This window comes from Pipistrellus hanaki, assembly GCF_964339955.1.
Source record: "Pipistrellus hanaki genome assembly, chromosome: 1".
NCBI classification, from domain to species: Eukaryota; Metazoa; Chordata; class Mammalia; order Chiroptera; family Vespertilionidae; genus Pipistrellus; species Pipistrellus hanaki.
Window position 1 is genome coordinate 119270456 of NC_140503.1, and position 144179 is coordinate 119414634.

General features: G+C 39.3%; 2 protein-coding genes across 4 annotated transcripts in view; both read left to right on the top strand.

The window, feature by feature from the left end:
- Positions 1-3909: 3909 nt before the first annotated feature.
- STAM (signal transducing adaptor molecule) lies at positions 3910-83698 on the top strand. 3 transcript variants are annotated; one of them, XM_084870051.1, is made up of 15 exons: positions 3912-4531; positions 23204-23288; positions 36481-36570; positions 47583-47658; positions 47740-47835; positions 52445-52591; positions 57983-58073; positions 60050-60242; positions 63024-63118; positions 67062-67153; positions 68942-69029; positions 69470-69524; positions 70389-70542; positions 72860-73032; positions 81251-83698. In XM_084870051.1, exons 4-15 carry the CDS (start codon positions 47608-47610, stop codon positions 81468-81470), a joined length of 1455 nt encoding a protein of 484 aa, XP_084726177.1. In that variant the 5' UTR covers positions 3912-4531; positions 23204-23288; positions 36481-36570; positions 47583-47607; the 3' UTR covers positions 81471-83698. The 3 variants fall into 3 exon arrangements, with proteins under 3 accessions (XP_084726176.1, XP_084726177.1, XP_084726178.1); XM_084870050.1 differs by lacking the exon at positions 36481-36570 and having other exon boundaries at positions 3910-4531; XM_084870052.1 differs by lacking the exons at positions 23204-23288; positions 36481-36570.
- A 23000-nt stretch (positions 83699-106698) lies between these two features.
- The window catches only part of TMEM236 (transmembrane protein 236), a gene marked incomplete at both ends in the record, with an annotated part of 48072 nt that continues 10591 nt past the window's right edge, over positions 106699-144179 (top strand). Inside the window, 3 exons of the mRNA XM_084871358.1 lie at positions 106699-106955; positions 129313-129385; positions 131535-131676. Coding sequence (XP_084727484.1) covers positions 106699-106955; positions 129313-129385; positions 131535-131676 — 472 coding nt within the window. The remainder of the gene's footprint in view (positions 106956-129312; positions 129386-131534; positions 131677-144179) is intronic.

Genomic DNA, 144179 nt, shown 5'->3' on the forward strand with positions numbered 1-144179 from the left:
GGATGTCTTATTTTCGGGGAAACATGGTAAATACCTAAACTGCTGCCTCGCACAACAATTTCAAAACTACAACTAAAAGACAAAACGTCTATCACACAGAACCATGAAAAACTAGCTGAGTGGAAATTCTGCAACTAGAAAGAAAAAGAGCATTGAGACATGAACAAGCACTGATAAACTGAGGTATGGAGGCACGTGAATCAGGCTTCAGCAGGTATCTGGGTGCGCTGCTTCTTTCAACCTGAAGGGAGACAAGCTTCTGATTACTCAGTGTTTCTGGGGAGACGCGGGGGAACCAAACTCCTACGGGGAGAAGCTGGACTGTCTGCCATCAGGTCAGAAAGTGAGGATGACTTTCTTGCAGAGGTGTGCCCAGCAATCATTGTTTACTGCGGGGCGGGACTTGGGGTACGGGGAAGTGGAAATGCGGAGATGCAGAGACTGCTGACTGGCAGCCATTGCTGTTTGCCACACCCTAGCCTAGTGATTCTCTGAGACCCTGCCCCACAAAATTTACAAACCCACCTAAGCTCCACACAGCGGCTTTTGTGTATAAATGGTCTGCCCTATTGCAGCTTAACCAAACAAACTGCAGCTCGGGTCAGACAGCTCCAAAAGATCCAAAACTCAAACAAAGACAAGAAAACTGTAGTTCTTGCGGTAGCACTAGCTGAAGCTGAGTGGCCTCAGACAGTAGCTGATCTGCACACCATTGGAGATCAGAAGCTAGTATATCTAGTGGTCTCTGTGAGAAAACACCAGATTTCAACTACTCACATCCATAAGTGACACATTCAAGAGGCAGACTCAGTGAGCACCAAAGTTCCAGTGAAACAAGTCCTGTCCCATAAGTGTGTCTCCAGCACAGCAGTTCTTCCATTATAGACACAGTGGGTCTTCACAGCTATATGACTGTCAGCTGATTTCTCAACAGAAACTATGCAGGCCAGACAAGAGTGGCAAGAAATATTCAAAGTGATGGATAGCAAGAACCTACAACCAAGATTACTCTACCCAGCAAAGCTATCATTCAGAATTGAAGGGCAGATAAAGAGCTTCACAGACAAGAAAAAGCTAAAGAAGTTCATCACCACCAAACCAGTATTATATGAAATGCTGAAAGGTATTCTTTAAGAGGAAGAAGAAGAAAAAGAGCTAAAATAAAAATTATGAACAACAAATACATATCTATCAACAAGTGAATCTAAAAATCAAGTGAATTAAAAATATGAGGAACAGAATAAACTGGTGAATATAATAGAATCAGGGGCATAGAATGGGAATGATTGATAATTCTCAGGGGGAAAAGGGGATGGGGGTAAGGGAAGAGACTGGACAAAAATTGTACACCTATGGATGAGGACCGTGTAGGGGAGGTAAGGGCAGAGAGTGTGTTGGGAACTGGGTGGAGGGGAGATATGGGGAGAAAAAAAGAGAAACAATTGTAATAATCTGAACAATAAAGATTTATTAAATTAAAAAAATAAACAAAAATCTGGGTTATTTTATAATTCTGCCTGGTTTTGTTATAGGCTTTTGTTTTTATTATTTTTTAAAAATATATTTTATTAATTTTTTATAGAGAGGAAAGAAGGATAGAGAGTTAGAAACATATATGAGAGAGAACTATCAATCAGCTGCCTCTTGCACACCTCCTACTGGGGATGTGCCCACAACCCAGGTACATGCCCTTGACAAGAATTGAACCCGGGACCTTTCAGTCAGCAGGCTGACGCTCTATCCACTGAGCCAAACCAGTTTCGGCTTGTTACCTGCTTTTTAAAAACTTATGTATTTAGATGTCATTCTATGTAAATATAGAACTATGTTATCACCTTTAATAGCTGTGGAGTTTTTTATTTTTATTTTATTTTATTTTATTGATTTTGTACAGAGAGGAAGGGAGATAGATAGTTAGAAACATTGATGAGAGAGAGTCATCGATCAGCTGCCTCTTGCACACCCCCTACTGGGGATATGCCCACAACCAAGGTACATGTCCTTGACTGGAATCGAACCTGGAACCTTTCAGTCCCCAAGCCGAGCCAAATTGGTCTCGGCAGCTGTGGAGTTTTTACTAGTACATCGTGTCTACTGTATTTACTTGACCAATACTAATTATAACTATTGCTTATACTTAATTTAATCCTTACTATATGCTAACCAACTGAGGGTTTCATTTACATTAACGGACTTGATCTTCACAACCCTATTATTTCTCCTGTTTCTTACAGAAGAGGAAACAGGGGTCCCAAAAAGTGAATTTGTCCGATCTCTTAATATTGTACATTTTAATGGTGAACAATGCTTTGGTAATATAAGCAATGTTGTTATGAATATCTTTGCTCATGTTCTTAAAGGTTATCTTTAGGATAAATTTCAAAAAGTATGCCGAAACTGGTTTGGCTCAGTGGATAGAGTATCAGCCTGCGGACCATAAAGGTCCCAGGTTCAATTCCAGTCAAGGGCATGTACCTTGGTTGTGGGCACATCCCCAGTAGTGGGTATGCAAGAGGCAGCTGATCGATGTTTCTCTCTCATCAATGTTTCTAACTCTATCCCTCTCTCTTTCTCTCTGTAAAAAAATCAATAAAATATATATATTTTTTAAAAAGTAGAATTGCTGGGTACAAAGGTGTTCACATTTTTAAAGGCTTTGGTTACATACTTCCAAATATTTCCTTTAGGAAGACTATATTAGCCAAAGCCGGTTTGGCTCAGTGGTAGAGCGTAGGTCTGCGGACTGAAAGGTCCCGATTCGATTCTGGTCAAGGGCATGTACCTTGGTTGCGGGCATATCCCCGGTAGGGGGTGTGCAAGAGGCAGCTAGTCGATGTTACTCTCTCATTGACGTTTCTAGCTCTCTATCTCTCTCCCTTCTTCTCTGTAAAAAACTAATAAAATGTATTTAAAAAAAGGAAGACTATTAATTTATACTTAATTCAAAGCGTGGATGTATGATTTCCCACATTTTCTATCCTATGTCTGAATGACAAAAATGTATCTAAATGCTGCTTTAATTCGCATTTTCACTTTTAGGAATGGGACTTTATTCTTAATGGATGTTTAGTAAGCACTCTTTGTATACCACTACTAATACTATTGTTAACACCTTGCAAATGTTTGTTTACATGCTGTATTTGGAAGTGCTCTATTTTTGGGCATAATTTACATTATGCTAGATGCTGTTGGTTCCAGATGGGATGCAACATCTGCCTACATTTGTTAAATAAACATTAATAACATGACTAAATAAGTGGTTATGAATCACTAATCAATTTCCAGTTCCGTTTTTCAGTTTTCTTTTTCTTTCTTTTCTTCCTTCCTTCCTTCCTTCCTTCCTTCCTTCCTTCCTTCCTTCCTTCCTTCCTTCCTTCCTTCCTTCCTTCCTTCCTTCTCTCTCTCTCTCTCTCTCTCTCTCTCTCTCTCTCTCTCTCTCTCTCTCTCTCTCTCTCTCTCTTTTCTTCTCTTCTTCTTCTTCTTCTTCTTCTTCTTCTTCTTCTTCTTCTTCTTCTTCTTCTTCTTCTCTCTCCCTCCCTCCCTCCCTCCCTCCCTCCCTCCCTCCCTCCCTCCCTCCCTCCCTCCCTCTCTCTCTCTCTCTCTCTCTCTTTCTCGGTTTAGGGGGGTACATTCTTGGGTTATTAAACTTGTTTTCCAACCAACACAGTTGCTTAGTGACTGCACAGTTAGTCAGTACCAACCAACGCCCAACTAGAGGCGCTTTCCGCGGACTCGGGAGCCGGGCGTTCAGGGACTCTGGGGAAGGAGCCAGGGAGACCTCAGCCCTCCCCGGGGAGCGCCCCGACACTCCCCTCTTCAGGGAGGCCAGCCAAGCCGTCAGGCTCACATGACTCCATCCAGGCAAGCTTGTCACCTCAGGCAAGCAAATTACTCCTAGCCTTTCTACGTTGTTGACTCCAAATGAAGCCGTCCCCTTCCCCCTCCTCAGGGAGCTACAAAACTAGGACCACCAACAGAACGGGGTGAGAGGGGTCTCGCTCAACACCTACGCGACCCTTATTCTTTCCCGGCCCTCCCGTCCCAGTCACTCCAGGGATTGTTAGTCGGCTTCCGCGCGCCTGGAGGACCCCGTTTCCCCGCAGACTGCCACCCAAGGCAAAAGAAGGAAACGCAGGCATTATTGCCACTCTCCTGTATGATGACGCAAAAAAGGAGTCGGGTGGAGGGGACGCTTTGGTTGGACCTGTTTTGGACGGGCCGTTTCTGGGCAGGTTCTGATCAGGCAGCGCTGAGGTCACCCAAATTCCCGACAGGCTCCACGCGGGGGCCATTCTGGGCTCCTTAGCCTGGGCCGCCGCCGTCGCCGCTGCCGCCAGCGGCGTTGCTGGGGTTCGGTGAGTGGGTAGCCCGTCGTGTGTAGAGTCCGTGTCAGTCGCTGTTTCTGCCTGAGGAGTCCTCCTTCCTCCGTCGCACCCTGACTCCCGTGCTGTCGACGGGGAGTCCCTGCGGACACCTCGGCACGCAGCGGAGATGCCTCTCTTTGCCACTAATCCCTTCGACCAAGATGTTGGTAAGTGCTCCTGCCGCCCCCCGAGCACCGCCCCCCGGACTGTGCCCCTGCTCTGCCCGCTCTCTGCGGCGTCCCGGACCCCTGGGCCAGGCCAGGCTGTTCCCCTTAACACCAGGCTCCAACCTTAAGAGCTCGGAGGAGGTTGAGGGTTTGGCGCATCCTCTTTGGAAGAAATGGGACTCAGAGAGCCCGCGACATGGGCCTTGAGCTGGGACTGTGGTGCTTGGAGAGAATGGCCCGGGCGGAACAGCTGGTGCAGCATCTGGAGCTGGGGCCGAGCTGCTGGGAGAAGCGAGCTGCCAGGGCTGGGAGGGGCGGCTCGGCCCGGCCCCGGGGGGGACTGCGAGTCCTCGCCCCGAGTGGCATTCCTGGCCACCGCTGAGGCCGAATGGAGGACCTGAGCTGCCTGGCTCAGAGGAGGTCTCTCTACTTGAAGAAGTGTAGGCGAGGACCTTGAGTCTGAAAACTGTCGATTTGTTTTGCATTTTAAATGCCCCACCCTCCTCCTATCCTCCCCCTTACCCCCCCGAGTCATTGGCAGTAGGTACTGATCATACCGATTCTACAGGTTAGCTTTTGTTTATCTTTCAGGCTTAAGGGTATTGACGACTGGAGTTTGAGTTTGCGAGAAGAGAATTTTGGGGTGATTTGACTGCAATTATTGTAGTAAAGAAATGTAAGCACGGCTGTGAGTGGGAGCTGCTTCTATAGTTTTAATTGTGAATGGTGGGTGTCAGGTTTTGCCTTTTTACCCCTTCCTCACAGGGTATCACTGAAGCTTGGAGATTTGGGGCAAGACTGGATCAGGGTTTTAAATCTTATATCTGCCATTTCCTAGCTGAGTGAAATCAAGGGCAAGTTACGTTAGCTCTTTGAGCCCCAGTGTCCTCATCTTTAAAGAGAGACAAACACATTATCTTCATGGTTTCTTTAAATAATATGTGTAAGTGCCTACTGCAGTGCCTTTATATATAGTGGTCACCTAAATGAAGGCTTTTCTTTCTTTTTTTTTTTTTTGTTCAAGTTTAAATGAATGTCCTAAATACAGTGGGTGGAACTTTAAAGTTCACCAATAATAGTTGTAAATAATTAATTGGAAAATTGCATTTAATTTAGTAAGCACTTAGCACACACTTTTTACAGGACACTGTCCAGTGACATAAGAAATTGAGGTACTGATAAGTAGTTTTACAAATTATTACATTAATTTCTAGGGCAAATGATTAAAGTAAAACAATTTCTTAATAACTGCTTCTTTCGTTTCCAGTACCTTTGTCTAGTTTTTATATAATCTTGCTTCCAATTAACCAATCACTTTTATATCCTACTGACTTTTAATGCACATTTTCATTGCATTCAGATAAATTTCTTAATGTCAAAACCTTTCTCAGTACCTACAGAAGCCAGTTCAAAGCAGGCTCCTTCTTGCTTTTATATGTTTGCATCTTTTATTTCTTCTACCTTTCTACCTGTCCTCATGGTTAAAAGCCAACTCAGGAATTTTTTCTTGATTACTCTATCCTAGAGTTTTTTATAGCAACAATAGATGGTTTGGACCAGATAAATGTCTTTGGGGCATGTGTGTGCACGCGCACGTCCCCGACAAATACCCAGTGGCACGCACCTCCCTTCCCCAGTCATGATTTAAAAAATTTCCAAAAATTGCTAAATGTCCCTCAGGCCCACAAAATAGCTCCCAGTTGAGAACTGTTCTAACTTACCATAATCTAATCTCTACTCTTTTCAAAACTCCTGCAACACCGTTTATCTTTACCAAATTATTTGGCATCCTTGTTTATGCTCCTTAATTATTTAATTACGTAATAGGTGCTTAATATTTGTTGAATTGAGAATGTGTCACATGAGCTTGCTAGATAGTAAGTTTCTTGAGTATAGGAACATTGTTTTGCTCCAGAGAAGCTTACTTTTTAAAGTTAGTCAGGTTTGGGCATTTGGATCATATTCTCTTCTTGTGATCCATGTATCAGAATATCGTGAAAAGTTATCTAAAAAGACTTGTCAGAGACTCCCAGTAAATAATCCTTGGACAGAGTCCTATAGACTTCTATGTTAAATATTTTACTAGGATAGCATGTAGAATATAGTATGTAGAATATATTTAACAATGAGTAATCAGTGGTATTAAAGTCCTCTCACTAAATCACTTGATAGAATATTTACTATTTAACATTAGTATACATTTGTACTTAAAATTACCTTCTGCTTTATTCAGAAACTGATATGGTGAATCAGAAATTCATGAACTGATTTATGTAATATAACATTTCATATAAAGAAGCAAAATACTGGCAATAGCTTTTCCCTCGAAGAAATTAGTCTAGACATGTTATCAGAATGTAAGCTCCATGAGGACAGGAATTTTTTTTTTTCTTTTCACTATGATATTCCCAGCATGTAGTGTGTCTGATACTAATAAACATTCAGGAAACAGGTTTTGAATAAGTGGATCTCATTTTGGATAGTATTTCTTGTGAAGTTCAACTATTGAATTATAAATATAACTCATTCCATCAAGCTTTTTTTTCAAAGTCCCTAGTGACTTCCATCTTGCCAAATTCAATAGTCAACAATCAATACCTAGTCCATTTTGTTGTTGTTGATCTCTTAGCATTCCTCTCTTACATACTTTGTTCAGTTGGTTTCCAGTACATCAAACTTTTTCTGATTTTCTGCTTTAAGTCTTTTTTAAGACTTTCTTGGCTTATACTTTTTGTGACTTCCAAATGCTTAACTGAACCTGGAGCTCAGATCTAGAACTTCTTTCAAACTCTAGAACTTCTTAGAATCTTAGGAGGCAGTTTAGCTTAGCTTTAAGAATTCAGATACTGGAGCTACACTGTTAGAATTTATTTCCCAAGTTTGATGCTTACCAACAGTGTGACTTTGGTCTAGTTGCTTAGATACACTGTGCCTCAGATTTCTTTAATATGGAATATAGAGATAGTAATAGTTCTACTCATTCCTTCATCATTACCTATTTCAGTAGATGGCATCATTGATATTTCCTGTCACTCGTCTCTGTTGTCTAAGAGTCATCATTGATTCTTCATTTTCTTTCACACTCCATATCCATTCTATCAGGACAATATTTTGGCTCTTTTTTAAAACTATTTTTTAAAATATATTTTTATTGATTTCAGAAACAAAGAGAGGGGGAGAGAGAGAGAGAGAAACATCAGTGATGAGAGAGAACCATTGAGAGGCTGCCTCCTGCACCCCCCACACCAGGGTTAAGCCCACAACCCAGGCAGGTACCTTGACCGGGAATCAAACCATGACCTCCTGGTTCATAGATCGATGTTCAACCTCTGAGCTACACAAGCTGGGCAACTCTTTTTTAAATCATGACTTTTTTCATGGACTATGGCAAAAACATTTTATTAGGCTTTCTTTGCTACCACTCTTACCCCATATAATCAGTTCTCATCTACAAAGCTCAGTGATCTTTGAAAAATGACAGATAATGTCACCTGCTCAGCATTCTCCAGTAGCTTCCCATCCCATTTACAAGGAAATGCAATTCCTTATGGTGCACAATCTGACTCCTCCCTGTATCTGATGTGATTTTGATCCTCAGACACTCACTTTCATCTAAGCCTCTTGAGTCTGAATACTCTAAGCTCATTACTGCCTTTATATTCATCTTGTGCAGTTTGCTTTCCCAGGGATATTTTTCCCTCAGGTATTTGAAAGTCTTCGATCACATCATTCTAGACTGTTCAAAACAGTTTCTAACAGAGGCTTTCCCTAACTACCTTCTGTAAAAAAATATTCATCTTTACCAACTCACTGTTTCCTTTTTTCCATCTGTTTTTTATTATTTTGCAATATGCAACTACCTTGATTGATTGAATGGAATTATAAACCCTATAAAGATAAGAACTTTTTTTTTTTTTTAACTTTTTATTGAAGTTATTGAGGTGACATTGTTTAATAAAATTATATAGGTTTCAGGTGTACAACTCTGTAGTTCATCATCTGTCAAGCCTCCATGTGTGGGAAGCCCTTTCACGTCCTGCATGGTTCAGGGTTCTGGCTCTGGAGAAGGCTGCACACAAATGAAAGAGACTAGAAAAATATTAATTTGGGAATATTGGGGGTCAGGGGGAAGCCCAACTCCAGTGGGAGGACTACGCTTTGCTTTTATTCAGGTTTGGGATATACCTATTGCCTTTAGGCAGGCAATTCTAGTAACAGGCAGGTTATCTTATCAGTAAGGATTTACAGGATTATTTGGTGTGGAAGTTGCTTCAGCTACCATTCTCTCAATAGATAGGGAGTGGTTGGCTCTGACCTTTCAGAGCTTCAAGATTGACCAGCCTTCGAGGTTCCTTGTCCACACCTTTCTAATTAGTGAGACAATGATCTGTTTCTGGCATCCCTGTATCGCCATTAATTCCCCCTTTATCCTCTTCTAAGGACTTTTCATTTCTATCCCCAGTACCTTAGGGACCGAACATAGTAAGCACTCAATAACTATTTATCGTAAATCTGCAGTTTTATATTTCTAAATGTGTGTGTGTGTGTTTTAATTGATTTTAGAGAAAGGGAGAGAGGGATAGACATTAGAAACATAAGTGTTAATTGATTGGCTGCCTTTTGTATGCCTCCTGCCAGGATCAAGCTGGAAACCCTGGGCATGTGCCCTGATTAGGAATCCAACTGGTATCTTCTTGGTTCATAGGTTGCTCCTCAACCACTGAGCCATACTGGCCAGGCACCAGTCTTTTATTTCTATTTAGTGTTATCACCTAAATAAATAAATCTATCAGAAAATTGAACACCTTTCCTAGTCTGGTTCTAGTTATTTTGACTTGAAACCCAAGAGGCATTTTGAATCATTCCCTTGCCTCTGCTAAATCATAAAGTTTCATTTTTATAATAGTACATTTGCATTCCTCTGCTAAATCATAAAGTTTCATTTTTATAATAGTACATTTGCATTACTAGTCAGATTATTTTGGACTACTAGTTCATATCCTACAGTTGGACATGTTTTTCCTTTGTCCACTCTGTCATAAACCACAGCCAGATTAATCTTCATAAATATTAATGTCCCTTTCTCTTACAATATGGTATAATGGAAGGACCTTGGGCTTTGGGTTTTTGTTTTTTTAATTCTTTATTGTTGAAAGTATTGCATATGTTCCCTTCCTCCCCTTCCCACCCCCCTTAACTCCCATCCTGCCCCGCCCTGCCCCCTGCCCCAGACCTTCAGCATCCTATTGTCTGTGTTATGGGTATATGGGTTATACATATATGCATACCAGGTTTTTGGTTGATCACCTCCCTTCCACCCACCATCCCCCACCTTCCCTCTGAGATTCTGCACTCTGTTCCATGCTTCAGTGTCTCTGGATCCACTATGTTGTTCAGTTTATTTTTACTTAGATTCCACATATGAGTGCAATCATGTGATACTTGTCTTTCTCAGACTGGCTTATTTCACTTAGCATGATACTCTCCAGGTCCCTCCATGCTATCTCAAAGAGGAAGAGATACTTCTTTTTTTACAGCTGCATAGTACTCCATGGTATAAATGTACCACAGCTTTTCTATCCACTCAGCTACTGATGGGCACTTACTTGGGTTGTTTTCAGATCTTAGCTGTTGTAAATTGTGCTGCTATGAACATAGGGGTGCATACATTCTTTCTGATTGGTGCTTCAGGTTTCTTAGGATGTATTCCTAGAAGTGGGATCTCTGGGTTAAATGGCAGTTCCATCTGTAATTTTTTGAGGAAACGCCATACTGTTTTCCATAATGGTTGCACCAGTTTGCATTCCCACCAGTAGTGTACTGGGGTTCTTTTTTCTCCACATCCTCACCAGCACTTGTCATTTGTTGATCTGTTGATGGTAGTCATTATGACAAGTGTGAGGTGATACCTCATTGTCGTTTTGAGTTTATTGTTGTGTATGGTGTATGTTGGTGGTCTAGTTTCATTTCTTTGCATGTATGTGTCCAATTTTTCTAACACTATTTATTGAAGAGACTTTCTTCACTCCATTGTATGCTCTTGCCTCCTTTGTCAAATGTTAATTGACTGTAATGTCTTAGGTCTATTTCTGGGTTCTCTGTTCTGTTCCATTGATCTATATGGCTTTGGGTTTAAATTGCAGCTGAAGCATTTGCTCTTAGTAAGTGGGCAAAGTATGGACTTAGGCAAGTATAGAACCCCCTGAGTTCATTTTCAACTTATATAAATAGGGATAAAAATATTTACCTCATTGAGTTGTTACGAGGAATACTTAGAAAACACCGACCTTCTCTTTACTGGAGTTCAATATGCTTCAAATATCTTGAAATCAGCATGCTCAAAATCTTTAAAACTTTAAAACTTTTCTAGTGTGCCTTTTTGTTCTGATGAATTGGTTCCTTAATTTACTTAGTCAGGTACATACGTCAAGAATCTGCAGGTCGTTCTTAACTTCTGTAGTTGTAATTATCTACAGTCTAAACAAAAAGTACAATATATTGTCTTCTGTGTGGCAGGCACACTGAATATGCCCTCACGGATTCTGGTGTTGCTGTGGTCTGTATGCTTTATCTTCCTAATAGATTGGCTCCTTTTTACCTCATCAGCCTCACCTTCCACTATTTTTCCTCAAGGTATAGATAGTTCTTTCCTTGTTGGCTTTATACTACTGTTTTTTCAGGTGTGGATCCTCTGTCCTGGCAACCCTTTTCTTAATTAGTCCTTATTAGGGTTAGTTTAAGGGGCCTTGGCATGTAAAACGGCACATTACCTGGCATATAATAATCAACAGTTACATTTTAGCTCCTTTATAAAGTTAGGAATAATTGTTGTATCTGTGGAAACTACTCGGATTCTAAGGGGTGGAACCAGTTGTTGCCAAAACATATTCAGGGGGGAAAAAAAGATACTCGGGTAAAATTCAGCATACCAATGTATTAAAGGTCTGCTATCCACTGGGTTAAGAAATTATCCTCATTGTTTTTTCTTTCCCTGTTTTCTCTTTCCTGTATTCTATTCTTTCTAATGCTTTTAAGGTTTCATTTATCTTTTGATGCCTACTTCTTTCTGATTAGTAGAGCTTCAGATTGCTTTTCTTTATAGTTATGATTCCCAGTGGTCAGGAGGTATAGGAAATTAAATGAGACATTTTTGAAAAATTGATTTCCATAATCCCAAAAAGAGGGCAATTTAAGACTTGCTTTCTCTATTGATCATTTTTTTGAGCATCTCTAAGCTGATTGAATGACAAGTCTTTTTCATATAAGCATTTGTCACCTCCCTAAATCTTTTGACAGTCATAAATGTTGAAGTCAAAAGAATCTGATTATCTGAAAAAAGTTCTCCAATCCATTGAGGCTATTGAAATTTAAATGAGGCTATTTATGTTATCTTCTGGGTATTGCTGGGCAAATTGATCAATCTCTTATTGAGTATTTTTGTAAGGATAATCTGAGGATGAAATGGGATCATTTAGAAGTTTTGAATTCTTTAGAAGCAAGTCTGTTTTTGTTGTCACTTTTCCTTTTCATACAAACCCTGTTTTGAGGGTCTTAGAGAGTAAATAGTTTTGACTTCATTTGTTATTCACAAAACCACGTTGAACTGCTACGAGTAATTTATATTCTTTTTTAAAAAATATTTGTTTTATAACTGAGAAGAATTCTGAATGGTTTTAGAGCTCTGAATGGGTTGCATTTCTGGTCTATCTGTATATGTATGTTTGAGTTGGATACTGATACTGTTTATTCATAGGAAAAGAACGAAGGTAGTTCATGAGTGTTCCGAATATCATCATTTAATGACTATACTAGACACTCCTGGATATGACCTAATTCGGGAACAGTAAGATCACAGTTATGATAATAGGTAATTTATATTTGATCAGGCATAATTCTGTCATTTCTAGTTATTACCTTTTTAATATTAAGTTTCAATAAGCATAGTCTTTATGCTTTAAATAAAGTGATGGGTTTTAAAATTTAAGTGTGTTCTTTTTTGAAAAAATGCATTATGCTTTTAAAAAAGTCTGCTTGGCTACCAGTGAGTAGGATGATGAATTAATTATTTAAAGGCACTACAGATCAAAGTAAATAACTTGCTTTCCTTTTCTAAGAAGTAGTAAATGTTAGCCTGTGGGATATTGTTCTTTTTGGGCTTCAGAGGGGTTGAGGGTCAATGGGGTAGGGCTATGAGACTCCTCAATTAGGACAATTCCATTTGGAGTTGCTTTACATAGACATATACTAGTACCTCTATGCATGAATCTGTGCGCCAGTAGCTTGCTGCCACCCTTCAGTAGTTTCTGCCCACTGTCCCACCTTCCTGTAGCTCCCCTGTCCCCCCTCATAGCTTGCTGCCCTGCCCTCTCCTGTGGCTCTCTGCCACCTGCTTGGAGCCAGTAGCTCACTGCTACTCTCCTGTAGCTCCCTCCGACCCCCTGCTCTCCCCTCCCCCCATAGCTTGCTGCCCCACCTTCCTGCTGATCTGTGATCCAGTCATTATACACTTCATGGTGTAACGACCATTTGCACATTACATCTTTATTATATAGGATTAGAAAAGATAAGATTTTTTCATTATAAGATTGCTAAAAAGAAAATTGAATAGTCTTTGTATCTGTTTCCTGGGAGGGAGCCTTTGAATCCTTGAAATTTCCTGAGTGAGGGCAGCATCTTTCTTATTCATGGTGGGTTCCTGGCACTACACCTTAGTTTAGATACACTGAGCGTGTGGGCTGGCCACTCCAGAAGGAATACCTTGTGATCAGATAGTTAGGGCTTTGAGTCTTTTGTTTGTTTGTTTGTTTCCAATCAATTTTATTCAAAAGAAACCTGAGCTCACAGGTACTATCATTAAGCATGTAATAAAGTAACATAAATATATCTTTATAATTGGGGGTAGAGTGGTTTACTGTAATATTAAAAAGTAACCATTTTCATTTAAATGCAAGGATATTAAAAGTATCTTAAATACAAGATATTGTAAAGTTTTCAATTGTTCAGTAAATATGTGTGTCACAGCCTGTTAAACAAATGTACATTGTTACATATAAATTTGAAATAAATTTTATTGGGCTTTGACTCTTATGATAGCAGCCCTGCCAGAGAGCAGGGAAGGGATTGGAAATAGGATTTCAGGAGATGTTAAGTCATACCTTAGTGAGGACACTCCCATAAAACTCTGGAAACAAAAGCTCAGTTGAGCTTCCTGGTTGGTGATGTTAGTGGCAAAACTGCACCAGAATGTTATCAGCAATTGTATTATTATCTGAGAAATGGGGTGTCCACCGGTGGATCCCTTTCTCCAGTGGGTTCTTGGGGTTGGGTCCTTGCGATATCTTGAGAAAAAGAATTTTCTAAGACTCCCACGGGAGGATGAGTGAATTTTAATGGCCTGGAATTACATCCCTGGGTATTTCCCTTCAACAAGTTCTGGAAGAGGGGATGCTGTGGATTTATCGGAACTGGAAGCAAAGCCAGCATCCAGAGTTTCTGTTCCATGGTGGAGCTGGGTCTGGTGTAGCATTAGGCTAGTCTAGTGGTTGGCAAACTGCAGGTTGCGAGCCACATGCGGCTCTTTGGCCCCTTGAGTGTGGCTCTTCCACAAAATACCATGGCCTGGGTGATTCTGTTTTGAAGAAGTGGCATTGGAAGAAGTTTAAGTTTAAAAACCTTGGCACTCAAAAGAACTTTCAATCATTATACTGTTGATATTTGGCTCTGTTGACTAATGAGTTTGCCTACCACTGGGCTAGTCAGAATCTATCAGTCTATTATGGTAAGTAACCAGATTATTTACAGTGGTATCAATTGGGCCTTGATTCAGCAATCTCAGTACTTGAGGTCTTGTTAAGAAAGAATTCAGATTCCAGTACAAGCAAAAATATATATAAAAGCCTAAGCGACCAGATGACCAGTCACTATGATGCAGTCTGACCACCAAGAGGCAGATGCTCAATGCAGGAGCTGTCCAAGGGGTCCCAGATTGCCAGAGAGCGCAGGCCAGGTTGAGGGATTTCACTGGTGCACTAATTTGTGCACCCAGCCTCTAGTTTACTTAGAAAGTCACTGTGGTAGAAGTGGACCAGCTGGGCTCCATGGACTCAGAAAACAAGTTACAGAGGCAAAAGAAGGGCTCTTGGAGCTTAGGAGAAAGAAAGAGGCATGCCTAAAGTAAGAAGGCACAGGTGGGGCTTGGGGGACATAGAGAAGGGCATTAGAGGGAAAGGGGGAGGGAAAGAGAGAGAGGGGGAGAGGGAGGATGAGGCAGGGGAGAGAGAAAGAGGGCACTGGGCCCTCTTTTAAGGGTGGGGATTTTAGGGGAGGATCTCAGTAGAATATTCATCAGCTTTTCAGTTGTGTCCTTTCCTGTTCAGTGATGTCCACTGATTGGTTGGCACTAGGGGAGTCATTGCATCTGGTCTTGATGTCAACCGTGGTATCCCCCTGTTTGGTTTTGCTGGTTTTCTGAGCTTGGAGCTAAACCAGAACTGAGGCCTGTATGCTATTTCTAGTTTGACTAAAACTGTCTGGGTGGGCAACAGGCTCATGGCTTTGTTCCCAAGATTATTTTATTTAGGCTAGAACCTCATTGTCCTGAGGGCTTAATGCTTAAGGGAGTGGTCATGCCAGGGTTGTATGGGAGTCACATGAAGTTGTTCTCCAGCCCCTTTGTTCTTCCTCTAGGGATTTCACTGCATGACTAGCAACATGCTAGGAGAAGAAAGGTCAGGGAAGGGTCACATAGGACTGGAACTAGAAGCAAAACTAGTGTCCAGAGTTTCCATTCTGTGGCAGAGCTGGGTGTGATGTAGCATCAGGCTAGTCACTGTCCATCAATCCATTATGCTAAATAACCGGGTTATTTACCACTTAACCAGTCATAAGAAAGGCCAAGGGGTCTAAACGGCATGACCAGCCATATGCCAGGAGAGGAAGGGTAACCCTCAGGGAGAAGTCTTTGTTTTCCCAGTTGCTAGGTACCTGGGCCTTTCCATCTTGGTTACATTTTATTGTTCCTACTCTGCTCATGCCTGTCTAACTGCCTACTACAGTGACACATTGATGTGTCAGGAGGGTGATACATCCTGAGGGCTCAGAAGCTTTCTTTGTATTTGGAACCCTCCCAGAGCTAGCCCTATGTCCTGGTTCAGATTTGAATCTTTTCTAATAAAACTGATTGCAAGTGCTTTCCTGACTTCTGTGAGTTATATAGTGACTTATTGAGCCTGAGGGATTATTGAAGAAATGCGTGGATGGCCCTTGTTTGCTAGTGGGAGTGGGGTTCTTGGGTACTGCTTGAATAAGCATACTGCTCGAAGGTGAGATGTGGTAAAAGCTTTATTTTCATGGAATTACATCCTTGGGTTTCCAAAGACCCCTTCCCCATAATCCAGTCATGGAAGTTGTGCATGTGGGAATTCAGTAGAGCTAGAAGCAAAACCAGTATCCAAAGTTTCCTTTCCATGTTGGAATTGGGTCCAGCACAGCACTAGGCTAGTTGTAGTCACTCCTGTAGACCAGGAGCCAAGAGAGCAAACTCCTTTGTTCAGGAGATTAAATATCTCATATCTTCCTGTGCTTGCAGTGGCCATGCCTATTCTGGCCAATGACCTGTTCCCAGGTGTTATTGACAGATAACTACCCTCCCTATGTTATCCAGACTTGACTGGGCATGGATCTATTCTCCCAGCAATCTGTGGGAAATAGACGTGGGGAGCGTTAAACTTCAGCTTCCTGGCAAAGCTGTACAATCACATTCCTATATTATTTGGCCTTCCTTTGTGCCTTTCCAGTTATTCATATCTAGGTTAAATTACATATTGCAGTCTGTGATTAGATTTAGTATTTATTGAGCACAGGGACTGAAAGCATGGATATTGAAAGAATCACCCAGAGCAGAAATTGTTATTATTTTCAACGGATTTACAATATATTGTTGAAGCGTGGATAGCAACAGATAAATTTGAATCTGTTATCAGTGGCCCCTGCTGAACAAGATTAAATGCTGTATCAACATTTGGTTTATAAGTAACCCCCTTAATTTTCAGAGTAGAGTTAGTTTCTCTTGTTTTCTTCCTTTCCCTCTACCAAACCATTTTTACATACTGGCTATAGAGCAGTGGTTCTCAACCTTCCTAATGCCGTGACCCTTTAATACAGTTCCTCATGTTGTGGTGACCCCCAACTATAAAATTATTTTCATTGCTACTTCATAACTGTAATTTTGCTACTGTTATGAATCGTAATGTAAATATCTGTGTTTTCCGATGGTCTTAGACAACCCCTGTGAAAGGGTGTTCGAGCCCCAAAAGGGTTGCGACCCACAGGTTGAGAACCGCTGCTATAGAGTCTCTCTCTTTTTCTCTCTCTCTTTTTCCCCCTGTAAAAGTCTGCTCTTGCACACAGCCTCCACCACTATCAATGTCCTGCAACGGATAGATAAAGAATATAGAGGGTGGTACATTTGTTACATTTGTGAACCTACTAACATTCATCATCATATTCAAAGTCCATAGCTTATACTAATGTTCACACTTAGGTTTGGAGAAAGGACTGTGTAATGACATGTAGTCAACATTATAATATACAGAGTAGTTTAATTGTCCTACAGATACTCTGTGCTCCACTTATTCTTCTCACTCTCCCCCTAACCCCTAGCAACCTCTGATCCTTTTTTAGTGTCTTCATAGTTTTGCCTTTTTAAGAATGTCATATAGTTAGAAAGATGCACTATGTAACCTTTGCAGATTAGGTTCTTTTAATTATAGTATGTATTTAAAATTTATCTTTTCTTGGCTTGATAACTCATTTCCTTTTACCATTAAGTAATATTTCATTGCCCTGATATTACCACAATTTTACCTATTTACCTACTGAAGGATATCTTGGTTGCTCCCAAGTTTTGGTAATCCTATATAATAAAAGGGTAATATACAAATTGAACGTCACTCTAACACACAAGATGGCCACTCTCATGTGAATACAAGATGGTCGCCACAAGATAGCCAGCTGGGGAGGGCAGATGGGAGGGACCAGGCCTGCAAGGGAGGGCAGTTGGGGACGACCAGGCCTGCAGGGGAGGGCAGTTGGGGGTGACCAGGCCAGCAGGGGAGCAGGTAAGCATTGATTAGGATGACAGGGGAGTGGTTAGAGAATGACCAGACTAGCAGGCAGAAGCAGTTAGGGGCAATAAGGCAGGCAAGTGAGCAGTTGGGAGCCAGAAGTTCTGGATTGTGAGAAGGCAGTCTGGCATCCCTTGAGGTTCCTAGATTGGAGACGGTGCATGCTGGGCTGAGGGACACCCCTTCTCCCCCTGTGCACGAATTTCATGCACCGGGCCTATATATGAATAAAACTGCCCAAAATATCCATGTGCAGGTTTTTGTATGGACATTTTTCAGCTCCTTTGATTAAATACTAAGATGTATGGTAAGAGTATGTTTAGTTTTGTAAGAAATTGTCAAAATATCTTCCAAAGTGTCTGTACCATTTTGCATTTTCACCAGCAATGAGTGGAATTTCCATTCCTCTGTATTCTCACCAGTATATGCTGATGTTAGTGTTTTGGATTTTGGCCATTCTGATAGGTATATAATGATATCTTCCTATTGTTTTAATTTGTAATTCTCTAATTCTCATATGATGTGGAGCATCTTTTCATATATTTATTTGATATCTGTGGATCTTCTTTGGTGAAGTGCCTATTCAGGTCTTTTCCCTGTTTCTTTACTAGTGATTGGATTGTTTTCTTATTACTAAGTTTAGAGAATTCTTTGTATTATTTGGGTCACAGTCCTTTATCAGATGTGTTTGGCAAATAATTTTTCCCAGCCTGATGCTTATTGTTTCATTTTCTTTACAGAGTTTTTCAGACATTTTAAAATTTTAATGAAGTTCATATCAATTATTTCCTTCATGGATCATATCTTTGGTTTTTGATCTAAAAAGTCATTGCCAGACTCGGGTCATTTAGACCAGTGGTTGGCAAACTGCGGTTTGTGAGCCACATGTGGCTCTTTGGCCCCTTGAGTGTGGCTCTTCCACAAAATACCATGTCCTGGGCGAGTCTATTTTGAAGAAGTGGCATTAGAAGAAGTTTTAGTTTTAAAAATTTGGCTCTCAAAAGAAATTTCAATCATTGTACTGTTGATATTTGGCTCTGACTAATGAGTTTGCAGACCACTTAGCTATACTTTATCCTGTGTTATCTTTTAGGAGGTTTTTTTTTTTTTTTTAAGTTTTTATTGATTTTTAGAGAGAGAGGAAGGGAAAGGGAGAGAGAGAAACATTGATGTAAGAGTGAAACATTGATGAGCTGCCTCCTGCATGCCCCCTACTGGGGATAGAGCCTGCAAACTGGGTTTGGCCCTGACCAGGGATCGAATCCGGCAACCTTTTGGTGCATGGGATAACATCCAACCAACTGAGCCACACCGGCCAGGCTCTAGGAATTTTTTAGGCTGTTTTAAATTTAGACCTATGATCCATTTTGAGTTGGGGAAAACTGACATCTTGACAATATTGAGTCTTCTATCAGTGAACATGGAATAACTCTCCATTTCTTTGATTTCTTTCATCATCAGGGTTTTGTAGTTTTCCTTATATAGGCCCTGTATATATTTTGTTAGATTTATACTTAAGTATTGCATTTTTAAAAATTGCTAATGTAATGCGAAATGGCATTGTGTTTTTAACTTAAAATTCCACTTGTTCATTTCTGGTTTATATAGAAAAGTAGTTGACTTGTATTTAGTGAATATAGTTGACAAGTAACATTATGTAAATTTAAGGTGTGCAACATGTTAATTTAGTAAGGTTGGTGGTTATACTATAATATTGTTGTCTATTTTCGTTATACTGTGCGTTAGATCTCTATGGCTTATTTACTTCTTGTTGCAAGTTTATATCCTTAAACATCTGGCTTACCCTCCCAGCAATTGGCTTTTGTATATTAATTAACCTTGTATCCTGCAATCTTGCTATGATCACTTATTAGTTCCAGCTTTTTTTTTTTCTTTTTCAACAACAACAACAAAAAAATTCTTTTGGATTTTCCATGTAGATAATTATGTTACCTGTGAATAAAGACAGTTTTATTTCTCTCTTTATCTGAGTACATTTTGTATTATTTTCTTGTCTTTTTTGTATTAGCTAGGATTTCCCATATGACGGAGAAAAGGTGTGGTGATAGGGGATAGCCTTACCACAGTGGTAAATGAAAGGTTCAGAATGGGCTGGGGTTGTGCACCTATGATATGAGGCCATAATGTATCAAAAGAAGCTGTTTTTTAGGCACCTGGATGCAGGTGGACTGAGTCTGAAAAAGGAATCAGCAGAGACTGAAGGGAGAGGCAGGTTTTTATTAATTTTTGCTAAGGGTCTGGTCTGTCCTGGTTCCTCCCAAAGCCAGGTGTCTTCTGGTTATCTAGCTATGTGGTGCTTGGCTGTAAGCTTTCTGCAAGATATTTGCTAAGCACAATACGTTTTCTCTGCCCCGTTTTATTCTCTTTAACTCTTTCAGTAAAACTTTGTTTCTCACCATTAAACATATTAGATTTTTGTGGATGTTCTTTGTAATTTTGAAGTAGTTCTCTTTTTTTCTGAATAATATTCATCTTCATTTCACTTATACACAAATGTGTGCATGTGCGCGCACACACACACACACACACACACATTATCATTTACCACTCCCTTTGAAGAACTTCTTTTATCATTTCTTGCAAAGGCCACTCTGTTGATAATAAATTTCCTCAATGGTTTTTGTTTGAGAAAGTCTTTTATTTCTCTCTTTTTTAAACCTTTTTAATTTTTTTTTTTTTTTTATTGATTTCAGAGAGGAAGGTGAGGGGAGAGAAACAATCAATGATGACAGGGAATAATCATTGAACGGCTCCTCCTGCACGCCCCCTAGTGGGGTCAAGCCCACAACCCAGGCATGTGCCCCTGACTGGAATCAAACCTGGGACCCTTCAATCTGCTGGCTGATGACCTATCCACTGAGCCAAACCAGCTAGGGCTCTCCTTTTCTTTTGATGAATAATTTCCCAGGGTTCATAATCCTAGGTTAGTGGTTTTCTCTCAACATAGCCATTTTACTCCGTTCCTCTCCTGTTTGCATGGTTTCTGAGATATCAGATGTCATCTGTTTATTCCTATATAGGTACAGTGTTGTGTTTTATTATTTTTTTTCCTTCTGCTGTCTTTTTCTCTATATTCTTTATCTTCAATCTTTTGCAGTTTGTATATGTTATGCTTAGGTATTGTTATTTTGACATTTATTGTTTTTTGTTTCCTCAGTTCTTCAAGGACCTGTAGTTTGGCTTCTAATTTGGGGAAGATCTGAATCATTGTTTCAAATATTTCTTCTGTTTTTTTTTTTTTTCTTTTTCTTTTTTCTTTTCCCTCTGTATTGCACTTATTGTAATTTCCCAGAATTCTTGGATAATCTGTTTCAGTTTTTTTCAGTCACCTTTTTTCCTCTTTGCTTTTCAGTTTTGGAAGTTTCTATTCACATATTTGCAAGTTTAGAGATTCTTTTCTCAGTCATGTCCAGTCTATTATAGAGCTTATCAATGCAATGGCATTCTTAATTTTATTCTGTTGTTCAGCTCTAGTATTTTTTTTTTTTGATTCTTTTTTAGAATTTTCTTTTTAAAAAAATATATTTTATTGATTTTTTACAGAGAGGAAGGGAGAGAGATAGAGAGCCAGAATCATCGATCAGCCGCCTCCTGCACATCCCCCACCGGGGACGTGCCCGCAACCAAGGCACATGCCCTTGACTGGAATCGAACCTGGGACTTTTCAGTCCGCAGGCCGACATCTACCACTGAGCCAAACCAGTCTCGGCTCTTTTTTAGAATTTTCATCTGTTTTTTAGAATTTTCATCTCTGCTTACATTGCCCATTTGTTCTTGCATACTGTCTCATTTTTCCTTTAGGACTTGTAGCATATTAATCATAGTTTAAAACTTTCCTGGTCTGATAATTCCAACATTCCTGCCATGTCTGAGTCCGGTTCTGATGTTTGCTCCGTCTTTTCAGACTTTTTTGCTTTATAAGTGTGCATTAATGAAAGTTAGACATACTATACTAGACAAAATGAATTTCAGCCTTAGTGCTCCAGTGGTAAGGTGTCAGTGGGAAAGCATTCTGTGTTCATGTGATTGGGTGTCAGTCTTGTAGTGAACCTCTGCCACTGGAGTGTGAATTTTTCACATGCTTATCAGTATCTCCTGTACCCCTCAGGTGGAACAGGGTGGCCAGAGTGGGCTGGAGTTGGGTTATTTCCCTTCCCAGGTGGGTTAATCTCTAATAAAACCCTAGTTGGTTAGGTGATGGTAAATAGTTTCTCTTGAGAGTAGTGGGTCTTACTAAGAAGGGAATGCTCTGGTGTCTTTCAGAATGGTTACTGTTCTTCTTCCTCTGCTGGAAAAACAAAGATTTTTCTCTTATGAAACTCACACAAAAAAGTGTGGGGGCTTCCCTATGACTGTGTACCTCTGGAGTTTGGCCCTTAGACTTGTACACACTTAGCTCCCAGCAATTTGTTACAGTGTAAATTTTCATGCCACTAGTGGTTTCTGGTGATGTTTCTGCTCTAAATTGTGATTCTGTGTATCCACCTGTGTTTCTAATTGGGGGAGAGGGGGGACAATTTGCTCTGTGGTTTCACCTTTGAGGGATTTATGAAAAGTTGTTTATTATTCACTTTTTTCGTGCTTTACTCGTTAGAATGGAGTGATGACTTCTAACTCCCTTACATGTTGGACAGGAAACCAAAAGTTGATACCTGTGTCTCAACTATGTCTGGTATCTCCTTGCCTAGAAAATCTTTGCTTTACCCCCAGAAAACAAACCACTCATTTTTTTTTTTTTTAGGTCGAAGAGAAGTGGTTACTGAAGCCCTTGAGTAAGAAAGGCAAAGTACATTTGAAACAGCATTAACCCTTAACCCATTTACATTTAACTTTAAATCTTCTTTATTCTTCACTCTCAATTTTAGACTTCCTTTTGCTACCAATATTTGAATTTTCTGAAATTCAGTGGTATAAAACAGGCCGGTTTTTACTTTTTTTGCCAGTGTACGCTCCACCTTTCTTGGTCTTCTACATTATTATATAGCTTTTGAGGTATTGTTCCTATTATTGCTTCTAATGTTTTCCCTCTCTTGATATCTTTAATTTGTCAAGTTTTTATTTAAGGGAAATACTCAGTTAAAGCTTATTTTTCTTTTGTTCAATTTCTTCTTATCAGAACCCAAAATGAAAACTAAATAATTTAATTCCCTGAAACATTTTATAGAGATTTACCTATGTTTTTTAACTGGCAAATAAAGCTAAGAATTATTTGATAATGAAATGATTTCTTCTTTTTATCTTGATATCTGCAGAGAGAGAGATAGAGCTGTATATTTTTATTTAAAAAAAGAAAAACAATGGCATGTTTTTTTATACAAAGTAAAAGTAACTGAAATGTGAATGGGGAAAATAATTGTGATAGGTAATAAAGGTGCCCTTTTTGAAGATGGACTTGAACGTCTCATTAATCAGACTGCTGGCAATTATTATGATTTGTTGTTGATACTTGATTATACTACAATTTGATGATTTACCCCTTAAAGATTTTTAAAAACACTATTTCTGCATTTCTTTTTATAATATACAGAGAAAGCAACTAGTGAGATGAATACTGCTGAAGATTGGGGTCTCATTTTGGATATTTGTGATAAAGTCGGTCAGTCTCGTACTGGGTAAGTATTGCAAAATTTCAAACAACTTTTATTCATTTTCCTTTTTATTAATATGAATACAATAAAGGTAAAAGGTGGAACATATTACAGTTATAATTTATTTTAAAAGAGAATGTTTTTTCTAGAAGGATTTGAAGAATCATCCTATTTAGGTTACTTCTTATAACCAATTAGAGTAGCATGACTGGTAAAAATGTTGCCACTTTAATTAATCACTCTTTCCTCCTGAAATCTAGCTTTTTTTCATTTTATTTTTCAAGTAGTTAGGGATTTCTTAGTTACAAAGTTTGATGGTCATTTCTGAGTTCTTTTTTTTGTCACATCTGCAACATGCTACCACCGAACTGACCAATGACTACTGAAAGAGGTACTTAAGGGAAGTAGAACTTTAAACTTTTTGGCATATGGGCTTTTGGGAAACACAACTTTCAAGCAGTTCAGTGAGCAGATTAACTGGTACACATATTAATGATTTCTTATTCCTGGGCTAATAATGTCTAGGTATTAGCAGCTTTACCCAAACATGTTGTCTTATTCATGTACTTTCATGTGAAAAATATTAGGGAGCACTATTGCATTATACTTGATTCTGATGGTCTTAACCTCTGATGTACCTTCTTTTGGCTGTTGTTCTTTCCCTTCTAAATATAGTTTCCTAAACTTTTTGATTTATGTTTTAGCATTGTTTTCTTTCCTAATATTTTTTTCTTTTAAAATCTGACAATTTTCAGGAAAGGTGTATTTTCAGCTCTAATTTTGTACACAATCACTAGTTCTGTGGACTCAGCATTATCTATATACTAGAGGCCCGGTGCATGAAATTGGTGCGTGAGGGGGTGGGGAGGGTGGTCCCTCAGCCAAGCTACACCCTCTGTAATCTGGGATCCCTCTCACAATCCAAGACTGCTGGCTTTTAACTATTCATCTCCCTACCTGCCTAACTGTCCCCCTTTGCTGGCATGGTCGCCCCTAACAGCTCTCCTTTGCTGGCCTGGTCACCCTAACTGAACTCCCTGCTGGCCTGGTCACCCCCAACTCCCCCCACCCACTGACCTAGTCACTCCAAACTACCTCTCTGTTGGCCTGGTTACCCCCAACTCCCCCTATCCTCTGGCCTGGTCATCCCTCACTGCCCCTCTTGCCTGCCTGGTCTCCCCCAACTGCCCGTGGCCCCCCCCTCACCCCCCCCCCCGGCCTGGTCGCCCTAACTGCCTCCCCCCCCCCCCCCCAGCCTGGTTGTACCCAACTGGCCCCTGTCACCTGGTCGCCCCCAACTCCCCCCCCCCCCACCCGCTGGCCTGGTCATCCCCAACTGCCCCCCCTGCTGGCCTGGTTGCCCCCAGTTGCCCTCACTGCCAGCCTGGTTGCCCCATGCAGCCTGCTGTTCAGTCGTTTGATCGTCCCTCCCTAACCCCCCTGCCAGCCTTGTTGTCCTACACAACCTGCTATTTGGTTGTCCATCAGTTGTTTCTGTCATGATGGCTCCTGGCTTTTTATGTATTAGGATATCAAAGGCTAAGTTACCAACTGTCCATCCGACCAACCAGCCAGTACATATGATGTGCACTGGCAATTTAAAAATAAACGTTGACTTGTGCCTGCGCAATACATATGAAGTTCTTGTTGGCGCCATTCGCACACAATGCCAGAATATATCTGAAGACCAACTATTGGCACAGGTGCCTCTGAATCTGAAATTAATTAATTTCCTTTCAATTGCACGAATCCTTGCACTGGGTCACTAGTTTCTTATATAGTTTCTTATATATAAGTTTCTTATATATGCTGTATAAGCCTTAATCTTGCCATCTGTAAACCTGACCTTGTGTCTCTTTTATTTTTAAACTTACTTTCTGTTAATGAAAAAATTATTCTTGTATTTGCACTTAAAACCTTAGTCCTTGCCACATTTATTTTGTTACCAACTCTGAAAATCTGCCTCCATAATATCCCTCAGAATGTTGGTGTTATAAAGTCTCCTTAGTTAAAATCTTGAGCTTGGCCAAATCAGTTGGGAGCAGTTTGTCTTCAAGTCCTTGTTACCCCTTCACTTTAGCTTTTTTAGGCCCCTACTGGGCTCTCTCTGCCAGGTTCCCAAAAATGTGGCTTCCAGGGCTGGCCTTATCCATGCCCTTTATTGTATTTATTTTTAGTATATGAAGTCTTGTTTTTCCTGACATTGTAAGTTTCTTAATATTTTGAAATTTAAGTAGCTACTTTGTGCTACATACATATCTATTCCTTTTTCTGTATTTCTATTACCCCTCTCCCCCGCTTACTTGAGATATTCTTTACCATGCCTAGATTTGTGGCATTTCTGTTCACTTCCATCTGCACCATTCTTTTCAACTTAAAGCTTTTCAACCTTAGTTTGGTGTTGTTGGTCATTCTCTTCCTTCAAAATGAATATTTTCTTCTACCACTTCCTATCTTTGTGTCTCATATCCTTACAGACCCAATATAGATATCATTTCTTCAACAAAGCTTTTCCTTACCCCCTTTACTGAAAATCATATTGTGGCTCTCTGAATCCTTAAAGCACTATACCCAAACTATTTTTACTTGTCTTGCCTTTTAAAATAGTAATTTATATTTATTTAGTAGACTTAGATTTATAGAATGAAAGGTTCATGAATTTTTGTTATACAGAGGAAAAGAAGCAAGTTAGCTTAGTGGTTGAGAGCATGGATTTGGGGTGAGACTGCCTGGGTTCAAATCCTAACTATTTATATTGGGTAAGTAACTTACCTTCTAGTTTGTAACAAAATGAAAACGTTATCTTCTTCACAGAGGGCTTGTTTTGAGTATGTGCCAGGTACTATTATAAACAGTGCATATACATACTATGTATGTGTAGTGCATATATATATATATTTATAAACACTGTAGTGTAAACATATATTTTTATAAACACTATAGTATTTATAATAATATCTGGCACATAGTTAAATGGATACACCTCTGTTTTTTTTTTATTAAAGTCATATTTTGTGAGTTTGTTGAGGAGTATCAACCTAGCCCCATCCCTGTATATTTTGAAGATAAAACTTTTATCTAGCATTTCAGTTTCAGTACCTGAGCTTTCACTCTGGTTTTCTTTTTATCTTTACTCTGATGTTCTTCAAGTTATAAATATTTTTTATGATAATTTGGTTAGTTGCTTGACATGAAAAGACAAACTAATTTGTCTAGAAACAATCCATATTTTTTTAGTTAAAAATACATTTCTAATTCTTTTGAAATTCTGTAGGAAGTACAATAAAGATGAAGAGATCAATTTCTTTTTTCTTTATGTTAACATTATTTTATTAGAAACATTCATATTTCTGTTTTTTCTTGTGATGAGAACTTCTAAGATCAACACTCTTAGCAACTATCAAATATACAATATAATATTGTAACTATACTCATCATGCCATATAGTACATCCTCAGAACTTATTTGTCTTATAACTAGAAGTTTGTACCTCTGATCTCCATTTCTGTTGGTTATATCCACATATTAGTGAGATCATATAGTATTTGTCTGCTGATTCATTTCACTTAGCATTAATGCTCTTAAGGTTCATCAAATTGTCCACATATATTTAAGATGTACTAATAGTTTTAAAAAACTCTTTTGTCTTTTTAAAAAACCCAGTATCAATAGGTTTAGACACATGCTAATTTCTTTATATTTTTCAAATTTAGACAACATACTTCAGTATATTCTTTAATATTTCTGTTATCCTTTGGGGATTTTAATTGACATTATGCTAAATCTATCAATTTACTTAGGCAGTATTTTCAGTTTTGCTAATTTAAATAATGAGGGTGGTTCTATTTGTCCTTCATTTTTTTCCCCTTTCTTTTTCCTTTTTCTTTTTTTCCTTCCACTTTTTAATTTTGCTTTCTTGACAGTTATGGTTCCCTATTTCCTTTAAATCGGGTGGGAAACATCCAGCCGAGGGCCCTGTAAGGCCCGCAAAAGTATTTGGTCTGGTCCTGCCAAGGCAGTAGGGGTGAGCTAATTAAATGTTTGACCAAATATAGCAGGCTACTTTTTAAATTAATAATTTTGTACAAATTCTATATAATAAAAGGCTAATATGAAAATCGAATGGACAGCGCACTGATTGGCCCCTATGATGTGCACTGACCAAGAGGGGCAGACACTCAATGTAGGAGCTGCCCCCTGGTGGTCAGTGCGCTCCCATAGGGGGAGTGCCACTCAGCCAGAAGCCAGGCTCATGGCTGGTGAGCGCAGTGGTGGTGGCGGGAGTCTTTCCCCCCCTTTGTGGCAGTGCTAAGGATGTTAGACTAATGGCTCCCAGACTGCGCGAGTGCGCAGGCCAGGCTGAGGGACACCCCCCTCACCCCCACCGAGTGCAGAATTTTGTGCACCAGGCCTCTAGTGATATTATAAATATCCAAATGGCCCTTGGCAGAGAAAAGGTTGCCCACCCCTGCTTTAAATTCTTATTAATTATTTGTATAAATGTAGTATTTCTTTACAGCTTTTGTTAATAATGAATTGTTTGAAAAGGATTAAATAATAATTGTGATATCATTCTAATATTACTGAAGTTTTTTAAAAGTCAAACCCTCAATATTTATTCTTGTGTGTGATTTCTCTTTAAGAATGTTTTACATAACCATCAGGACCACATTTTGACCTTTGCTTTCTTGGGTCCCTTTCTCTATTAAAAAATAGTAAAAATATTTTATGATTGTATTGTTGTAAAGACAAGTAAATATACATTAAAACATTTTCTTTTACCTAAAAGTTCTTTAAAAAAAATTAAAGCATTTTTGTGTACCCCTAATATTATTGTGAGCCCTAGGCATAGTGCCAATGTGCCTAAGGATAGTATTACAGAATTGAGTTATATTTAGTAATAGTTATGGGGTACTTAGGGAGGAGATACTAATATGTAATTTATTTGTTGGTTTATTTGTTTTTATTGTGGTAAATATACGGGTTCGTGTCATTTGGTATGTTTGCATTGTGTGATCACCACTGTACCCTGCTCTAGAGCTTTATATAATCCCCAGCCAATCTCTCTAGCTATTAAACAACTTTCCATTCTCTCCTCCTCCAGCATCCGAAAACCACTTATAGTTTGTTTTTAATCTTTTAAATCATTTTATAGTTAATGCATATGAAAAACTTACGGAGATCTATCTGGTTTATGTTATTAGGAACCTATATACTCATAGGATGTCTCCCCCAAAATGTATATACATTTTAACAGCTGATAACTCACTTAATTTTCACTCCTTTTCAGGAAATAATGGGTGAAGTCAGACTAAGCTTTGAATAAGGAAAATTTATCCTTAAGTGCCACTAGACTTTTTAAAAATGGGTATACATAAAATATAAAGTTTATGAAATAATTGATGTTTCCAGATTTATTGCTTTATGGTATCAATAGTGCCTAGACCAGAATGGTTATCAGTTTAAAAACAGGCATTGACAAAAAATTGTTCATTTCTGTAGATTCTTTTAAATTTTGAAAATGAACTGTATGTTAATAAATTCTGAGTTTATAATCATTCAAAATGCATATATATTTTTTGAGGGTACACCCTGTATGTTTAGATATGGGTTGCTGATGATAGCTTAAGAATACTGAACAATATTATAGGTTGTCAATGAGGTATTCTAGATACCTGGTGTGTTTTAAAGAAGACTGAGACATGTAATTGGTGTGAAAGAGGAAAGGGGACATCGATTTTCCCGAGACAGATTTAGACAGGATAGATTAATGTAGAGGGAAGTTATAGATTGCAACACAATTCATAAGTTTATTTTTTTAGGCAATAGTCTAGATTTTTTTAATAGACATATTACCATTTGGTGTTAATATGTAATTTTATAAAATGTGTAGATCTCTTTAAGAGGGCTGATTTAGGGATGATGAGGGGAAATTTTGGAAAAACATTTCTTGTTCAGAAAAATTTTAAAAATAAAAGTGAAACGTAACAGAAGCATATTATAGAATTATTTAATGCATAAATATAACAACTTATTTTAAGTTTTTCTTCCCTAAGGAAATAATTTAAAAATATATATATTTTATTGATTTTTTTACAGAGAGGAAGAGAGAGGGATAGAGAGTTAGAAACATCGATGAAAGAGAAACATCGACCAGCTGCCTCTTGCACACCTTCTACTGGTGATGTGCCCGCACCCAAGGTACATGTCCTTGACTGGAATCGAACCTGGGACCTTTTAGTCTCTAGGCCGATGCTCTATCCATTGAGCCAAACCGGTTTTGGCAGGAAATAATTTTTAAAAATCCTTTGGCCTCCCCTCCCTCCTCTTCCTTTCCTCTTCCCTTCCTCTTTTTTTCCCTTCCTCTTCTTTTCTTTTTTCTTTTTGTTTGTTACAGTAACCTGTTTTAGAGTTCCAGTAGTTTGGAAAATGTTCTGAAGTTTTCAGAGGGAAAAAAGAACCATTATTGTGATATTCTCTTTTATCAGGACTATGACTCAAAAAACATGGCTGCCAGTGGTGTTTTAAAAATCTCTCCTTGATTCTTCTTATCTTAAAAAAATGTTGCTGTTCTGCCGAAACTGGTTTGGCTCAGTGGTAGAGCATCGGTCTGCGGACTGAAAGGTCCCAGGTTCGATTCCGTTCAAGGGCATGTACATTGGTTGCGGGCACATCCCCGGTAGGGGGTGTACAAGAGGCAGCTGGTCGATGTTTCTCTCTCATTGATGTTTCCAGCTCTCTATCCCTCTCCCTTCCTCTCTGTAAAAAATCAATAAAATAGCTGAAACCGGTTTGGCTCAGTAGATAGAATGTCAGCCTGCGGACTGAAAGGTCCCGGGTTCAAGGGCATGTACCTTGGTTGCGGGCACATCCCCAGTAGGGGGTGTGCAAGAGGCAGCTGGTCGATGATTCTCTCTCATCGATGATTCTAACTCTCTATCCCTCTCTCTTCCTCTCTGTAAAAAAATCAATAAAATATATATTTAAAAAAATCAATAAAATATATTTAAAAAATTATAGTATCCTCCTATATATAATAATAAAGAGGTAATATGCAAATTGACCATTACTCCCAACACACAAGATGACTGCCCCTATGTAGTCAAAATGGCCATCCCCATGTGGACACAAGATGGCCAGCAGGAGAGGGCAGTTGGGAGGGCCCCAGGCCAGCATGTGAGGTCAGTTAGGGGCAACCAGGCTGGCAAGGAAGGGCAGTTAGGGGTGACCGGGTTGGCAGGGGAGTGCAGTCGCAGGGGGACTAGGCCTGCAGGGAGGAAAGTTGGGAGGGACCAGGCCTGCAGGGGAGGGCAATTGGGGGGACCAGGCCTGAATGGGAGGGCAGTTGGGGGGAACCAGGCTTACAGGGGAGGGCAGTTAGGGGTGAGCAGGCTGGCAAGGGAGAGCATTTAGGAGTGATTGGGCCAGCAAGGGAGGGCAGTTGGGGGCGACCAGGCTGGCAGGAGAGGGCAGGGGTGACCAGTCCAGCAGGGGAGGGCAGTTAGGGGCAATCGGGCCCACAGGGGAGCAGTTAGGTGTTGATCAGGCTTACAGGGGAGTGGTTAGGGGGCAATCAGGCAGGTAGACTAGCAAGCAGTTGGGAGCCAGCAGTCCTGGGTTGTGAGTGGGGTCCCAGATTGGAGAGAGTGCAAGCTGGGCTGAGGGACACTCTCTCCCCCAGCACGAATTTCGTGCACTGGGCCTCTAGTTTTTATATAATAAAAATGCACTTTTTTGCTTTTTTCTTCTTTTCACTTTTTTGCATTTAAAATAGAAACATTCACATGGCTCAAACATTAAAACAACTTAAAAGATGAACATTGACAAACCTTCTATCCTTCCCACCCCCATCCTCTAAGGCAGGGGTCTTCAAACTACGGCCCGCAGAGGAGTCTGATCCGGCCCGCCAGGTTTTTTGGGCAGTGAGCGCAGCCGAGGTGTTACAGTAGGAATTAGTAGTTCATATAGTCCGGCCTTCCAGCTCTCTGAGGGACCGTGATCTGGCCCCCACTTTAAAAAGTTTGAGGACCCCTGCTCTAAGGCATTGTTTCCCAAACTTTTGACATATGTGTACCCCTTCTATAATTTTCGTAATGCTGAGTACCCCTTGTATTCATGAGAACATAGAATTAGGTGCAGCTAAGCACAGTGCAGTGCATATCCCCACCAAACTCCGGTGCAACAAGTACCCCCACCAAACTCTTCCCGTACCCCTGGGGGTATGCGTACCACACTTTGGGAAACACTGCTCTAAGGTAACCACTTTTGTTTCTTTTCTATCACTTCATTGTTTCTTTATACACATTATGAATATATTTCCCCCAGTTATAGACAATAAGGTATATTGTATACACTATTCTACATTTTATTTAATATATCCTATTAGTCTTAGAAATGTATTTCCTCTAATGTTTATTAATATTACATTGGTTGTAAAAATTGAAAAATTTAGAAATAATTTTCTAGTTTAGCATTAGTTTTTATTAGTGGCATGTAGAATATTTAACATTCTTTAATAATTATTAATTAAAATTATTATTTTAAATATATCAATTTTAGGAAACCTAATAGATGTAATTTCTTTTTGCCTCATATAGATAATAAGGTTTTTTAAAAGCCTGAAGTGTTTGGACATACTGGACTTAAAACCTTAGAAACATTCTGAAAATTTTTTGCTAACTTCCTGAGATATTCACATGATTTTTAGTGTTCAGTTCCAGTGTATGAGTAATTACTGAAAAATGCCTAGCCAGTGTGGTCATATGATGAACTGAAAAGTCTCTGTTTAGAATCAAGAGAACTTTTAGAATGATAGTAGCAGTTTTCTTTAACATGTTTTCACATAATAAAAATACTTTGTTAGTTTTGACTGATTTGTTTATATTATATGTAAAAAATGTGAGCATAAGTAATAGGTTAAACATACCAGAGTTAAAATTAAAGTTCTGAAATTGACTGCCAGATTAACTTGTGCTATTATTTTATGTTTTAATTGTCTTTGCTTAAAGATATAGTTGCTGAAGGTGGAAAATGTACCCTTTATTTTTTTTTTAATTTTTTTATTTTTTAAATATATTTTTATTGATTTTTTACAGAAAGGAAGGGAGAGAAATAGAGAGCTAGAAACGTCGATGAGAGAGAAACATCGACCAGCCGCCTCCTGCACACCCCCTACCAGGGATGTGCCCGCAACCAAGGTACATGCCCTTGACCGGAATCGAATCCGGGACCTTTCAGTCCGCAGACCGACGCTCTACCACTGAGCCAAACCGGTTTCGGCGGAAAATGTACCCTTTAAAAAAAAACAAAAAAACTTGGCTAAGAGCATAATTTAGGTTGTAAGTTTTGATTTATTCAGACAGAATTAGAAGGATAAAATAGTAGTTATTACTAATTCGTGAAAAATATAAGTCTTTTGGAAAGAGTTAGTTAAAAATGTTTTTCATTGGATCTCTAATGTCCTGCCCTGGACCTGGGCTATGACTTTTCCTGACCTACAACTGGAGATTGATAGAATACTATGTTCCTAGTTTTTTAAGGGAAAATTAAAGTCTTCATGTTAGGAGGGCAGCATCAGGAGAGAAATAATTCTGTTATAGTATATATTTTATTACAATCATAATCCTCAATTTCCAGGCCTTAATTTTCAAAGTATTTAAATACCTTTTTAAGACTAATACCCAACATTTATTGACTTGTTATTATTTGCCAAATCTTGCTTAAGTCCTTATAAACATTTTATTTAATCATCAGAGCAGGTCTAGGTACTGTAGGTTTTTCCAGTTTACAAATGAGAATCTGATCCGTATTTGTGATTCTTTAATGTAATTTAAATTAAGGGAAGAGTTCCACCAGGAATAAAATTAAAGGATTTTTTTTGTAAAGCCTGATCTTGATTTCCATGTCTCTTTCACTTTCTTGACATCACAGAACTATGGCAGTTGGTTTCATTCTCTTTTCATCATCATTTTTTCTTTTAATTGACAAACAGTGAGTAGAGGCTGGGCATCATGCTTTTCATATACAGCGGTGAATAAAGCAAGCACACCTTTGTCATCAACTGTGCTAACAGTCTACTAGTGCAAGATAGAAATAACCAGGTAAAGACAATGAGCTAAGAAGAGAATGAGCAGAGTGCTTTAGTGAATAGAAAGGGAACCTAACTCAATTTTTTCAGGGAAGGACAGGTGTGAGAGGATAACATTTATGCTAAGATTTTCAAGTTGAGAAGGAAACAGCTGAAAGCAGAGGTCCTAGTCAGAAGAATAGCATCAACATCAGTGGTTCTCAACCTGTGGGTCGTGACCCCTTTGGGGGTCAAACGACCCTTTCACAGGTATTGCCTAGGACATCCTGCATATCAGATATTTACATTATGATTCATAACATAGCAGAATTACAGTTATGAAGTGGCAACGAAAGTAATTTCATGGTTGGGGGTCACCACAACATGAACTGTATTAAAGAGTCACGGCTTTAGGAAGGTTGAGAACCACTGATCTACATGAATGCTGCAAAGTGGAAAAGACTTGGTGCTTTCTAAGGACATGAAAGATGTAGAGTAGTTGGAACAGAGGTGAATTGCCCCAAGTGAGCACAGAGTTGAGTATAAGAGAGAGTGAGTGAGTTAGAAACATGTAAGGTAATAGTCAGAATGATTGAAATTGTGATTATAGAGGGTTTTCCATTATTGGTCATGACACGGTCTAGGATGTGACCATGACAGTTAATAATAATAATATGGGATAGAAGGAAAAAAGCCAAGTTATCGGAAGCATCACTTACATTTTCATTAACATCTCTGAGAGTTAAGACAGTAGTAATGTTGGAAAGAGTGCCAGTGAGCCAGGAGTTAAAATCATTGAGAGATGAGGGGGCAGATGAGGTTTTTTAAAACTGGAACAAGAAGATAGTCTGACATAATCAGAACTGGACTGTTTTGGGAAAGAGGAGGGGGTAATGATTTGGAAGAAACAAAAAGATAAAAGAGGACCCTTACATATCATTTAATGTAGGTCCAAGAAGGAACACTTGAGATAGGAGTAGTACCCTCCTTGGAGAGCCAGGTTTCTGTAAGGCAAAAGGACCAAGGATAGGGCTTTTGTTGATAGTGGCCTGTGAATTCTAGAGGGTACAAGGTTTCTGAAGTTGGTAATGGATATGCAGAGCTGTTCCATGTTGGAACGGATAGCCTGGATCTTCTTGTAGGGTCTGGTATAAACAAGAATAGCAGGCATATATGTTCTCAAGTTGTCAGCCACTGGGTAGTAAGTAGAGACTTTCTCTTGACCTCTGCAGGCAGAACCTTGGAGGACTGGAAAGGAGAGTAGTTGGGGTTCTCCTTTGATTCCTTTCTATAACGGTGTAGAGGTTTGAGGTGGATAGGCTTACATCAAGTCAAAAGCTCACTCTTATCCTTTGCTCAGTTGAACATCTTTTTCTGTTTTTAAGAGCTGTTTGTATTTCCTTTTCTTTTTCTTTTTTATTTTTTTTATTAAGATATTATGTGTATTTCCTTTTCTGTGAACTGAATGTATATATCTTTTCATTTCTAGGAGACCTAGCTTTATTAGGAACATATCTATAATATGACTTGTGTAAGTATGTGTGTGTATATATGGTATACATACATATACGGTATTTCCTTTGACTTTGGTTTGTTATTTCTTTAAAAGTTTGTGATTTTTATATAGTTTAGTTTATAGAGTTACACAGGAATCTTGCAAGATTTTAGTGGAATTATCTCACCTTTTTTTCAAAGCTTTCATTTTTATTTTCTAACTAATAAACTTTGCTTTTTTAATATAATTTTAGACTTAAAGAGAGTGGGTTAGAGTGATTGGGCTGAGTAATTTAGTGAGCCACACTAAAGGGTGTGTGGCTCAGTTGGTTGAAATGGTTGAAATGGCATCCCATACTCCAAAGGATCGAGGGTTTCATTCCAGGTCAGGACATATGTTTGGGTTTTGGAGTTCAGTTTTAGGATTGGTGTGCATTCGAGAAGCAGCTGATTGATGTTTCTCTCTCCCTCTCCCTCTCCCTCTCCCTCTCCCTCTCCCTCTCCCTCTCCCTCTCCCTCTCCCTCTCCCTCCCTCTCTAAAATCAATAGAGTGTATCCTCAGGTAGGGATTTAGAAAAAGGGAAAAATTCAGCAGACAGTACAAAGAGTTCTATATACCTATTCCTCTCCTTGCAGTTTCCATATTATTAATATTTAAATTAGTGTGGTACCTATATTACAAGTAATGAACCAATATTGATACATTGTTATTAACTAAAGTTTATTGTTTACATTAAAACTCACTCTGTTTGCTGTGCAGTTTTATGGGTTTGATATATCTATAATGACATGTATCTATCATTACAGTATCACACAGAATAGTTTCACCATCCTAAAAATGTTCTGTCCTCCACCTACTCATCCCTTTTTTTCTCCTTACTCTTGACTGAAAACCACTAATTTTTTTACTGTTGCCTTTTTCAAAATGTCATATATTATAGTTGGAATCATATAGTATGTAGCCTTTCAAATCAGCTTTTTGCTAAGTAATCAAAATGCACTTAAGCTTTATTTGTCTTTTCATGGGTTGCTATATATTTTTGGTGATTGTGAATAAAGCTTCTAAAAAATACATTTATGAACTGTGTGTTTTTTGTGTGTGTGTATACACATAGGTTTTTAGCTCAGTAGGTTAAATACCTAGGAGCTTGGTTGTTGGATCACATGGTAAGACTGTTTAGTTTTGTAAGAAGCTGTCTGTTCAAAGCCTTTGTGCCTGTGTTTTTTTTACTTTTTTTTTTTTTTTTTTTTTTTAATATTTTATTGATTTTACACAGAGAGGAATTGAGAGGGACAGAGAGTTAGAAACATCGATGAGAGAGAGTCATCGATCAGCTGCCTCTTGCACACCCCCTACTGGGGAATATGCCCGAAACCAAGGTACATGCCCTTGACCGGAATCGAACCCGGGACCCTTCAGTCCCCAAGCCGATGCTCTATCCATCGAGCCAAACCGGTTTCGACTATGCTGTTGGTATTTTAATAGGGATTGCATTGAATCCTTGATTGCCTTGGGTAGTAATGGACATTTTAATGATGTTGATTCTACCAAAACAGTGGTTGACAAACACATTAGTCAAAAGAGCCAAATATCAACAGTACGACGATTGAAATTTCTTTTGAGAGCCAATATTTTAAAACTTAAACTTCTTCTAGCACCACTTCTTCAAAATAGACTCGTCCAGGCCATGGTATTTTGTGGAAGAGCCACACTCAAGGGGCCAAAGAGCTGTATATTCTTGAATGGTAAGTTGTAGTAAAGCACTTTTTATAGCATGTCAAGTGAAAATGTAAAATTTAATTCACTCTGAAATAGCTTTGGAAGCTGAAGTTGTAAAGCTAACTTGATAGAAGATGTTTGTGCTTTCTAGAACTAACATTGTTGAGTATCTCTAAGTCCCTGGCGCCAGTCTATTATTGTAATAACATACTGATAAGAAAGCATTATTATTCCCTATTATAGATGAGGTCTGTCAAGTTACAACTCTTTTTCTACTGTATCACAGTGCTGCTGTTGTCTGGCAGTGGTTCTCAGCCCTGGTGGTATTGCTGTATTAGGGATGGCTTTGGTTGTCACACTGACGTGGGGTTACTACTGACATTGATTGGGGAAGTGCCGGGGACACACACACACACACACACACACACACACACACACACACACACACGGGACACCATGGGTATTATATGCCAGATCATCTTACTCTACAAATATTTTTCTGCCCGAATACCAGGTGTACATATGTTTAGAAACATATTACTAGTATTTTTTGTACTGTTAAGTTCTATTTCATAGTTGATTAATGCTATGTGAGCACACTTTTAACTGATATAGATATAAGTGGGTAGACATTTATAAGTAATATGTGGTGACAGTTTTGGAAATTTACTCGGAGTTATTTAAAGAGATTTGAAATTTCATTATTCTTTGAAAAGAGAATTGTAGGATTGCAAAATTAGTTTTAGTTTTTCTTGACCATCTGATAATAGATTTGCGCTACATCATATGCATGTTTAACTTATTGAATTTAACTGTGTTCTTTTGTAGCCCCTAAAATTTTACTTTTCTTAAAAACTTGTCCCTGCTATTCATTTAATTTCCTTATATCTTCCTTCCTCTTATAAACTGTGAATGTCTCACTCTGAGTGTGATTCTTGCTCAGAGTGTGCACGTTTTAAACGACATAGCCCTATATGCAAGCTAACTTCTTTAGCTGATGCTAAAGGTAACATTTTGCTTTAATAATTGAGGAAAGGTTGCCTGTATTGAACATAATTGAGAAATGGCAGAGTATGTTCTCCAACAGATAGTCCCCTAATCAAGAACAGTTGATGAACTGCAGTTTTTCCTTTATAATCTTAACTTTGCAAACAAACCTGGGAATGGTGCAATTCCATTACATTTTATAATAGTGTGATTTAGGCCATTTTCATTTGTCACATGGAAAGAAAACAGTTTTTGTGTTTTTTTTGCTTTTGCCTTTTTTTTTTTTTTTTAATTGTTTGAAGCATTATAAATAGTAGTACATATGTCTCCTTTTTTTCCTCCCCTTGACCTCCCCCCCAGCCTTCCCTACCCACTCCCTGCATATGCCTTCACCCCATATCTTGTATCCATTGGTTATGTTTATATGCATGTATATAAGTCCTTCGGTTGATCTCTTACAGCCCCCACCCCCTTTGCCTTCCCACTATAGTTTGACAGTCTGTTCAATGGTTCTTTATAACTATTTTTCCCCATTTCTTTTCTTTGAAAAATCTTGCAAAAACAGTTATTTTTTTGTGATTGGAAAATTGGGAGAGAGAATTCTCCTTTCCTGTCTTTTGTTTGTTTGTATTTTACCTCTATCTTGTTTTCCTATCTCAAGGTAAAGAAGAGAGAGAATATATCATCCAAAAAGTTTTAAAATATCAAAAGGAGGTTTTGAGAAATTTTTGAGAGAGATGAGGGTTTGATTACCCTTACAAAGGTAGGTGATAGAAACCATTGGTAGACTCTTAAATGCACATGCAATTTTATTTTGGCATGAATTATTTTATTTTTATTTTTATTTTTTATTTTTTATTTTTTAAAAAATATATTTTATTGATTTTGTACAGAGAGGAAGGGAGAGAGATAGAGAGCTAGAAACATCGATGAGAGAGAGTCATCCACCAGCTGCCTCCTGCACACCCCCTACTGGGGATATGCCTGCAACCAAGGTACATGCCCTTGACTGGAATCGAACCCGGGTCCTTTCAGTCCCCAAGCCGACGCTCTATCCATTGAGCCAAACCGGTTTCGGCTTTTGGCATGAATTTTTACAAAATACTTTATTTGTGTTTATTACCATGTCATTTTTATCATATGCTGTGTTCCCCCCAGTACTACTTATTTTTTATTTCCCCCTTATCATTGTCTTATTATAATTCTAAGAAATTAATTTTATTCAAGTATGTGCATTTTTCACATAGAAAGCAAATTCAGTGGAAAATATGCAGAAATTGATAACAAATGGCTTTATAAGGGTGACTTTAATTCTAAATATGATACAACAGTGAAAAGTAGTATTTTCTATATTTAACTCAACAACATTTTAGAATTATTTTATATTTTTAAGGTTCAAATAGACATATTAATTTTTTATGTATTACTAGAGGCCTTGTGCACAAAATTCATGCACGATGAGTTGGGGGAGGGAGGAGTTCCTCAGCCTGGCCTGTACCCTCTCACATTCCAGGATCGCTGGCTCCTAACTGTTCACCTGCCTGCCTGCTTGCCTGCCTGATCGCCCCTAACCCCTCTGCCTGCCTGCCTGATTGCCCCTAACTGCCTCTGCCTCGTCCCCTGCCACTGTGGCTTCGTCGGGGAGGACGTCCAGAAGGATGTCCGGAAGACGTCCGGTCTAACTAGCATATTACTTTTTTATTAGCATAGATCCGTGGTTTACAAACCGTGGCTCATGCGGCTCTTTGGCCCCTTGAGGGTGGCTCTTCCACAAAATACCATGGCCTTGATGAGTCTATTTTGAAGAAGTGGCGCTAGAAGAAGTTTAAGTTTAAAAAATTTGGCTCTCAAAAGAAATTTCAATCGTTGTACTGTTGATATTTGGCTCTGTTGACTAATGAGTTTGCCGACCACTGGTATAAATTTTTAAAAATTTATCTTTAATTGTTAAAAGTATTACAGATGTCTCCCCCCTTCCCCCCCTATTGACCCCTTCCATCCTGAACCCATGCCCCCACTTCCAAGGCCTTCACTACAATACTTAATGTCTGTGTTCATGGATTATACTTATATGCATGTAAGTTTTTGGTTAATCTCTCCCCACCAACCCACCAACTCCCACCTTCCCTCTGAGATTCATCAGTTTGTTCCATGCTTTTATGTCTGGTTTTATTTTGCCCACATAAAAGTGAGATTATGTGATACTTGTCTTTCTCTGACTGGCTTATTTAGTTTAGCACAATACTCTCCAGGTCCTCCATGCTGTCTCAAAAAGAGCTTCATAGTATTCCATGTTGTAGATGTACCACAGCTTTTTTATCCATTCATCTACTGATGGTCACTTGGGCTTTTTCCAAATCTTAGCTATTGTAAAGTGAGCTGCTATGAATAAAGGGGTGCATGCATTCTTTCTGATTGGTGTTTCAGGTTTTTAGGAAAAATTTCTAGAAGTGGGATCACTGGGTCAAATGACAGTTCTCTTGAATTTTTGAGGAAACTCCACACTGTTTTCCACAGTAGCTGCACCAGTCTGTATTCCCCTAGCAGTGTACTAGGGTCCCTTTTCTTCACATCCTCACCAGCACTTGTCATTTGTTGATCTGTTAATGGTAGCCATTCTGACAGGTTGATACTTCATTGTCATTTTAATTTCATCTCTCTGATGATCAATGACTTTGAACATTTTTTCATATGTCTCTTGGCCATCTGTATGTCCACTTTGGAGAAGTGTCTATTTAGGCCCTTTGCTCATTTTTTAATTGGATTGTTTGTCTTCCTTTTGTTAAGTTGTTCCATTGATCTATATGCCTGTTCTTGTGCCAGTATCAGGCTGTTTTGATTACAGTGGCTTTGTAATATAGCTTAATAATCCAAACAGCTTTTTATTGAACATCAACCATACTGATGGCACTATTCTATGCAATATGCAGAATGAAAGTGTATTATCTTCAGGCAACTGAAGAACAGTAGTAGTTGCTAAATAGTTCTTACTTTTGTTCTCTCAAATTTCAATTGAGCATTTATTATGTAGCCTGGCTAGGAAGTGGGAATCAAGGATGAGCAACATAGCCCTGGACCCTGTTTTTAGGAACCCTCAAGATGGGGAGATAAACAGTTAAGGAAATTTTATGTTAAAAAAAAAAAGATGAAATAAAAAATTCTAAATAATACACATTAGTACTGTTGAAAGCTGACATCTGGTAGCCCACTTTGTTAGTGGCTAGTCTATTGCTACCTAACAAACAAAGCTAAGACTAAGTGGCTTAAAAGAGCAACCTGCTACCTTCACAGTTTTGTGACTTAGTTAACAACAGTCACATAGTGGATGAAACTGGAGTAATGTGAAGGCCTGACTGGGATGGATGATGAAATGGCGAGCTGTTGCTGGCTGGCTATCAGCTAGGACCTCAGTTGGGGCTGTCCTTTGCATGTGGCTTAAGTTTCTCACAGAAATGTGGCTGGGTTCGTGGAGGGAGCATCCTAAGAGCAAATGTTCAAAGAGACCTAGATGTACACTACATGGCTTCCTATGAACTGTACATTTCAGAACATCACTTTTTAAAATATATATTTTATTGACTTTTTACAGAGAGGAAGGGAGAGGGAGAGAGAGAAACATAGAAACATCAATGAGAGAGAAACATCGATTAGCTGCATCCTGTACACCCCCTACTGGGGATGGGCCAGCAACCAAGGTACATGCCCTTGACCGGAATCGAACCTGGGACCTTTCAGTCCACAGGCTGATGCTCTATCCACTGAGCCAAACCGGTTTCAGCAGAACATCACTTCTGTTATATTCCACTGTGTTCCCAGTGCATGAATTCATGCACCTTGAAAGGAACTGTGGGTGGCAGGCTGAGGTGGGAACAAGGGTGGGTCTCAACCCATCCTCCACGCCCCACCCGGTGGCCCTTCCGGCCACAACCCCCAGTCCCCTGTCTGCCAGTGACCCTGCTCCTGCTGCCGCCACTCCTACTTGCTAATGGTGTCAACCCCGCTCACACCTGCTGACGATACAGAGCAATTGGGGCCTGTGCCAGCAGTGGGTGCGATCAGTGGCTGCTACCCCGATCATCCCTCAGGAGCAGGGGGAGGTGGAGAAGCCCTCAGGGGCAGTTGAGGCTGGCAGCTTTTGCTGGCACCCACTGATGGCTCCAAGCTATCAGAGCCAGCACCAGTAGTAGGTGTGAGTGCCTGGCGGGACCATGGCCTGAGGGAGCAAAGAATTTTCAGTAACCACCAGAGGCTCGCCCCAATGACAGTGACCAGTACCCCACCTTGGTCTGGTACCCCCACTCATCTCCACAGTCCCGCCCGCCGCAGCTAACGCCCACCATGTTCCATGCTCTGCTGCCTACTGCCAATGCTCGCCATGTTCCACGCATGCCCCCTGGTGGTCAACTCATGTCACAGCAACTGGTTCAGTTGTTCTGCTGTCCAGTCTATTTGCATATAAGCCTTTTATTATATAAAACTAGAGGCCCGGTGCACGAAATTTGTGCACAGGGGTGGGGGTGTGTCCCTCAACCTAGCTTGCACCCTTTCCAATCTGGGACCTCTTGAGGGATGTCTGACTGCCTGTTTAGGCCAAGTCCTGGGCTTCAGCCTGCCAGCCTGATCACCTCCTAACCACACCCCTCACAGCCTGGTTGATGCCTAACTGATCCCCTGCCAGCCTGTTTGCCTCTAACTACTCTCCCCTGCAGGCCTGGTCACCCCTAACTGCCCTCCCTAGCAGGCCTAGTCCCCCCAATCTGCTCACCCCTGGGTCCCTTTCAACTGCGCTTCCCTGCAGGCCTGGTCGCCCCCAACTTTCCTCCTCTGCTGGCTTGGTCACCTTAACTGTCCTCACCTGCAGGCTTGATCGCCCCTAACTGCCCTTCCTTGCAGGCCTGGTCTCTCCCAACTTCCCTCCCCTGCTGGCCATCTTGTGTCCACATGGGGCAGGATCTTTGACCACATGGGGGAAGCCATCTTGTGTGTTGGAGTGATGGTCAATCTGCATATTATCCTTTTATTAGATAGGATAGAGGCTTGGTGCACAGGTGGGGGCCAGCTAGTTTGCCCTGAAGGGTGTCCCGGATCAGGGTGGGGGTTCTCTTGGGGCGTGGGGCGGCCTGGGCAAGGGGCCTATGGTAGTTTGCAGGCTGGCCATGCCCCTCAGTGACCCAAGCAGAGGCCCTGGTATCTGGGATTTATTTATCTTGTACAATTGAAACTTCATAGCCTGGAGTGGAGACAAGCCTTCTGCTTGTTCTTTGGCGGCAGCCATTTCTGTTGGGGTTTATGTATCTTCTATAATTGAAACTTCGTAGCCTTAAGCGGATGTCTGGTCCAGCCAGCGTGTGTGGAAAGTTTGGCTTCCTTCATCGCCAGAGGCAACGCTAGCCTCCTGCTCTTTCTAGCTTTATAGCTTCCGCCATTTCTATTTGGATTTATGTATCTTCTATCATTGAAACTTTGTAGCCTTGAGTGGAGGTCTAGGCTGGCAAGGGCAGGTGGGGAAACTCAAGCCTCCCTCCTGCTCTCTGTGGCCGTAGTTTATTTGCATATTTGCTCCTGATTGGCTTGTGGGCGTGGTTTGTGGGTGTAGTAGAGTGATGGTTTATTTGCATAGTACTCTTTTATTAGATAGGATTGGTCAAACAGCTCACTGAGTTCAACTCAGAATCAAGGTGAGGGTTAGATATTGCCCCTTGAATTTTTGAAAAGTTTATTTTCTGTCTCATCTACAATTTTAGAAAAAAAATATTAGAAGCCACAATTACATGAAAGTATTGTCTTTTTTTCCTCACTCTCCTGTGAACTAACTACATGACCCAGGTTTATGCATAAAAAGATGATTTTGTGGTCCTTGACGCTGTGTCTGAGTGAGAGCATTGGCTGGCACACCGAAGTATTGTGGTTTCCAGACCCAGTCAACTGCATGTTGCCTGGGTTGTAGTTTGCTCTCCACCCCCAGTTGGGGTGCCTGCAGGAGGCAACTGGTCAATGTGGCTCTGTCCCATCAATGTTTCTATCTCTCTTTCCCTCACTCCCTTCCACTCTCTCTCTGAAAATCAACAGGAAAATATATCCTCAGGTGAAGATAAAAACAAACAAACAAATAAAACCAACAAGATGATTTTGTGGATGAACATAGTTTTGAGCTGGAGTGCCCATATATCCAGTGTACTTTGGAAAATTCCAGTTTATGTCTGTTGTTCCTGTACTGTGTTTACTTGGCACCCCCTTTCATTCTCAAATGGGTACTTGCATAGATGATAAATTATACGGACACTGTGTTTGTAGTCAACTTTCTTTTGTCATTCAGAGGATAATAATCATAGCATACCTACTTTAAATTCACGTGTAACTCTTAAACCTTTTTAAAAATAGTATTTTAATTGTATTTTTCATTAAATTGTAGGACTTAATCAAAATATAACTTGTCACACTTGTGTGTTTTTTAATTTTCTCGTGGAAATACTGAAAAACTGGATTGAAAAAAATTCATAGAGTAGAATGAGAGAGTTAATACTAAATTTTTGTGGGTCGCTTCTGTTGTTGAATACTACCAGTTTTATACACAATTCTGTAGTGATTTTTTAAAGCTTATATTTTAAAAGATACTGCCTTTTTGGCATAAATGAAATGCTCATCAGCATTTGTAAGCATTCTGATTGGCTTTGCAATTCTATTCTTTTTATGGTGTAGTAGCCAACTTTATTTTGATGCCAGAGATATCTTTGCCTTGGTTTTAAAAATGGGCTGTGGGAAAATACCCAAACAATATAGAAATGAATGAAATACAAAGTATAAGTTCCATTTCAGAGCCTCTTTCTCCAACTCTCCTTTACAAAAATCATCACAAGTTTAGACTTCTTACTTTTAAAAATAGTGGTTTACAACTAAGACACCAGAAATTTTATTTAAAAATTTGGTGGTAGCCTTAGCCAGCTTGCTCAGTTGGTTAGAGCGTTGGATCCTATATATCAAAAGATTGTGAATCTGAATCCAGGTCAGGGCACATACATTGGTTGTAGGTTCGATCCCCAGTTGGGTGAATTTGGGAGGCAGCTGATTGATGTTTCTCCCTTTCTCCCGTTCCCTCCCTCCTCCTTCCTCCCTTCTTCTCCCCCTCCTTTCCCCTCTCCCTCTCCCTTCTTTCCCCCTCCCCCTCACTTCTCTCCCCCCCCCCCCCCCTTCCTTCTCCCTCTTCCTTTCCCTTTCTTCTCTCTCTCAAGTCAATAGACATATTTTTGGGTTGGGATTAAAAAAAATAATGAAACTTAAAAAAGGATTGGTAGTAAAGCACATATAAAGGATTACTTTCCAAAATGTTCATTCACTGAGTTAAATTATAGTTGGGTCATTAATTTTAATGGTTTTAATTTTAGTATTCAGATAATCCTTTTTATATATGGTCTTTACCAGTGCTTTGAAATGATAGTTTTGTGTTTTTATGTCATGATGTTTTTTATAACTGCAAAAATTAGCATGGGGCCACAGATTCTGGCTCTTAAAATAAGTCAAACTGTGAAAAAGGAAAAATCTAAATAATCTTATACTAGTAGTATATAATGTCTTTAGTCTAATAATGTGCTATCAGATGCTTTTAATATCACACAAAATCAATAGAAAAAAAAACTTTAGGGTCGTTAAGAGTTGAATGCTTGACACATAATGAGTAGTTAATAAACATTACCTCTTTTATTTATATTTTTCCTCTTATCCCATGCTCTTCAAGTAAAACTTCTCTACAGACAATGAAACATCCTTAGAAACAGATGTTTCGATTTTTTATCCTAATTTTTTTTTTCAATTCCTAAAAAATTTTTCTAGTACAATTATTCTTACTGGTCAAAAATTTTTTTTCTTTTTCTTTTTTATATTTTATTGATTTTTTACAGAGAGGAAGAGAGAGGGACAAAGTCAGAAACATCGATGAGAGAGAAACATTGATCAGATGCCTTCTGCACACCCCCTACTAGGGATGTGCCCCCAACCAAGTTACATGCCCTTGACTAGAATCGAACCTGGGACCTTTCAGTCCGCAGGCTGATGCTCTATCCACTGAGTCAAGCCGGTTTCGGCATTAATGGTCAAATTTTCTAGGGCTCATTAGAATTCAAATCACTTGATAAGGTTTTTTCCTTTTGTTTGTGTATTTATCCTATATAATAAAGAGTTAATACCGTATGCAAATTGACTATCACTCCAACACAAGATGGCCATTGCCATGTGGTCAAAGATGGCCACCTTCATGTGGACACAAGATGGCCACCATGAAATGGCATCAGGGGAGGGCAGTTAGGGGTGAGCAGGCCTGCAGGGGAGGACATTTGGGAGGGATCAGCCCGGCAGGGGAGGGCAGTTAGGGGTGATTGGGTGGGATTGGGCCTAAATGGGCAATAGGACTCCCTTAAGGGGTTCCAGATTGGAGAGGGTGCAGGCTGGGCTAAGGGATATAACCCCCTACTCCCAGTGCTCGAATTTCATGCACCAGGCTTCTGGTATTTACATATTTATTTCACAGTCCGTAAAATCTATCAATTCGTTTGTTTTTAGTATATTCAAATGTTTTTGCAACTGTCACTACAATCTAATTTCAGAATATTTATCACTCCCAAAATAAAACCTGTATTCCTTAGCATTTTCTTTCATTCCCATCTCTCCTCAGCCCTATAAACCACTTCATATCAATATGGTCTTACCTATTCTAGACATTTTGTATAAATGGAATCATACACTATGTGGTTGAATCATAAACTATGTGTGTGTTTTTGTAACCAACTTCTTGATATAGTATAATGTTTTCAAGGTTTATCCATGTTGTAGTATGTATCAGTACTTCATTCTCTTTTCTCCCATTTTATTTGGCAAAACACAAGTAACATGAAATTTACTATTTTAACAATTTTTAGGTGTACATTTCAGTGGAATTCAGTACATTTACTGTGTAGCTATCACCACTATTTATTTCCAAAAATTTTTTATCATCCCAAACAGAAACTCAGTCTACATTAAAAAGAACTCTTCATTGCTCCCTCCTCCTAGCCACTGGTGACTCCTGTTTTATTTTCTGTCTCTGTATTTGCTTGTTTTAGGTACTGCTTATAAGTGGAGTTGTACAACACTTATCCTTTTGTGTTTGGCTCTTCAACACATAGATCGCAGTTTTTGCCCAGCCTTGTGGAGTTTTTAACCTTTGTATGCCTGGCTTTTCCCACAGCGGATTGGTATATAGAACTTATCTTGATATATAGAACTTTTTCTCCGTCTACTCTGCTAGCATATTTTAGCTTCCTCAGCCTTTTGAATTCTGATTTCTGTCCTCTCAACTCAGTGAGATAATGTTCTTTTCTTAGAATCACCTTCTCTTTATTGAGATCCAGAAACTGTCTTAATGCAGGAAGCCTGTATTGCTATCTGGAAAATGTCTCTAAGTAGAAATTGAAACAAAGGTCTAGCTCAGGGGTCCTCAAACTTTTTAAAGTGGGGGCCAGATCACGGTCCCTCAGAGAGCTGGAGGGCCGGACTATATGAACTACTAATCCCTACTGTAACACCTTGGCTGCGCTCACTGCCCAAAAAACCTGGCGGGCCGGATCAGACTCCTCTGCGGGCCGCATGTGGCCCGCGGGCCGTAGTTTGAAGACCCCTGGAGCTTATTTAATTTGTCTTCCTTCTTAGAGATCGTCATTATGCACTGCCTGTGATCTTGCATACTAAACAGGTACCTCAATGTATATTTTACATATGTTTTTCTAGTTTTGTAATTGTTTATAGCAGGAGTATAAGTCTGGTTCCAGTTATCCTATCATTTTATTTCAAAACTTTTTTTTCACTCAGAATTAGCCTAAAATGCCTCATCTGTGATTGCTAAGGAAGAGAGTCTGTTAATCTTGTTTGAAAAATTTAAAGGAACTTATCAGTCTACAATTTTTCAGTTGTGCCATTAATAAAAATTAAACTTCTTTAATATATTCTCCCTATTGCCTATTATAGTTGGGGAAGAGGGGGCTGATGTACAACTAAATTGAGTGTTACATTTCTCATTTTTTAGGCCTAAAGATTGTCTTCGATCTATTATGAGGAGGGTGAACCACAAAGATCCTCATGTTGCTATGCAAGCTCTGACTGTGAGTGATTTGATTTTAGGTTCTATCACAAAATTACCTGCTGAAATTGAGCCCTTTTAACTTTGGAATTTATGTTTTTAGCTTCTAGGAGCATGTGTATCAAACTGTGGCAAAATTTTTCACTTAGAAGTATGTTCCAGAGATTTTGCTAGTGAAGTAAGCAACGTATTAAACAAGGTAAGAAACATTATTCCCAGAAATGAATTATGACAGTGATTTTTCTTTATGTATTTTATTGTTCAGTTCCTCACATTTTAAATCAGCAGTTGCCAACCTTTCAGACCTCTCGGACCATCGGTTGGCAACCACTGCTCCAAAGGTTTCCTTAAACCAGTGATCCCCAGCCTTTCGGACCTCAGGACCACCAGGTGTCTGCAGACCACCGGTGGCAACAGTTGTTTTAAATCACAAAGGACTAGTCTGTCCTTTTATAAAAAAACCACACAAAAAAAAACAAAAAACAAAAAACTCTTTCTAGGCTATTTTCTATCCAATATATAAGTAAATATTATGTTTTGCTGAAGAGACTACACATTTATAATTCCGATAGTTGTTTTTTCCAGCCAAATTAAAGTATATTGAACCTCTTTTCGTTATCATTCCTTTCATCTGATAAGTAAATATGTGTATTTCTCTGATTAAATACCAGTCAATTTTTGGCACAGTTGTTTTATTTATTTATTTATTTATTTTTAAAAATATATTTTATTGATTTTTTACAGTGAGGAAGAGAGAGGGATAGAGAGTTAGAAACATCGATGAGAGAGAATCATCGATTAGCTGCCTCTTGCACACCTCCTACTGGGGATATGACCGCAACCAAGGTACATGCCCTTGACCGGAATCGAACCCAGGACCCTTCAGTCCCCAAGCCGACGCTCTATCCATTGAGCCAAACCGGTTTCGGCGGCACAGTTGTTTTAAACCACAGAATAATTTTGTACCCACAGAATTATTTCCTCAATGTAGAATTGTTCAGAAGTATTTCCAAAATATAGCACTGTTGAGTTTCATCTTTATATAAAAAAGGCCACTACTTGACTATCATAGGATTTTAATACTATATATTAATGAGTATAGAATAAAGAATTCAAATCCTGAAATTTAAGGATTTTAAAAAATATAAGTTACTAAATAATATGTGAGTTTTCCCAGTAAAAATTTGTGTATTCTGAAGGTAATTATTTCTGGCTTATTTGGGGCAGTAGGGTGAGGTGGGGGATGCATTATACATCAAGAAATAATTTTTTTTAAGTATTAAAAGGGAAAATGCCTTTTAAAAATATATTTTTGTATTGATTTTACAGAGAGGAAGGGAGAAGGATAGAAACATCGATGAGAGAGAAATATTGATTGTCTGCTTACTGCATGCCCCCCAACTGGGGATCACACCCACAATCTGGGCATATGCCTTGACCATGTATCCTGACTGGAAGCTAACCATGACCTCTTGGTTCATGGGCTCATGCTCAACCACTGAGACATGCTGGCCAGGCAAAAATACCTTTTTTTTTTTAAATAAGTATTTTTATTTTTTTGTAGGAAACAGTACAGAAATGAGATAAGAAATGTAAAATTCTGAACTTTTCACACATGATTACATAAAAATATTTCGCCTGTTCTGCGTTAGTAAGTTGTATTTAGATATTTTCTACTAATTAATAAACATTCTTTTTTTTTCTTTTTAAATTCTCACCTGAGGATATGTTTATTGATTTTTAGAGAGGAGTGGGGGTGGGGACAGAAAGAGAAAGAAACTTCAATGTGAGAGAAAAACATAAATCAGTTGTATGGTGCATTTGAGCCCTGACGGGATCAAACCAGCAACCTAGGTATGTGTCCTGACCAAGAATCAAACCCACAAACTTTTGATGTATGGGACCACACTCTAACTGAACCATTCTTATAATGTCCTGAATATCCATCAAAATGTATCACTGTTTATAAAGAGACTATAATGTTTTCTTTAATTCAGTTGAAGATGTACTCAAACTTGTACTTAGTAGAATGAACAAATATTTTGAAAAGAAACAGCAACATATAAGAGGAAGGACTTCTCTTTATTTTTCAAGTGTTTTATTTATTTTTAAATAAGATAACATTTACTTGAAAATCACAGAGATAGAAAAAGTAATTTGTAGAAGAAATGGGCTTGAGAAACACACTGAACTTCCATGCAAAATAGAGAGACTCAAGAGTGAGAGCAAGCAGACAGCTTCAGTGGGGTGAGGTTTAAAGGGGGGTTGGTGCAGGATGGAGGTATTGAGCAAAAAAGAGAGGGAAGTCATGGGTGTGGACAGCACTGTGGTGATGGGTGCAGGGTGGAAGTGGAAGAGGGCATAGGGCACAGAGGGGATAAATGGGGATAGAAAAATAAAATCCTATGCAATAAAGATGTAATATGCAAATGGTCATTACGCTGTGAAGCATAACAACTGACAATGTAAGGACTGAATCACGGATCAGTAGGGGGTTGGGGCAGCGAGCTACAAGTGGGCAGAGGAGAGCTACAGGAAGAAGCATGGCAGCAAGCTATAAGGGAGGTGGGAGCTACAAGAGGGTGGTGCAATGGGTGGACAGCTACTGGAGGGCGGTAGTGAGCTACTTACTGGTGCACGTATTTGTACACAGAGGTACTAATAAATAAATAACAAATAAGTTATAGAGACAAAGAAAGTGCCCTTGGAGCTTAGAAGTGAGGAAGGTAAAGACAAGGCACCGGAAGGGAAAGGAGAAAGCGCAGGTATGCTCCTGGGAGAGCCCAAATGTTTTTGAATGAATGTATTCATTTTATACTTTAGGTCGGTGGTTCTCAATCTTCCTAATGCCGCTGCTCTTTAATATAGTTCCTCATGTTGTGGTGACCCCCAAACATAAAATTATTTTTGTTGCTACTTCATAACTAATTTTGCTACTGTTATGAATCGTAATGTAAATATCTGATATGCAGGATGTCTTCGTTGACACCTGTGAAAGTGTCATTTGACCCCCAAAGAATTCATGACCCACAGGTTGAGAAATGCTGCTTTAGGTGAAGTATTATTTTGAAGAAATAAAGTTTCAAGGGATAATGACATGCAGTAGACCTCAAATCAGACCTTAAATATTTAAGCAGCTTGGAAAAAAACATATAAAATGCACATTAAAAGTCAGAAATTAGGAATAAAGGAAGTGCACCATTTAATTGTTCCTAAATTATTTTTATATTGATCTACAAAAAACAAAACAAATTATCTTCCTGCTGTACAAAGTTTTATTAGTTGTAAAATACTCTGACAAGTTCTGTCTTCCTGACCTCTAAAATGAGTATTATTGTATTTAGTCTATTTGAATTTGATATGAGATATTTATGAAGGTATCTTGTTTTTTCATAGTGTGAAAATACAATGAGTTTATCTTTTTAATCTATTTTTATTGATTTCAGAGAGGAAGTGAGAGGTAGAGAGATATAGAAACATCAATGATGAGAGGGAATCTTTGATCGACTGCTTCCTGCATGCCCCACACTGGGGATGGAGCTCCCAACCCAGGCATGTGCCCTGACTGGGAATTGAACCAGGACCTCCTGGTTCATAGTCAATGTTCAACCATTGTCAGCTGGGCAAAATTAGTTTATTTGTAATAATAAAAGGGTAATATGCAAATCTACCAAACAGCTGAACAGCAGAACAACCATCCGTATGACCACACTGTGACACCCACTGATGCCAGGCCAGCCGAGGCGGGTGCGATGCTATTGGTCGGGGGCCCGGCCATCGCCCTAGGATCCTCCCACAGAAGGAGGCCCAGACTGCCTGCAGGCGGGGTTGTCAATCGGAGGGCTCCGCAACTGCCCCAAAGAGGGAGGCCCAGGCCACCGACTGGTAGGCTGTGGCGGGTGGGCGTGGCCTCCCTCTGTGGGGGAGATTAATCACCGGCTGGCAGGGCTGTCAATCAGGGGGCTCCGCAATTGCCCCTAAGAGGGAGGCCCAGGAGTTGTGTGGTGGCGGATATGGGCAGCACCAGGCCAAGCAGGTGTGGGTAGGGGGCGGGGCCACAAGCAGCCAGGGCCTCCAGGCAGCTGTGGCTGCAAAGGCCTACCCTTGCACGAATTTCATGCATTGGGCCTCTAGTTTTTTTTTATTTTATTGATTTTTATTTTTACAGAGAGGAAGAGAGAGAGAGAGAGAGAGTTAGAAACATTGATGATAGAGAATCATCGATCAGCTGCCTCTTGCACATCTCCTACTGAGGATGTGCCCGCAACCAAGGTACATGCCCTTGACCGGAATCGAACCCGGGACCCTTCAGTCCGCAGGCTGACGCTCTATCCACCGAGCCAAACCGGTTTCGGCAGACCTCTAGTTTTAATAACCAACTATAGTTTCTTATGTATTGTCTGTAGCTAGGGGTAATTTGTTCTCTCTCTCTCTCTCTCTCTCTCTCTCTCTCTCTTTTGGTTTCTTTTTGCTAGGGGTAATTTATGATTTAAAAAGAATTACAACACTTCAGAATTTTTATATTTAAGATATTTATATTAAATAATTGCCCAAAAATTAGTGTACTTTTTAGTAAAAATTACTAAAAAGTAATTAGTGTACTTTTTAGTAATTTTTTTTATTTGAAAAACTTTAATGAAAACACTAACCATACAAAAATTAAATAGCAAAACCATTCAAAATGACTTATAATTCAAACAGATTTGGCTTACTGATAATTCTCTATCAACTGATTATTTCCAGATACATTTCTCTATCAACTGACTATTTCCAGGTAAAATCTTATTAATTATTTTCTTTATTTTTAGGGTCATCCAAAAGTGTGTGAAAAATTAAAGGCCCTTATGGTTGAATGGACAGATGAATTTAAGAATGATCCACAACTCAGTCTAATATCAGCAATGATTAAGAACCTCAAAGAACAAGGAGTTACATTCCCAGCTATTGGCTCTCAGGTATTTTCTCAAGTTGTGTGTGTGCTACACTGTTTTTTAAAGTAGCCATATTTATTTGAACTTTTCACTCCACTAAACCCAGGTAGCTTTTATTACTTAGAAGGATTTTTTGTTAATAATAATCTTGCATTTTGAGATGCCATAAAAAATAGTGTGGAATATTAATGTGTTCCAACTTCTACTTTCCCACTGTTCTCAAATATATATATATATATATGTATGTATATATATATATATATATTATTGATTTTTTACAGAGAATAAAGGAGAGGGTTAGAAAGAAACATCGATGAGAGGGAATTATCGATTAGCTGCCTCTTGCACACCTCCTACTGGGAATATACCCCGCAACCAAGGTACATGCCCTTGACCGGAATTGAACCTGGGACCCCTCAGTCCGCAGGCTGACGCTCGATCCACTGAGCCAAACCGGTTTTGGCTGTTTCTCCTTTTTTATAAATGAATTTGCTGTAACATTTGCAAGTAAAATTTTTAAAAATTTAGTTCTAATATAGACAAAATTACTTTATTACATCAAGTAAGTCTTGTTAGATGCTCCTAATGCTATCATCAAAAATAGGGATATCCTTAAAATTAAAAATGATTTTAGAGGTTCTTTTGATTATGAAATTTATGAATACCTCTATAAGAAGTGGGAAGGAGATTCATAGTGGTCAATGGGAAGAGAAGCATATGAAGCATTTCTTCCCTTAATAAAACCTGACAGTGGCTTCATCTTTTTCCTTTCTCCTAATAAATATGACTGACTGAAAGGCTTAACTTTCCTTTTCAAAAAATTATGTTATGAGACAGATGTCTAATTAATGTCATCTAAAAATGAAAGGGGCCCAGCTGGGTGGCTCAGTTGGTTGGAGTGTTGTCTGGTACACCAAAAAGGTTGTGGGCTTGATTCCCAGTCAGGGCACATACCTAGGTTGTGGGTGCAGTCCCCACAGGAGGCAACCAATATCTGTCTGTCTGTCTGTTTCTCTCTCTGCCTCAAATCAATAAACTTATTCTCAAGTGAGGATTAAGAAAGAAAGTCTCTCTTTTATTCTTTTTCTATTCTGGATAACCATCCGTTAGCATGCCAAAGTAATCAAAAGGGTTTAAAATGTATGGATTGGTAAAATGAAATTAGTGGTACAAAAGCATGAGCAGAAAATTTCAGCTGTCAAGAATTCAAGTTTGGGGTTTTGACCACTTCAGGGAATCATGAACTGATTCATCCACTTACCTAGACTTTCTCCAAGGCACTTCTAGTTTATCTGTGTACTCTTGAGCTGTAAAAAAAGCCTCACAGAAATATAATAGGAGAGTAAGGAAGGGAGGATATTTTACTTCAAAAAATTTGCCTTTTGAATAGTTTTATAATGATAAATTATATCTTTTAGAATTATTCATTACTGATAGCTGGCTTTTACTACTTTCAGAATAATTTCTAAAATTATAATTACAGAATAATTTTTATGCAGAATTATCCAAGAGTCTTATACATTTCTTGACAATAGAAGCAATGTTTAATTATCAAAGTAGATTCACTACAGAGAACCAAAGTCTAGATGCTTAATGGAATTCCAATTTCTATGCATCAAGAACCTATTCTAGAGCTTGTTACTCAAAATTTGGTTCATTGACCACCATCATCATCATCATCAGGTTGTTAGAAATGCAGTATGTATGGATTCATTATCTTCATTTTATTGGGGTCCTGGATGATTCTGTATACACATTGAAGTTTGAGAAGCACTGCTCTCAAATACAGCTTTCAGTGCAAGTGAAAACTGCATATCTGTCCACAAAGGGACTTGTTTCTATAAGACAGTGGTTCTCAACCTTTCTAATGCTGTGACCCTTTAATACAGTTCCTCATGTTTGATGACCCCCAACCTACTTCATGACTGTAATTTTGCTACTATTAATGAACCGTAATGTAAATATCTGTGTTTTCCGATGGTTTAGACTCTACAGCAGTGGCTCTCAACCTGCTAGCAGGGTCGCCTAAGACCATCGGAAAACAGATATTTACATTACGATTCATAACAATAGCAAAATTAGTTATGAAGTAGGTACGAAAATAATTTTATAGTTGGGGGTCACCACAACATGACTGTATTAAAGGGTCGCGGCATTAGAAAGGTTGAGAACCACTGGTGTAAGAGAAAGAAGAATTAATGATCTGCATGATATATAGCATTTTTTGGTTAACCTAGATATTGTGGGAATATCTTTAGGGATTCTCTTATCTCCTCATTTTACAGATGAGGAAATCGAGACCCAGAATGGTTAAGTGACTTGCCCAGGGCCACTTGGACAAGAGGAGTTGACAGAGCTGGAAGTAGAACACAGGCTTCCTGACTTTCAGTCCAGTGTTCTCTCTACTACACCAGTGGTCGGCAAACTCATTAGTCAACAGAGTCAAATATCAACAGTACACGATTGAAATTTCTTTTGAGAGCCAAATTTTTAAAACTAAAACTTCTTCTAATGCCACTTCTTCAAAATAGACTTGTCCAGGCCATGGTATTTTGTGGAAGAGCCATACTCAAGGGGCCAAAGAGCTGCATGTGGCTCTCGAGCTGCGGTTTGCCGACCACTGTACTCCACCATTCTGCCTTCCGTTGTTACAGAAGTTAGTGTCCCAGACTAGGCTTCAAAGGGCAAGAAGTGGAGTGAACACAGCAGGAGGATTGATATTGGCATAGAAGTTAGGTTACTCTCCTGCTCAAAAGATTCAGGGCATAGAACGGCAACATTAAAGTTAAGAGTTACTCTTCTAGATGTTACACAATACATGAAACCTAATTTTATTATAGTTGCTATCATTTAGCTGCAAGAAATATATAAAATGCATATCAAGTACGATAAGATGAAATACAGTGGTGATTTTTTATAGTATTTTCTGAAAAGGGTATTGAAAACCCTGTTTGTAAAGAACTTTATGTTTAATGAAAAAAATTTTAAAGGGAACATCTATTAAAAAAAATAGACACATTAAAGGGAAGATCTATAATACTTTCAACAATAAAGATAAATTTTTTAAAAAGTGTCATCTAGGATCAACTGTAGAAGTACATCTAGATTTTGAAATCACTTAGTTGTATGTCATTACATTTAGTCAGATTAGACTTTTGTTAGCATTCTTAACAAAAGCCTATGAAAATATAAGGATTTTAAAGTTTATTTTTTACCCAAGTTCAGAAGAAAATAATAAAAATGACAAGAAAAGTTAGACTTTAGTCACCTAACTTATTTTTATGTGTTGTAATTTTTTTTTAAGTACTAACTTTTGATGTAGAGATGAAAGTAATGGTAAACTGCTACTGCATTTGGCTAGTTAATAAAGACAAGTGTCATTGCTACACTTAGAACCTGATGATAGAAAGGAACTTTGAAAAGTATGCAGTTCAGGAGTACAGGCTTATTGCAGCTTGTTCTGCACTTTCTAATGGACCAATAGAGATTTCTTCATAGACCACAAAAAATCAACATATTTGTTTTGTGAAATTGACCAGATTATGAAAAATTTTTATATATTATGAAAAAGATTGCCTCTGACTTTCAATTTTCAGTTGTATAATGATTAAAACACTGCAACAAGAGATGGATCAGAATTGAAAGTACTTAAAGTTCTATGCAGTGAACTATAAAAAGATTTTTTGTAATCAGCTTTTCTAAAAATAAATGCCTTGTGTATTTGTTTGACATTATAAAATATACTAAGTGAAGAATATATAACTGTGTTACTATAATATTTTGCCTTTCACCTGCTAAACAATCATTTAAAAATTAGAATTCCATTTTTTATTGATTTATCTGGGAATTACAGTAATCATTTGTAAATTTTAAAAATCTGCTTTGAGTTACTACTGTATTTCATGTAAAATGTAGAAACCTTGCATAGGGTTCATTTAATCCACATTTCAGCATCCTTTATGCTGAAGTCATCTTACTTATGACATATATTCTCTTACATACATTATAAATTCCAGGAGGCAATGTTATACTTTTTGTTTAAACTTTGAGGGCCCCCATTTTATCTGATTTTAGAAGCTACATGTGTTAATTTAATCCTCTTAATATCCTGTAGTGTATAGGTGATATTATTATTCTCATTTTGTAGATAAGGGACTTGAGACACAAAGAGCATGGATTTAGCATTTGATCCTGTGTTTGCCTGACTACCTATTCTTAACTACCCATGTCAAAGCACCTTGTTTGAAAGTGTTATCAGAGGAACATGGAGGAGGGAGTGCTTTATTAAGAGGCTTAGGGATGTTTCACTGAGAAAGTGATATTTTTGCTGTTTACCCACTGACGAGTTGAACTCAATGGAAAAATGTGGATGGAGTAAACAGAGCCAGAAGGGAGGACATAAGTAAAGCAAATGTGTGTCATAGATGTAGAAATAAAAGGGTAATATGCTAATTAGACCGGACATCCTTCTGGACGAAGTGGGGTTAGAGGGAAGCAGCCCGGGTCCTGGGTGCCTACGGGAAGCTGGTTCTGGCAGGGGGGGAGGAGGGGGAGAGGAAGGCCTATTCTTGCACAAATTTTGTGCATCAGGCCTCTAGTATAAGTATACGTACACATATGCGTGTACATATTATCTATACTAATAATAGTCTAGGGCCGTCATAACATAAACGACCAGATGGACAACAGGTCACCAGGAAGTATTAATACATGGAGCCATGGCCCACAGGCTCCTATCCCTGGGTCATTCTAGAGGCCTAATGACCTCACCACTGCCGCTGCAGCTGTGAATCAGGCTCAGAGGCCTGGAGAGAGAGGCAGGGCCTGATCAGCAGCTGCCATGGAGGCTATGGATCAGGTCCAGAATAGGCCTGAAGAGAGAGAAGCGGGGCCTTATCAGCAGTTGCTACAGCTGCTGGCAAGGCCTGGAACCAAATCGGGATGAACTTCAAGGAGCTAATGGCTGCCTAGGAGGTGGAGCTTTTGACACTGACTGGCATAGAAACCGACAATCAGAACCAAATTGGGGTGAACTGCGAAGGCAGAACCTAAGGTGGGTGCTGAGGAGGGGTTTTAAGGGCAACAACTGTTTGGTGTAAAGCAGTGGTTGGCAAACTGTAGCTCGAGAGCCACCTGCGGCTCTTTAGCCCCTTGAGTATGGTTCTTCCACAAAATACCATGGCCTGGGCGAGTCTGTTTTGAAGAAGTGGCGTTAGAAGAAGTTTTAGTTTAAAAAATTTGGCTCTCAAAAGAAATTTCAATCGTTGTACTGTTGATATTTGGCTCTCTTGACTAATGAGTTTGCCGACCACTGTTTTAGACTGACAAGAAGGATCTTGTACATTTATGGATTAGGTGGGGTAGGAGTATTTGAGATCAGTCCTCAAATATTGTGTTCCTTTTTGTGTGTGTTAGGCTGCAGAACAAGCAAAAGCAAGCCCAGCTCTGGTAGCTAAGGATCCTGGTACTGCAACTAATAAAAAAGAAGAAGAAGATTTAGCCAAAGGTATGTTTTTAAGTCCCAGTTGGCAAAAATATGGGTTGCTTACTTAATATTATTTTCCTGAAATATTTTAAAATAAAAGAAATAGAACTTTACAGCTAAAGCTGAAATCTACTTTGTTTCCCTCAATATCACTTCTTCCTCTTCTCTCCCAAGGCGACTATCATGTATGTCTTATTGATCAGTATTTTTACTACACAGTTTACCCATAAATATTCATAAACAGTACCAAATACTTTTTGTGTCCAATAAAAGTTTTTCATAAATATTGTAGGTATCATCTATCTACAACTGTATTTTTTATGCAACATTTGAAATCTATTCATGATTAGACATATGAATCAAATTTACTTTTTTTAACTGCTGTATAATATTCAAGTGTACTAATAAATACATACTATAATATATCCTCCTACTGATGAACATTTTGGTTTTCTGGTTTTTATTTTTACTGTAATAAATATGCTTTATTGAATATACCTGTATGTGTTCTCGTGTGTGTGTGTGTGTGTGTGTGTGTGTGTGTGTTTTATTTTGTGTGACTAAAAGTGAAGTATTGTTGGCTCATGGGGCAGGCATTTCTTTAATTTTTCTAAATAGTTTTATTTTCTCTTTCATCATCAGTGTATGAAAGCTATTATTATTTTTAACTTCCTGGCAGCATTTGGTATTGTCAGTGCTTAAGTTTCATAAATCTGATAGATTCCAAATAATGTCCCATTATTTCAAATTTCTTTTACTACTAGTGAGGTTGAGTCCTTTTTTACATGCTTATTTGCATTCTCTCTCTCTCTCTCTCTCTCTCTTTTTTTTTTATTGTGTCTCTTTTTAAAAAATATGATATGTAGAAAGTCTTTATTTTGCATGCTAATCTTTTGCCTGTTTTACCTATAGTAGATATCTATTCTTGATTTTTGGCTTATACTTTAACTTTGATAATAGTGTGTCCTATTACACAAATTTTAGTCAAAATTTTTGCTTTTCTATTATTTTTGTTTTTTTTTGTCTCTAGTTCTTTTCCTACTCTAACATCCTAAAAGACATATTCCTATATTTCTTATGATAGTTTTAAAGTTTTATTTTCTCATTAGGTCTTTCATTGGTCTAGAACAGAAGTGGAAAGGAATAGGGATTTGGGTTGATTTGAAAGCAAGGTAATCTCTCCCATAGTGATGGCCTATATGGGGAGAGGAAGAAGGAAATAGAGGAGACACAGCTGAAATCTATTTTGAGGAATTTGTTAGGTGAGACTTTATTGTAGTTATTTCTAAATTCCAATTCTTTTTTTTTTTTTTTAAATATATTTTATTTATTTTTTTTACAGAGAGGAAGGGAGAGAGATAGAGAGCTAGAAACGTCGGTGAGAGATAGACATCGACCAGCTGCCTCTTGCACACCCCCTACCGGGGATGTGCCCACAACCAATGTACATGCCCCTGACTGGAATCGAACCTGGGACCTTTCAGTCTGCAGACCGACGCTCTACCACTGAGCCAAACCGGTTTCGGCTAAATTCCAATTCTTAGACTGATTATAAAATAATTATTTTTGGAGCAATAAAATTCAGGTTCTCAGCAATTAGTAAGTCCCCAAGGGGTTTGAGACTATTCCCCAAGTGATTTTATCATTTTGGGAACTTAGGCTGTAGGAATACATGGAAAAGCCAAAAGAAAATATATCTGCAACTAAAATTTTAAGCAGATCTAAGTTTATGTCTTTTTTTAATTATCCATAATTATTTTAATTGTATTGTTCAGTAAAAAATAGTTATCATGCTGTTCAATTTTTTTGTTTATGTTTTTTTTGAACTTTCAGTTGTGAATGAATGAATAAAACTGATGAAATGATTTTTATTGTCCTAATTTCCAGCTACCCTACTGAGAGAAGAATACTTTTTACCTTCAGATATATTTTTGTAATTCTTTGGATTATTGGACATGTTAACATTTTGGGTCTTTTTTAAACCCATTATTTTCTAGCCATTGAGCTGTCCCTGAAGGAACAAAAGCAGCAGTCCACCACCCTTTCCACTTTGTATCCAAGTACATCCAACCTCTTAGCTAACCACCAACACGAAGGCAGAAAAGTTCGTGCTATATATGACTTTGAAGCTGCTGAAGATAATGAACTTACTTTTAAAGCTGGAGAAATTATTACTGTTCTTGATGACAGGTGATGGAACTTTCATGTGAAAATACATAACATTACTTCCGTGTTTCATATTACTGCTATTGGATGCTATCAACAAATACAATTAAAAAAATACTGATCCAGCTATTTTCTTTGTCTGATGGTTGCTTTGCTTATGTTATACTGGCTGGATTCTTATTTTGTAGTTTAATTTTTTTCTTGTCTATTTACTTTTAATTTCTTTTTAATCTTTTCATTTTTGGATCCATCTAATAATATAGATTGTTAAATTAGTAAAAAATTTAAAATTTTAGAAAATATACCAAATATGTGTGTATATATGTACTTGTGAAATTTGTAAGAAATACAGAATATAGTGAGTTTATTATTTAGTGTATTTGTTTGGAACAAATTAATTTAACATGGAATTATATGCATTTATATTAACATAGGAGAGGTGATTCAGTGCATTTTTCTCTTACTACAGCTTTATATTTACGTTTATGAAAATTGTTACTGATAATGAAGTACTAAACTTGGCAAATAAGTGGTTTTAAAAATAAATTTGAATAGGTTTAAGGTTCTTTCTATAATCTTTATATATAAAAGCATAATATGCAAATCAACCAGACAGCAGAACAGCTGGTTGGCTATGACGTGCACTGACCACCAGGGGATACATGCTCAATGCAGGAGTTGCACCCAGCCAGCAGGTCCTTATCACCTGATCAGGGCCTGCTGATCAACCTCTTGTCCTCTCCCCCTGGCTGGCAGGCTCCAATCACCTGATGGAGAACAGGGAAACAGGTGGTGGGTGGCAGCGGACGTGGGTGGCTACAGGGCCCTGATTGCCCCTCCCGTCACCCTACACACACAGGGCAGTGGTGGGAAGTGGGGCCAGTTGCTGGCAGCTGGGGAAGATCGGCCCTGATCGCAGGCCAGACCTAGGTACTCTACCCATGCATAAATTTCGTGGGCTGGGCCTCTAGTACATACTATAATACTAGAAGCCCGGAACACAAAATTCTTGCCTTTGTGGATGGGACAGATCCCTCAGCCTGGCCTGTGCCCTCCTGCAGTCTAGGAACCCTCGGGGGATGTCCAGCTGCTGGCTTAGGCCGGATCCCCGTGGAGAGCTGTCATTTGGACAGACATCCTTAGCTCTGCTGCGGGGGTGAGAGAGGCTCCCACCACTGCTGCTGCACTTGCCAGCTATGAGCCTGGCTTTTGGCTGAGCTGCGCTCCCCCTGGGGGAGCATACTGACCACCATGGGGCAGCTTCTGCATTGTCTGCTTCCTGGTGGTCAGTGTGTGTCATAGCAATGGGTTATTTCACTGTTTGATTTCCATATTAGCCTTTTATGCCTGCAGGATTGGGCTGAAACCAGGTCTCCAGTATCTCCTGAGCAGTCCCGGATTGTGAGATGGCACAGGCCAGGCTGAGGTACCCCACTGGTGCTCCATCAGGACTGGGAAGGGATGTGGGAATTTGGCCAGCTGGAGAGGGACCACAGGAGGGCTCCAGGGCATGTCTGGCCTTTCTCACTCAATCCCAATCCACCAGACCCCAGCAGAAAGCTAACCTACTGGTCGAAGCATCTGCCCCCTGGTGGTCAGTGCACCTCATAGTTACTGGTCGACCAGTCAACTGTCTTCCCCCTGGTGGTCATTGCATGTCATAGTGAGTGGTTGAGCAGCCTTAGCATATCATTAGCATAATGCCCTTTGATTGGTTGAGTGGCCAACTGGAAGACCAGACACTTAGCATATTAGTCTTTTATAATATGGAATGATTTCTCAATTGGAAAATAATGAAGTTATGTTTGAACTGTTTTAGAAATTGCACAAAACTTTGATCATTCATTCAAAAATATTTATTGAGAGCTTGCTAGCTTTTCTTAGACTAGATACAAATATAGTGAAGATACAGAATGCACCTTAAAATGTGTTCCTTGTGAACGTTTTGTGCTACAAATAAGTGTCTCTGTCATATATGTTTTCTTGTGGGGAAAAATTTGCTGATATGTACTAGATAGAGCACAAGAATGGACATCTTGATTAAGGTACTGCTATATATCATACTAGAGGCCCGGTGCATGACATTTGTGCATTCGGGGAAGGCCCTCAGCCCTGCCTGCACCCTTTAGCAGTTTGAGAGCCATCAGTGAGACATCTGCTGCTTGTGGCTGAGTTGCACTCCCCCTGTAGGAGCGCACTGACCACCAGGGGGCAGCTTCTGCATTGAGCATCTGCCCCCTGTTGGTCAATGCCCGTCATAGCGACTGGTCATGCCACTATTAGGTCGATTTGCATATTACACTTTTCTTATATAGGACTAGTGACCCGATGCATGAAATTTGTGAAAGATAAGGCCTTCCTTCCCCTGGCTGCTGGCAGGCACCCAGGACCCGGGCTTCCCTCACAGCACTGGCTTCATCCAGAAGGATGTCTAGTCTAATTAGCATATTACGCTTTTATTATTATCGAAGATTACAAAGGATTCTTAGATTGGAGTCTTCAAACCACTTGAACTTGACAATTCTTAAATACGTGGACCTCTTTTATAAGGGAAGAGTTAGTGCCTTATAGTAAATATTTTAAGCATTTACCAGCCTTCCAAAAGATAACGCACTATGTGTTTAATAAGTTATTTTTTTTGAGGTCTTATCTCTTATTTATAATAATGAAACATTCATTTCATTCTTCACTGGATTGATGTGGGTTTTAAATCTGATATTAATGTAAGTTAAACACTATAAAAGGGAAAGATTTATAGAAATAAAATCTTTATTATAGTTGAATATTCTTTTTTGTTCCTCATAGTGATCCCAACTGGTGGAAGGGTGAAACTCATCAAGGCATGGGGTTATTTCCCTCTAATTTTGTAACTGCAGATCTCACTGCTGAACCAGAAATGAGTAAGTATTTTACAGTCTGTCAGTGGATGATAATCATTAATCCTCTTAATGAAGGCTCAGTAAATTCAACTTTTTGGAGCAGGTACTTTCTAATAATAGTGTTTTCAAGGTGTTTATTAAAAATGCAGCTGCCTGGTCAGTAGATTATTTACCATAAATCATTTAAGAATTGAAATCATTTGTCTACCAAGGTTATCTTTAGAGAAAGTATTGATTTTTTTTCTTTAAAAAAATTTATATCTACTTATACATATAAATATGTGTGTGTGTGTGTGTGTATTCACACACATACATGTATATATGTGCTAGTGTAAAAATGCACACTAAAAAGTGTTAATGGAATTTATGCAATATATGTTTTCATTATCAGTTGATAAAAGTGTGACAAATGCAGTGTAACCTCAAACAATTCTTCCTTTTCAAAGGTTGAGACCATTTCTCTAATGTTCTAACCTCAAATTTGGAAGTTGTGGCCTCTAAGCAACAGTAATGGCTTTTCTAAACCTTCCTGTAGATATTCAGAAGCGGCCATAGCTAATCATACAAATAGTTGTTGTTTTTTCCCCCCCAAATCTTTGCTAACTAGGAGAAATACACTAGAAAGAGGGGCCAAAGAGGTAGTGCTATTACTAACAGCCATAATAGTTGCAGGAGATGTAACTGGCGGTAGCTTATCAAACTGTTGATAGACAGTTGACTACATTTTTTCATAACACTGTACTTTAATGAATCTTCATAATGAGTTTGAATCATCAAGACTGTCATGACCTCCCTTTGTTTAAGGAAACAGTAATATGTTCTAGTCTAAAAGGATTTCTATTAGTGATTGGCATTTTTAGAATTTGAAAAGAAATTTTGTATATAAGTTGTAAGCCACAGTTATCTGGAAGAATATCTCATCTCAGCTCATCTGTCTATAACAGCTAGAAGGAATTAATGTTATAAACTGCAAGATGCTTAATTCTTTTTTAGTTTACAAGAATTCTAAGAATGGGTTTTTGTCATAGTCATCTTTTTATTTTCCTTAGCACCAACTACTAAATACAGACTAGACATATATAAATATTAATGCAATAAATAATACACAAGTGTATATATAGAGATATTACTTTTCTTTAAAAACATAAGTACACTTATGTTTTCAAGAGAAAGCTTTCACAACAAACCAGACATTACAAATCTTGAGAAAATAATGCCCTCTCATAGTTATGCCAGGTTGTTTTTTTGTCATTTTAATAAACAGATTCCTGATACCAGTTCTTTAATTGAATTCTTTTTTTGTTAGAACAACAACAACAACAAAAATGTTGTAGAACCTTGTTTGAATGGCAGTGCATACTGTGCTCACTTTTAACCTGGGCTGAGGGTGGAGTTTTTTGTTAGTTACTGTGGGATTGGATTGTCCTGCATCAATTGTTGGAATGGGTAGAATAGCCTCGGAACTTCTGTTCATGATGAGATCCAAGAGCTCATGTAGATCATATAGCCATCTCATCTTTTTCCCCATTATATAGCATTGCACTTTAAAATTAGTATTCCAACTCACATATTTCACTCTGGAACAACTAAAAGAGAAACAGGAACAGCAGAGGTTATGTAACGTAGTCCTCGAGTTTGGAAGATGAGGGCTAGTGTGAGCCTCATAGTCTCATTCTTCATGAGGAAGCAGAAACCCACTTACTGTGTCAAATAGAAATACCTGGCCTCTTTAGCTTGTTAGATATTGGTAGACACAGTTAGATATTGTGAAAGCACTTTATTTTTTACATATATAAGCATTCTATATGTATATTCTCACACACACACACACACACACACACACACACACACACACACTATACATAATAGACGTGTGTACATACCCTGTTTCCCTGAAAATAAGACAGTGTCTTATATTAATTTTTGCTCCCAAAGATGCGCTAGGTCTTATTTTCAGGGGATGTCTTATTTTTCCATGAAGAAGAATATGGTACACATTTATTGTTAAATGAAAATAAAGGAAATTTATTACCTGTATACGGTACGGTAGTACAGTAGTCAACACAAACCAGACAAACTGTGAATCCTACAGTATCAAAAATTTACTCATTTATTCAATGACAAGCATGTCATCATCTTCTGGAACATCATTATGACAATCCAATTCCTGAATTTCCTGGTGAATTTCTTGTGACTCCATTTCTTTCAGAATCAGTGGACCAAATCTCTCATGTTTAGCCTGGGGGGGGGGGGGGCTTGTTTTCAGGGGGATGCCTTATATTTCACTCAGAAGGAAACCTGTAAGCAGGTTTTATTTTCGGGGAAACACAGTAGTAATAGTATTGGTTCCTATGAGAAAAAGCACTGTAAATTTGTGCACAGTCAGCTGGCGGGATGTGAAGTCTACCATGTGTCTCTCATGGATAGCGGATAATATAGTACTCTCCCAGTTTTCTACTTGTTAATAGCTCAGGATGTAAAAAGCAAAATATGTATAGCATATGTCTCTTTTTTTCCTCCATGGAAAATGACATCAGCTGAAACTGTGTGTGTGTGTGTGTGTGTGTGTGTGTGTGTGTGTGTGTGTGTAGAATTTTGGTTTATGGTGACTTGAATGGGATGAATTAAACTATTTCCATTCTATATGGAATCACATAACAAGGAATATGTAAGTGATGTTCTCAGAGTAAAATCATAGGCCAGATTCCAGTTGTATGGCCTGGTAGAACCAGATAGATTGGCATTCAAATCCAGGCTTTGCCATTTATTAACTTTCACCAATGGAAGAATTTATAATCTTTCTAAGCCCCTGTTGACCTTATTTGTGAAATAGGCCTATCTCATAGGATTGTATTGTAGATTCTTTGGAGGAAATATAATATGTACTCCATTGAGCACATTTAATAGTTTAATAGATATTTCCCTTACTTAATTCTACCCTTTGCCCACTTCCCTTTCCTTTTGATTCTTAATATTTTTATAAATATTGATTAACCATGTGGATACAAGGATGAAAAATTCCGAGAGGAAATTCAATTCTTTTTTCTTTTTATTAAGTTCAGATAGGAAAAAAGAGGGAGAGAGAGATAGAAACATCAATGGTGAAAGAGAATCATTGATTGGCTGCCTCCTGCACGATTGCTCCTACTGGGAATCGCGCTGCAACCCAGGCATGCGCCCTGACCAGGAATCTCGAACCATAACCTCCTGGCTCATAGATCAATGCTCAGCCACTGTGCCATGTCAGCCGGGTGGAAATTCATTTCTTTTAAGCTGTATGTATCTTAATATTCTTTTGGAGAAGGTTAATTGCTTTGTTAATTAGATCTTTATATGGTATGTACTAGTTAATGTTATATTGATTAGATTTTTAAAGTTTTCTTTATTGAGCAAGAGAAATATGCATTTCTGGCCAATGGTTTGTGGATCCCTTAATAATCATTTTTAAATGCAAAGAACAGGGTAACTAAAACATATAGACTGATGTAGTGAAAAATTCAGATCCTTGCCAAGGCTATTTTGTAAAATTCCCATTGGCTTGGATGTCGTTCTCTTAGTCTAAAGTCTGAGTGGCTTGCTGGAGACCATACAGCTAACTTTCCAATTCATTGCAATTTTTCTAAATTGCAGAGTACATTTATGCCATTGTAAAATTTTGCTTTTTTTCACTGATTTACTAAATTCTCTTGTGCAGTAGGTGATTAATCTTCGTTTCAGAAATATACTTCTTATTTTTAGTAATGTGTCTTTTATGGAAAATGTAAAATCTTTAGAAGAGAAAATTAAGAAATCTTGACATTAAGTAATGTTTAGTCATTATTGCCGAAATCTGCAACTTAATTATTCTTTAAATTGAGTCTCTCAGCTTAAGGGAATATTAAAAAAATTAAAGTTCTCTCTTGTAACTTGAAGTGTTCTCAAATAAATGTATTCTAAGGAAAAGATAATATTGCATATTTTACAGTAAAAACGGAGAAGAAGACGGTACAGTTTAGTGATGATGTTCAGATAGAAACAATAGAACCAGAGCCGGAGGAACAAGCCTTTATTGATGAAGTAAGTGATTTCCATACTTGGTATTGAAGTTGGAATATTTTTCTTGTCTTCTTTGAAAATAATTAATGCATGTGTTGTTTTAGTATAAAAACATAAACAATATAGTCTCATTCTTACCATGTCAGCACATATAGTTATACCTCATTATTTTAAATTTCTGTTTAATATTTTACAAAATGGATATATCATGGTTTTTTAATTCTGCTTTTGGACAGTGAGGTTGTTTTCAATTTTTTTTCCTGGTTTTTTTTTTTTTTTTTTTTTTTTTGCTATTACAAACACTATTACGAAATTTTAAAAATATATTTCAAATAATGTATAATCATTTTATTTTAAAATGTTTGTACTTAATGCTAACATTTTCAACTTATGATGAAAAATGAGAAGTTATCTTTAAAATATGTGAAGGGATTAATAAGTATTTAGCCTTCTTTTAGGGGAGCCAGAGCAGAAAGCTTGAAGAGTATTCTTTTTACAGAAATAGATTGTAGAAGACTGCTAGGAGCCAAGGAATCTAACTGGATTAGGGAAAGGTAATTAGCTGATTGCATTACATAAGAAATGCATGTAGAGTCAGTTAAGGGTCTCTCTAGAAACACTATTTCTTTGATAGTAGGTAATTTCAGATAGAGTGTAGTATTCTGAAAACACAACAAAAATTATCCAGGTGTTAGTTTCTTTTATCAACTGCAATCACCCTTTCTTACCCACCCCCCCCCCCCCTTCCCTTTTTTTTTTTTTTTTTTTTTTCTGTAGGAAAACTTTTCTGACATGTGCCTTTTTTGGACTGCTTGAAATGAAAGTTGTGAATATTTTACATTGAAAAATAGTACCAATTTCAAAACATAATATTCTTTTGCCTTCAGAAGTTTATATGCTATGTCACTTTTACTCTCTAGTAATTAATTCATTCCTCAAACTGTTCTTCTATATGTAATGCAGAGTTTTTGTTCTTGTTTAAATAACTTCTGTGCTTTGAATTGGTAGTCTTTACATTATTTACCTAATGTACATATGTTTAATAGTATAACCCTGTAAAAACCATGCATGGGGAAAAGCTTGTAATAGTATTTTTTGGCATGCTCTGTAAGATTGGTATTTTGATTTTTTAAAAACCTACATATAAATACGTATGTACTTATATAATGTATAGAATACTAATATAAAGATGGTTTCATTAGTCCCATTGGTGATTAAAACAAAAGATTCTAAAGTACGATTAAATCACTGCCTAGAGATGCCTTCCAGCCTTTCCCACATAGAAGAATAGAGAGACCACAAACTGAAACATTGGTAGCAAGAAAATGTAGACAAGTCTTTATGGCCCTGCTTAGAAAGAGAGCAGCTGTAATATAGCTGAGCTATGCCTTTCTAAAACAGCTGTTGTACTCACCCTGGAGAGAAGTAATAACTGAGTTGTTAGTCATAAGTAATGCCATCGTGAGAGAGAGGTTACACCTGTCAGCATGTTAAGGCTATAGCCTCTTCAAAACAAAGTGAAATTCACTACCATGAAATTAGATTGAAGAACTCACATATTGTAAGTTTAAATGTGGCTCCATCCTCGTTTAAGAGAATCACTGTGATTAAAAATAAGTAGCAAGAGCTTTTGAGGCTCTGACTTCACATGGTACTTAAAGTACACAGATATTAACCACATAAAAACAAAATTGGAGTCTACATATCTGAATTACAAAAGTTCTCTATCCATTATCTAATTAACAAAGTGAGAACATATTGTTGTGTAATGACTAGTTGCTTTTTATATTAACTATTTAATTCCTGTAGGACAAAATGGACCAGTTGCTACAGATGTTGCAAAATACAGATCCCAGTGATGAGCAGCCAGATCTTCCAGAGTTACTTCATCTTGAAGGTAAACCTTGTTTTTCATTTATCTTCCAAATAAAGGATAATTAGAGGTTATATCTACTGTTCTGTTACAGAATGGTTCATATTTAAATAAAATTGAAAATCATACAAAACATGTTCACATTTCTCACTCTTCTGTGACCCAGTCTGACATTTATATGCTATTTAAAACTTTGGTGGAATTCACATTCTTATACAGTTCTATACAAATTAAATATTTTATTTAAAATATCCAAATATTTTATTCAATGTTTTAGAATGCCATAAAATAAATATTGGTATTTTAATATTTTTGAGACCAAGAAAATAAATCTTGGGGTCTCTTTAAATATATAACTTTTATTACTCCAAATTATATCTTGTATTTCTTATATGAATATTCATCAGAGATTTGCTTTCTTTATTTGCATTTTCTTATATTTTTTCAAAATCTTGTCACCTTAGCAATGTGTCACCAGATGGGACCTCTTATTGATGAAAAGCTGGAAGATATTGATAGGTAAAAGAGCATGTGCCCTCTCTATATTGTGTACCTTCTTCCCTGAAGTTCTCTGTAAATTACATACTGGGATAGAGCTGCCATTATAATTAATTTTATTACGAATTTTATTTATTTTTTTCTATTTTGCTATATTTTATTTTTTAATTTTTCTATTTTATTTCACTTGAATTTTTTATTTTTATTTTTTAATATTTTCTATTTTTATATGCCAAAGGAACCAGTCCTCATTTACTTGTTTTCTACTAGATGTGGGAATTTGAATTAGACCCAGCTCTCCTCTTTTCTTATCTTTTTTTAAGGTGAGGATTTATTTGACCTTCACTATATTAGTCTTTTTTAAAAATAAGGGTTAACTATTATAATCATGAGTGACATTACCAAAACCCAAATGACTCATCTATTATTTTCTCGGGAAACTTAAATATTTCAAATTTAAGTCAACTACAATAAGCTCTCCCAACACAGTACCTAAATCTGAGTTTTGTTTATTTCAATATATTTTATTGATTTTTTTACAGAGAGGAAGAGAGAGGGATAGAGAGAAACTTCGATGAGAGAGAATCATCGATCAGCTGCCTCTTGCTACTGTGGATGTGCCCGCAACCATGGTACATGCCCTTGACCAGAATCGTACCTGGGACCTTTCAGTCCGCAGGCCGATGCTCTATTCATTGATCCAAACCCGTTTTGGCTAAATCTGAGTTTTGATTTCCTTGGAGCTAAATACGGGATATTTTCTGTCACAAGGTAAATTTTTAATAATGTCTGTATCACTTTTTGCTCTTTTGATATTCCTTATTATTTAGAATATTGGACTAATTAAATAGCAGTTATATTTCAAATTATTGTATAATATTTCAGAAAGCATTCGGAACTCTCAGAACTTAATGTTAAAGTGATGGAGGCACTTTCATTGTATACCAAGTTAATGAATGAAGATCCAATGTATTCCATGTATGCAAAATTACAGAATCAGCAGTATTATATGCAGTCATCTGGTGTTTCTGCCTCTCAGGTAAGCTTTTAAAAACGAAACTATATCATTTTATATTCTCAAATATATTTGAGAGTATTTGGAATAAATGTGTTTTTATAAAATTTGAAACTTTTTAAAAGTAATGTAAAATAAATTTTAAAATAAATTTTTACTTAACAAATACAGTGTATACTATATAATTGTACTAATGTTTTTTGTTTTTTTTAAAATATTTTTATTCATTTCAGAGAGAGGAAGGGAGAAGGGGACAGAGAGAGAAATATCAATAATCAGAGAGAATCATTGATCAGCTTCCTCTTGCATGCCCCACATCGGGGATTGAGCCCTCAATTTGGGCATGTGGTCTGACTGGGAAATCAAACTTAACTGGTTCATAGGTTGATGTTCAACCACTAAGCCATTCCAGTCGGGCCCAATAGTTATTATTTTAAAAATTATTTTTCTGAAGCGGTACGCAACAGAATCTCCCATCAAACTTTTTGAAAAAGTATGGATGCTTTGGTTCTACCCAGACTTGTTAAAGCAGAATCTTCAGGAGGGAGGCCCAAACGTGTGCATATTTTAAAAGCGTTATATGTAATTATCTGGTTAAGAACTGCAGTTTTTTTTGTCTCAGTAAAATTTCTAATTATTACTAAATTCTTCTGGGTATGTACAGTGTTCACTTTTATAGTGAGCTGCTTTAATCAAGTATTTCACTCCTTTCCTTCACATAACACATGAAATGCAATACAGAGCACTTTCCCTCTTTTTTGGTAATCCTCACCCGAGGATATTTTTTCCACTGATTTTTAGAGAGAGTATAAGGAAGAGGGGGGTGATAGAAAAGAGAGAAATATTGATATCAGAGAGACACATCAATTGGTTGCTTCCTGCTTGTTTCCTGTCCAGGGCTGGGGATCAAACCTGCAATCCCATGCCCTTAACTGGGAATTGAACCCATGACCCCTTGGGTTCATCCACCGAGGTGGATATTTTATCCACCGAGCAATACCAGCCAGGGTCCTTTCCCTCTTTTCAGCTCAAATAACTATTTAAAGAGCTCTTCCCACAAACTCAGAAAGTTCAGAGTATAGGGAGTAATTTGCCAGGCACTTCATTTTATCCATGTAGAGTGATATAAACATTATATAGGTTAATTTTTGTTTTTAGCATAGGGGCTTAATCACAAGGAACAACAACAGCCTGTAATTATTGGAATTGAGAATCTAGGTCAGTGGTTGGCAAACTCATTAGTCAACGGAGCGGCAAACCGCGGCTCCCAAGCCTCAGTTTGCTGACCACTGGGCTAGATGATTCCTACTCACAGGTGTTGATATCAATTTGAGCCAAAGAAATCCCCTCAAAGCCTTTCATGTTCAGTTTGAGAAGTACAAAAATATGCACTCATGAGGACCAGAATAGCTGTGCTTATAATGAAGACTTTTGGATTCTAATGCATGGGAAGTATCTTAGGACTTAACAGAAGTGCCAAGATGATCGAGCCTTGTCTCCTCATGATTGTGTTACTATCTTTAAAACTGGTAAAAAAGAAAAACGTTACTACATAGATAGTAGCATTCTGTTATCAAACTTGTGAAATGGAAGGATTTAAAGAATACAAAGAAAACTAGAATATTATGTGTTTGAAGACTTTTGGAACTTAAGGCTTCAATCTCTTTAGATTCAGACAAGTACAGTTTTTAGATGCAGTAGTAGACAAACAATGGCCCAAGGGCCAAATCCAGCCTCCCATCTGTTTAAATAAGCTTTTATTGAAACACAGCCATTTTCTTTAGTTTACTAATTATTTCTGGCTACTTTCTATATAGGTCAAATTCAGTAGTTGTGACAGAAACCATATGGCCCACAAAGCCTAAAATATTTACTATCAGGACTTTTACAAAATAGTTTGCTGACTAAGCCTACTTTAGAAAGTTAGTTTGTTCTGTGTTCAGTAAACTAATTTAAGATATTTAAAATTGAATCTATAAGCAGATGCAATCTATTGATACACACAGTCAATTCAAAGATACTTCTTAAACATCCTTTGGAATTCCTTTTAGGGAAGTACTTAAAATATCAACATGGGAAAAGATACTATATTAGTATAAAGTTTCAAGATAAGTTCCTTTACTACTTCTGGAAAGAAGTAAACATGAGTTTAGCCAATGTTTACCTAAGAATTAAAATATTCAGAAGCCAATTTAACTGAAAAATATTTAACTGAAGTAATTATGAAAAAAGACTTCAGGGATATAATTGTTCTTTTTGTTAACTAAAATGTCTCTAAAAAAAAGTTTGGCATGCTTATTAAAATCTTAGGAAATCTAATGTGTTACATGAACTGTTCTAGGTATACCCAGGGCCTCAAAGTGGTACTTACCTGCTTGCAGGGAATGCCCAGATGGCCCATCTCCAGAGCTACAGTCTTTCTCCAGAGCAACTGTCTTCCCTCAGCCAAGGAGCAATTCCACCCTCTGCAGCCCCTGCCCTTCCTGCTCAGCACACTCAGGCTTCTTACCCTAGGTAATTTGATTATTGACTACTATTTGGAGTTAATGTTATTATTATCAATAAAATTCTTTTTTGTAATATCTTTAAAAATTTTTTTTTTAAATTTTATTTTAGAGAGAGAAGGAGAGAGAGAGATGAGAGGTGAGAGAGAAACATTGATCTGTCGCCTCCTGTAAGTACCAGGGAGAGAAAAGTGAGGGAGAAACATCGATCTGTTGTCTCCAGTAAGTACCTGAAATGTGGATTAAACCCAAAACCTGGGTATGTATCATGACCAAGAGTCAAATCCCACCTCCTTTCAGGTTTGAGCCACACTGGTCAGGGAAAAATTCTTAAATGCCCTGGATCATCTCTAACCAGAACTGGATAAGAAACTCCAAAATAGATGTCATCACTAATACCAGATGTTTAGCTCTGTTTGTGGTGATGAGTGAGTTCTACAGGAACCCCTGCAGTATTGCAGCAATAGCCAGCAAGCCAGATATCTGTCTTACTGACTCACTGAACTGCAGTATTCTGATTCTAACTTTGTCATAATTTATTTTTGTTTTTATTTAAGTCCATGATGGTATTTACTAAGGATTTTAGATTTGATAACTATATGTTGTTTTTTTACAAATTTCATAACAAATCTAAATATTTTTATCATTGTTTCATAATTTATGGTTCTGAAAGACACGTATTTCCTTCTTTTTGCCCTGTATTGGAATTTATTTTTTTTAAGTTTTATTTATTTTTATTTTCAGTATAAGTACGTCCTATATATTGCACAGGCCACACTTCTTTTATTTTATTTTTTTATTTTTTTTATTTTTTGAATAAATCTTTATTGTTCATATTATTACAAATGTTCCTCATTTTCCCCCTCTGCATTGCTCCCCTCCACCAGGTTCCCACCCCACCCTCTGCCCTTTCCCCACCCCTCATAGTCCTCATCCATAGGTGCACAGTTTTTGTTCAGTCTCTTCCTGCACTTCCCCACTCCCGTTTTCCCTGAGAATCGTCAGTTCACTCCCCTTCCATACTTCTAATTCTATATATTCACCAGTTAATATTGTTCATTAGATTTTTTAATTTCTTTGGTTTTTAAATTCACTTGTTGTTAGTTACGTATTTGTTGTTCATAATTTTTATCTTTATTTTCTTCCTCTTCCTAAAGAACCCCCTTCAGCAATTCATATAATTCTGGTTTGGCAGTGATGAACTCCTTTAGCTTTTTTTTTTTATTTGTGAAGCTCTTTATCTGGCCTTCGATTCTGAGCTATAGCTTTGCTGGGTAGAGTAATTTTGGCTGTAGGTTCTTGCTATTCATCACCTTGAATATTTCTTGCCATTTCTGTCTGGCCTGCATGGTTTCTGTTGAGAAATCAGCTGACAATCGTATGGGTGCTCCTTTATAGGTAACTACCTGCTTCGCTCTTGCTACTTTTAATATTCTCTCTTTGTCTTTTGCTCTTGGAATTTTAATTATGATTTGTCTTGGAGTGGTCCTCTTTGGATTCCTTTTGTTTGGGGTTCTGCGGACTTCCTGGACTTGTAAGTCTATTTCTTTCACCAGGTGGGAGAAGTTTTCTGTCACTATTTCTTCCAGTATTCTTTCGGTATCTTGCTCTCTCTCTTCTTCTGGGATCCCCATAATTCTGATGTTGGTTCGCTTGAAATTGTCCCAGAGGTTTCTTACACTACGTTCAGCTTTCTGGATTCTCTTATCTTGCTTCTGCAGAGGAGTGTCCTCTGGCTCTTTGTGTTCTAAATCTTTGTCTTGATTCTTGCGATCTTCCAGTCTGTTTTTAGAACTCTGTATAATATTTTTTATTTTAGACGATGTTTTCTTTATTTCTAGTTGATCCCTTATTATTTCTAGTTGATCCCTTTTCATATCCTCATAGGTCTTGTTTATTTTATCGGCCTTTTCTAGGAAATTCTTGAAAACCCTTATAAGTGTGGCTTTGAACTCTATATCCAGTCACTTTTTGTCCTCCGTTTCTTTTCTTTGTGATCTATTTCCTTGTCTTGGCATTTTCGCTGCTTCCCTGAGTTGGTAGGGTGACTTTGTGTGCTAAGGTGTCTTATATGGCTCTGTGGGTCAGTCTCCCAGTTACTTGAGGTGGACACTCTTGGTCCCTCCTTTTGTGGACTGTGTGTACAGCCTTGTTGTAGTTAAGTCTTGATTGTTGTTGGTATCACTGGGAAGAACTGACCTCCAGGCCAATTGGCTATGTGGATCAGCTGTGTCTATGCCAGGAGACAGCCTTATCCAACTAGACTTGGAAAATTTCAAAAGCCTCTGTGCTCAGCTTGGATGGGGCAGAGTTTCAGGGTGGAGCCTACAGCCTTGGCTTGGACAACAGTCCCTTCTCTGCAAGCAAGGTGCGTGCCTCCGGGACTTCCATTCGCCGTTCCCTGGAGTTTCCACCTTATAGCCCAGACTCCCTCCCTATGAGCCTGGGTCCCCAGAGTCTGGCCTAGAACTGGGGTTCAGTGCAGTCGGAACTGGGGTTCAGCACAGTTCGGAGCTTTAATCTCCTGCTAGGGAACGCCAGCCAGGCACTCAGACTCGCCCTCCTCTCCGGCTCCTTCCTCTCCTCACGTGCACTGTGTCTCAGTAACTTAGGCTTTTACAGCTCCTCTGATTTTCCTTCTGGTTTTCTCTTTCCTTCTAGTTGTAGAATTTCCAGTCAGTCAACTTTTCTGTAGTTCTGGATAATGTCCATTTTGTATTTTAGTTGTATTTTTTTATTTTTTTGAAATTGTTGTGTGAGGCTGCAGTTAGGCATTTACCTATGCAGCCATCCCTGTGTTGGAATTTAATACATGTCACAGCAAGATATATCATTTGAAAAGAGATGGACATTTTATCCCTATGGTCCAAATATTTTACCCCTGTGGTCCATGGAGCAAATATCTGAATATAAAATGATAGGCTCATTGTTTTGACCATTTACTTATAATATCCTCTATCAATTTGTTAAATGATTTAATGTCTTTTCTGCTTCTGTGTGAATCTAAGCTGAAGTATTTCCCTCAAAACAAATAAAAGGTAGTCTTTAGAATTCACCAGTTTGTAATTGTAGAAGTTATGTTATTCTGACTCACATTAGAAGTATCTTCGTGCACAGGCACAATTTCTAGAAAACTTTTCTTTAATATTGGGGTTGCCCGTGAATGCTCCTCTACTGTCCTTACGTTGTGTTATTCATCCTTAAAAGAGTCACACTCTGGGGATGCTTAGGGATTCACAAACAAAACAATCTCTACTGAAAGTAGCTCAGAAAAAAAAAAAAGAAAAGTATACAAAACACAGATTTTATTCTTATATTATTATTTATTAATTAGTGTACTATTTTCCATACCAACAACTGTATTTGACTCAAGCTTTCTAATTGCAGATCAAGGTCACTGAGTAAGTTTTCCCCTTCCTCCTCCCCCATTTTGGTGGGAAAGTTTTTCTTTGGTGGCCCTCATTCATATCTAGGAGGCAAGTTCTTATTCTTTTACATATAATTTTGGTTCTAGTGTTCTTTTTCAGACTATGTAATAACTTTAGTATGATTTTACTCAGTTGTCGGCAAACGGCGGCTTGCGAGCCACATGAGGCTCTTTGGCCCCTTGAGTGTGGCTCTTCCACAAAATACCATGGCCTGGACGAGTCTATTTTGAAGAAGTGGCGTTAGAAGAAGTTAAGTTTAAAAAGTTTGGCTCTCAAAAGAAATTTCAATCGTTGTACTATTGATATTTGGCTCTGTTGACTAATGAATTTGCCAACCATTGATTTTATTGATAATTAGGGAAGGTAGAATGGAATCAGTTTCTTAAACTCACCTGTAGTGATGGTGATGATGCTAGTACTCAGGTGACCAAAGCTATGTACTTACTTGTCTATTATTTCAGGTTACTCTGTCAAACAGGTGTTTATTGAACATTTAGTCTGTCCCAGACACTATGTTAGACACTGGACATAAAAGTGTGAGTTTCTTCCTCTCCCCACAGACACAAATGACATACATTATATAAATTTAAGATGTACAACTGGTTGATTTGATACATTTCTATATTGTAAAATGATTACCACCATAGCATTAGCTAACACTTTCATCCTGTCACACAGTTACCATTTCTTTTTTGTGGTGAGAACATTTAAGGTTTATTCTGAGCGACATTCAAATATATGATAATAGTATTACATATATTGATATAGGGAAAATCATCATGCTGTACATTAGATTCCTAAACTTGTTTATCTTATAAATGGAAGTTTGTACCCTTTGTCTAGTATCTCTCCATTTTCCTCACTCTCTAACCAACATTCTACTATTTGTCTTTTTAGATTCCACATGTGAGGTCATATAGTATCCATCTTTCTCTATTTTACTTAGCATAATGCCCTCAAGTCTCATCCAAGTTGTACAAATGACAGAATTTTCTTTTTTCTTATGAGAGGGGAAGGAGGGGGGAGAGAGAAAGAAAGAAGGGGTGGGGTGGAGGGGGAGAGAGAGGGAAAGGGAGAAGGGGGACATGTACACATACATCTTCTTTACCCATTCATCTGTTGATGGATGCTCAGGTTGTTTCCATATTTTGGGACCTGCTGAAACCTGGGACCTGCTGAAACCGGTTTGGCTCAGTGGATAGAGCGTCGGTCTGTGGACTGAAAAGTCCCGGGTTCGATTCCGGTCAAGGGCATGTACCTTGGTTGCAGACACATCCCCCAGTAGGGGGTGTGCAAGAGGCAACTGGTTGATGTTTCTCTCTCATTGATGTTTCTAGCTCTCTATCCCTCTCCCTTCCTCTCTCTAAAAACTCAATAAAATATATTTAAAAAAAAAAAACCAAAAATCTGGGACCTTTCAGTCTGCAGGCCGATGCTCTATCCACTGAGCAAAACCGGTTAGGGTTGTAATACTTTTTATCTTACAAAGCAGCACATGTAAAATGTACTACTAAGTGACGCCTTTTAGTATTACAGTAAAATCTCAATATAATGGACTAATACAGGCGAGGGGTGTCCACTAAAGCTCAAGTCCATTACATAATAAAGTAGGTTTTCCAAATATATATGTAAAAAAATTGGCAAATTAGTTTACCTGTTTTTAATTACGTAGACATGTTTGGGTAATTAAAATTTAATATGTATGAAAAGTTTAATTTCATACAAAAGTTTTTTGTATGTATTACTGTAATTTGAAATTTATACTGGATACATCTAGTAAAAGCACACATTCACCAGTTACCTCGAATAAAGAAATGCACACAATGCACACGGCGGGGCTGTGGCTTAGCGCACATTAGAACTGCTGCAGAAAGTCAGACTAGGTGACAACAGAACCAGTTATTGCGCAGTGTGATCATGTGCTAATCATTCCCGAACATTGTTTGCCAGTGCTGACTCTTGGATTTAAATATGTAGTCTGTAGTTATGTAATATTTACTTATGTCAGTGAAATTACTTCAGTGTTTCTGAACACACCATCTGTTAACTAAAATTTGTTAAAAATGACAGTGAATTAACAACATAAAATAAGTTGCTAATCTTGGTTTACAATTTTAAAAATTAACAGAGTGTTAATTTTCAGATAATGCCATACAAACCAGAAATTTTGTCCATTAAATCTGAAGTTCATTAAGTTGAGATCCTCAAAATTAGGATTTATTGTACCTAAGGGTTACATTAGTGGGTGGAATGTAGCACTAAAAGACGGTCACCTTTAATAATGATTTATTATTCTGTGCAGAATGCAAGAACATTGACTTTATCAGCAAATGATTTGTAAACAATCTAGAACAATCTAGCAAATGAAGAGCTTAGAAATAGGCAATATTTTGAAAATTGCCCAAATTTATAGTTTGTTTTTACATTTTTAACAGAAATGTAAGGGGAAATCTCAATGTGAAAGCTGTTAGTATTTCTCTCTATATAACTATACTAGTATTTTATACCTGGTAAAAACTCAAATATCAGACCGGAGGTGGGAAGAGAGAAAGCAGAGGGAGTGGATAAAGACAGCTCTGAAGGAATGTTTTTGATGGGATGAGAGCAGTGCCCAAGTGTAGGGCACCTTACAAGGGAGCACTGACAGCTGATGAGTTACAGCAGGAGAGAAGACTCGGCATATGGATGGGAGTAGGAAAGATAGTTGAGGAATGTGGTGGTGGGAGTAGATGGAAGGTCTTTTTTATTTGCTTTTCATTTTCAGGGCAGTAAGAGAAACAAGGTTATCAAGCTTTCATCTTCCCTAGTCCACCTCTTGTCAAGGACTGATGATTTCCATATTGCCAGATCCAGGGGTCACTTCCTTTTTGAAATACTTTCTTCACTTGATTATGACCATTCTCTCTTAGTTTTCCTTCCACCTATTGCCACTCCTCAGTCTTCTTTGCCTAATGTTTCTGTGTCTTCTTGACTTCTAGTGTAGGACTCTATGGACTTTTTCTCTGTAGTCATTCCCTCAGGGCAGCGGTTCTCAGCCTGTGGGTCGCGACCCCTTTGGTGGTCGAATGACCCTTTCACAGGGGTTGCCTAAGACCATCGAAAAACACAGATATTTACATTACGATTCATAACAGTAGCAAAATTACAGTTATCAAGTAGCAATGAAATGATTTTATGGTTGGGGGTCACCACAACATGAGGAACTGTATTAAAGGGTCGAGACATTAGGAAGGTTGAGAACCACTGCCCTAGGGGGTCTTATTCAGGCCCACAACTCTGAACACCAAGTGTATGATGATGATCCCCAAATGTGTATTTCTATTCCTAACTTTCGACTGGTCTTCTAGACTTGAATAGCTGACCGCCTGTTTAATATCTGTTTATCCTAGATATCTCACTTTACATGAACAAAACTACTTTGATTCCCCTTCCCCAAATTTATTGTAGTCCTTACCTGCCATCTATTGTCTTTTTAGTGAATGGCCACTCTACCAGTTATTTCTTCCAGTCATTCAGTTCTAAAACCTCAGGCATTCTTGACCACTCTACCCATAGCAAATTTTGATGGTAATGCCTTCAAAATCATACTCTTCTCTTCACCAAGTCTACCATGGCACTAGCCACCTGTCAGCTCTTACCTGGGCAGTTGTAAAAGCCTCAGTCAGATATCCTTAGCCCATACTGAGTCTGTTAAACCTAAGTCAAATCACATCATTCTTCTGTCCAGAATCGGTGTCTTTCTTTTTATTTATTTATTTATTTATTTATTTATTTATTTATTTTTTACATATTTTCTTGATTTTTTTTTTATTGCCCCCCTCCCTCCCTCCCACACATCCCCTCCCTCCCCATAGTTTTATGTCCATTGGTTGTACTTATATATGCATTTATACAAGTCCTTCGGTTGATCTATTATCTCCCCCTGATATCCCTACCCTCCCCACTGTAATTTGACAGTCTGCCTGTTGCTTTACTTTCTCTATATCTGTCTCTTGGTTCATCAGTTTATAAAGATCTTTATCATCCACCGATGTGTGAGGTCATGTGGTGTTTCTCTTTCGTTGATTGGCTTATTTCACTCAGCATGATGTTCTCCAATTCGGTGTCTTTCCATCTCACTGTATAATCCAGAATCCTTACTATGGCCTCCAAGGCACTGTATATCCAAGGCTCCTTTCCCGTTTAATTCTGCCATTTTACCTTATGCGACTTTCCTCCTTTCTCGCTCTGCTTCTGCCAGCATGGCCTCCTTTCTGATTCTTGAACACGCCTGGCATTTTGTCTTCTCAATGGATTCGGTGCTTGCCATTCTTTTCACTTGACCAGCTTATTATATTCCTATATAATCAGCATGACACCCTCTCTCACTTCTTTCAGGACTCTGCTTAAATTTTTCCCTTATCTGAAATGCCTTCCCCTACCACACTGTAAAAGCCAGAGTCTCTTGTCTCAGGAACTCTTGGTCCTCCTAATAGGCTTTATTTTTCTTCATCCCAGTTATTACCACTTGACATATTATAAATTTGTTTATCTTTTTTTTTCCTACTAGAATGTAACTTCATGATGGTGGGGACTTCTTTTTTTTGCCTCCTTTTTTTTTTTTCTTTTTTTTTTTCTTTCTTTTTTTTTTTCTTCACAATATCCCAGTACCTAAAATGGCACATTTGACACATAACAGTTGACACATTATGGGTATTTAATAAATATTTACTGAATGGGTATTTAATGAATAGCTTCCGGTTTGTCTTTAAATGGGTAAGTTAGTCAATATTGATCTGAGTGTTTTTTTCCCTTCCACAGCTCAATGGTCAGTTCTGTTCAAGGAAATACATATCCCAGCCAGGCGTCAGTATATAGTCCTCCTGCTGCTGCTACTGCTGATGTCACTATATACCAGAATGCAGGAACTAATATGTCCCATGTGCCAACCTATAGTTTAACGTCAGCAATGCCTCAACCAGCAGGCAGTCAACAACCACCTCAGCCACAGCAACCATATTCTCAGAAGGCTCTGCTATAGGATTTGGGATTCCTCTTTGATCCGCTGAATGCCACTGACAATGTTAGAGATTCTTTTAATATCTTAAGGTTTGTTTATCCTCATCTTATAGGAATCTGTCGTCAACAAGTTCAAATATTCAACGTTATGTTGTCAGGAAGGTAGAACTCTTCAGTTTGCACTGACTTTTCAGAGCTTCTTCCCCCGTCCTCTCCCAGAGGAATGAAACTACTTACAACATTTAATTCTTTTCATCATATGAAAGAATTGATATGATTATTTGCCTCATAAAATTACCTGGTCTCAAAAAGTCAAACTTAACAAAAATGGTTGTGGCGAATGTTATGTACATATATTTCTGTGTAACTTCATTAGTGGCCATTTTTGAATCACAGTGGTGATTGTGTGAATATATTTAACACTGTTAAATTAATTTGCATTGCTATTTTATTTTAATCATGAACAACTACCATGTTTCGTAATGTTTTGTGTAAATTTAAGATAATTACACTGTCTGTTAAAGTGCAAGAGAACAAAGCTGTAGTATATTTACATGAAAGTATTATGTTAGTGTTTCAGTTTTACATTAAACTGAACTTTCCTTTGACTGATTGTGAATTAAACATATGTACATTATGTCTTTCTGTAGCCTCTGCATACTACTAGCTGACATCACACCAGCATACAGTAGCTAAATTTTTGGTGCAGTTATAACAAATAATGTTCCCTTTTAAACTTTTACATTTTGGCATGGTATTTCAGAATATTTTGGGACCATGACACAAAATTAAGATAGGATCATGTTCTTTATATCTTATTTTTAAAGAAATAATGTTGATTTACTTTTTCCTAGTTGAAGGTAGTAATTAGGTTTATAAACTGTATACTGTGTTTATTGGTGGCAGTGACACCAAAGATAGAGGCAGTGTATAGAAATTTGTAAACTGGAAAGAAACCATAAATAACACTACATTTTCAAAGTCTCTTGTAATTATTTAGGATATAAAAAAGTTGATTCATCTGTCTTATCTCACTATTAGTCTTTTAAATATGTCTTTAACGTATTGTATCCCTTCATTCTACATTAAAATGGATATTAGCAGATGTTTCAAAGTAATCAATATTCCTGACTTTGCTTAACAGTTTGCATGTTTATTCTTACCTTTCAAACTGGGTATGGTTTGCTCTCTATTTATGAAGTTCTAATAGAATTATATTGGCTTCCTATTCAGGAGTTTTTCAACGAACGCTTTTCTTTTTTTTAATCCACATGAAGTATGTTTTAAACTGACATTTTAATCTTCTTAGTTACAATTTTTCTGGTTGTGCTATCCCATTATTTAACACTATTATTTAAACAACTGAGAAATTGAGCTCGGCGTCATATTATATGAGTTGAGTTGAACAAATTTTATTCCATAAATGAAAATTTAATTTGTATTTTCTATGACTATTATAATCAGATAACTTGTTTCTTTTTCTTTGGACAAATGATTCCATCTTTGGCAAGAAAACTTAATGGTGACCTAATTATAGTTTCAAATTTAAAGCACCGTCTTCATCGTAAGTGTTTTATCCAGTATTGTGTTTTCTTGACTTTAGAGTATGTTGCCCTCAAATAGAAATTTTAAATTTGAATTCAACCTTTAGTTTAAAAAATTATATTGTTTTTTGATTGGCATTGTCAAATCATAATCTTTATTTCAGTTTGAATATTCTAGATTAACTTACATACTTTACCCTATCATATATTTTTCTCTTTGTCTTTTGATAAATTTCTGTTTTATCAAAATGTATAAAATACATTTTATAAAATGTATTATTTCCCCATTTTATTTTTATATTCTTCACTTTGTAAGATCAGTTACATATTCTGTTATTTGCTTTTTGCCCTATAAAAGTCAAAAGAATGGTAAAATGAAAAACAAAGACCCTTATTATAATGCATACCTATTATATTTGTGTGCTTATAAAGGTTTTAATGATGAATACTTAAAACTGACACATCAGTTTGTGCTTTTAATACCAGATGGAAAAATTTCAATAACAAAGAACCACTGGGTTTTCTTCTTTTTGATGACATGGCAAGGGCAGAAATAGGAAAGGACCAGGTAGTGATTTGTTCTGAAACTAGTGTATGAGCTGTACTTAAAAATATTTTTTCTTTAAAATATGAGTCTTTTTTTTTTTTAAAGGAATGCAATTATTTATAAAATGAACTAATTAAAATGTGAATTTCTGTGAATCAAGTTTGACTTTTTAGTTTATTTCCTTTATGAAGTTTGTGCATCTATGAGCCAGTAACATCTAGCTGGAAAAATTCAAGTTTATTTACTGTCTAGCATAAATAGCCAACAAACCCCCTGGCCAATAGGATGTCATAATAGAGCAATGCCTTAAGCCTAGAAGCAATACTGTGATTTGACAGTCTTTTCTAAGTCTGTGGTTCTCTTCCACTGTTACCTGTCTCTCCTCAGTGAGGATTTTTTTTTTTTTTTTATGTGCTTAGATATTCCCTTCTTTTTATTACAAACTTCTGGAGCTTTGTTTCTATACCTGTTAATTTTTATATTTAAAATGCTTACTAGACAACTAATATTATTTTCTGATATAGCTTTCATATATGACATGTAATTCAGCTTGAGAATATTGTCAGTCCAAAACAAGTTTATATAAGACACATTATTGCCCTGTTCATGATAAACTATGATCTATAGTTTAAAATTTTCACACTTGTATCATTTTCTATTTTTTAAAAATTCTTTAAGTGATTAATTGCTTATATCCCTTAGAATAAAATATATATATAGAAGAAATTTACCTAAAATATTTTCTTAAAGGCCTATGACATACTCCTATAAGCATGTCATCTTTTATTTTAGAATCATGACTTGATTAAATGTTCTTGTCAAGTATCTAGATTATTTTCTACTAATTCATGCACTGGGGAGAGAGGGGGTGTCCCTCAACCCAGCCTGCACCCTCTTCAATCTGGGACATCCCTCTCATAGTCCAGGACTTCTGGCTCCTAACCACTCGTCTGCCTGCCTGATTGCCACTAACTGATTCTGCCTGCCAATCTGATCACCCCCTAACTGCTCCCCTGCCAGCCTGATTAATACCTAACTGCTCTCCTGCTGGCCTGATTGCCCCTAACTGCTCCCCTCCCCTGCCAGCCTGGTCGCCCCCAACTGCCTTCCCCTGCCTGCCTGATTTCACCCTAAATTGCCCTCCTCTGTTGGCCTGATCTCGTCCCCAATTGCCCTTCCCTGATGGCCTGATCACCCTGAACTGTCTCTGCCTGCCTGATCATCCCTAACTGCTCTCCCCTTCTGGCCTGATCTCCTCCCAACTGCCATCCTCTGCCAGCCAGTTTTGTTCTGATTGATCTATGCCAGTCAGCGTCAATAGCTCCATCTCCTAGGCAGCCATTGGCTCCTCACACTTCACCCAGATTTGGTTCTGATTAGTTGGTTTCTATGCCAGTCAGCGTCTCTGGGCCTACCAATGTAGCCTGATTGGAAAGGCGGATCTGATCAACAGCCCTGGTGGAGGCCTGGAGAGAAATGGAAGCATGGCTGATGGCCAGGCCCAGAGAGAAAGAGAGAGGCAAGTGCTAATCAACAGTTGCCACAGAGGTTTCAGATCAGACCTCTCTTCAGGCCTCTCTCTGGACCTGATTTGCAGCCCCCTCAGCAGGCAGTGCTGGGTCACCATGCCTGTTTCTGAAGCAGTCAGTGCTGGGTCACCATGGCAACCCAGTGCTGACTGCAGTACTGACTTCCGGTTGGTCAAACTGGTTGTGACACTCCCAGGTTTTTTAGCCACTAGGATACTGTATATAATGACATATGCCTCCCAGTTTTTAAGCAAAACTGAGAGTTTTATATATTTTTTGTTAGTATGATCTTTCTTTAAAATTATAGAGCTTAGTAAATTTTTTCTGAAGCTATCCTAGTTTGCACAGTATTTTTTTTTCTTATGATGTTCTAGAGAATTTTAAATCTCAATATTTAAAATCTTAGATTTCCTTGCTGAACAAAATATAACATTTTATTGGCAATAACTTGTGGCCATACTGAATTGAGATGATTTTCAGATTCTAGCTTTTACTTCCCACTACCATTATTGTCTGCTGCTGCTTATAGATGCAGAGAATTTCTGATAAGGATTACATATTAAATTAATAAGAATCAACAAACTCCTGAATAAAAGCAAAAGGTACTGCTTTTAATGATCTTCTGGTGATCAGAGACTTAAAAATATCATTTCATTTTTTTTTTAAACAAGTTTATTTAAACAACATGACACTTGACTTGAAGGGAAAACTAGGATTTGTTTTTTAGAGTAATTTATCCCCACTTAAAGACAGATTGCCCTACGTGTAATAGCTACATACAAAAAAGTTATAAAATTGTCCTTGGTTTTACAATGATAAATGAAAAGCATTAAAATTCTCCAATCAAACAAGGTATGCAAGAATTTTTACGTTGTTCTTTTTTTGTTAACAGTGAGAGCAAGATAAAGAGGGACTGTACTAATTGACTGTTATGCCACAGCCAATAAAGAGGGAATATGGTAATTGACTGCCACACCCCCAAAGATGGCAGTGACCACAGCCACAAGATGGTGGTTTCCAGTCCCCTCAGCCCGCAGGGGTGGCAGGCATATGGCATGGCCAGGCCCACCCCATGCAGGCCTGGCCACTCTGTGTGCCTATCTCCAGAGTACTCCAATCCCCTCAGCACCCCAGCTGCCCAGGGCCTGTCCAAGGTGCAGGCAAGCCTCAGATGGTGGCTGCCCAGCTTCCCAGGGCTGGACTGAGGTGCAGACAAGCCTCAGATGGTGGCTGCCCAGCCGCCCAGGGCTGCCCATTGCTCAGGTAACCAGGGCCAGCCAAGGCTTACGCTGCCGGCAGTGGCAGCAGCAGAACTGTGATGGGGGTGTTGCCTTCCCCTGATTGCCAGGTCACCTCCCACCCTTGAGGGTTCCCAGACTGAGAGCAGGCAGGCCAGGCTGAGGTACTCCCCCTCACCCCCTCCAGTACATGAATTTTCATGAACCGGGCCTCTGGGATAAAGATAGCTTGAATGAGCATGCCACTAATGGAGAAAGGGGGTGTTTTCACAGAACCAGTATTTCCCCCATCCCATCTCCATTTGATAGCAATCAAAACATACAGTTAGCCATTTAGTTAAAAAAAAAAATGCAAGTGCTTGTGCATGTACATCATTTACTTTATGTACAACAAAGGAATGGGGTAGGGGAAAATGAAAGAATAGAGAAAACTATACTGTAGCAGTCAGAAGTGTTGAAACCAAATTGCAGTTTTCTAACAGAATGTCTTCTTGGCCTGGAGGAACAGAGTTCAGGAGCAAAGTAGCAGGCTCCCTTTTCAGTAGACCCTCCAGTCTGCTGCTGGAACACATCAACTGTATCTTCTTCCTCCATTTCCAACCGTGCAGGTGTGTCTGTTTCATTGATTGGCTGCCCATCGAAAGGACATCTGACCTGCCTCATGTCAAACCCTGTGGTTCACAATAGGCTTTTCTTAGTTTTACTAAGTGGTGTGTGCCTCTTAATTTAAACTGCACCACAGAACGAACCATCCTGAGGATAATTTTTCATTGTTTTCCAGAGAAGAGGGTAAGGGACTAGGAGAAAGAGAAACAGATTGGTTGCTCTTTGCATGTGCCTCAACTGGGGATTGAACCTACAACCTTTGGATGTACAGGATGATGCTACAACCACCTGAGACACCTGGTCAGGGCACAGAACTGGGTTTTAGCCCAGATACATGTTGTGTCAAAATATCTTGCTAGAGGTATCATCTTGGGCAGGTCCATCAATTTCACTGGGCCTTCTACTTATTTAATAAACTGAAGTCGTCAGTGTAACTACATGATCTTTTATTTTTTAATATGTTTTATATATTTTTTACAGAGAGGAAGGGAGAGGGATAGTTAGAAACATCAATGAGAGAGAAACATTCATCAGTTGTCTCCTGCACACCCCCTACTGGGGATGTGCCCACAACCAAGGTACATGTCCTTGATCGGAATCGAACCTGGTACCTTTCAGTCTGCAGTCTGCTCTATCCACTGAGCCAAACAGGCTTCGGCTACATGATCTTTTATTGCTTGCAGAAATTCTGTGCTTCAGATCATCTGCCTCTGTGTACCATGAATATCTGTGCTGTTCAGCCTGAATAGCTCACTGATCCCACTGAAGCTTAGAAGAGGAAAAGGGATGGGAATGGGGTTGAAGGACTGTTATTGAAACTTGTGATTTCTAGCCAACCTCCTATATGTAATCTAGAGAGTTTATTTTCAATAATAAACTCTCGAGCCTTTTGTTTATGTTTGATCCTACTTGGAACATCTGCATTCAAGATGCAGGTGCAAATTTGATAATGCTTTCACTTTCTTGGTGCTGATTTGGGATAAACAAATAATTACAGCTCTGAAGCATGTAATGTTTTTGTATACTGCTTCAAGCTAAAGGAAGTAGGTAGTATCAGACTAGAGGAAATTTTATTGTTCTTAATTTCTTTCAGGCAAAGAAGTACTCTTGGTCTTCTTGACCTGAAAATGTTGATAGAGGCGCCATACTACAGCCATCCACAGTTTTCTAACACCTCAGGAAATCTGCATTTAAGCAATCTGCATTTAAGCAGATTGTCTGAGGTGTCAGAAAACTGTGGAAAACTAGCAGTTTCCATCTTTGTTACTGGCTAAGACAATCTTTCTGTAATATCCCAAAAAAGGTGCAAAATCAGCACTGGCATTTTTTTCATCACAGATATTTGGCCTAGAAAAAATGCCATTATATGTTGGCTAGTTAAAAGTTTGGTTCAGTGGCCTGCGGACTGAAAGACCCCAGGTTCGATTCCGGTCAAGGGTATGTACCTTGGTTTCCGGCACATCCCCAGTGGGGGGTGTGCAAGAGGCAGCTGATTGATGTTTCTCTCTCATCAATGTTTCTAACTCTATATCTCTCTCCCTTCCTCACTGTAAAAAATCAATAAAACATATATTTTTTAAAAGTTACTAATATAAGTAAATATTAACTAGCTAAATAAAGTTTAGATTTTTCCTAATCAACTTTTTTTCTTATGTGTTAGTTACATGTATTTATTATTTTACATCTATAATAATAAAAGCATAATATAGACTGGACATCCTTCTGGGTGACCTTCCAGACGATCTTCCTGACGAAGCCCTAGCAGGCGGAGGCTGAGGTAAAGGCAGCCGCCAAGGTGGGGGAGTGGGGGATGCGGGGATGGGGGCCAAGCCCCTTCATGAATTTCATGCAGCTGGCTTTTAATAGTTGTATAAAAAAATTACCAGAATAAAATATTTTTATTTTTTTAAGTTTTCTTGTTTCCACTTTAGAAAATTAGATCCTGTGGTTGCAGTAAAAATAAATAAATAAAAATAATTTTCTAAATTACTTTGTTATGTAATAGAATATTATAAAGAAGGCTGTATCTGGTATCGAATAAAGTAAATAAGCTTTTTTAGTAGAGGGGGAAAGACAAATTGTTTTCTAATTAATAGTATTTATTTCTGGTTGTGTTATGTTCTCCCTTTGTAAGCAGGATAGTCACTTCCTTAGAATCTTTTTTGCTATCACATAATAAATTAAAAAAAAAATAATCCTAGGAATGAGTCTTGATTGGGTTTTACAACCCTACTCCAGAAAAAAAAAAAGTTTTTATTTTATGTCATAATAAAGAACAATTTTGTGCTTCTACAGTTAATGTTCTTTTTTAAAGATTACTTAGGTTCTAATTTGTCTTAGTGAAATATTTTAATATGAAAACATCAGGATAATTTCATTCAGGTGATTGCTAAATACTGATTTACTTGGAAGGTGGGGGCGGTATAGCCATGCCAGTGGGTTCTCTTCAGGTGAGGTTAAATATGTATTTGAAATATGAAGACTTCTGGTATCTGGAATAAAATTAGGCTGTAAGTTAAATCATTGTGCTTTTGCTTATTTCTTAACACATTAAGCCAAAGAGGATAGGTTAATAGCTAAAGGAGCTGTGCTTAGGTCATATATTTTAGAAGTTTTTCAAAAAGAAAACTTTTGAGATTAAAAACTCTGAAGTGCGGTTTTCCATTTTTACTAAGAAGTATCACTAAATTAAAATGAAGTAACCTGGTCTAAATTACTGTGTTTAATGTCTGTTGAAAGTGTATATCTGTGGTCCAAATATCACTGTTATGCATAGTTGTGAAATTAAAAAAAAGAAACCCTTAGTTTTATGGGGACAGTGGGAATGGAGGCACAATATCAAAACTTCAGCAGTGACACACTTAATAATAAAGATTGGAACCTAATAAAAAGCACAGTTTTACACATCTTAAGTGGTTAATAAATACATGAATATTACAATAAATATGGCACTTGACCTTGAAAAAGACCTGAAGTGTGCCTAGTGAAGGGGGTGCTGGAAAGGTTGTAACTGGTGAGTTATGGTGGAGGTGGGAGGAAGGACTGCTGAGATTGGAGGTCAGGTTGTGACTGGATATGAGTTTAATTCAGCCCAGCAGTGAACCGAGGGCACTGGTGCTGGTGGGAGGTGGTGTGTGTGTGTGTGTGTGTGTGTGTGTGTGTGTGTGTGTGTGTGTTGTGTGTTCCTGCACAGCTCATTTCAGCTGGGTGCAGTTTTTTACATTTCACTTAATGTTTCTCCTGGACAAAATCATGCACAAACTGAAATCAGCATTTTAATGATGTTTCCTAGTATATCAATCTGTAACATGTTTGTGTACTCCAAACAAATATATCAAAACTGACTAAAAGTTATTTAGAGATGGAGAATGAGTTGCTACTCACCATTTGTTTTTAACTTTAGAAAAAATACCTTTTTTTTAACTTTAAGCAATTGGTAAGAATTAAGGACGTCTAGGATATAAAATCTCTCTCTTATCAGATCTGAAAATATCCCAATTAAACAGGTGAGCACATTCAAAGAATTGTGTATTTTGCTTAAATACAGCCTATGAGAAATTGTGCCCTAAAATCTTGCCCTCTCCCCACCCTCCTAAAAAGAAAATAGTGATGACCATAATTTTCTGAGTTAAATGAGCATAGATATTACATCATTGTTTTCATTGATTTTTATTTATTGATTTATTCTTTAATTTGCTTGACTTTTGAGTGTATATAAGGTTTTCAAGGTTTACTAATTGCCTTAAAAAATTTTACATGTCATAGAATAAATAGTAGGTGTTTATTTAAATGCCTTTATAAATCAGAAAATATGATTGCAAGTTATTTACAAATTTAGTTTGATATCAATAGATAAACTTACTAAACAATAAAGAAACATACTAATTGTGATCAGTCGTGACAAAATTTGATATACCAGTCGGTATTTTATGAGGTCTTTTACATGTCATGCCTAATTTATGTTCCTTGAGATTATTTGTAGCCTAATACTGAGAAGCACTTGAGTGACAATGTTGAACCAATGATTAGAATGCCAGGCTAGTACCTAAACCCTGTTAAACTCATGATATAACCAAAGTGCAGCATTATGTTAATGGTGTGTTGAATTTATATATCACTAGAGGCCTGGTGCATGAATTCATGCACCAGTGGGGTGCCTCAGCCTGGCCTATGGGATTGGGCTGAAACTGGCTCTCCGACATCCCCCACGGGATCCCAGATTGTGAGAGGGCGCAGGCCAGGCTAAGGGTCCCCACAGTTGCATGATCGAGGCTGGGGAGAGACACGGGAGGTTGGCCAGCCAGGGAGGGACTATGGGAGGGGTCCCGAGCGTATTCATTCCATCTCACTCAGTCCTGATTGGCCGTATCCCAGCAGCAAGCTAATCTGGTCAGAGAATGTGCCTGGTGCGATGTGGCAGACTCCTGAGGATATTCCCCCATGATCCCATCCTGCTGATGTTCATGCCTTTGTTTAATCCCGTCCCTTTAAATGTGGGCAGGACTCAAAGCTTGCTAATAGCCAGTGGACAGTGGGAAGGTGATGGGCTGAAAGTGTGCCATGTAGACTCCTTCTTGATAGGTGATGGGGCTTGTGAGCAGACCCGATGTGTATCTCTGGAGGAGAACCGGGCTCTGGCCACCATCTCCTGTGTAGTGGGCAGCGAACCCTTCTCAGCTGTGCCAGGCTCCTCACCCACAGGGTCTGAGATAATACTGTGTGCTGTCCTAAGGCTAAGCCATTAAATGTGCATTAATTTGTTATTCGGTGATGGGAAACAGCCTGGGAAAGGAGGGGGCCCTGGGGAACTATGGAAGTGTAGCAAGAGGGCTCTGTTGGGAGGAGTGAAGCTTAGCCAGATATTTGGAATATCCTTGCCCCTTAACTAAACTGTTCTCTGGCCGTGCATAAGGCATGGTTCAGGTAAGCTTAGCTGCCTTGTTTTGGTTTCATGCTCACAGAACACTTTGTTGGTTATTACTTGCTCCCCGTGTAGGCCCTCTTCAGGGAGAGGAAGTTCAGGTTTATTGGACTTTTGGCGGTGAAGCCTTGTGGTTTGCAGGATTTGTTTAAGTGAGTGCAGGCTCTTGGGACATGGTTGAAATTGGCCTCATCCTGCTGCCTGGTTCCTGCTGACTACAGTTTAAATTAAATGCTGCATGAGGCAAACAGATTGATCCCAGCTTCTGTCAGGCACATTAACTATAGTGATCGGTGGAATGTTAATATTCATGAAAATTTGCCAAAAACTAAGATGGTGTCGAAATGAAGGCTAGAAATTATCCTATATAACAAAAGCCTAATATGTTAAGTGTCTGGTTATCCAGTGACCAGTCAACTGTTCAACCAATCAAAGCATAATATGCTCAACTGCTTGCTGTGACATGCACTGACACCAGGGACAGATAGTTGACTGGTTGACCAGTTGCTATGACGTGCACTGACCACTCGGTGGCAGACACTTTAAGTGGTAGGTTAGCCTGCTGTTGGGGTAAGGCCAATTGGGACTGAGCAAGATGGGCTGGACATGCCCTGGAGCCCTCCCACAGTCCCTCTCAGCCCTGATTATGCACCAGTGGGGTCCCTTGGCCTAGCCTGTGCCCTCTCCCAATCTGGGACCCCTTGTAGGATGCCGGAGAGCCTGTTTCAGCTCCATCCCGCAGGCCACTCCCCTCGGGAGGGTGCCAGAAACAGGGCTCACAGCTGGCAAGCACTGCTGTGGCGGCACAAGCCTCTCCCTGATCAGGACGGATTGGGCACGAGCCCGTGGCAGGCGCAGTGGGGCCGAGATGACTGGGAGTGGCAGGTGGGAGCTGCAGGTGGTGTTGGACTGCGCGTTTCCTCTTGATCCCCACAGGCCATCCTGAGGGACCCCACCCATGCACAAATTCATGCACCAGGCCTCTAGTTTAAAGATAATTCTCCATACATCTTTCACGTTTCTGCATATCTAGCAAGCAGAGACACATACTTTTTTCTAAACTTCCTCTTCAAGGATGTTTGTATTGCACACAGCCTCAGAAGACAGAGATGGTGTCTCCCTTTAGAGCAAAGTGCTGGCGAGCTCACCGGTGTAAAACATTGGGGTTCCTTAAACACAGGGTTTCTCTTTTGTTTTGCAACTCACTCATGTGCAGGTGTCAGCTGACTGTCTTCTTACATTCCCGTGCTCAGGGAACTGGCACAAGAAAATGCTGATATTTTAGCTACTGCTAATGCTATAAATAATACAGCCCTCAGTTTTGGACCCATGCATCCTGTATATCTGTCAGCATTCATGGAATAGTGCAGGGCTCACGGTTAGCTTGCAAGTATAAAATCTGAGTCTTCATGTGACTGACCCTTGCGTTGGATAATAATAATAAAGTTAAGGCGCTCTAGTGGAACAGAAATTAATCCATTCATGACCAAACCTTTCCCAGAATGGGTTGGGTGCCCATATGTTTTTTAACTCTGAGAAGGAAAGATGTGTTTGTTTTGTTGGGTAAGACCCCGCCGTTTCTTTCTGAAGCATCCTGTGTCAGTGAGTAGATCTTCCTAGGAGTGAGGTTATCTGGGGCAGTGACACCTCCTACACTAGCTTATTGCATTAACTTCTCCTGGGCTTCAGTTCTCTATAATAATAAAAGTGTAATATGCTAATTAGACTGGACAGCCAAACAACCTTCTGGACGTCCTTCCGGATGAAGCTGAGGCTGCAAGGGCCAAGGCCCTTACACGAATTTTATGTATCGGGCCTCTAGTATCATCTAAAAAATGAAAGAATTAAGGTCATTTGCAGCTACAGTACTTCCGGGCAATGTAAAAACATCACTTCAACTTGGTGTATTAACTGGCATTTACATTGTACTTGCTGTGGGATAGTTACCACTCTCAATGCTTTTCAAATAATCTACTCACACTAGGGCGATGTTATAGGAGAGGAAAAAGAAGCAGAGAGTTAAAAAATTTGCCAAGGTCATCCAGCTAGGAAGTGCCAGAGCTGGGTTCATATCTAGGTAAAGTTCGTGTTCTCATCCACTATGCTGTACTGCTCTCTGCTTGTCACTGAGAAATGATTCACTTCCTACCTGAGAACTCTGGAAGCGACAGGGGAGAGTGAGAAGGAGGTAGGTGCCTGCTCTCCAGAACCTTCACACTAGGAGAACTTTGTGCTCCCGTGTGTGTGTGTTCCACGGGAGGACTCCCCGTAGAATAACACATTAGGATACAAACGCATACACTTTCAGGTTAAGCAATTGGTTACAGGTTTTTAGCTGATTTAAATTATTTAAATAAACCTTAACATTCTAATCTGGAGACTATGGAGACATACTTGGCCAAAGGGTTACCTAATTGATACCCAAGAGTAATAAAATTCTAGAAATTAAATAGTTATGCTGAATCATTTTCCTTAATTTTTTCCTAAACTCAAATCTCCTTATCTATGTGAGCCTCTTGAAGATAATAATGGGATATTTCTCATATTTGTATCTGTATTGTCCCCATAATAATTTTTTCAATGTATTTAAGTGTTGAGTGAATGATCAATTTGGCTTTATTGTATGCAAGATGATTCTCCACAGAGCTCTGTGTACCTGCCCGGGCCCTGACAGGCAGCAGAATTACACTCAGGAGGTTCACCTGAACAGGCGTTAGGGGAATAGGACTACAGAGACAAACACCCGTGACTGTCATGACTCCTAGGCCTAAGGGGCAGCTGGTTAGAGTTACACAGCAACTGCTAGGGGCCCAGTGGGAGCTGGAGTTTATGGAGAGGGACAGAGTGACAGAGCTGTGGCTAGCACAGCAGGCAGGACAGAAGGACCAGGGGACAAATATCCCAGTGTCTCCTGCTGCCAGTCCTCTCATTGGATGAACCCAACTGAAATACCAAATGATGGAGAATGCATCTAGGGGCAGTGGGACAAAAGGAAAAGAGCCAGTATCCTAGAACAATATCTGGATGTGTCTTAGTCCAGGCTACTAAACAATACATGGACTGGCTGGCTTATAACCAACAGAAATTTATTTCTCACACCTCTGGAAGCCTAGAGGTCCAAAATCAAGGTGCTGGCATTCTAGTGTCTGGTGAGAAGCCAAACTTCCTGGTTTGTGAGCCTCACACGGCAGAATGAGGCGGTAGGCCGCTCTCTGGGGCCTCTTGTACAACGGCGCCGCGCCAAAGCTCCACCACCTGATACCGTCACAGTGGTGCCTAGGTTTCAACATGAATTCTGGGGGACACAACCATTCTGTAGCAGGATTGCAGCATGTACCTAATGCAATTGATTTGTCACCTGCAAAAATAACTAAAATCTTCCTCTATCACATATGCATATTTTATGAAAAGCCAACATGCTCTAGGTGTTTTCAAGTTAGTTGTTTAATATTAACATTTCTAAGAATTTACATAAAGTACTGAATTAAAATTATCAGTAGGTGGTGCTGCTGAGATAAAATCCTGAAAAATCTAAAATAGACATTTAACTGAAGACTATGTAGGATTCAGACAGGCCACTTGGGAAAGAGAGGGTAGTCAGTTTACAACTCACTGTGTTTCATGACATTTGTAAAGCATTACTTTTTTTATTTACTTAGTAGATGGAATATTCTGGACTTGCCCAACAATCAAAGCAGCAGCAACTGAGATATTTTTACAGAATTGGAAAGATGCACATGCTATAGAACGTATTGTGGACAATTTTCTGAGAAGCTGTATTGTCTTCTTGCTCTAATTAACTTTTAGAGATATAGGTAATGAATAATGGACGTGTGTTGAGATTTTAAAAGTGATTCCATTTCCTGGAGAAGAGAACTACTTGCAAGAAACTTCACAACTTTTTTTTTTTTTTTTTTGATAGCATCATCTCATGAGACAAAAATGAACAATGATGTGGTGACACTGATAGGTACCATTTTCCTGTCAAACCCCAGCAGAGATCATAATAGGCCCATAAAAATCATAGCATTTAAAAATATCTAACCTAGCCCTAGTGGGTTTGGCTCCGGATAGAGCGTTAGCCTGCGGACTGAAGGGTCCCCAGGTTCGATTCCTGCCAAGGGCATATGCCTGGGTTGTGAGCTCCATCCCCAGTAGAGGGTGAGCAGGAGGCAGCCAATCAATGATTCTCTTTCATCATTGATGTTTCTATCTCTTCCTTCATCTCTGAAATCAATAAAGAAATATATTTAAAAAAATAAAAATATCTAACCTAGCATGGATTGTAATGATGCTTCAGTCTTCTATTCCCCAAATTACATCACGGGGTTAACTGGTAGAATACAGATCCCCAGGCCATTTCTGCTTCTGCTGCTCTGGGATAGGACAGGAAATCTTTAATCTAATAAGTTCTCCAAGTGACCCCATGGTCACACTAGTTTGGGAAACAATGATACTATGCAACTTCGTTTTGAGCTAAGTTTCCATAAGCACTTGGCCCTCACCTTCACAAAAAATTCTGGGGTCACACTCACCTTTGAAAAGGTGAAGAATGGCACAGGCCCTCCCCCCAGAAATATGTTCCTACACAGAGTTTTACTTGTAATTTTGGGCGCTTCAGAGACTCTTTGGTATCCTATCTTACGAACCCATGTCCTATTGAATCAGTTTGAAACTGCCAAGCCTAGATTTTAACTCTTCATAATCTTTTAGAAATGTTTTTATTGATTTTAGAGAGAGAACAAGGGAGAGGGAGAGATAGAAACATCAATGATGAGAGAGAATCATTGGATCGGCTGCCTCCTACATGCCCCCTGCTGGGAATCAAGCTTGTAACCTGGGCATGTGCCCTGATAGGGAATCGAACCACGGATTTCTTGGCACATGAGTTGACAATCAACCACTGAGCCATACTGGCCGAGAAGTCCTCATAATCTTGTTCCACCCTCGATCAAGTCTTTGCCCACTGTGCCCAGCATAGTCACGAGCTATGGAGATGAATAGATTTTTCCCTTCATATTCCTGGACACATAAATAAAATCCAAGGGACCTGTATGAGTTCTATATGAGTTCATAACAACACAGAATATAGTTTATTAAGAAAATGCTCAGACAAAATTTCATAGTTTGAGGTTATTGGCATCTTCTGGAAAAAAAAGAAAAGTAGACTGCATTGATCTGTCAAGGTGTGTGTTTTAATTTCTTTTATTTTCAAAGATAAGCCTCTCGTGTGGGGTATGTTATACCACAGTAAAAGTCGTTCCTGCAGCACGGAGCTCACAGTCTTCCACAAAAACATCCTTCAGCATCAGGCCTGATTCCACCAGCAGGCATAATGTTAAGTCACCCAAAGGTATTTTTGTTTGTTTGTTTTTTATTGATGCTAGAAGAAGGGAGGGATGAAGGGGTGAGGGGAGAGGGGAAGAGAGGGAGACATCGATGTAAGAGAGAAACATCAATCAGTTGCCTCCCACATGTGCCCCTACCAGGGATTGAACCCGAAACCTGAGTGTGTGCCCTGACTGGGAACTGAACCTGCCCCACCTCCTGGTGTATAAGATGATGGCCCCGCCAACGGAGCCACCTGGCCAGGGCTCAAAGGTTTTTAATTACTGAAACTCATAGGTTTGTTACTAGTCTGAGTTGGTTTATCAGCAATTTGATAATGACTGTAATATAAGTTCAAAGTATTACAAAAAAAGGTCATATAGATTAAATACCTTAGATCAGATCCTAAATAGACGTTAAAAATAGAAGTCATATCTAGGCTATTACCTCTGTGGGGCTGATTTAACCATTACATTTTGTTTACTTCTGTCTTTAGAGTATTTAGCTACTTCGATTAAATGGATTTATCCAAGCATAAGTAACACAGGAAAAATAACTCATAAAGTGGCAAGACACACCAGGCTTTTAAAAATGTTTTTATTGATTTCAGAGAAAGGAAGAGAGTGAAACGTCTTTGATGAGAGAGAATTATCAATCAGCTGCCTCCTGCACGCCCCCTTTTGGGGATCGAGCCTGAAACCTGGGCATGTGCCCTGATTTCCTGGTTCATGGGCCACACCTGCCAGGCACTCCACATGGTGTCTGAAGCACCCGCAAACAGTTTTATCTGTAAACATGTTTATTTAGTTCCCAGTTTCTCAGTGTGGCAACAGCGCGTAGCTGAAAATGGCATGCAGCCGATGTCTGAGCACTGGTAGCCCTGAGGTGACTAGGTGGGCAGGAAGGGCATGCAGAGCAGGCCTGGCTGCTGTTTTTGGAAGTCATGCTTACAAGATTGGCCCTTGGCTGGCATTTGGGAACTTGGATTTTGGGAGGGTTCCACCATTCCCAGCGCTGATAAGAGTGGCTCACTGTGTCCAAACTATTTGCACAAACAATGTGGTTTGTGCTGAACACCAGTTTTCCTTCTGGTAGCCTAGAATTCGGGTACCTGGCAGGCAAAGAGTGCTTATAGGACCAATAAAGGCCCCAGGCACCAAGTCTAATGAACTTTCCTGGTTGGCAACATGTCACATGTGGCCACAGCTGGTTGCTAGGGAAATTAAACTCAGCCGCGTCACTCTATTGGGAGATGACTTTTGGAAGCTTGTACCTGGTTTCCCCTGGACTTTCCCTCATGCACCTTCTCCCTTTGCTGATTTCCTGTTGTGTCCTTTTGGTGTAGTAAGTCACAGCCATGCGTACGGTACGCTGAGCCCTGAGGGTCCTTCTGGTGAGTCATCAAAACTAGGGTGGGGTGTTGGGGCAGAGAGAGTGTGTTGGTCATTTTCCCACCCAATCATTAGCATAGTACCCTGTTTCCCCGAAAATAAGACAGTGTCTTATATTAATTTTTGCTCCCCAAGATGCGCTAGGTCTTATTTTCAGGGGATGTCTTATTTTTCCATGAAGAAGAATACGGTACACATTTATTGTTAAATGAAATAAAGGAAATTTATTACCTGTATACGGTACGGTAGTACAGTAGTTGTCAACACAAACCAGACAAACTGTGAATCCTACAGTATCAAGAATTTACTCATTTATTCAATGACAATCATGTCATCATCTTCTGGAACATCATCATAACAATCCAATTCCTGAATTTCCTGGTGAATTTCTTGTGACTCTATTTCTTTCAGAATCAGTGGACCAAATCTCTCATGTTTAGTCTAGGGGGGCCTTATTTTGGGGGGATGCCTTATATTTCACTCAGAAGGAAATCTGTAAGTAGCTCTTATTTTCGGAGGATGTCTTATTTTCGGGGAAACACGGTAGCTAGGATAGAGTCCATTCACTTCATTTGTGAATTCATTCTGTCACTCATACAGTCAGCAACTATTTATTGATATCTTACTCTGTTTTGAGCACTAGTCTAAATATGAGTATATAACAGAAATAAAAACTGGTAAAAATTCTTGCCATAAAAAACTGATATTCTGGTTGAAGAAACAGACAATTAATGTAATACATATATCAAACACTTTATTATTGTTAAGTAATAAGAAAAAATAAATTAGGGAGAAGGATAGAAAATTTGGGGTAAGCAGTCTTACTGAGAAAGTCGTTACATAAAACCGTAAAAACGTAGTTGGCTTTTTGGATATCTGGGGAAAGAATAGCAGGCCAGAGGCTGGGATAAAGAATGTGTGTTTAAAGAATATTGAGGAGGGCAATGAGAGTGAGAGTAATAGGAGAGAGCGGTGGTGGGGGAGATATGGTGTGGAATATTGAAAATTCTGGGAAAGCCTTGGTGGTGTACTCTAAATGAGATGGGCAGCCACTGGGGTCTCTGACAAAGAAGAGAAAAGTTGATGTACTTATTCAACGTTTGTCAGACAAAGTGAGACAAATATACATAGCATAAGAAGCCATGTTACGTATATACCTTTAGAGTCTAAGTTTTAAAAGGGTGATTCAGGTTAGGAGATTCTACACCCTCAAATTTTTAAAATATTCACTTAAAAACTGCAAGTAAAGCACAATCTGCACCACCCAGTGGAGTTAGGGAGCATTGCAGTTAGTAAACTATTTGGAAAAGTTTTTATCTACTTAATCAAAATAACTGGATAGCTGTCATTTTTGCGTGCTTTGTGAGGATAGGGGCACGACTATTAATTTCAAGTTATTTTATGTTAAGTAACGAAAAAATTGAAGAGCTTCAGACATCAAATTCTTAACTGCAGATTCAGGAAGTTTTGTGAACTTTGGGATGAATGTACACAAATTAATTAGGACTGTATCTATATTTAAGTAGATCTTATTTTTTTTTTTTAAGTTTGTTACTTTGGAATATTGATAGTCATACTATTATTATCTCCTGAAAAATAAAATCTGAGAGTCATTGTACAAATGAAATCACTTCCTCTTTTCTTTAACACTCTATTTCTATTTAAACTAGGTTTTATTTGAGCCAAACTTATGACATGCCTAGAATCAAGATCTTAAATGCTCCTTTTAAAATTTTATTTCTAATTCTCAGCTCTCATTCATTGATAACCTCTACACACAATTTGTGTGATGGCTATGTGGTGGGATGGGAAGTATTAATTCTTTCTTCCCTTTTTTCCTTCCTCCCTCCCTCCCTTCCATTTCAAGAGCTGAACAATTATAATAGAAAAGCATATATAAGGGAGCATTAATATTTTTAAAGAGTAAGGACATTCTCTACATTTTGTTAAATTCAAGAATAGAGTCACTAGATAAATACTGGATATTAAAAGGGTTTCAAAAGTGAAGCCTTTGATCTTACAAATGTATTTAATAGCCAGAGAGATGAGTGTGTGTGTGTGTGTATATATATATATATATATATATATATATATATATATGATAAATTTACTGTAGTGTAGACTATGATAACATAAATTGGTAAAAGGGGCCTATATCAAATGGTGAAGTAATCTAACTGAATCCCCTTCCAATGAATCATTTGGTGACACTGCTTGTGAGGAGCAGTAATGTCTTTTGGAAATTGTAAATAACCAGTAAATTGGGCCCAGGGACACGCTGCCACCTCTTCCCCGGGCTCTTCCCCAGGCTGGCCTGACCCGCAGAGCCGTCTCCTGCCACCGCCTCCTGCCTCTTTGCACACCAACCCCATAGGATCACAGGAAACAAGCCACAGATATGCCAGGACATTCCTGGAAGTTTGTACATTTTGTTTCACAGTCGCTACACCGAAAACAATGAACAAACTTTGAGATTACAAATGCTCGTGCTAACAGTTTCAGAGACTTTCAGTTTTGACTTCCTGCCCGCAGGAAGGAAATGACAGCTGGGAGTGTGGAGAACAGGTGCTCCCTGGACAGCATATCTTCTGCTTACTAAAATAAAAAGCACTGCATCAACACTCCCGCGTGGAAGTGCGCGCTGACCGCAAGGCTCAGCCTGTCCGCCACAGGCCCAGCTTCAGAAAGCCAGACACGCTTCCTACCAGGAAGTTGTTAAACCCAGCGTTACAGAGCAGAGTAGGGACACAATTTTTTGAGCCAGTCTTGAATGAATTTAAGCAAAAAATTATTGGTGGTTTAAAAATGCCCCCTGCATGTCCTTCCAATTATTGGAGGTGTAATTGCATGGTGAACTCATCAGGGGACTTATCAATAGAAGGAAAAGAATCGGGATTGGCATAAACTGAAGGCTGGGTGATTTTAAACCCTCTTTCTCCTTCCATTGCCTTTTTCTCCAAGTCTAGGGTCTGGCATTATTTCCTCCCAATAGCTTCATGTTGGCATGACGGCGCTATGGCAGTCTTTTCCTTTGCCAAGCTCACCTATTCCTCTGTCCCTCGTGGAGAAACTGTCCCTGCCTCCCATCTGGTATGCAAAGTGTAGACAAATGGCCCTAGGAGGACTGAGGACTAAAACAACTGAAGGCTGCACCTTGGACCGGACAAATACCAGACAGTCCTCTCCAGCCGCCTCTGTTAATGGTTCCATCCGTTAATGAACATGCCTTTTTGAGGACACATGGGTTGGAGAGATTGGGAAAGATATTGTAACACTGGGACTTCTAACGTCTTTGTGAGAGCTTGCAAAGGGGCATAGTCTCTTCCTAACACACATGGTGCAAGTAAGAAACTGCCATCCTCTAGCCCTAGCTGGTTTGGCTCAGTGGATAGAGTGTCAGCCTGTGGACTGAAGCATCCTGGGTTCGATTCTGGTCAAGGGCATGTATCTTGGTTTCGGGCACATCCCCAGTAGGGAGTATGCAAGAGGCAACTGATCATTGTTTCTGACTCTATCCCTCTCCCTTCCTCCCTGTAGAAAAATCAATAAAATATATTAAAAAAAAAAAAAGAAACTGCCATCCCTAGGAGCTTTTCTTTTCTCTCTTTTCTATAGTGACTCTAAGAAGCCATGGTCATGAAGGAAGGAGGCATGGGGCTGGAATTGGGACCATGCAAGGAAACTGAAGCTCGCAAGTGAACAGATTGCATTGTGACAGGTTGTATGTGATTTCTCCTTCTGAAAGGGTCAGCAATCCGCTGGAACAAAAGAAGAGTTAGTTTGTCAAAGCCTAACACAGCCCCACTGCCCACCACTCCTCTTGTGCTTTCATCTGCTCGTCCCTTCCTCCCACAGATGAGCACTGGTGGAGGGCACTGTGCGGAGACCTGGCGACGTTCTCTGCCTTTGAAGAGCTTTGGGTTTTGTAGGGGACCCAATGCTCAAATGACAGGGAGGGAAGTGTTGCAGCAGAAGCCTGAATGATACAGACAGAGTCTTCAACAAATGTGTGGACGTAAAAGAGGAAATGCTCACTTGGGTTGGGAGGAGGCGAGCAAGGAGAGGTTTCCTACCGGGTTTAAGTGGGGATTGCAGCGAAGGCTCTCCTTCACTCTCTCCTGTGAGATCTGAAGGCAATCAAACTCAAACCCAAATGCCCAGCCAGGAAACAGTTCCTCCAGGTCTTCTCCCATCTTCTGTTTGCCCCTGGCTATTTCACTGCTCCTTAGTACTGCCCTTAAAGAGATAAAGTGGAAGTGAAATTTGTTTATTTTGCTTCTACTGAGAAGTTAGGGAAAACAAATTAGTGGAGGAGAGGTAACAAAAAAATAAAGCACACCATTTTTATTAAGTGGAATTGCTTTGTTTAATTGATTTCTTTGAGTCTAAAGTTATTTTCTGTTTTTTTTTTTTTTCTTTTTTTTGCTTATGGAATGTTGCAATGATACAGATATTAATAAATAAAATGAAAACCCCCTCCACCCTACCTCACCCATTCTCCAGGGCCAGCACTGTTAGCAGTTTGATGAGCACCTTTCTGGATTTTTAAATCTACATTTAAATTCACAACTATATTTTAAAACAAAAATGAGATTTTGTCATCCATATTGATATACATATCATCAACCACGTGCCTTTCTCTATCAACCCTCTTCCCAACTCACTATATCATGAACTTTCTTAGGACTATTTTTCAAAGGAAATGTCATCATATGATGCAGAAGAATACTGTTCAATCTGTAGATATAGCTTTGAGTCAACAGGAAAATCAAGATAGGTCAAAAGTCCCCTCCGCCAGAGGCCTTCTCTGATCAACTCTACTTGGACTTTTCTGGTCCGTCCTCTCCTCTGAAACACCAGTAGTTTTGCATATTGTTTCCATATGATATCTGCCTCCTGCTTGTAAACATATTCTTTTGTCTTATACAAAGCTCTTTTGATTGCAAAGATCAAAGTCCCCATTGTGTAAGAATGCATGTGAACTGGAAAACTCAACTGAGGGACTGGTCTTTCTTGCATCTCCCTGTTGATTTGTTCCAGTTGCCTTTCTGTCTACCAACTCTTCTATTCCCTCACCATTTGGCTTCTACTTGTTCATTAATTAATTAATTAATTCATTCATTCATTCATTGGTTCATTCATTCACTCAGCAAGTAGTTACCGAATATCACTGGCATGCTAGAAGTGGTTCATACAGTTTGGGCTGTTCCAATCTTAACTTGATGAAAGTCATGGGCTCTTTTAATTCCACTTATTAAATTCTCCCCATGTTTCTTAGTTGTTCAAATTCCTAAGGAAAAATGATTGGCCCAGTGTGTGCCAGGCCCATACTTAGATGTCCGGACATTCCATGGCCCAGAGCCTGTTCATCCTGATGTGGCCGGAGAAAGCTCTCCACAGACCTAACCTGCCCGGCTCACTCTGTAAATGTCCTCAGGCCTTACTTGCGCATTCGTGTCATCTCCCCACCCAGAGTGGAAGTCAATACTAACTGTGTGGCTACCATGACCTGCACACAATAAGTTTTCAATGAACAATGTTAACAATCTTCCCTTTGCATGGAGCTGGGCTCCTGGTGGGCAGTGGGGGAGAATAAACCTCTCTCCCACTCAGGAAAGCACAGCTAGTTTTCACAGCACCCCGCGTGGCAGAGAGCAGCAGATCTCATCACAGGCATGCTCACACTCTTGGGTGGTTTTTGAAAGTAAACATGGAGAGCGATCGGGAACCAGAGGAGGATTTATAGGTAAAAAATATAAAGTGAGTGTCAATGTTAATTCCCATACATGGAAATAAAATGTAAGCATTAATATGTAATTACAGACCTGGGCAGTTTCTTTTCCCTGGAGCCATGATATTTTCATTCAACTACTGTCTTCAAATGACCAGGTGATAATTTCTATTAATACACAAAGTGTGTATAAGAAATTGTAATACAATATAGCATTGATGATTCAAGACTGAGGGTTAAGTTAACAGAGGGTTAACATAATTTGTGCTAGTATAATTTATTTTTATGTTAATCCTCACCTGAGGATATATATATTTTAATATATTTTATTGATTTTTTACAGAGAGGAAGGGAGAGAGAAAGCAAGTTAGAAACATCAATGAGAGAGAAACATAGATCAGCTGCCTCCTGCACACCCCCTACTGGGGATGTGCCCACAACCAAGGTACATGCCCTCCCTTGACAGGAATAGAACTTGGGACGCTCTATTCATTGAGCCAAATCGATTTCGGTCACCTGAAGATATTTTTTTCCCCATTGATTTTCAGAGAGAGTGGAAGGGAAGGAGGGAAGAAGAGAGAGAGAGAGAGAGAGAGAGAGAGAGAGAGAGAGAGAGAGGAGAAGAAGAAGAAGGAAAAGGAGGAGGAGGAGGAGGAGGAGGAGGAGGAGGAGGAGGAGGAGGAGGAGAAGAAGAAGAAGAAGAAGAAGAAGAAGAAGAAGAAGAAGAAGAAGAAGAAGAAGAAGAAGAAGAAGAAAGATGATGTGAGAGAGACACATCGATTGGTTGCCTTCCACACGCTCCTGGACTGGGGCCAGTGATGGACCTGCAACCCTTCAGATAGCCTGAGGCCCTGGCTGACTCATCCTGCAGTGGGAGGGCAGCAGGTGCGACCTCTCAGAGCCACCACCAGAACCCCGGTCCATCTGAGAGCCAGACAGTGCAGGGCCCCATCTGCGAAGGGCCTTGGGATGGAGGAGTCGAGAGGAATATTGGCTTGCACCAGGCTGACAGCAGGTACACAGAGCCATCTGAAGAGCAAACATGTGGGAGGATTGGAGAGCGTGTCTGGGTGCAGTGCTCTCAGCACTCCCGCGCCATGTGTTTGAGGACGCTCTCATCTCTCACCAGGCTCCTCCATTGCTCCCAGCTGGCTTCCTGCCTCCAGATTAGTGTTGCTCTTGCCCTTCCTCCACACCTGCACTCCTCCCCTTTCCAGATGATTAAGTGACTCCTCTTCAGAAAAACATTGCCTACACACACACACACACACACACACACACACACACACCCCAAATCCTTTATGGGACATTTACCAGCTGACTTTTTTGACATCACCTTCTCATTTCCTGCGGCCACACTGGACTCTGTAACCCATTCCAGCCACATTGCTCCTTTTTACTGCCTGAAATGTCACTGCCACCCAACACCTGCCACCCATCCTCCTTGTCCTGCTCGTTCCCTCCCCTTCCCACAGCCCAAAGAGGAAGTTCTCTTCTGGGTTACCATAGCATTTAGGTTATGATTCTGACCTCAGCTACTTTTTGTTGCCCGGGGGTTTGTTTTCTCCTGTGGACTGTGAGCATTTTCAGGGCAGGAACCTCTGTCACTCATTCATCCTCACACCCCAGCACCTCCCTTGCAAAGTGCTCACCACAGGTGCTATGGAAGGATAGTCAGGGAAACAATTGTATGTTAAGCATATGATACACTTTTGGGCTAGATGTAAATAGCTCGTAACTTAGTGTCAATCCCGATAATAGGTTTGTATTGCCATGTTATTTTCCTGGCCAGCAAAATAAAAATAAAATATAAAAATAAATACATAGCAATTTGTGTGTAAGAACAAATAAACAATTGAAGTACCAGGAAGAAGTCTGGTTAGAAAGCAGAATAAATCCAAGCTCCCTTTGCAAGCACACTGAAGAAAAATGAGGTGTCATTTTCCAAAATGAAGACTCGGGTTTTGGATAGTTTGCTTTGCCTGCCTGTATTTGCTTAGATATAAAAATAGGGGATAGGATTCCCTTTTAACTTTAAAGTTATATTCTTCTGATGATTCTACTTCACAAGTGTTGTTACACAACCATTTTTGTGCTCAAAGGAGCAATAAAAGCTCCATGAAGATACCTCTTTTTTCACAGGGCTTCACAGCATGTTCTGAAGTCCATCTGACTTCTAATAACAGATGTGCAAACACTCGAGGTGATCACTTCCACAACTGCTCTGTTTCTTTAAGAGACCTCGGTTGTTAAGTTGGAAGATCACTGAACCATAGGAGGGTCAATAAAAGAATAAAGTCACTGGTTAGTGATTCAAGTACAAGGAACTTGATCCTAGTTCATATCTGAGTGTCCATATGCTGCTCACAGTCAGAGGGGGAGTGCCGGGCCCGCGGCTGCTCGCACCAACCGGAGATGGCTTCGGGAAGACTCATCAAGCTCGTGGTGTTTGAGCTTCTGGAGTTTGCTGCCTTCTCCATCCCCACGCTCGTGATTGTGGAGCAGTTCGCCACTGCCTACCAAAACTCATGGAACCCGCGAGAGAAAACTCACTATTGGCTGATCGTGTCCTGTTCCATTGCCTATGTGGCTTCAGTGAGTCTATTGATTTGGGTTCCCATAAAAGTTCTCTTGTACAAGAAACATCATCTTTCAAAAAAAATTAAAGGATGGTAAGTAAAAAAATTCTTTATCAGGGAATCCCTCGGGTGCTTTCAAAGATATCTTCTCATGGACTCTGTGTAAGGACGTTAGCTTAGCAGAAATGTGCATAGTGTAAGATGAAGGAGAAGTAACAATCACTGTCTCTATAAATGTAATAATCTTATAGAATCTTCCATATTTCGTGTGGGGTTCTTTTTACTGATTGGTAATAATTAATTCCATGTGTTCATAAGATAGGCGTTAACCTGACTGCATGAAACTGTGAGTAAATGTAACACTTAATTCCTTTGTACACCAACTGGAAAAAGTTATGACAGCTAATTTATAGAAATAGTAACCACAGATTAGAGTATAGAATTCCACTTTTTAAAATATAAGTCTTTATTTTTCAGATTATTACGGTTGTTCCTCTTTTTTTCTCCCTATAGCTCCCCTCCACCCAGTTCCCACCCCAACCTATGCCCTTCCCCCTCACTCCTCACTGTACTCGTCCATAGGTGTTTGATTTTTGTCCAGTCTCTTTCTGCACTCTCCACACCCCCTACCCCTGAGAATTGTCAGTCCACTCCCTTTCTATGCCCCTGATTCTATTATATGCACCAGTTTATTCTGTTTGTCAGATTTTTTTCACTTGATTTTTAGATTTACTTGTTAATAGATATGTATTTGTTGTCACTTAGTTGTTCATAATTTTTATCTTTACCTTTTCTTCTTCTTCCTCTTTTTAAAAAATACCCTTCAGCATTTCATATAATACTGGTTTGGCAGTGATGAACTCCTTTTGCTTGCTCTTATCTGTGAAGTTCTTTATCTGACCTTCAATTCTAAATGATAGCTTTGCTGGGTAGAGTAATCTTGGTTGTAGGTTCTTGCTATTCATCACTTTAAATATTTCTTGCCATTCCCTTCTGGCCTGCATAGTTTCTGTTGAGAAATCAGCTGACAGTTGTATGGTTACACTCTTGTAGATAACTAATTTTTTTCTCTTGCTGCTTTTAATATTCTCTCTTTGTCTTTTGTTCTTGGCATTTTAATTATGATGTGTCTTGGTGTGGTCCTCTTTGGATTCCTTCCTGGACTTGTAAGTCTATTTCTTTCACCAGGTTGGGGAAGTTTTCTGTCATTATTTCTTCAAATAGGTTTTTAATATCTTGCTTTCTCTCTTCTTCTGGTTCCCCTATAATTTGAATGTTGGTATGCTTGAAGTTGTCCCAGAGGCTCTTTATACTATCTTCATATTTTTGGATTCTTTTTGCTTTTCCAGTTGGGTGTTTTTTGCTTCTTTGTATTTCAAATCTTTGACATGATTCTTGGGATCCTCTAGTTTGTTGTTGGATCTTTGTATATTATTCTTTATTTCAGTCAGTGTATGCTTGGATGTGAGGGCGATCTGGCTGCGACATCTGTCACCCCATTGATCGCCAGGGTTGATTCGGCTGATCTGGCTGGCTAGGCGAATGTCCCCCTCCTCCCTCACCGATCCATGTGCGTCCCTCCCGAAGCTGCGCGCTCGGTCAAAGAAGACGACTTTCCCCCAAGAGGAGAGGACCGGTCTTCGGTCAAGGGTATATGAGTAGCTGCGCTCCCCTGCTAGAACTTCCAAACAAGCTCTCAAGGTCAGTCAGTGTATGCTTAATTTCTAATTGGTCCATTTTTATATCCTGGAAGATCTCACTAAATTTATTGAAGGTTTCTAGAAGATTCTTGAGTAACCTTATAACTGTGGTTTTGAACTCTATATCCTGTAGTTTGCTTTCCTCCATTTCTTTCATTTGTGACATGTTTCTTTGTCTCCACATTTTGGCTGCTTCTCTGTGTTGATACGGTGGCTTTGTGTGCTATGTGTCCTATAGGGCCCAGAGGCTCAGCCTCCCCAGTCATCTGAGGTGGATGTTCTTGGTACACCCCTTTTGGGCTGTGTGCACATTATTGTTGTAGTTAAGCCTTGATTGCTGTTGGTATCACTGGGAGGAATTGACCTCCAGACCAATTGGCTTTGAGGACCAGTTGTGTCTACCATGGGAGAACTGCTGTGTTGGAGACACCCTTATGGGGAAGGACTTGCTTCAGTGGGACTTTGGCACTCACTGAGTCTGCCCACTGAGTGTGTCTCTTATGGATCTGAAGAGTTGTAATATGGTGTGGTCTCACTTTGACCATTGGATTGCACTGGTTCTTGGATCTCCAAGGAGGTGGTAAGTCAATCCCTATCTGAGGTCACCCAGCAGGAGCTACAGAGAGACCTGCAATTTCCTCCTCTTAGTTTGGGGTTTGGAGGTGCCCAGATGAAGCACAGCTGTGAAGCAAGGCAGGCTGTTGATGAGCCGTAGCCTGTCTTTTGAAAGCTTTGGGGTTCTTTGACCCAGCTTCAGTTTGTAAGGTTAGGTTGCAAAAGGCCAGGCAATTCACATGCAAATGCTTCTGCACACAGCTTGGGTGGGGTTGTAAATTGGGTTGGGCATGTTCTCAGGGAATCACTGAGTGAAGCAGATTGCAATGGCTGCCAGTCTACTCTGTCCAAGATAGGTCCCTGGGTCTCTGTGTTCCGAGGCCCTTTGCAGGAACAATGAATGCTGTGACCACCTCTGAGAGAAAGCCACCCTTGTCTTCTGCCCTGATGCCAGACAGTCCAGTTTCTCCCTGCATGAGTTTTGGTCCCCAGAGTCTCACCTGGAACTGGAGTTCAGAGCAGTCAGGAGTTTGTATCTCCCTCTGGATTGAAAAAGACCACAGCGTACCCGGTTGCCAGCCAGTTTTCTCATGCACACACCTCTGTATCTTGGCTCTTCTTTACCTCTGCACCTCCTACCAGTCTAGATACACTTTTCTCTTTCCTTCTAGTTGTAGAACTTCCTCTCAGCCAGCCTTCCTGTGGTTCTGGATGATATTCGTTTTTTCTTTTAGTTGTAGTTTTGATGTGGTTGTGTGAGACAGCAAGTTCATGTGTTTACCTATGCTACCATCTTGGTTCCCTCCCCAGAATTCCACTTTTGTATAAAACTGAAAGTAATGTGTATTTTTAAATGTTTTTAATGCCTTGTTTGCAGGTCTAAGGCATCTTTTGACCACTAACCAATTGAGATTTTTATTTATTTATTTTATTTATTTTATTATTATTTTTTAAATCAATCTTTATTGTTCATATTATTACAAAGGTTCCTCATTTCTTCCCCCCTCTACCAGGTTCCCACCCCACTCTCCGCCCCCTCCCCATCCCCCATTGTCCTCATCCATAGGTGCAGTTTATGTTCAGTCTCTTCCTCCCTCCCTTTCCCTGATAGTAAATCCCTTTTCAGATAGTAAATCAGTTACTTAGCATTTTCTCATATCAATAATACCTCCACATGCCCAATGATACATTTCACACAAAAGACATTTCCAAATAGGTCAACCAGCCTCAACCAGGCCCCACCCAAGGCACTCACAGATCAACATCCCAGCCTTATACTAACTCAACACATCCAGATCTAAGCCTTCATCACTTGATTCAGCAGACCCTCAAGTTCCCAAAAAAGTTTCCAGCCATGTCTGAGAGGCAGCCTTGGGGCAGGGGCAGGTGAGGAGCGAGCTGTTCCGGGCCTGGCTGCTCAGGGCCTGGCCTCTGTTGCTCTGGTTCATTCCACAACCAGCTGCTCCGGGTCTGGTCCCTGCCGCTCCTGACCTAGTTGCTCTGGACTTGGCTGCTACTGCTCTGGGCCTGGCCGCTCCCAGCCTGGCAGCCGCTGCTCCGGGCCTGGCCGCACCCGACCCGGCTGCTCCGGGCCTGGCCGCTCCCAGCCTGGCAGCTGCTGCTCCGGGCCTGGCCGCACCCGACCCGGCTGCTCTGGGCCCGGCTGCCCCGGGCCCGGCCGCTCCCAGCCTGGATGCTCCGGGCTTGGCTACTGCTGTTCTGGGCCTGGCTGCTCCTAACCCGGCTGCTCTGGGCCCGGCCACTCCGGGTCTGGGTGTTCCTGGACTGGCTACCCTGGGCGTGGCTGCTTCCGCCTCAGGCCTGGCTGCCACTGCCCCAGGTCTGGCTGCTCCAGTGCTGGCTGTTGTTGCTCTGGTTCTGGCTACAGCTGCTCCGGGCCCGGTTTCCACTGCCTTGTGCCTGGACACTCTAGGCCTGGCCACCGCTGTTCCAACATTCTGTCCGTTTTTTTTAAACGCATATATGTTGCAATGTTGGCTGGTGAGTTGAGTTCTGACTTAGTCTTTGATTTTTCAAGATCTTCTTTGTATTCTTTCTTAAGTAATTTTACTATCTTTTGTTCTCACTTGATTTCTTCAATTGAGAACTTCTTTGGTTTCTTCCTCCTTGTCCTGGGAGCTCAGCAGGTTGGCCTGTGGCACCCCTTTGTTCTCCGCGGGCTCCTGCACTGCTCCAGCCTGTTGCCGGGGTTGGCGCCGCCCAGGAAGCAGCCCAAGGCCTTGGCTCCATTGCCCGCGCTCAGAGGTCGAAGGCTCAGGGGCACCCCCCCTCACCGGGGGCCCCGTCGCCCGGCTCCCTGCCAGCGCCAGGTTGGCTGGTGTCCGGCAGGGGCTCCTGCTCCCTGTCGCATTCATCCAGTCTGGAGCTTTTTTTTCTCTTTCCTGCTAGGGGAGTCTAGGATCAGAGTCAACAGACTGTCCTCTGCGCGCAGTGCGCGCGACTCTGGGGGCTCTGCTTCTCGCCACTCCCCTGGGATTCCGCCTCACAGCCCCATCTCCCCCTGCTCGAGCCTGGGTCCCCAGGGTCTGGTCCAGGACTGGGGTTCAGAGCAGTCGAAACTGGGGCCCAACACAGCCGGGGCTCCCGTTTCCTTCCCTCCAGGGCAATCCTGCATCAGAGTCAACATTCCTTCCCTTGCAAGCAATGTGCTCGACTCCGGGGGCTCAGCCTTTTGCCGCTCTCCCAGGACTCCACCTCACAGCCCCATCTCCCTCTACTTGAGCCTGGGTCCCCAGGGATTGGCCCAGAACTGGGGTTCAGAGCAGTCTGGACTGAGGCTCAGCGCCGCCGGAGGCCCTGTTCCTTCCGGCTAGGGTAATTCAGCATCAGAGTCAACATTAAGTCCTCTGCGCGCAATGTGCGCGCGACTCCGGGGGCCCTGCTTTTCGCTGTTCGCCTGGGATTCCGCCTCACAGCCCCGTCTCCCCCTGCTGGAGCCTGGGTCCCCAGGGTCTGGCCCATAACTTGGGGCTCAGCGCTGCCGGTTCGGGGGTTCAGCCCAGGCTGGGGGTTTTATTTCCTTCCTGCTAGGGAACGCCGGGCAGCACCCAGCCCTCTTCTCCTTTCCGGCTGCGACCTCTCCGCGCGAGTGCGTGCGAGCGTGCAGCATGTAGCATGTCTCCGTACCTTAGGCTTTTTTTCACCTCCTCTGATTTTCCTTCTGGTTTTCTCTTTCCTTCTTGTTGTAGAATTTTCAGTCAGTCGACTACCTGTAGCTCTGGGCGATGTCCACTCTACATTTTAGTTGTATTCCATTGAAATTGTTGTGTGCTGCTGCAGTTAGGTGTCTACCCTAGCAGCCATCTTGAATTCTCGATTCCCAATTGAGATTTTTAAGCAACTGGCTTCTTTAATTAGCCTTTCAAAAATAATACTTCACTGTGCTCATAAATTCTATTACCTTGGTTGGGAGAAGTATTTAAATAATAATACAAAATACAATAGTTTAAGTAAATTAAGATTTAATATTGATTAACTGACAGTTTAGGGAATGGCTGTACCAACTGATCCATGTGAACATGTGAAGGTATTGAGAACAATCTCTGATATATATATATATATATATATATATATATATATATATATATATATATATATATATTAGATATTTAGATCTGATTCTTTCTCATCTGGGTTATCTTTGTATTCTTTGATAACTTAAATTTTTTTTCATTCAGACCTTTTATTTTAAAGTTAAACAGCATAAAGTACATTTGAATTTTAAGATAACCAGGGGTAGAAATGTAAAAATAATAAATACAAATATGCCTAGACATGCTGTGGGAGGGTGCAGAATGGGAGAGCTGAAGTGTGGTTAGTGAAGTGCTCTTTAGATATGATACTTATGTGGCCTTGAGAATCCCACTTATCAGGGGCTTTCGTTCCCGTGGGCAGAGCTCCCAAGACAGGAAATAAAACATTTGGTTGACTGCTTTTATCAGTGGCATTCAAGGTCAGAAAGAATAAGGGAAAAGTTGCATGAGGCAGAGGAAATAGCACAGAATCAGGCAGATCTAGACTCTCAAATGTGAATTTGGCTATTTTAACATATATGGCAATATAGAGTGTGTCGTGTACCTTATTTGCTAGCTGAAGGTGATGCAAACCTTGACCCAAAGCCTCTAGATCATCTGAGGAGTGGGTTTGAGTTTAGCTGGGCCCTCCACTCCTCATACCCCTGGGAGTTGCTGTGACTGTCTAAGACTCTGGCTGGGCCAGGATGATTTGAGGGCATGGGGGAAGGTCCAAGTGACTGCAGGAGTAAATCAATGGGAAGCTGCCCCGTGGCAGCCCAGGAAGAGGCTCTTTCATTTGATGTTTGTTTGTTTGTTTGTTTGTTTGTTTGTTTTACATGGCTCAAATTCCTAGGACCCCAAGTTCTTTATATAATTTAGGCAGCAAAACTTCCCATATCACATATCATCATCATCATCATCGTCATCATCATCATTAAGCTGTAATTTCTTCTTTAGTCCTCTCTTATGTGCTAAAAGACTGATATATGAATTTAATTTCATTCTATAACACCTCATGCAAGAAGAAATTTATGTTAATCAGCTTAACAATAACCCACAACCTTCGGACCAACTGCAAGAAGAAATTTATGATTAGAGAGGTATGCAACTTTCCCAGTCAGCTAGTGAATGGAAGGGCCAGACTTTGGACCTGGGTCCTTCTGATTCCATGATTGGCACTCCTAACCTCTACCCCGAACTGCCTTTTGAAGTTCCCAGTTTCCTGAGGCAGTGAGTGTGAGGAAGAGAGTAGGTTTCATTCCTACTCCCCAGTGAACATGTTTCTTTTGTACGTCTGCTTTAGGTCATCCTCCTCTGTTAAGGTGTATTGGGCTGTCACAACAATGATATCTTTCAGGAATTTTTTTTTGGAAAATACTCTTTTCTTTCTGTTTGTGGGTGTGGCTGGCTACAAGTGTTCTAAAAAGCTCTAAATATGTGACAGGCTATCTATAATTTCAGTGAGACTGTAAAACTATTTCCTCATGGCCTCATGCATGAGCACTATCATATTATTATCTCTTTCTGGCATAGAAAAGAAGAAATAGCTGCTGAGCAGTATTCTAGGAGTTTCATACATTCTGTACTATTAAATTTGAACTTTGTGACAACTCAGGGAGATATGAGCTAGTGTTTTAATTTCATAGATGAAGAATAGAAACTCAAAGAAATGATTAACTTTGTCAGGTGACAAAGTTCGTAAGTGGTGGAGCTGGGATTTGTGAGTCCAGATCTGCCTGATTCTGTGCTATTTTCTCTATGTCATTCAACTTTTTCTTTCTTCTTTCTGACTTTGAATGCCAAGTCTTCAAGAAAAATTCAACTCTTTTAGTGTCATTAGGATACTAACGGATATTGTGATATTGGGATATTATATATGAGTATATTTCCCAAATGTGTGAATTTGGATATTTTGGGATATTATATACGAGTATATTTCCCAAATGTGTGAATTTGGATATTGGGATATTATATACGAGTATATTTCCCAAATGTGTGAATTTGGATATTTTAACATATGTGGTAATATAGAGTGTGTCATGTATCTTAATTGCTAACTGAAGATAAGCAAAAATAATTGCTACTATAGAAAGTAGGCATTAAAACTATGAATTATTTTTTGACGATAAATAGCTGTTTATGTGAAATTTCATAGATCTATAGCATTTCTATATTGTTGAGGGGCCTATTTGAGAACCTCCCTGCAGGTATATGAGCCCAGGAGGCTGGCTTTCAGAAGGGAGTGAGTCATCCAGCTACTGAAGGGTGTGTCCTGGCAATGCATCTGAGAGGTGCAGACCTGAGTCATCGACCTGCCTGCCAATGTTGTGAAGCTGACCAAGTGGATGTAATTCCCATTTTATAAGGAAGGAAACAGTGTCAGAGAGCTGAAGACATACACACTAAATCAACAGTGCTCCTTCCTTTACTCTTGTTAAACACTTCCTCATTCTTTTAGAATGATTGTTCCTCTTTAGGGATGCCTGTCATAATCCATAACAGACTAGCAGATGATTTGAGGAATAAAACAAAGCTATTTGTATATAGACCAAATTGTATATCCCAATAAGTAAGAAATCCTGTCCTGTAATAACAGTGAATGTGTGAAACCATTGAGCAAGGCTAGCTGGAAACTGGAGCAGACCTCCAAAGAGAAGGTACCTCAGGGCAGAATAATACTGGAGGATTCATAGGGATTCCCGCCCTGCCTTGGGACAAAGGGCTATATATTTCAGGAATTCTCTCAAGTCTTTCAGAGTTTAATTGCTTTAGACATGATATGTCAGTAATCCTGGGCAGTGCCAAGTTTAAAAGATTCCAACATTTTAGACTACATTTTACCTTGCTGAGGTCCTTTGAGCATTTTGCTGTTGATTTCTTTAAGGTAATGAATGAGATTTTGCTGTTGATTTCTTTAAGGTAGTGGTAGTAATAGTAGTTGTAAAATAAGAGCAAATTTAAAAAATATATATATTTTATTGATTTTTTACAGAGAGAAAAGGAATGGATAGAGAGAAACATCGATGAGAGAGAAATATCAATCAGCTGCCTCCTGCACACTCCCTACTGGGTATGTGCCTGCAACCAAGGTACATGCCCTTGACGGGAATCAAACCTGGGACCCTTGAGTCCACAGGCCGATGCTCTATCCACTGAGCCAAACCAGTTAGGGCAACAGCAACTTTTATTGAAGAGTTACTATGTGCCAAGCATAGCTGTAAACACATTACCTCTATTATTATAATTAATTCTCTAACCTTTATATGTAAGAATACTTATAGTGTCCACTTGACAAATGAGAAAATTGGGGCACAGAAATTAAAAGACCACCTAGCCAATGAGTACTGGAGTCAACATTGACCCTAGTTGGCTGGTCTCCTGAGCACTTTCCTGTTTCATAGCAGCACACATACGTGATGTGCACAGCACCAAAAACATCTGGGCACTGATGGGCAGACGGGCCAACCTCAAGGAAATCGAGCTTATTTATTATTTTTAGATATATTTTATTGATTTTTTTACAGAGAAGATGGGAGAGGAATAGAGAGTTAGAAACATTGATGAAAAACATTGATCAGCTGCCTCCTGCACACCCCCTACTGGAGATGTGCCTGCAACCTAGGTACATGCCCTTGACTGGAATCGAACCTGAGACCCTTCAGTCCATAGGCCGATGCTCTTTTCACTGAGCCAAACAGGTTAGGGCTCCAGCTTATCTTTTCAGCACCTCTGAGAATGTCATCGTAAATTACCATGAACTAAAGAAACAATTGTGCTTAACTGTTATTTCTTCTCAGAGCACATCTCTCTGTGGGTCTGTCATCTTGAATTCCTCAGTAGTAATAATTATGTGATACCTGACTACAGGCTTTCTCTTCCTTGTCCACTCTCTCCATAAACCAATAAATCAGCAAGGGTATATTTACTTTTGCATTTCTTTCCCAGCACATGCAATAAGTCACCAGATTCTGTTAATTTTTCCTCTTTCGTTTCTCTTGCATCAGCTTCTGGTTCTCCATGATTGTTTTCCACTATCCAGCAAGACCTTTATTTCCAGAGACACCTTACACTGTCATGGTTCCCCCAATTTTCATAAGTTCCAATTCACTGTCAGATCATTGTTCTCGTTTGTTTTGTTCAAGGAAGCATGAGGAACATTGTATTATCCCAAACTGGGATTGGCAACCTTCACCAGCAGGTGTCCTTATCCTTTGCTTCTCTCTACTCCCCTGTTTCCTCGCAGTCCTTGTCGACAGAAAATGTTTTCTGCATGTCAGTTCCACCACTTAAAAATCTACACTTCCCTCACTTGTATAATGCAGGGTTGACATCATACTACAGAATCCTAAGGCTGGACCACACCTAAGAATTTGTCTGCTCCAATATTTCTCACAACACAGGTAGACAGTCTACCTTTGATTTGAAAGGGAATTCACTACATTTTGATGTGATGTATTGACTTCCATGCCAACTGTGTCACTTGTTTCATGACTGAGGGTGTGACTGATTAAAATTCCTTGAAAAGCTTGCTCTCAATGCAGTTTCCTCATCTCATGCCTTGGCAACACTCATAAGCCTGTAAGTACCTTAAAGCCAGAGTGTGTCTTTCGTGTATTTCTAGCCTTAGAACAAGTGCAGGAGAACATTTAGATGAATAGGTCAAGGGGTAAATACTTGAAATATTTTTTAAACCTGAATTCAAGAATATACTCTTATCCTTATGAAATACCATTGTAACTGATTTTAGTCATGTTTTTAATCAATTGCAGTCTTCTGGATCCTGATTATGTCATTCAAAATGCTAGCTGTCCCACTTAGTTTTATGTCCTCTGCCTATAAGAGGACACATATCTTCCTCATCTCCCAGAGCTACCAGTAAAAGTACTAGATGGGCCAAAACCAGTTTGGCTCAGTAGATAGAGCGTCAGCCTGCTGACTGAAAGATCTCAGGTTCAATTTCGGTCAAGGGCATGTACCTTGGTTGTGGGCACATCCCCAGTAGGGGATGTTCAAAAGGCAGCTGATCAATGATTCTTTCTCATCAATGTTTCTAACTCTCTCTCCCTCTCACTTCCTCTCTGTAAAAAAATCAATAAAATACATTTTTAAAAAAAGTATGGCACAGTTTTAGTAGACATCTCCAGGTTAACTGGGATCCACTAGTCCATTCTCAGGGTTTGTTGGAATAGCTGTGAATTTATGTAACTGAACTTCCTTTCAGTTCCCATTTCTCACTCACTCAGTCCTTCGATTAATAAACATTTACTGAATAGCTGTTGACTGCCTGGCATTTACGACCATCCATTCTTTAACTTCTATCTGTTTTTCCAAACTACGACCCTACAAAGATTCTTCATCTGGAGAGTACTGTTGGGGAATACCTGAATACACATTAGGTATTGTCTCCTTCCTCAGGGAGTTTGTAGTCTACTGTGGAGACTGCACAGTTACACATTAAAATATTGGAAAGTAATGTAAAACAGTATACACTAAATCACTAAGTAGTATGTGACTGCCTCAAGTTCTTGATGAGCCCAGAGAAGAGAGTCATCACAACTTTGTACTGATAGTGAGGAAGGTACCCTTTTGATTAACTACCCCCCCCCCCCCCCCTGCCTTCCACTTCCATCCCATCAGGTCACTACAGAATGCCCTGCACTCATAGGTGTTCAATACATGTGTGTGGATCCAGGTTTGGAGTAGTCAGGGAAATTCTCACAAGGAAGCTAGATTTGAGCAAAGCTGGGGGCAGGAAGACATTCCAAACATTGATTTAAGTAAAAGGGAACCCAATGAGTTTCTGAGCAGAGTGGTTTCCAAGTTATTATCTGGCCTTTTTTCTATTTACCATGCCTCCTCTGTGAGAGATCTCAAGGTCAGAATTCTTGCTGCATGAACAGGAATCTATCACTCACGTGGCTTGGCCCAGGTCTTTCTTCACAGGCTGCTCCTGGGAGAGTCCTTTTTTTTTTTTTTTAATTTCTATAATTTTAATTTGTCCACTAGTTGGCTTTTTTTTTTTCTTCTTAAATCAAACTTTATTGTTCATATTATTACAAAGATTCCTCATTTCTTCCCCCCTCCACCAGGTTCCCACCCCACCCTCTGCCCTTCCCCCCCCCCATTGTCCTCATCCATAGGTGCACAGTCTCTTCCTGCATCCACCACTCCCCCCCCCCCCCCCCCCCCCCCCCCCCCCCCCCCGGAGAATTGTCAGTCCACTCCCCTCCTGTATCTCTGATTCTATTAGAATCAACAGTTAATATTGTTCATCAGGTTTTTTTATTTCCTTGGTTTTTTTTTAATTAATAAACTTTTATATTTTTAAGAATAAATTTTAAAATCTAATAATTTTAAACCTTGTTTTTTCTGCCCTGGGAACTGAGAAGCAAACTTGTTTACATGTAAACTTGCCCTTAGGCTATCAAAAGGCATAGCCATTCAAATGTAAATGGACACATTGTTTAAAGATAGCTGCTGGCTGGAATTGGATTACCTGTTCTGGGTGGGAAGGGCCCGTCCTCCCCTTTCTCCATTGAAAACAAGGTGTTAGCCTTAAAACCTCTTTTTGGCAAGAGACCCCAAACTTTCAGAACCTTAAATTTTTCAGGTAGTAAATCAATTACTTAGTATTTTCTCAAATCAATAATACCACCACATGCCCAAGGATACACTTCACACAAAAGACACTTCCAAATAGATCAACCAACCTCATCCAGACCCCACACAAGGCACTCACAGATCAACACCCCAGCGCTATAATAACTCAACACATCCAGATCTAAGCCTTCATCACTTGATTCAGCAGACCCTCAAGTTCCCCCAAAAGTTTCCAGCCATGTCTGAGAAGCAGCCCTGGGGCATGGGCAGGCGAGGAGCGAGCTGTTCCAGGCCTGGCTGCTTCGAGCTTGGCCTCTGTTGCTCTGGTCCACTCCACAATCAGCTGCTCCGGGTATGGCCGCTGCTGCTCCGGGCCTGGATGCTGCTGCTCTGGGCCTGGCTGTTTCCGACCCAGCTGCTCTGGGCTCGGCTGCTTCAGGCCTGGCCGCTTCAGGCCTGGCTGCTTCCGGCCTGGCTGCTCCCGGCCTGCTCTCTCCCGGCCTGGCTGCTCCCGGCCTGGCTGCTGCTGCTCTGGGCCTGGTTGCTCCCAGCCTGGCTGCTCCGGGCCCGGCCACTCCGGACCTGTCCGCTCCCGGCCTGGCTGCTGCTGCTCCGGGCTGGCTGCTCCCGACCTGGCTGCTCCTGACCTGGCTGCTCTGGGCCCGGCCGCTCCGGGCCTGGCCGCTCCCGGCCTGGCTGCTGCTGCTCTGGGCCTGGTTGCTCCCGGCCTGGCTGCTCCGGGCCCGGCCACTCTGGACCTGTCCGCTCCCGGCCTGGCTGCTGCTGCTCCGGGCTGGCTGCTCCTGACCTGGCTGCTCCTGACCTGGCTGCTCTGGGCCCGGCCGCTCTGGGCCTGGCCGCTCCCGGCCTGGCTGCTGCTGCTCTGGGCCCAGGAGAGTCCTTCTTTTTGACAATTTACTACTTATGCACGCAGAGCTCTGCTGGCAGTGCCTGATGCAGCCTTTCATTTGTTAATTACACCAAGTCCACAAGTTTTTCTCCTCAGCCAATCTGTCCTCTGGTTTCAGTCTTGCATTAGTTTCAGCCTGAGTACACCTTCAAAGAAGTGTCTACATTTCTAACATAAATTCTATTACTCATTGTATTTGTTTCCTCAGAAGGCTGTTATGACATACAACAAACTTGGTGGCTTCAACAATAGAAATGTATTGTCTCCCACTTCTGCAGCCTAGAAATCTGAGGTCAAAGTGTTGGTGAAATTGGTTCCTATGGAGCAATGTTTCCCAAAGTGTGGTATGCGTACCCCCAGGGGTATGGGAAGAGTTTGGTGGGGGTACACGTTGCACCAGAGTTTGGTGGGGATATGCACTGCACTGTGCTTAGCTGCGCCTAATTCTACGTTCTCATGAGTACGAGGGGTACTCAGCGTTACGAAAATTATAGAAGGGGTACACATATGTCAAAAGTTTGGGAAACACTGATGTAGAGGGTTGTGAGGTAGAATCTGTCCCAAGCTCCCCTCACCGCCCCCCTTCTGTTGTTTTGCTGGTGCTCCATTGCATTTCTTGTCTTGTAGACGCATCACCTGATTGATCTCTGCCTTCACCTCATCACACTCCCTGTGCCTCATCCCTTAGTCTTCCCTTCTTGCATGTCTATCTCCCAATCTTTCCTGTTTATAAGGACATTAGTCATGTTGGATAAGGGCCCACTCTAATTTTAACTTATTACCTCGGAATGACCCTTTTCCCAAATAGAGTCATATTCTGAGGTGTTTGGGGTTGGGACTTCAATATGTCTCCTTTTGGAGACAATTAAACCTATAACAGTCTGCCTTTTTGGCCCCCCCACACCCCCAATTTACATTCTTCCCCTGTGCAAAATAGACTCACTCCATCCCAATATCTCCAAATTTTTAATCATTACAGCATCAACTCTAAGTCAAAAATCTCATCTAAACATCATGAACTCAGAGTCCCCAAACTCATAATATAAATGATCCATATAAGTTATGGATGGAAATTATGAAAAAAAATACGAGAGAGGAAAAAACTATATGAAAAAGAATATGAAAATGCAAAAAAGTAAAAAAGAAAAGAAGGAAGAGAAAAAAAAGTATGAAAAGATTAAAAGGAGAAATATTAATTGAAAGAAAAGAAAAATTAGAGTAAGAAAAGGAAAGAAAAAAATTAGAGTTATGAAAGGAACAAGAGAGAAAAGAGTAAAAGAAATATTACCAAAGTAATAAAAAAGAAGAAAATAAAGAAACTAATGGGGGTGGAAGTGGGGGTGGGGGTGTGGGAGTCAAGCTCTTCTCAGCAGATTTTAGTGCCTACTATGGTTTCCCTTTGGAACCTGCTCTCATGTTGTTTGAGGCTTTCTTTCTTTCTTTCTTTCAGGCTAACTTTCTTATATGCCAGTTTTGTTCCTCCTGGAAGGTGTTTCTGTGCTAGCCAATGTTAAAAGCTTGCACCCTGTTTGAAGCTTTAAGCTATCTACACCTTGTAGCTGCCTCCATTGGGCTTGGTTTCCCATGGGAGGGGCCACGTTGAGCTCTTAGGCTGACTTTAGCAGCACAGGGACCTGGGGCAGGTCACAAAATGTCCAGACTTCAGGGAAAATGGTTGGTGTGTTCCCCATCCCAGAGCCACATGTGTAAGTCTGTCCCAGAATATTTCCCTGATTTCAGCAGGCCAGTGGGGTCTAACGGAAATCCGGAGTTTCTATCAGCTCTCTCGTGAGAGGGAAGTGCCAACTAGATTCCTGGGAATGTGGGGGGCATGTCCCCAACCCAAAGCCAGACACTGACACTACCTGAGACTGCTGCCTCCTCAGCAGGGTTTGAAATGCAGGCTAGTGTACACTGGATTCCAAAGAGTGGGGTAAGCGGGATTCCTTGGGGGTAAGGGGTGTGAGCTGTATACCAGGGGGCATGGCATTTGCCTTTCCCCAAGCTTCTGCTGCTGGGAGGGTTTTGCACCTCTCAGGAAAAATGGCTGCTGTGATATCAGGGGCGATGACCCAGCACAGGTATCCTCTACCACTGTCCCCAGATTCCTTCTACCCCAGTCTCTCCTCAGGTGACTTCGGTACACACCACCCTCCCTCTGCCAATACCTGGGTGAGTGTTTTGGGAGTGGAAATTCTGTGCAACAGCCTTTTTAAAATAAAGCGGCTTTGTCTCCAGGAGGCTCAGATTCTCCCTAGTGGATGGAAGCCCTACAGCTGGATGACAAGTGGGTGGCTCTTTCCATCTCTGGCTGTCTGGGCTGGAGAGCCCAACCTGAGGTCCAGGCCTCTCTCCTTTCAGGGGCAACCCCCAACAGGCAGCATAGCTCTCCTCACCCTTCGCCTTCTACACCTGTGACCTGGGCCAGCTCCTCTTGTGACCCTGCCCTTCCTGCCAGTCTCCAAGTGGTTTCTGCCCTTTCTTATTGAAAGTCTACTCTTCAGCTAGTCTTCAGTTGCTAATTCAGGGTGAATATTCCCCAGTTTAGTTTTAATTGCAGTTTGGTTCTGGGACGAGGTGTGAGAAAAATCCACCTACTCCTTCACCATTGATGTATGATCTTTCTAATGTATTGCTAGATCTGGTTTGCTAATATTTTGTTGAGGATATTAGTATCTAGATCTATGTTTATCAGGGGTATTGGCATATAATTTTCTTTCTTTGCAGTCTTTTTTTTTTTAATATATATTTTATTGATTTTCCACAGAGAGGAAGGGAGAGGGATAGAGAGCTAGAAATGTCGATGAGAGAGAAACATCGATCAGCTGCCTCCTGCACACCCCCCACTGGGAATGTGCCCGCAACCAATGTACATGCCCTTGACCGGAATCGAACCTGGGACCTTTCAGTCCGCAGACCGACGCTCTACCACTGAGCCAAACCGGTTTCGGCATCTTTGCAGTCTTTTTATCTGGTTTTGGGATTAGAATAATACTGGCCTTATAAAAACGTGCTTAAATGTCTTTCCTCCTCTAGAATTTTTGGGAAAAGTCTGAGTAGGATAGGTGTTAGTGCTTCTTTGACAGTTCGGTAACATTTGCCTGTGAAGCTATTTGATCCACAACTTTTATTTGTTTGGAGGTTGTTTTTTTTTTTTTTTTTTTCCTTTTGTGAGTGTATGTGTTTATTTTTAAATTACTGCTTCAATTTCATTAGTTGTAATTGATCTATTCAGGTTTTCTGATTCTTTCTGATTCAGTTTAGAAGATTATACATTTCTAGGAATTTATTCATGTCATTCAGGTTATCCCATTTTGGGCATATAGTTGTTTGTAATATTTTCTTAGAATTTTTGTTTATGTGTCAGTGCCATTCATTTTTAATTTTAGCTATTTGGGTCCTCTTTTTTTCTTGATGAGTTTGGTTAAAGGGTCATCAGTCTTGTTCATTTTGTTAAAGGGCTATCTCTTGGTTTCATTGATTTTTTGGAATTTTTAGACTCTATTTCATTTCTTTCTGCTCTGTTTATTATTACTTCCTTCCTTCTGCTCAGTTTGGGCTCTGTTTGTTGTTATTTTTCCAGTTCCTTGAAGTTGAAAGTTAGGTTGTTTACTTAAGATTTTTCTTTTCTTTCCTTTTTTCTTTCTTTCTTTCTTTCTTTCTTTCTTTCTTTCTTTCTTTCTTTCTTTCTCTCTCTCTCTCTCTCTCTCTCTCTCTCTCTCTCTCTCTCTCCCTCATTTTTTTTTTTTTTTTTTGAGCTAGGCCTATAATGCTCTGAATTTTCCTCTTAAGACTGCTTTCACTGTTTCCCATAGATTCTGGGTTGTTGTGTTCTTGTTTTTATTTGTTTCAAGGTATTTTTTGATTTCTTCCTTGATCTCGTTAACCCATTCACTGTTTAGTAATATTAGTTAGCCTCCATGCATTTTTGTGTTTTTCCCTTGTAATTTATTGATAGTTTTATACTATTATTGTCAGAGAAGATGTTTGATATTATTTCAATCTTCTTAAATTTATTTATACTTGTTTTGAGTACTAGTATGTGGTCTAACCTAGAAAATGTTCTATGTGCACTTGAAAAGAATGTATATTCTACTACTTTTGGGTGAAATGCTCTGAAGATGTCAATTAAATTAATTGGATCTAATATGTCACTTTATGCTGGTATTTCCTTTTCGATTTTCTGACTGGAGTATCCATACATTGATGACAATGGGGTGTTAAAGTCCCTACTATGACTGTATTACTGTTGATCTCTCCTTTACTTATCAAGATTAGTTTTATATATTTAGGTTCCCCTATGTTTACAAGGATTTTATCTGCTTGATGGATTGCTCCCTATAACGTTATGTACTGTCCTTCTTTATCTCCTTTTGTAAACTCTGTTTTAAAGTCTATTTTGTTTGGTATGGTATCGCTACCCCAGCTATTTTTAAATTTCCATTTGCATGAAATATCTTTTTCCATCTTATCAGTTGTAGTCTGTGTATATCTTTCATTCTGAAGTGGGTCTCTTGTAGACAGCATATAATAGTAAATGGATCTTGCTTTCTTATCTACTTAGCTACCCTATATCCTTTATTGGAGCATTTAAGTCATTTACATTTAAAGTGATTATAAGTAAATATGTATTTATTACTATTTTATTCTTTATAACTATGTCCCTCTGGTTTTTTTTTTTTATCTTAAAAAAATTCTTCTTCTTAAAGAAAATCCTTTAACATTTCTTGTAATATTGGTTTGGTATTAATAAACTCCTTTAACTTTTTCTTGTATGGAAAGCTCTTTATTTCGCCTTCTATTTTAAATGATAACCTGTAATTGAGTCTTGATTGCTATTGCCCCATTTGTATATGGGGTTGACCCTCAGGCTTGCTGACTGTGAAGATGGACCCTGACTGCAGTGTACAAGTTGTTGCACAGGTACTTACCGCATGAAGTGAAATTTGCCTCAGCAGGATCTGGTGCTTCCTGAGATCTCACTCAGCATATGCCTCTTGTGAAGCTCATTGGATCTTGTTCTGATATTGTCAGGAGCTGGCTAGTGGATGTGTTTGCTCGGAGGCCTCTTGGGAGAGACTGTGGTGCAGGTCAACGTCAGACATTGTTTGTGACTAGCCCAGGGCAATCTGTTTAATGCTACAATGCAATCTACCATTTGTGGCTGTCTCTGTTGGGCCTTGGTGTGTGTGGGAAGGACCATACTGCTCACTAAGGCTGGCTTCCATTAGCACTGAGCCCAGAGGCTCATCAGCAAAGGGCCAAGGCTCCCCAATCCTGCCCCCATTTTCTGGCTGCCTGTTAGATTTAGTTACTGAAACATCCTCTGGCAGTATTCAAGTTGCATGAGGTAAATTCTCAGTGAGTCATCAGGTAAACACCAGTGGTATTCACCAGATTGATACAGGTTCAAATTCAGTGCCAGTGTGGGGTCTGAGAAAAAGCCCCAGGATGTGTCAAGTCTAACTGCCCCTCAACAGTTGCCCACATATCTTTGTCATGGGGTAGGGTCTCAGAGTCATCTGAGTGAGGCCCAAACTAACCAAGGTTTTGGCCTTTTTGAATGTAAGGCTATACTCCAATTTGGCATGAGAGGGAAGAATGGCCCCATCTAGAGCCATACAACTCAGTCTGTCCCAGATTCTGCTAGTAGACCAAGCATAGTAAGGTAGGGCCGCTTGGAATTGGGAGCATGGGACTAGTGGATCTTTCATGTAGGGGAAGCATTGGACAGGTTAACCAGAAAGCGGGGGTTATAGTTTTCTGCACCAAAGCCACACGACTCTGTCACTGACACCCCTGAGTCTTCCCAGACCTCCACATCCTGGCTCAGGCAGCTGACTCCTCATCAGGGTAGTGTGGTGTGACAGGAAGCCCAGAGGGTGGTGCTATTGCATTCCCCGAGGCTGATGCCATATGGAGGGAAGTGCTCCACCAAGAGATGTTATCTGTGATATGGGAGAGGGACTCAGCACAGGAATCCTGGTGTCTGAGCCTTCAACTCTCTCCCCAGAGCCATAAAGCCCCTTCTCTCTCACCAGACTCCACTCTGCTCTTTCCCTGCTGGAGCTCAGGATGAATGACTGCAAACAAGGATTTTGTCTTGGCCCTTTATGATGGCATCTGTGTCTCTATCTTATTTCAGTTTCTCTCTGGAGACAGTCTCCACTCATTTTAACAGCCAGGTGTTATGTGGGCACCTCTTCCTGGCTCTGGTGCTCTGGGCTGTGGATCCCAGTGTGAGAGTGAGACCCCATGTTCCTCCGGGGGAGCCTTTGCAGCAGAGATATTCCTCCAGATTCTTAGCCATCACCCATGGGAGCAGAGCTAACCCTTTCTGTGTCTCTGCCCTTCCCTCCAGTCTTGTAAATCCTTGGTTATAAGACTTCTGTTCAGCGAGACTTCAGTTGGTTATTCGGGTTGATTGTTCTGTATTTTAGCTGTAGTTGCAATTTGGTCCTGGTTGGAATTGAGTGTCACTTCTATTTATTCTGCCACCATCTTGGGTCCCCTACAAACAAGCACGTAACTCAAGATATGGTTTATGATCTTCACTACCCTGAACTTATGAGTGATTATAGTTACCACTAGTGATCACAGTTTTCACTCCAAAGAAAATAAGACACTGTGTTTATAGACAGGAACATTTATTAATATATCAATTTTTTAAGGTTTTGGATTACTTTGTCAACCTAGTTGCTTCATTTTTAAATATTTTGTTCATCTAAAAGTTACATTCTTAGAAGCCTCGATAGGACGTTCCAGAGTCCTAGAGGTTTTATTGCACAAAAATGGCTGAAAAACAGTGATGGTGAAAAATAAGTAGTGAACAATTAGATAAGGCCCCTGCTCACAAGGAACTTCTCTTGGATATTGGCAAAGAACAATATGACAAACAATAAGCAAATAAAGAACTAATCAGCAGACTTTCAGGTAGTTTATACATATATTTTAAATGATAACAAGAAGCCAGACATGGAAGATCCATGGATAGAGAGACCCTGGCAAAAGGAATAGACAGCATGTGACTAGGAGGTGGGGCAACCTTTGTGTGAAATAACCAGGTGGCCCGAATGGACAGAGTTAAAGAGGTGTTAGAGATGTAGGTCATTCTAAGTAAAGGTGAGAGAAAGAGAAATGAGAGAAACCTCATCATATAGAGTATGTAGGCCAGGATTATAGGCTTTAATTTTATTCTATTTGATCGTCAGGCTGCTTTCACTACCATCCATCCACAGAATTCTTTTCATTTTGCCAAACGGAAACACTGTACTCAATAAACAATAACTTTCCATTACTCTCATACACCAGCATTAAAGATTTTTGAGCTGGGCAGTGAGAACATGTATTTTTACATCAAAAAATATGACTGTTGGCTCTATGAAGAAAATACTGTTATATAAGAATAGAGTTACTAACAGGAAACTGGTTAGAAAATATTGCAGATAAGAGATGATAGTATATGAACTACTGTGTTAGCAGAGGATGGATTCAAAATGCAGTTTGTCAGTAAATCAGATGGATTTGAGGATGGTAACAACAGATATGGAAAAGGATATAGGTTCTTCCTCAGGAGTGTTAATTGTCAGTTGTTTTTTAAACATCTAGATGGAGTGTCAAATAGTTGGGCATACAGTCCAAAACTAAGGATAGAAGCCAGTATCTGTATATGATAACATGTTTGGAAGTCATTGGCAATTGTGTGGTATTTAAAGCAATGGGATTGGCTGAGGTAATCAAGGCAGATAATACAGTTAAAGAAGAGGTGCGGGAATAGTTCCCGGAGTGAAGTTGGGAAGGGGACTCTATGGATGTGCTCCTCCGTCTTAGAGAGCTGAGTACTGCAGAAAGCTGGATCTGCACTCACACAGGAGGCAAAGCTGTGTATGTAAAATATGACCAGACTCCGGATCTTACAGGTGGTACTGGGTCAAGTTGTGAGGGAGGGGATACCCCACCCCATAACTTAGGTCTAAACCAGAACATCTGAGAGGGGGATGGACTTAGAGGGATGTCTGTCAGTACTGAGAAATTCTTAGTCATTGGAAAGACCCCAACACTTTTTTAATCCACTTACTTATTTGATTAGTTTTAATTATGATAAAATGTACATAACGTAAAATTTATTATCCTACCACTTTTAAACATAACAGTAAGTACATTCCCATTGTTGTGCAGCCAATCTCCAGAATTCTTTTCATCTTGGAAAACCAAAAGTCTATGTCCACTAAGCAGCTCCCCATTCTCCTCTTCTGCATCCCTTGCATCCACCATTTCGGTCTCTATGAAATTTATTATTCTAGGTATTTCATATGTTTGTCTTTTTGTGACTGATTTATTTCACTTAGTATAATGCTCTCATAGTTCACTCATTCCAACTCTTTTTGTTATTAGATACACAATATGCTAAAAATGTAATTAATAATTTAACTAAGAAAAAAAAAGGTAAATATTTCATTATAGAAAATGTTTTGAGTATATTTTGTTTTCCCCAACATCAATGGTGCTAAATGTATATTTAAGCTGTCTTTATTATAAGGTAGAATATAAAATATGTAATATATCTTATAATTATTTGATTGAGTGATCTTGAAAAGTTTAATAAGTGGTCCAAAAACAAGTTTGAAAAATTATGTGATTTTTATGTATACATGATTTCTTTTGGGTTCAAGTAAATAACACCCATTTTTTTTTTTCAATTTCTGTTGCCCTAAATATCTAATTATCGTCTTAAATTTATTTTTTGAAAAATACATTTTACAACATGGGTCATATTGTAACTTAAAAAGTCCTGATGTTCTTTTTTCCAGTTGGTCACCAGAGCCTGAATTTTGGGGCAGGATCCTAACTAATGAATTATGAAAACAGTGCATGTCATGTGTCATGCCTTGTGAGGATTTTAGTTGTCTATGATTTGTTAATTATTTGGAAATCTCTCACCCTTTGTTCTAGAAAATCATTCTGATTTTTTTGCGTGTGTTCTCCTTTGTCATCTTCAAGCATTTGGGAAATGGAAATAGGGAAGCAGTAGCTTCTTAGAAAAACTATAGATGAATGGAACAGGAACTGCAAAACTAGCAAAAAGTAACAGGAACTGTTGATCTTGTACATTGTTGCTCTTGCTTATTTTTTTTTTCTTCTTTTGCTAGGAGACCTATTATGATGATGTGTGTAGTACTCACCACACTCCCCAGTTTCAGCTTTTCTATAGCAGTGACTAAGGTATGGAATTTTTATTTCTTCTGATGCAAGATTTTAAAATTTCCTGTTATTGGGAGTTGATAGAGTGGTGTGCCCAACAAATTTCTTAAGGTGTATTTTATCCATTCTTCTTCCCAAATGCAATACATGCATTTGTCATTGTGACCTCCATAATTAAGGAGGAAAGTCTAGAAGCCAATTTAAAAGAGATTACTTCTGTGTTTGTGTGTGAGAAGCAGGAATATTATTTTAAAGTAATTTTTAAAAGCAAGGAATTGGAATTTGAAAATAGATTTACATTTGTTTCTTCTAACCTGATGTTTCTCATGATCATATTCAATTATAACGGAAAAGAACATTATTCCTGTGAACAGCCACTCACACTCTAAGACCTTTGATAATATATCTATTGACAAATAATTTGTGCATGATACATAATTAAAAATAACTTTATATTTTTGACTACATGCTGCTTTAATGGATGGAGGCCTACAGAACAAGAATATTATAGGCAGAACTTTCTGGATATAGAATTTATTATCCAAGAAGTTAAAAAAAGAATGCCCTGCTAATCTTATTAATTTGTAAGGTGCTGTGAAAAAGTTTTTGCTTCTCCAAGGTGCACAACTTAAATTATTTTGTGATATTTCATTTATATGTTGACCAGATATCATTAAATGCATGTTCCATGCCAGGTGCTGTATTAGTTACTGGAAATAGGCCCCTCAGGAAATTTGACAGACTCTGATCTTTAGTAATTTACTGGTAATAGAGAGAAAAATAGACAATGAGATTAAGTAAGGGTGTGGTGAGTACCCAGGTAATTTTCTACTCCACCTTAACACACAAACAGAAAAGTGCACAAAACATCAATATATAATATTAATTTGATACCCCAAAGCAAACCGCTGTGTAAACACTTAAGTAAAAGAAATAAAGCTTTGCCAGCTGCTTAAGGCCACCATATGTTCCTTGTAATGACTACGTCCTCCCTATTGATAGCTTTCCTGTAACTTTTAATACCTCAGATAAATTCATCTGTGTTTTTACAATATATATTCAGAGTTCAAGCCCTTTGTTGATTATATGTATTGCAAATATCTTCACATTCCATGACTTAATACTCTTAATGGTATCTTTTTGATTAAGAGAGGTTCTTAATTTTTAAAATAGCTCAATTTATTAATTTCTTTTCTTTATGGATAGTGCTTTGATTTGAGAAGATTTTGTCATATTGTGACTCTGAAGATCTCCTATATTATATTTTGGGTCCTGTATTGTTTTGCCATTCTCTCTTAGATTAAAAATCCATCTGAAGCTAATTTCTGTACATATTGTACAGTAGGGAGGCAATTTCTATTTATTTTTTCCACAAAAACTTGGAATTTTGATTGAAGTTGCTTTAAATGGTATCTTTTTAAAAATCTTACTTACTCTTTGCTATTGGTATGTAAAAATAATTAATCCATTTTGGGAGGATTTTTCTTCATATGCACTCATATAGTCTATGAATATTTTGTTTTTCTTACTTTCTTTTTTAAAGTTTATACTTTTTATTTCTTTATCCTGTCTTATTACACTGGCTGGAACCTCAAGTGCTCTGTTGAACAGAAATGGTCATGGTGGCACCTTTGTTTTGTTCCTGATCTCAGAGGGAAAACTCTTAACACATCACCATTAATATGATGTTTGCCATAGTTTTTTATTTTTATTTATTTATTTATTTATTTATTTATTTATTTATTTATTTATTATTTTAATAGATGCCTCAATCAGATGAAGAAAGAGCCACAAAGCCTAGCTGGGTTTACTTAGGCTCTCCCTTCTTGGAAGATCCTAAACTCCAATTCTTTTCCTCTGAAGGCTTTGATATCGGACTTTCAGAGGCTGTGCTTACTAGTAGGCTGGGAGGAATTATCCATTTTACCATTACCAGAAGCCTACTGTTATATTTTCACATATATTACCTTGAACTGAAGGCTCACCCATTGATATAAATACTTATTACATCTTTAGAAATGGTTCAAAATCTTGTGGGGATATTTGAGAAGGTGAAAACCAAGCTTTTAGTATTTTAATTAATGTATAGCACTGCTTTCAGATAATTAAAAAAATATTTTTTAAAGAAAGCATATAAATATAATGCTTCTCAATGGTTTTATGACAACAGGTTCAAAAGAATATTAATGGTTCTGCTAATAACTTGCCTGACACCTTGCCTGACCTACCAGTCTCTCTGGTTCTGACTTCCTTGATCGTGGTTGACATTATTGAAAAACTCAGGATATATCCTCTTAGAGGGAGGCAAAAAAGTAAGTATTCTTTTATAAAGATAATTTTTTTATAAGTTTGACCTATTGTTCACTTTCCTGCCACCCTGTTATCTATTGACATGTTTAATGATAACTCCATAAAGCTAAAATTACAGATAGAAGATTACAAATGAAGATATCTAAATATAATTATTTTAAATTTACTTTGATAGCTATACAATTATTTTTGTTTCCAATTTTCATTTTGATAATACTAATAAATGAATAAAGGTACCAAATATTTAATGCCAAATTTTAATGTTTAGCAAGAAAAGTATCTAAGTAAGTTATTATAGCTTTTTGTTTTTATGAACTCTTAAAACTTTATTCCTGGCTAATGTGGCTCAGTTGGCTGGGCATCATCCCATGCACCAAAAGATTGCTGGTTTGATTCCAGGTTAGGGCACGTGCCCAGGTTGCAGGCTCAATCCCAGGCTCAATCTCTCCTCCCTTCTAAAAAAAAAAAAAAAAATCAGTAACAATTATTTAAAAATACAAAAATGTTAAGTTTAGATGAATATATAGTTTAGTATAGATACTTTTGATACAGGAATCAATATGACTATTGCAGTTATGTCCTGTATAATTATTTTTTATAGTAGATTGCTAAAATGCTAAAGATCACACAAAAACCAAGATATGCCACATTTCTCTAAAGGGATCAGTCAAAACTAAATAATGTCTAGTTGTTTTTTTTTTAAACTATTTTATGAATTGAGTATTTTGTTTGGTTAGTACTAAATTCCTTCAACTTTCATTGCATTTCATGTGACAGTGTCTGTGTTTAATTCACAGTATTCGTATGCTACAGTTATTGCATGGTTAAGACTTTATATTTGAAATGAGTGGGTGTTGACTCATCACTTCCTGATGGGCTGGATGGGGTAAAGTGAATGAATCATAGGAGAATGCTTAGGAATAATAGGCATGACTACTACAGCCAGGAAGGGAAGACCAGACTCATTTTATGGGTTATGAGCCACCACCCTTCCAGTCAAAGTGAAAAGCAAAACTGAGGAAATCTGGCACTCTGAGCTCATGTGTCGTACTTTGTCCTTTGGTGAGAAGTGATGAACTATTATGTGTAACACACACAAGTGACAGGTCAGATAAGATGGCAGCCCGTGGCCATCTGCTGAGGAAAAGGTGCTCCCAAGTTACATCTGCCCTTCACTGTCAAGTGTGTTTTTTTAACTGAGGAGACTTGGGAATTGCCAAACCCTTTGCTACTTCTCTAGGCTCCTTAGTTACATAAGTGTATTTTGAAATTGCGCTTTTTTATTTTTATTGATTTTAGAGACAAAGAAGGTGGGAGAGAGGAAGAGAGAGAGAGAGAGAGAGAGAGAGAGAGAGAGAGAGAGAGAGAGAGAGAGAGAGAGAGAGAGAGAAAGAGAGAGAAATTTGTAATTCCACTTATTTATGCATTCATTGGTTGCTTTTTTGCTTGTTCCCTGACTGAGGTCAAACCTGCAACTTTGGTGTGTTGGAACGATGCCCAAACCAACTGTCACGCAGGGCCTGCACTGTATTTAATGACTGTATTCCATGAGAATGTGAATTTTTCTGTTCCTACTTTTTAGGTCAATTTCTCTTGAAAATGCACATTTATATTTTTGGGAAGAAGTTGTTGGAATTTTATATTTTAAGTGATGAGTTGGATGTTTAAAGGGGAAATTTGCCTGTGTCAGAAGTCATGATGACACTGAGAATGGAAATAAGGAAGCACACTCCAAAGAAAAAGTCAGTCTCAGGGAGAAGACACCAGGGTATCTTACATAACTGCTTCTCCTTCAGGAGTTCCTCTCTGTCCAGATTTAAGAGGGTTAATATCTGTTTTAATAGCTCCACCATTTAAGTCCACTTTAAGAAAAACTAACATTCACTCAAAATGCCTTTGTAAATATTAATTATATATACATCTAATTTTTATGCAAACTTTGAACTCAAATAGTCTCCAATACTTATTTTAACATGCATACTAATATAATAAATTATGTGAATTTTGAATCCATGATTTTTAATTTTGAATCCAGGAAATCTGATTATCCTCTGGGACTTAAATTAATGCACAAATTCATTGACATATAAATTGTACTGCATAAATCTTGAAGTAAGCAAGTGTGCTATAAAGATGGTTTCACTGTACTTCAGAGTCAAAAGAAGTACGGAGGGTGGGTGACAAGCAGGTTTGGCTTCCTTCAGGCTTGCAGCAGCTTTGACCTTCTGCTGATGAAGCTAAGGTCATTTCCAGTGCTTACATGCTCTTGCACTAACCCAGCCATCTCAGTTCCAAGTCTGACCATCATGTAGCTTTTCCTTTTCTGAATTAAAAAAATAAAAGTTATTCTTGCTCAGTTGGTTGGAGAATCATCTCTGACTGATTCAATTCCAGTCAGGCACATACCTAGGTTGTGGGTTCGATCCTGGTCAAGCATGTTGGCAATGGATTGATATTTCTCACATCAATGGTTCTCTTTCTCTCTCTCTAAAGTCAATGAAAAAAAGTATCCTCAGGTGAGGATTAAAAAAATATATCTATGTATATAATAGAGGAATATACAAATTAGCTGGGACAGCATAACATCAAGACCAAAAGCAGGGACCTGAAGCTGCATGGCACCTGGCCAGGGCAAGGGACCTCAGGCTGCACCCCCTGCTCCAGTGCCAGGCTGGGGGACCTCATACCCCAGTGCTGGGCCAGGGGACCTCAGGTTGCACCCCCTGCTTGGCAGGGCTTTACTGGGGACCTCAGGCCGTGCCCTCCACCCCGGCACTGGGCTGGGGGACCTGAGGCTGTGCCCTCTGCTTGGAGGGACTTGATGGGGATGGGGTTGGCCTGGTATGGGTCTCACCCAATGGGGATGGAGCAGGCTAGGTCTGGGTCTCATGCATTTTTGAAGTGCATGCAGGCGGTGGGCGGGGACTTGACTCTAGGTCTCACAGTGCACCCCAGACTCTGGCAGGAGGGAGATTTTTTTATATACATTTTACTAATTTTCTTTCATCTCTGACACTTCTATTATAGAGAAAAGGCAAATAGCAATATTAAAATATTTCCTCTAATTAATTCTCTTTTAATGTGCACGAATTTTATGCACCAGGCAATTAGTAATAAAAATAAAAGTTATTCTTAATAGGAAATATGCTTATGCTTAAAGTAGTTTTCCTGGACCACACATCCTTTGGGCTCACTTCCAGTTGCAGTGTTTCAGTATCAAGTGATTACTGTGCCATAACGTCTCCCATAGGAATGTTTTCTGGTAGGTAGAGCTCTAAGGCATGGCAGAGCTACACATGTACATAGTCGTCTAATAACATTTCATTTAATGCTATAAAATTGTTTTTGCTATATGTTCTTTTGCTTAAAGTCACAGAACAATGACAATAAATGAGAACTTACCATAATGTCAAGCCCCAATCTTGTGAAAAAAAGAAAAAGAAAAAAGAAAAAAAATAATATAATATATAGACTGAATGTCCCCAGCTTTTATTATTTTTTCTTTGCCCCCAGCTTTTAGTAGTATCTGTGCACAAATGAGCATACTAAACATTTCTATCAGAATTTTGCTAGTTCACTCCCCACCTATTATTGTCCAGATCTCCATCTCTCTTCCTTTCCCATTGTTCCCTCTTGCTTTAACACCAGACCCAAAGCGAGTCTCCTGAGCTCTCAAATGTTGTCTAGACTATTGGCTATCCCATGGCTCCTGCTGTCCTCCCGCTCACCCTCCTCATGCACAGACAGCTTGGTGTGTTATTTTCCTATTACTCTCTGCTCTAAACGCTCAGTGCTGCTGCAGCTCGCCTCTTTGATGTTGCCTGATGTTCTGCTGATAACCTTTCCTCTGCAAGTTGGATCCTGACATTCTTCCACAGAGTTCTACTTTCCTAGAGAGGCTGATCAGTGGAATGGAATAGCTATTTTCTCTAGGAAACATAAGCCTCTTAGCCCCAGTGTGCTTATAGACTAGGGTTGGCTGAGCGTCAATGATTTCAAGTAATGGCCACATGACTCCCCTGAAACCACCATTTCTCCTCCTATCACTAGATCTTGTGGCTTTTTTTTCCCCACCATGGGATCTCATGGGTTCTCTTGACACCAAACTTGCCTATATTATCTGACCCCAAAATTAGGCTCACCTTTAGATTTTCTTTCCTGCCTCCTATATAAACCAGCGAATGCAAACAGACACACAAAGAAGTCCATGGATAGGGGGCACATTTTTAGTCTCACCTGCAGGACTCATTTGGATAGCATGAGCCCTGCTTGCACACCATGCTGTCAGTGGTATAACAGAGTAATAGTTCAAATACTTTGGGGTCACAGATGAAGGAAAGCTTTATCTTGTTCAAGGGTTTAGATGTACATGCTTTAGCAGTAAAAATAACTGCAGTTGGATTTCAAACCCTGAATCGACAGACATTGCTGAAAGGAAGTTGCCTTCTTACCATCAACTACTGTTTGTTTCCAATGGTCCATTTGGAAATCTAGACAGCTCCTTCCAGAGTTACTCGGAAAACTTCTGGATGCCCCAAGTCCTACTGAAACCAGATCAACACAATTTTTGCTTTTCAGAAGTTAGTGTTTTATGTAAGATTTCATTTGAAAAGTGGATCTTCTGCTAATGATTGAAAGCCATTAATGTAGGCCTCCGTTTAGAGTCAGAGGCTGTATCTATTTCTAGGGTGATACTGTAACTTGGGGGACCGATTCTCTAACTCTCTAGTCGCTGGCTCTCTGGGAATCATAACACAGCACCCCGTAGGGATAAAGTGTGTCCACATCCAAAGTCTTTTGGCTGCTGCTGCTCTGGGATACAATACAATGCAACACAACGTAACACAACACCACACACCAACACAACACAACACAACGCAACACAACGCAACGTAACAAACACACAATTGCTTTACAGATAGAGCAAGCCCATGGCAGTAGAGTATTCACACACAGGTTTGTGTCCCAACACATATAAAACCCAGATAGCTTTTTTTAACATTTCCTTTTGAATTGTCTTATTTCTAACATTTTCTGTTTTTCCAAAATAGTACAAATTCATTTAAAATGTCAAAAAAGAAGAAAATAGAAATTAACCATACTCCTACACACTAGAGATTTATAATTAATAGTGTCTTGATAGGCATTCTTCACTTAAGAAAATCTATTTTGTAATTTCCTTTTTTCCTTAACAATATGTTGTGGGCATCATTCTTGTTATTACATCTGTTTCTGTTGTGTCGTTGTTATTGGGTGAATAATATTCCATTATATTAATGAACCATGACTTATGAAGTGATACTAGAGTTGGGATGTGGATAGTCAGGGAGTCTGTGTGTAAGGGGGACCCTGTGCTGGGTATGGGAGTGAGAAGCCACTCGGCGAGGTGACTGGCCAAGCAGAGGCTGAGGACAGAGAGAGTTATGTTCACAGCAGTTATGCCTCTGGACGACAGCTGAGTGATATCAGCATGTTGACTGCAGTGTCCTCAGAAGACCCTGAGCATTTGCACATGTCCGCGCTCCTTGGCAACAATGCTTTCCAGAAGAAAGGGACTGTTGTGGACTGGCTGCGCATGCAGGCAAATCAATACACAGGAGGTCGTGGGGGATTGTACAAACAGGGTGGCAAGACAGTTTGGCTACATAAGGGATATCAGCACTGTCAGAAACGACTTGCTAGAGGTGAGATCAACAGGCTATTTGAGTAGAAAACATCAGAGCTTCTCAGAGGAGTTGGTTTCCACTATCACATCAGTAAGAGGTGCCAGATACGGTGTTGGCAGTGTAAGGTTTACAAATAAATCTGCTCACAGTGGCTCTAGTCCAGTTCCTTCTGTGCAGTTTCTTTAATACCCAGAGATGTGGGCCAAGTATGGCAGAACCTCAAAACATAATGCTTATGTCTTAGGGAAAATGCCTAGATATACGATTTCTGGCTTCAAGTACATGCAAGGCTTTAAGGTTTTTTGATGTGTCAATCAATCAATGGCTTCTTCTAAAGAGTGCCCTACTTTACCCTCTAAATAGCAGTGTCAGAAAACACCTGTTTCTCCTCAGCCTTGTAACATTAGATGATTTATTCCTTTTCATCTTTGCTAATTTCATAGGCAAAATAGTGTCTTAATGTTTTCCTAATTTGCTTAAAGTAGTTCTGTGTTGGATATTTCTCATAGATTTATTGGCTATTTGTGATTTAAAGAAATCATATGTTTATATCCTTGATCTGTTTTTCTGTTGACACATCCATTCTTTTTTTTTTTTTTTTTTTTTTTTTGAGTACTGATTCATGAGTTCTTAAATAGTAAGAATTTTAAGCTTTGTATGTCTTAACTTACCATATATTTCAGGCATATAAGCCTCTTAATTTCATTATGGTGTTTTGCTACAGGAAAGGTTTAATTTTGATACAATCCAGTCTATTAATATTTTCTTTATGGACTCTTTAATGTTATGCTTAAAAAGTGTTGGTTTTTTTTTCACTTCAAGGTGATATAAATATTTACCAATTATTTTATCAAAATATTTTCTAGCTTTTTAATTGAATTTATTGGTGAACACAGGGTGACATTGTTTTTTTTTTTTTAAAAAATATATATTTTATTGATTTTTTACAGAGAGGAAGAGAGAGGGATAGAAGAGGGATAGAGAGTTAGAAACATCGATGATAGAGAATCATCGATCAGCTGCCTCTTGCACACCCCCTACTGGGGATGTGCCTGCAACCAAGGTACACGCCCTTGACCAGAATCGAACCTGGGACCTTTCAGTTCGCAGGCTGACGCTCTATCCACTGAGTCAAACCGGTTTTGGTGTTTAATAAAATTATAGAGTTTCAGGGGATAATTCTATAATACATCATCTGTATAGAGGATTCTGTGTTCACTTCCAAAGTCAAGTTTCCTTCCATCACCATTTATCCTCCCTGTACTCTCTTCTATTTCCCTCCACCCTCTTTTCCTCTGGGAACCACCACAGTGTTGTCTGTGTCTATGAGGGGTTTTTTTTTTTTTTTTCTTAATCTCTTCACCTTTTTCACCTAGCACCCCAATCCCCTCCCCTCTGACAGCTGCCAGTCTGTTCTCTATCTGTGAATCTGTTTTTATTTTGTTTGTTAGTTAATTTTGTTCACTACATTCTACATATGAGTGAAATCTTTGGCACTTATCTTTCTCTGATTGGCTTACTAATATTTTGCTTAGCATAATGCTTTCCAGGTCCATCCTTGCTGCCACAAAGGGTAAGACTGCCTACTTTTTATGGCTGAGTAGCATTCCATTGTGTAAATGTACCCCAGCTTTTTTTATCCACTCATCTACTGATGGACATTGGGGCGGTTTCAAATCTTGACTATAGTAAATAACACTGCAATAAACCTAAGGGTGCATATATCTTTTTGTATTAGTGTTTTGGATTTCTTTGACTATATTTCTGGATTTGGAATCACTGGGGTTATAAGGCAGTTCCATTTTTGTTTTGTATTGTCCCAAAGTTCCCTTAGGCTCTCCTCCTGCTTTTTAATTTTTTCCCCCAGAAGCTGCTCTAATTGGGTATTTTTTTCCATCTTGTCTTCTAGCTCACTGATGCGGTCCTCTGCTTCTTCTAGTCTACTCTTGATGCTTCCTATTGAGTTCTTCATAGTAGCGATGTCATTTTTCATTTCTTCTTGGTTCATCTTCATTTCCTCTTGGTTCTTCTTCAATTCCTCTTGGTTCTTCTTCAATTCCTCTTGGTTCTTCTTCATTTCCTCTTGTTTCTTATTCATATCATCAAATTTCTCTTCCATTCTTTTTTAGCCATCCTATGATCATTACTCTGAATTCTTACTCTGGTAGGTTGCTTGCCTCTAACTTGTTTACTTCCTTTTCTGGTGATGCCTGCTTTTCTTTCATGTGCGGGCTATTTCTTTGTCTCCCCATGGTCTCTCTTTTCAGGATGTCTGGTTATGTGATGTTCCTTCTCCTTTCTGTGGGTGACCTAAGAACTCCTTTGAATCCACGTGTTTGCGCCGATTGGGGCGTCACAGCTGCTCGATGGTCTCCTCTGCTGTAGGTTTTCCAGGCCTCAGAGAAGATCCTCCTTTCCTGGTAAGATGGCGCAGCCTTCCCTCTGAGCCTGTAGCTCCGGGAGAGGTCTCCACCTCTGCAGTGCTGGCTGCTTGGTCAGGAAATCCTGACCTTCCTTTAGAGTTCCGCTGCCCTTAGCTGCCAATCAATATTCCCTGAGTGACTCAGATGCTGCTTTTATCTGTTCTGGGACCAGGGTCAGAACAAGTCTGTCTGTTTGGTCGCCATCTTGTCTCCTCTTCTCTGTTTATCCACTTTTAATTTTTTGAGGAAACTCCATACTGTCCTCTATAGTGGCTGCACCAGTCTGCATTCCCACCAACAGAGTACCACGATTCCCTTTTCTCCACATCCTCACCAGTACTTGTTGTTTGTTGATTTGTTGATGGTAGCCATTCTGACAGGTGTGAGGTGGTACTTCAATGTGGTTTTAATTTGCATCTCTTTGATGATTAATGACATTAAGTATCTTTTCATATGCCCATTGGCCATTTGTGCATCCTCTTTGAAAAAGTGTCTTTTCAGGTTTGTTTGTTTTTCTTTTGCTCAATTTTAAATTAGATTGTTTTTGGTGTTGTTTTATGGCTTCTTTATAAATTACGGATATCAATCCCTCATTAGATGTATTATTGGTAAATATGTTCTCCTATTCAGTGGGTTGTCTTTTCATTATGTTGATGTTTCCTTTGCTGTGAAAAAAAGATTTTGTAGTTTGATGTAGCTCCCTTAGTTTATTTTTTATTTATTTTCCTTGCCTGAGGAAATATATCAGAAAAAATATTACTATGAGAAATGTCTCAGATTTTACTACCTATTTTTCTTCTAGGACTTTTATGGTTTCGAGTCTAACATTAAGACTTTAATCCATTTTGAGTTTATTCTTGTGCAATGTGAGAAGGTGGTCTAGTTTCATTTTTTTTGGTATGTATCTGTCTAATTTTCTCAACACCTATAGACTATATTTACCTCATTGTATGATTTTGCCTCCTTTGTCAAATATTAATTGACCATAAAGGCATGGGTTTATTTCTGGGTTTTCTATTCTGTTCCATTGATGTATGTCTGTTTTTATGTCAGTACCATGCTGTTTTGACTACTATGGCCTTTTAGTATAGTCTGATATCAGGTAGTATGATTCCTCCAATTTTACTCTTCTTTTTCAAGATTGCTATTTATATTCAGGATCTTTTATAGTTCCATATAAATTTTTGGAATACTTTTTCTAATTCTGTGAAATATACCATTGCTATCTTGATAGGAATTGTTGAATCTACATATTGCTTTGGGTAGTATGGACATTTCATAATCCCCACTCAAGGACATGCTGAGAGAGAGAGAGAGAGAGAGAGAGAGAGAGAGAGAGAGAGAGAGAGAGAGAGAAAGAGAGAACACCTTTTGCATACTCCCAGGCTGGGATCAAACCCTCAACCCAGGTACATGGCCTGACTGGGAATTGAACCAGCAACATTTTTGTGCACAGGATGATGCTCAGCCAACTGAACTACTCTGACTGGGCATATGGATATTTTAATGGTGTTAATTATTCCTATCCACGAACACAGTCTATACTTTTACTTATTTGTATCTTCTTCAGTTTCTTTCTTCAGTGTCTTGAAATTTTCCTAATACAGATCTTCTACATCCTTGGTTAAATTTATTCCTAGGTATTTTTTTAATGCAATTGTAAATAGGATTGTTTTCTTACTTTCCCTTCCTGGTGGTTCATTATTGATGAGTAAAAATTCAACTAATTTTAGATATTTATTTTATATCCTCCTACTTTACTGAATTTATTGACCAGTTCTTAGTGGCTTATTGGTGGAATCATTAGTGTTTTCTACATACAGCCTCTTATCAAATGCAAATAAGGATATTTTTACATCTTTCTTTGTATACCTTTTATTTTTTCTTCTTGACTAATAACCGTGGCTTGTATTATGTTGAGAAAAGTGGTGAAAGTGGCCAACTCTGTCTTGCTCCTGATTTTAAAGAAAATACTTATAGTTTTTTGCCTGTTGAGTACAATGTTGGCTGTGGATTTGTCATATAAAGCTTTTATTATGTTGAGGTATGTTCACTCTACTCTAACTTTGCTGAGAATTTTGTGTTTTGTTTTTAAAAAAAATAATAAATGGGTGCTGGATTTTATAAAATGCTTTTCTGCATCTGTTGATATGATCATGTGGTTTTAATCCTTTTTTTTGTTCATGTTTTGTGTTACATTTATTGATTTGTGGTTATTATACTAACCTTGTACCCCAGAACTAATCCCACTTGGTAATGGTGTATAATATTTTTAATGTATTGCTGGATCCAGTTTGCTAATATTTTATGGAAGATCTTAGCCATCTATATTCATTAAGAATATTGTCCTATAACTTTCTTTCTTTGTGGTAACCTGATTTGGTTCTGGAATAATGCTGGTCTTCTAAAATGAGGTTGAAAGTCTTCCCTCCTTTTGAATTTTTTGAAATAGTTTAAGAAGGATAGTTGTTTCTCAAAAATTACTTCATATTTAAATATTTAATGAAGAGGTTGGAGTCTCTGTAGGGTAGGAACTCATTAATTTATAGGCAACTAATAAATTAGACATGATCATCAGTATATTTATTTATTTGATCTGGCAAAGCTTTTAAATCCCTGGCTTTATTGTATTTCTGTCCATTTCACCTGATAATTTCTATAAAAAGCACTTAATAGAGTGCTTTAAAAATATTACTGCTACCCTAGCTGGTTTGGCTCAGTGGATAGAGTGTTGGCCCAGGGATTAAAGGGTCCTGGGTTTGATTCTGGTTAAGGGCATATACCTTGGTCTCAGGTAACCAATCAATGTTTCTCTCTCTGTGTCTTTTCCTTTCCCTTTCACTCTCTCTAAAAAAATATATATCCTTGGGTGAGGATTAACAACAACAAATATATATCAATGCCAATCATAGTCACAACAGATGAATTGAATTAGAATCTCTGGTGATGGGACTTAGCATAATGTAGACTTTAAAAAGAAAACCTCATTGAGTTCTGCCATATCTCACATTAAGATCTGGCCAGTAGTTGAATGTCATGAATCAGGAGGTCATGGTTCCATTCCTGGTCAGGGCACATGCCCAGACTGCAGTCTCAATCCCCAGTAGGAGTCCTGCAGGAGGCAGGTGATTGGATGATTCTCTCGTCATTGATATTTCTCTCTCTCTTTCTCTCTCCCTTTCTCATTGAAATAAATTTTAAAAAATGTTTTTAAGAAAGCAGTTGTTCTCACTTTGAACTGCAGATCATAATCACCTAAAGGGCTTTAAATTCTTTTTATTTCTAGATGGCTCCCCAGATAATTAAATCATGATTTGGGAAAGTGTGTGAGAACCAGGAAGTAGGTGATTTCTAGTGTGCAGAGTGGAGGAGTAAAAAGAAACAGGGGCAATTTACTCCTGATAATCCAACAATATCTTTGTGAAATAGAAGACAGGTTATCTGCTGAAAACAATGGTGATGCATGAACAGGAGAGAATCTGCAATAGGATGGGCAAGGATTGGAGTAGCTGCTGTGGGGAAGGGAAACAGAGTAGGTCAGGGTTAGTGAGATGCATAGATGAACACTGATTAGAGTACAGAGAAGGGTGGAAAGCAGGATTTTGTCCTGAGTCCAATCAAGATTATGTGATTTTTCTTCAATGATACTCAGAAATCTGGGCATTGACTGTAGGACTGATCCCAGTTGGGAATTTTTAGAGCAGGAATAAAAGAAAGAAGATCTGTTCCTGAGTTATTTTACCTCCCCCCCCCCAAAAAAACCCATAATTTCTTAAATGAATGGCAATGATGATTTTTATTGAATTTCTAAGCTATTTCCAGTGAATCACCACCTGTTAAAATACTATATGCAAGAGGCTCTTACCCACAATGTACCCACCATAATCACCAGAGGAGTCTTTTTTATTTTTAAAAATATTTTATTTTATATTTTTTATTGATTTCAGAGAGAAAGGGAGAGGGAGAGAGAGCTAGAAACATCAATGATGAGAGAGAATCATTAATTGGCTGCCTCCTGCATGCCCCCTACTGGGGATTGAGCCAGGAATCTGGGCATGTGCCCTTGGCGGGAATTGGACCTGGGACCCTTCAGTCCACAGGTCGACACTCTATCCAGTGAGCCAAACTGGCTAGGGCCAGAGGGGTCTTTTCAAAACACATTGGCAGAGCTCTGTCTATTGATCAGCAGCACATCAGGGGACAGCTGTTGGACCTCAGCATAGATGACTGGCATTCCTAGATGAGCAATTTCTGGCTCAAAAACATGCAAGGTTTCAAGGCCTGGCATCTGTAACTTTTTAAAAGTTTCACAAGCGTACATCTATACAATGGAATACTACGCTGTGGTAAAAAAAGAAGGAATTCTTACCATTTGCAGCAGCATGGATGGAACTGGAGAGCATTATGCTAAGTGAA

Bases quoted from the DNA above. Each gene is read 5' to 3' on its own strand.
- STAM (XM_084870050.1), top strand. From the start codon at position 4,492: ATGCCTCTCTTTGCCACTAATCCCTTCGACCAAGATGTTG. The intron at 47,659-47,739 runs GTGAGTGATTTG...TTATGTTTTTAG, and splicing joins TTGCTATGCAAGCTCTGACT to CTTCTAGGAGCATGTGTATC. The intron at 73,033-81,250 runs GTAATTTGATTA...TCCCTTCCACAG, and splicing joins ACTCAGGCTTCTTACCCTAG to CTCAATGGTCAGTTCTGTTC.